This window comes from Sorex fumeus, unplaced genomic scaffold (assembly GCF_029834395.1).
Source record: "Sorex fumeus unplaced genomic scaffold, SorFum_2.1 ptg000008l, whole genome shotgun sequence".
Taxonomy (NCBI): domain Eukaryota; kingdom Metazoa; phylum Chordata; class Mammalia; order Eulipotyphla; family Soricidae; genus Sorex; species Sorex fumeus.
Genome location: NW_026606065.1, coordinates 70,774,155 through 70,918,333, shown reverse-complemented (window position 1 = coordinate 70,918,333; position 144,179 = coordinate 70,774,155). Strand labels below are relative to the sequence as shown.

The window sequence follows — 144,179 nt, the reverse complement described above, 5'->3', positions numbered from 1 at the left end:
GTAAGGCAAACGCCTTACCGCTGTGCTATCGCTCCAGCCCAAGTATAGTATCATATCATCTGCAAATAGTGAGAGCTTGATTTCTTCCTTCCTTACCTGAATGCCTTTAATATCTTTTTTCTTACCTAATTGCTATTGCATGTAGTTCCAGTACTATATTGAACAGCAATGGAGAGAGAGTGGGCATCCTTGCCACATCCCTGTTCTTAGAGCGAAGTCTCTTTTTTTCCCCAGTGAGGATGATGCTTGCTGTAGGCTTGAGTAGATGGCTTTAACTATATTGAGGAAAGTTCCCTCTGTACCCACCCATTTTGGCGAGGGTTTTTGTCATAAATAGGTGCTGGATCTTGTTAAATGCTTTCTCTGCATCTATTGATATGATTATATAGTTTTTATCTTTTCTTTTGTTGATATGATGGATTACGTTGATTGATTTCCAAATGTCAAACCATGCTTACTTCCCCAGATGAATCCCACTTGGTCATGATGTATGATCTTTTTTGATGAGTTGTTGAATTCTATTTGCTAGTATTTTGTTGAGAATCTTTACAGGCATGTTCATCAGGGATATCAGCCTGTAGTTTTCTTTTTTTGTGGTGTGTTTGCTTACATTTGGTATTAGAGAGATATACACTTCATAGAAACCAATTGGCAGAGTTTCTGTTTCTTCAATTTCCTGGAAAAGCTTGAGAAGAACTGGCAATAGGTTCTCTTTAAATGTTTGGAAAAAATCTCTAGTGAATCCATCTGAACTTGGGATTTTGTTTTGGGAAGATTTTTAATTACAGTTTCAATTTCCTTGATGTTAATAGGTCTGTTCATGTATTCTATATCTTCTTGATTCAGCCCTGGGATATTATAGGAATCCAGGAATTTGGAGAGCCCAGCAAATTACCGAGAGTATCTCGTTCACATGGCAGAGTCTGGCAAGCTCCCCGTGATGTATTGTATATGCCAAACACAGTAACAACAAGTCTCATGATGGAGTTGTTACTGGATGGAGTTACTGGATGGAGTTGATGGAGCAAATCGATGAACAACGGGAGGACCGTGAAACTACCGTGATTCCTTTCTTCTAGGTTCTCTTGTTTCATGGCATACAGACTTTCAAAGTAGTCTCTTATGATCTTTTGAATTTTTTTGGTTTCTGTTGTGATAATCCCCTTCTCATTTCTGATTCGGTTTATTAGCGTCTTCTATCTCTCTTTCTTTGTGTCTTGCTAGTGGTTTATGTATTTTCTTGAAGAACCAGCTCTTTGTTTCATTGATCTTTTGGATTTTTTTTTTGTTTCCATGTCGTTGATTTATGATCTAAGTTTTATTATCTCTTTCCTTGTGCCTGATTTAGGCTCCTTTTGTTGATTCTTTCTACGATCTTGAGCTGTGAAGTCAAGTTGTATATGTGAGTCCTTTCTTCCTTCCTGAAAAATGCTTGCGGAGTTATAAATTTTCCCCCTAACAGGACTTTAGCTCCATTCCATAGTTTCTGGTAGCTTGAGTCTTCATTCTCATTTGTTTCAGGTATCTTTTGATTTTGTCCTTGACTTCCTTCCTGACCCAGTCATTGTTCAATATTGAGTTGTTTAATTTCCAGGTGTTTGATTTGGTTCTTTGTGTGTGTGTGTGTGTGTGTGTGTGTGTGTGTGTGTGATTCACTTTTATTTTCAGTACATCATCATCTGGAAAGATTTTTGATACTATTTCTATCTTCCTGATTCTATTGAGGTATGTTTTGTGTCCTAGCACATTGTCTATTTGGGAAAATGTTTTACATGCACTGGAGAAGAATGTGTATTCTTTATTTTGAGGGTGTAATGCCCTTTATAGGTCTATAAGCCCTCTCTCTTCTATTTCTCCTTCAAAGCCCATGTTACCTTGCTGAGTTTTATTCTTATTCATCTATATAGAGGTGATAAGGCGATGTTGAAGTCTCCAGCTACTATTGTATTGTTAGCAATGTCCTTCTTAAAATCTGTTAGCAGTTGTTTTAAATATTTAGCTGTTCCCTCATTAAGTGCCTGTACATTTAACAGTGTGATTTCTTCCAGTTGTATGTATCTCTTGATAAATAGAAAATAGCCTTCGCTGTCACTTCTACTCTTTTTCAACATGGAATTAATCTTGTCAGATACTAGTATGGCCACCCCAGCTTTTTCGAGGGAGCGATTTGCTTGCAGGATTGTTTTCCATCCTTTAACTTTGAGTCTGTGTTTGCTCTGATTGTTCAGATGAGTTTCTTGTAGGCAGCAGAATGTTGGATTCTGTCTCTGAATCCATTTTGCCAGTCTGTGTCTCTTAATTGGTGAATTTAGACCGTTGACGTTGAGAGAGATTATTGATATGGGATTTTGTGTCATTATTCTGTAAGGGTCTATTGTGCTTGTAGGGTTTGTTTTGTCTTCTAGTAGCCCATTTAGCCCTTGTTTTAGGTTTGGTTTTGAGTTTATGAAGTTCCTGAGCTGCTGTTTATCTAGAAAATAGTGTACTGTTCCTTTGAGTTTGAGTGAGAGTTTAGCCAATAGAGTATTTTTGGTGAAGTGTTCATTTCAGTAGGTTTTTCACTAAATCCCACCATTGCCTTCAGGTATGAGGATTTCCTCTGATAGGTCTGCTGTGGATATAAGGGATGCTCCTTTGTGTGTCATTTCCTTCTTTGACCTTGCTGCTTGCAGTATTGTGTCTCTATCTATGGTATCCAACATTTTAATATAATATGTCTTGGAGTGTTTTTGTTAGGGTCTCTTTTAGCTGGCACCCTTCGTGCTCCTTAAATCTGAATGGCTGCATTGTTCAGTTCTGGGTATTTTTCAGCAATGATTTGTTTAACCATGGCTTTTTCATTGGGATTGTTTCCCTGACCTTCTGTTACTCCAGTGATTCTAATGTTGTTCCTCTTGAAATCATCTCCTAAGACTCTGATTCACTCTAGATCTATTTTGAGGTCTCTTGTCATTGTTTTTTGTTGCTTGTTGTCTTGGTGCAGCTGATTTTCCAGCTCACTGATTCTGTTTTCAGCTGTGCTCATTCTACTGTTGAGGGCGCAGACTGAGTTTTTTATTTTATTTACGGAATCGTTTATTCGTGACATTTCTGTGTGTAGCTTTCCAATTTCTGCTCTTATTTCTTCCCGTAATTTCTCAATTGTCTCTTTCATGTTACTGGATATCTGTCTGTCTGTTTCACTGAGTTCATAGAACATATTCATGACTTCATATCTGAATTCTTTCTCAGAGAGCTCCTTTAGGTGAGTAGCACCACTGAGGCTTCTGGACTCTTTTCATCATCCTCCCCATGTTGTGGGGATTTGCATTGTTTCTTCATGTTGGTGTGGAGGTATGAGGACTGAGATGTTACACTAGATTGCTTGGTATCATTAAACTACCTGCTGCCTCAAATTAGGTCACACTCCACTTCCACAGAAGTCTCGCCCACTTCTGAAGAGTCCATGCCCCCATGGCTACCTTGTGTGTGTGTGAGGGGGATACCAACTGGGAAGGAAGAAGACTGGCACAGTGTTGGGGATGAACAGGAAGAGGCTCAGGGATGGTGGGTATACCAGTGTCCTAGAGGACACCTGGGGTGTGTACGCGGAAAAGTCAAGTCCCAGGTTCGAATACTGGCAGATTAACTGACCTCGGAAGGGAGAAAGACCAGCACAGCATTGGGGACAAACAGGAAGAGGATCAGGGATGCTGGGCCTACCAGGGTCCTAGAGGACGCCTTATACTTTTAAACTGAAACATCTGGTACTTGTATGCTACTACTGCAATATTTTTATTTATTTTTGGAACATGATATAATTAGGAAAATTTGACTTTTTTTGGGTATGTGCTAGTAATCATTTTTCCAAGGAAGATTTCTATGAACATGGAAAGCTGAATGAATTTATTTTAAACAGCTGGTAATGTAGTTGCACCTAACATTTTCCATTAAATGATAAGAAAAGCCTCAATAGTTTGTTCCAGGTGGATATTCCAATATATTTTACTAAATGCAAAAAATAACATAATTTTATTGTTTTCTTGTATTCTAGACACACAGAAAACCTATGCAAATCATTTACATAAGGCAGTTAATTCACAGCAATATCCTCCATGTCATCTTTGTTACCCAGGAATTTTAAAAAATGTTTATTCTTGGGCCCAAGTCAAACTATGAATCAGAAACATTACAATGAGAATTCAATGGCATTTGCCTTGCATGCAGCTGACCTGGCTGACCCAGGTTTGATTCCTCGCCCCCTCTCGGAGAGCCTGGCAAGCTACCAAGAGTATCTTGCCAACACGACAAAGCCTGGCAAGCTACCCGTGACGTATTCAATATGCCAAACACTGTAACAAGTGTCACAATGTAGAGGTTACTGGGCCCACTCGAGGAAATAGATGAACAATGGGAGGAAAGTGACAGTGACAGTTATTTAACAATCTCTCCATACTATTACAATGAAATGCAGTGTGAGAAATGCTAAGATATTATTAATGATTCATTAGTGTATATATATATGGTTTCTAATAACCAGGAATTTATTTAATTATTATTTGGGAAACAATTTTGCCCAGGGCTCAGCAGCATTATATAAAGCAGGGCTTGTGTGTGGGGCGGGGGATTTGGGGGGGCATGTTGGAACTTAAGTTCTCAACGCAAGTGCTCCAGCACTTTGAGCTATTCCTTTGGCCATGACATCAATTTTAATGAGTACTATATATAACAACAAAAATTAAATGGCATTTAATATTATTCCTTGAGAAAAATAACAGTAGAGTTCAGTATTCTAGAAGGGAGATTCACCAATAATTATAAGTTTTTAGACAGAAGCTTCTGGAGAATACTAAATCTATGTGTATAGATGAACTGTTTGATTTTTATAATTATGTCATGTCATAGATCTTTGATTTCAGGACAGAAAAATTGGAGTTCAGCAGAGGTACATGATATAAAAATGTCAAGATTGAATTAATATTCAGAGGATAATTAATCATTAATATGCTACATATTTTAAAATAATTTTGAATGTATTATGTTCATATAAAGTACACTTTTAAGTAAATTTGAAATGCTTAGTTTTTTTACAGATCTTCACTAAAAATTTTTATATTATTATAATTTTGAGGGTGTTTCCTTGCATTGGAAAGAAATAATCAACATGGTAAAATTATAAATAATATAATACAAGAAACTTTGTGATTTTTAAGTCAGATTTGTGTATTACTCCATTACTACTTTCTTGTAACTTTTCTATGATTTCAACACCCATGATAGCATTTAGTTCTATAATTTCCACAGCAGTTGTTAGTTAAAATAATTTCCCTTCTTTACTACCTACAGGCTTATCAAGGGTTAAATAATACTCTTCTCTTTGAATACAGGTCATGAATTGACATATTACATATGTATATTTTGTATAATTTATATAAAGATTTACTGAACTTTGGAATTTTATCTTCAATTTAGCTACAATAACTAGAGTTCACATACATATTCTACATAAGAACCAATAACAAGGTGTCTTCATTGTCTCATGACCCTAAATCACATCATGATCACGATCACAATCATCCTGTTGTTTGTTGATTGTCTCGAGCAGGCCCCAGTAGCGTCTCCTTCCTCCTAGCCCTGAGATTTTAAAAAGTGCCATATTCAAGGCTCTTTCAGAGTTAGGAGAATGAGACCCATCATTGTTACTGGTGTTTGGCATATTTGGTACGCCACGGGAAGTTTGCCAGACTCTGCCATGTGGGCAGATTACATTTGGTAGCCTGCCAGGTTGTCCAAACTAAGAATGAGATAATAAAATGTCACACGTCCGCAAATGCGGCCGCGCGCTTCCAGGAGCTGGGTTTTATAGTCTCTGGGTCTTGTCCGTTGATGGGATTACACTACACGGCACCCTTGTTTTGTTTCTCTCTATATTACAAAAGAGTTAAACAATCTGGTAATCATCCCTTCTTTACTTGTGACATTTTGATACCCTAAGCTGCATCATGTTGCAATGAACACCATGATTTAATCTTTCCTTATAGCTGAGGGTATTCCATTGTGTGTGGAGTTTCCCTCACCGCCCTGAGCAGAGCCCCGGCAGCCAAAGACCTCCAGAATCAGCCACCACCATGCTGAGACCACTCTCCACAAGCATGAAGGTACAGAGGAACAAAGGCATTCAGGTCCCAGGGCTGAGATCTCCAAACCTGCTCGGATCAGTTTTATCCCTAAATCACATAACAGTTATTAAAATTAATCACTGTGACTGTGACTCAGTCCATTATCATAGCAAGAATTCGATTAGTAATAAGGGTCGGGAAGACAGTTACTGGATAGAATAAGTGTTTTCATACATAATCCCAGAAATATCTCTGAGTATGGAAACACTAATAAGTAGGAACAGAAATGAAAGGTGGTAGCTATAATTAGATAATAAAGAGACATGATAGTACCACTACTGCAAATAACTTTACACTGCTACATTGGAGAACTTGGAAAAATCAACAAATTCTTAGATTCTTTCAACCTAACATATAGTGAGGAAGAAATTTTTAAAAATTGTGGTCACACATATTTTAAGCAAGGAAATTAAAACAGTAACAAAATTTTCATCACAAACTAAAATCAACATCACTCATTTTAACAAAATCTGCCAGGTATTAAAGATACTTCATTACCTGCTCTTCTCAGATTCTTCAAAAAAAAGTTGAAGAGAAGAAATTTTTCTCAAAGAGATTATAAATGTCAACTGGAAACAAAAGTCAAACAGGAATAGCATATAAAAAAGAAAATTTCAGAGACCAATTTTCTTTACCCAACTCAGTGGTTTTTAAGCACTATGCCAAGGTTTCTGCTCATGAAACTGAATAGATGCAACCTATACGCAGTAGATGCACATAGTAGAAGTAACATATTTTCAACAGAAAAGATGATTTACAACCAATATACTCACATCTCTTTGATATAAGTTTAATAATAATTTTAGCCAATGCTTTTAAACCCACTATTAATATTCAGAGTTACCTGGAGTCTGACTAATGCTTGACCAGAGTTCAATACTTTGTGTATTTAGTGATTTGTAACCTATATATTTATCTACTGATTTTTCCCTTTCGCTTTGTTGTTTTGAGGAGGGGTTGCATCCATGCCTGGTTGCCATGTTGACACACTTCATTGTAGTAGTGTCTAGGGATCATAAGCTTTATTGTAGAATCACAAATCACAAATGTTTGGAATCACAAAATCACAAATGCTGGGGTCACTTTTGGAATGAGGAATGACACCAGGGATAGAATTGAAAGGCAGCTAAAAGGATTCCATTGAACCATCCAGGGTTCTGTTTGCTTTTTAAAGCATAAAAGGGTACAGAAAGGCAATGGCTACCATTTTGAATGAATTATTAGGAAAGGCCCTTTGGGGAGGATAAAATTTGATCAGAGACCAAGATGAGAAATGAACTATGCAATTCCAGTCATGAGTGGATACGTGCCAGGTATAAACCCAGGTGTGCTGCATGCTAGATCAACACCCTACAAACTATACTATAGCGGTGGCCCATTTATTAGTATTATTTTTTTATATTTGATCCCTACTCAGTGGTGCTAACCACTTTCTCTTGTCTCTCCACTTAAGGATCACTCTGATAGGCTCTGAGAACTTAATTTTTTTTGAAATTAAATAGTATTTGGGTAATATTTGGCAGGGACTTATTTGTTTTGTTTTGTATTTGCGGGTACAAAATTTGAAGAACCTCATGAGATGAGAGAATGAAGAAATATGTCAACCCTGTGTTTTGCTATTACGGCTTAACTACTAACACTTATAATAGGAGGTTGAGTACACATTTAGGTGTTCTAAAATATTTCCAGTTTTAAATAAGCATTGATCACTGCCACTTGCCACTGTTCTCACATTGTTCATCGATTTGCTTAAGCACAGTCCCAGTAATGTCTCCATTATGAGACTTTTTGTCACTGTGTTTGTCATATCAAATGCATCATGTGTAGCTTGCAAGGCTTTGCTGTGTGGGAAAGATACTCTTGGTAGCTTGCCGGGGTCTCCAAGAGGGGTGGAGGAATTGATCTCGGGTCTGCTACTTGCAAGGCACATGCCCTAACAGCTATGCTATCACTCCGCTACATCCCGAGCATTAATATGCTACATATATATTTATTTGACTTTTATTCTTAGAAATTAATTTTGATATGTGTTAAAATGTTAAGGTAAATAATTTTGTATGCTTATGCAACTATGAACAATGCACAATATGTACAGACTAAAATCAAATGAAGTTGTGCTTTTATGGCATCAAATGCCATATCATAACTAATTTACTCGAGACAGATCTAAATGCTCTCACTTCTTATATTTTCTCAGCTTTTATACTTCTTTGTAAGAAAATCATAAAGAATTTTATGTAGAAATTATTGAAAATAACAGTTAAATTATTCCACATTATTATTTATGTCATTCAGTCAAACACCTATCACTATTATATTTACTTTAAGCAGAAAAGTTAAATGACTCTCAATCTTTAAAATGAATTTGCCTTTAAAAACAAATAGCTGGGGCTGGAGCAACAGCAGAGAGGGTATGGCATTTGCCTTCCACGCAGCCGACCCGGGTTCGATTCCTAGCATCCCATATGGTCCCTTGAGCACCGCCAGGAGTAATTCCTGAGTACAGAGCTAGGAGTAACCCCTGTGTATCACCGGGTGTAACATAATAATAATAATAACAACAATAATAATAAAATAAATAGCTATGTTTATTTTGAACTTAACTTTCCAAATTATGTAGAACCATGTGTTTTCACATAAATACTGTCTTAAAGACATTATTTACCAAACATTACCCCTAATTACCATTTTTTTCTGTTTTGTTTCCTAGGACTTGGGATTGTAAATGTTTAATTTTAGTTATTTGTTGATAATTACTTTAATTCGCATATATTTTTCCCTGAGTCATATTTTGACCCAAATTCTTGTTAATGTTTGCAAGAGTATATTGCACTTTATATGTTTATATCTTACCAATATCCACTTTAAAATATGAAATAAGTACTTTTTATCTTAGTATATATACCTATATTTGTATATAGAAATATATATATATAATAAGATATATATCTATCATCCAAAGTATAAAATAGTAAAGGAAATTTAGGGTTTGGTTTCTACGAGTTTTTTCATTTTCCCTCTTTAAGGCTTTTTTTTTTTATATCATAAGGGATAGGTTTGCCTTGCACACGGGCAAACAGGGTTTGAACCCAGAGGCACTTATATTCCTTATGCACCACGTAGAGAGATCACTGAGCACTAAGCCAGGAGTAAATATTGAGCATTGCTTTGTGTGATCCCAAGAGTTTTTGAAAATTACTGGGGAGAAATGCATGACAGAAGTACCTTTTTTAGTCAATTAGCACCTACTTTAGTTTACTTTGCTTTTGGCTCCAACAGACATGGCTGGTTTATTAAAATCCTCTGTTAAAGATTGAGAGTCATTTAACTTTTCTGCTTAAAGTAAATATAATAGTGATAGGTATTTGACTGAATGACATAAATAATATATGATGGAATAATTTTAAGTGTTATTTTTAATAATTTCTCATAAAATTCTTTGTGACTTTCTTACAAAGAAATATAAAAGCTGAGAAAATATAAGAAGAGATGGCATTTAGTTCTGTCTTGAGTAAATTAGTTATATATAGCGTTTGATGCCATAAAAGTACAACTTGATCTTCCAAATGTCCATGAGTGAGTTTTCTGAGGACTTCCCCATTAGTAGGAACCTATTATTCCTAGTTCTCAGATGTTTTGTGCCCTTTCACCTCACAGATAGAGTTCATCATTGTTGGCAGAGAATCTTTTTGTAATAAATAACAGCAGATAAAGCTCTATTAATTTCTGGGATGGTCACCTGCATTATGAAACTGAGAATGTTAGCAATTTCATTACTATATCTCTGCTTTGTTTCAGGTTCCCAGTTCTTTCCTGCACTTGCTAGAGATGAGTATAAGAAAGTCAATTATTCTTTTGTTTAATGAAAAGTGATCTAAGCTTTCTCCTTTTTGAAACACACATGCTCACACACATACATGCACAGGGAGAGAAAACTACCTCTTTCCTGAAATTTGGACAAAACTTTCATGTGTAATTGGACAATATAGACAACGCTTTAAATTATTTTTTCTTCCATATTCACTTATGCTCTCTATACTAATATTTTTATAGTCTGAAAATTTAAGAACTCTATTCTGATGAGTTTATTCTTAATGAAACCATAGGACCCACTGCTCTTTATAAATGCAAGCTAGTTTCAACACAACTTTGACTTCAATTCTCCTTCAACAGAAAAGGCACTAATAAGCACTCAGGTAAATATCTATCCTGGCACTTACTTGAATTATTCTCATTTGAATTTATAATTTAACTTCACAAGTCTCTTATATAAAATTAATGATATTATATTAAAGTATTTATTTACTTTTTTAGAAAGTTTATTTCATATAACCATGAATAAATGTTATATAACCTGTGAGTATATTAATGTTATTATCACTGAATTCTAGATCATTAAGCTGAATTTATTCTGCATAATTTAATATTCTGGCACTTTTATTTCTCCTTATTACAAGAATTATTATAGCACATAAACTGCTTAGTCTTCCCTCTCTAAAGTATATTTGACATCAATATAAATATTTTTAGAACTTTGATATAATATCTATTCTATAAGGAGTTATCTGTTTTATTAATCAGTAAAATTTATATAAAAGTTTCCAAAATAAATATCTCCTATTTTTCTCTAGATATAATTTTCTCTAATTACCTTTAGTTTTTGTTAGCTTTCCAAGTAACAAATAAAAATTATATTTTCAAGTTTTTGCTGTTATTGGCCCTTTTCAAGATTTACGTTTCACTGAAAATAATTTAACTGTACTTAAAATATAGAGAACAGAGCATATATTTGATGTAAACTATATCTGTTTACTTGTATTAACAAAAAAAATCACTTTCAAAACTTTAATATTGTTATAAAAATGGATAGATTCAGGTCCAGAGAGAGAGAGTGAGTCAGAGAGAAAAAGAGAGAGAGAGGTAAGGCATTGCCCTTGCAAGCAATTGTACTGGACTTATTTCCCTAAATCCCAACAGGTGTGATCCTTGAGCACAGAGCCGAGAGTAAGCTCTGAGCACTGTTGGATGTCAATTGGGGAACCAAATGGGGTGTTGGCAACCCAGATCAGTGACATTAAAAGCAAGTACCCTCCCCACTGTACTATCTCTTCTGCCTCCTAAACTATTATTTTTAATTTTTTAAGCTGCCACTGGGGCTGGAGCGATAGCACAGCGGGTAGGGCGTTCGCCTTACATGCGGCCAACATGGCCGACCCGAGTTCGATTCCTCCGCACCTCTCGGAGAGCCCAGCAAGCTACCGAGAGTATTCGATATGCCAGACACAGTAACAACAAAGTCTCCAATGGAGACGTTACTGGGCCCGCTCGAGCAAGCTGCCACTGGTAATTTAAACTACACTACTAACAAAATAAAACATAAAAGAATAGAGTTGACCATAAAAGTTCTCTAGTTTCAATTTATATTAATCAATATTTTAGAATCATAGCTAATGAGCTTATAGTTTTAATTCAATTATTTCCAGATTAATAATTAGCAAAACACTTGCACGCCTTGGGTTTCGAACTGGAGCTGTTATGGTGGAAACAGAGAGAAGACGTGCCAGATAACCTTGTTGACATAATCGTAATTTTAAATCTCTCCAGCCAAAAGTTAGCTAGTCAAAACACATAATGCAATGGCTGGGGATGGAAAATTCTAAGAGAATAAGAGAGACCCCCTCCCCCCCCAGTAAATTTCTCTTTGTTAACTCACCTTTCCCTGACTACACTACAGGACAGCAAGTGTCCTTACCTAAGCGCAGGTGATCCTGTCTGGAGAACCAAGGAAAGCCAAAGGGACAAGATCCTCAATGTAACAGACTTTGAGAAGTAGATCTAGGGGCCAAGTGACAGACAAAAGTGTATTAATGACAGATCAGGTGAACAGCTCCAGTATGATGTATGAGAGCTAATAGCAATGAAATACTGACACCGACCAAGAACAGCATATTTGGGAACCAAGGTGCAACCAATGACGAACCAGTGTGAGGACTGGACATAGACTATCAGGGAGTACAGGGATATGTTTTAATGCTGTTAAGTAAATAATTACAATTCTATAAGTATATGGAATTTTGTATGCAAATCTCTCACACACCACTCAGGAATAAATCCAGTTTCAGTGTGAAAAAACTCCAAAGAAACGTGGGCTGAAAACACTGAGAATCTTATGAATTTAGCAATTTAACACTATGTTCTTCTCTTTCAGTATGTCAATATTTATTACTACTAAAAAAATAAAGATTATTTCTATGACCAATATAGAACAGTATTGGTAGTATTTAAAAATATTGTCTGATATTTGCATTCTCAGAATTGAAAATTTAGCATAAAATTTTAATGAGATTAGATAAATAATTTTTTAAAATTCTTTATTCAAATATCAGAATAGCTTAGCTATTATGATGAGAAAGCTTCATTATGTGATAATTTGTTGTTTTATGAAAGTAGTATATGAATTTATTTTGTTATTTAATAGAAAAATACTCAAACTAAATTTAAATTTTTATCTAAGACCTTTTTTTTTTGGTGGGGGGCACACATAGTGAGCGTCAGGGTTTATTTCTGGCTCTGTACTGAAGAATAACTTCTGGATGTCAATTGGGGAACCAAATGGGGTGTTGGGCAACCCAGATCAGTGACATTAAAAGCAAGTACCCTCCCCACTGTACTATCTCTTCTGCCTCCTAAACTATTATTTTTAATTTTTAAGCTGCCACTGGTAATTTAAACTACACTACTAAAATCAGAAGTATTATTTTTATAGCATGGGCTGGAGCGATAGCACAGCAGGTAGGGCGTTCGCCTTACAAGTGGCCAACATGGACAACCCGAGTTCGATTCCTCCGCCCCTCTCGGAGAGCCCGGCAAGCTACCGAGAGTATCTCGCCCACACGGCAGAGCCTGGCAAGCTCCCCGTGACGTATTCGTTATGCCAGACACAGAAACAACAAAGTCTCCAATGGAGACGTTACTGGGCCCGCTCGAGCAAATCGATGAACAACGGGAGGGCCTTTACCTTTACCTTTACCTTTACCTTTACCTTTACCTTTACCTTTACCTTTACCTTTACCTTTAGTGTAATTTTGAGTTAGATATTCAGTTATTAGTAGTGTTAATTTTTCATAATTTCACCTGTATCAATTTTATCAACATGTAAAGGTAAAGGTAAACATGTAAAATGTTGATAAAGAAACTACATCTATAATAAAAGAAAGAGGCTACATAAATAAAACTATACTTATTTCCAAATTTCTTTTCACTCTTCAATGCACTTTATGTATTCATTTTCATACATAAAGTTTCTTTTTCGCTCTTCCTTCCTTCCTTCCTTCCTTCCTTCCTTCCTTCCTTCCTTCCTTCCTTCCTTCTCTCTTTTTCTTTCTTTTCTTGGTACCATTTCTGTGATCAGGCCATGCTCCTGGCTCTGTACACATGGATCACTCATGGCTGTGCTCAAGACACCATATGGGGTGCCAGGGATGAAATCAAAGATGACCGTCTGCAAGGTGAGCACATTACCTGCAGTACTTCCATAGGGCCCCATTTTCACATTTTTTAAATAAGTATTTACTTTTATTAAAGACCTTTACAAAAATAGTGCACTAAAGATTACCTTGCATTTTAGAAATGTATACATACTATGAATTTAATATTTTTTATAATTTAGAAATTCTCACTATAAACAAAGAAATAAAATTTCTATTGGCAAGCTACCCATGATGTATTCTATATGCCAGAAACAGTAACAACAAGCCTCACAATTTGTTGTGAGACGTTAATAATTATTGCTCGAGTAAATTGATGAACAATGGAAGGACAGTGCTACAGAGCAACAATGAAATAATAACACTGAAATTGAGACTATAATTAACAATTGAATTATATGAACCAGATAAAAATATTTTTAGTGCAGAAATGTGTCTAGCAGGAAACAGAAAATCAGGTTCTTAAAAAACTTATAAAAATCTTGGGGCTGGAGCAATAGCACAGCAGGTAGGGCATTTGCCTTGCACGTGGCCAACCCGGGTTCGATTCCCAGCATTCTATATGGTCCCATGAGCACTGCCATGGGTGAATCCTGAGTGCAGAGCTAGGAGTAACCTCTGTGCATCGCTGGGTGTGACCCCCAAAAAAATCTTATAAAAAATCTTTTCTTAGTCCATTGTATTTTAATAATAAAACACAATAAATGCAAATGGAGAAAAACTAATGACAGTATCACAGTATCATTAGCTTTGTATATTTATTTGTGTTTATCTTAGAAAAAGAAAGTTTTCCTTACCAATGTGAATAAATCCCATAAAACACTGAGTTATTTCAACCTGAACATGGGCTAATTTACAATACTGGGAGCAGCTCACTCAGGTAATCAAATTTCCCTATTACCTTTTTAGACTCTTTAGCAATGCCTATATATTTTTTCTACCAATTCTCAAATTAAGTCAATTTTTTACAGTAATTTTTTATTCTAACCGAAAAAGATATAAATATAGAGAGCATTCAATTTTAGTCTTTCCATTTCCCAGCTTTTATAGTTAAAATTATGTCTTAGTTTTTTAATATGAACAAAGAGATTTTAGCTGAAAAATAATTTTGTGTATATAGCAGATTGCTTGAATACTAGGAAAAGCAAAGCAACTGACCAAAATATTAATTCTTTATTCTATTAATGAATATTTTATTCATGATAAGTCAGTGATATTGATGACTTTTTGCATTAATTTTCCCACTATATAATTTTATTTTATTTTCAACTTTTATTTGGAAGACATTTTCTTATAGACTTAGAATGGAAAGAAAAACAAAAACTAAAATATTGGTGTAGTCCAATTTAAGAAAGGGTTTTAAAAATTACTAATAATTCTAAATGTGGTGAACTGAGTGTACGTGATCAGAATAAGCATGTGATGTGTACTTGTAATTCATGATTAAGATTTTTAACTCATGTCCTTCAACTTACAGTAACATCTCATTTATTTTCATCCTGCTAGATATTGCTCCCTGAGCTTTTTTTTTTTGTAAACACCAATCAATTGAATTTGTATATCCAGAAGATTAGCTGTTTCAAGAGTCATATGTCCTACCTTACAAAAAATATGTTAGTGTTAATGTAGAAAATTCTAAGGGATATAATTTTAAAAAATCTTTTGCTCTTTCCACTGAAGGCAAATGTCACCATTAAATACTGCAGCATTATTGCACCCATATTTTATACATATAACAAACATTAAAATCTATGATTTAGTTGACTTTTTCTTAGACTCTAAGATTGCTTCTAAAATTCATAAAAGCCTAACTCACCTCCATGACAGATTTATTAAGAACAAGTGATATATTAAATTCTTGGAAGTTAAATTTTACATTAAAGGTAAATTAAAACCATAAATTAAATGTGTGCACAGATGAGCCTAGTCTTAGCAAACAGTAATCAGGTACTGTTTAATTTTCCTTTCAGGAAACATTCAACAGAGTCACTGAGTATCTCAAGTAATTCTGCATACCCCCCATATATCTGACATTTTTTTCATTAGAATGATGTCTTTTTATAATCATAAAGCAAAGCACATTCTTTTAATAAGGAGAAAGGATGTTATAGCCATCACAATATTGAAATATAAGAAACATTCATATTCTTTTCTGTAAAATGGCATATTTGAGAAGTCAAATACCCTACCAAGAGGGTGGCTATGATAAAGTGAATGTAATGTTAAATACATAGTGAATAGTTTTCTGTGAAAATGTATTCCCAAATTAAAAATGTATTATTTTTAGAAAACTTTATCCTGTATAGAACTGTGTTGGAATTGAGGTGTCTATATACATAACTATATTTATATAAACATTTATTAAAATTTAGATGAAAGAAATTAAAAACATTATTATTAAACACTTATAAAGCATTGATATACCAATATTCTTATCTAAGAATATGCTTTTATATTTTAAGGTAATTTTTAAATTATATTCAAATTTGTTTAATGTATAATTCTTAAACATACTATCATTTTACATCAGGCATTATTTTAATAAATTTTAATTAGAAAGGTTGATATTTTAAAATGTCATCTTTATTCTATTTTGATGACAGACACGATCACAGTCCTCCCGCTGTTCATCTATTTGCTCGAGCTGGCCCAGTAACATTGTGAGACTTGTTACTGTGTTTGGCATATCAGATACGTCACGGGTAGCTTGCCAGACTTTGCTGTATGGTACTCCTGAAATTAACAGATTAAAAATTAAAATATAGTCGTTGGTTAATAACAGAAAAGCAGAATATATCTACTGGCTTGCAAGGGGCATGGTGCTACAATAAAATAACGTAAAACCACAATTAAGATTTTAAGTATTACTTTAAGTTCCAACTTGACCAAAAATGGGTTTACATAGAGCTTAATAACTATGGGTGGTTCTAATCAGTTTATTTCCACTCTATGGCAATGAGAGTTGGAAATGATCACTCTGGGCAAGAAACAAGTGCTCAAAGTAGACACAGATATACATGATAGCCTTTCATGTATTCCAAACCATATTGTCCAGAAGGGGGGGGAGAGAGAGAGAGAGAGAGAGAGAGAGAGAGAGAGAGAGAGAGAGAGAGAGAGAGAGAGAGAGAGAAAGAGAGAGAAAGAGAAAGAGGGAGAGAGGAGAGAGAGGGGTGGAGGAATAGAGAGAGAAAGAAGGAAGAAAACTGCCTGATATACAGGCAGGCTGGGAGGTGAGAGAGCTGGGTGGAAGCTGGGGACATTGGTGGTGGTAAATGTACACTGGTGAAGGAATGTGTGTCAGAACACTGACTGACTGAAACTCAATCATGAGCAACTTTATAACTGTGTGTCTCACCGTCATTCAATTAAAAACTAAAAACTTAAAAAATGATCACAATTTCTTACCCCCAAAATAATATAAAGCCACAATTAAAATTTTAGCCATTGCTTTAAATTCAAATTTGATCACAAATGGGCTTATACCAAATACAATAATGTGTGTTCTAATCAGTATATTTGAAAATGTATCTTATACAAAAAATGATATATAGAAATATGAAGGTTACCATTTATTGACAGATTTAAGGCTTTATATTGACAATGGCAATGCAAGATTCTTACCCTTATTCTTTAAATTACTGAATATAAATATAATTTTTATAAATCTGTGTTAGAACATTTTCATTACTTTAAATCCAGAAATATAAAATTTCACACTTCAAACTATAATGCCAGTAATCCAAATCATAATACAAAATAAAGTATCTTATGATCAATATTTCAAATTATGCAAAAAGTGTAATTGAATATTTTTAGTATTTCTTGTATCTTCACCAATGATAAAAGATAAGATAAGCTCATCCTTGTTTTGATTTGGATGTTCCTGATGATTAGTGATGTAGAACATTTTTTTCATGTGCCTTTTGACCATTTAGATTCTTTTTTAAGTAAGTTCCTTTCATTTTTTTCCCCATTTTTTGATTAGGTTGGATGATTTTTTCTTGTAAAGTTATAGCAGTGTTTTATATATCTTGGATATTATCAGCTTCTCTGATGGATATTGTAGCACTGTAGCACTGTCCTCTCGTTGTTCATCAATGTTCTCAAGTGGGTACCAGTAACATCTCACAACAAATTGTGAGACTTCTTGTTACTGTTTTTGGCATATCAAATACATCATAGGTAGCTTGCCAGGCTTTGCCGTGCAGGTGAGAGTTTTCCGAGCTCTCTGAGAGGGGCAGAGGAATCAAACCCAGGTTGGCCACATGCAAGACAAATGCCCTACCCACTGTCTATCACTCAGTCCCCTCTGATGGACATTAGATAAATAATTTTTCCCATTCTGTAATATGTCTCTGTATATTGGTCTCTGTTTCTTTTTAGGTGCAAAAGGTTCTTAGTTTAATGAAGTCCCATTTTTTTTTTTTATCTTTGCTTCCATATTCTTGGCCAGTGGTGTATCACTGGATGGACATGGAGAGTGCTGTGCTGAGTGAAATGAATCAGAAGCAGAGGGACAGACAGAATGATTGCACTCATTGTGGGACGTTAAACAAACAAACAAACAAACAATCAAATAAAAACACAGGATGAGGGATGAGGCTAATAGCCAAGAACAGTAGAAATATGGGCCAGAAGGATTTGTCCACAGTTGGAAGTCTGCCTCAGGTGCTGGGGAAGAAGTAGCTGGGTGTAGGAGAAACAACTATGGAAATGATAGATGTAAATGGTTACTCTGGATAAGAACTGCATACCGGAAGTAGATAAAGTAACAAACATGATAACCTCTCAGTATCTGTAAGGCAAACTATAATGCCTGAAAGGAGAGAGAGAGAGAGAGAGAGAGAGAGAGAGAGAGAGAGAGAGAGAGAGAGAGAGTAAGAAACTGAAATATCATTGCTGGTGGAAATCTAAACTGGAGGGATGGGTGTTTGAATACCATGTGACTGATTCCTGAGCATGAACAACTTTGCAACTGTGTATCTCATTGAGACTCACTAAACAAAAAACCAAATAAAGATAACAGAAAATATAAGAAAATTTAACTAAAGCAATAAAAGATGTATAAAATACTTAACCAGCCCATTATTTTATAGATAAAGTAAGAATGGTAAAGAAATTGACTAGATTATATCAAACTGGATGTCAAGATTTGAGAGAATAACTCAGTATACTTGAATTCTGCATCAATACATTGTTCTCTATGAGATATTATTTTGTCTATTTTGCTATTGTTAAAGAAAAACAGATATATTTTATACATATAGTATTATTTTTCTAGTGAAACTTTCTCTGCTTAATTTGATCATGATTTCTAGATTAATTCAAGATATAGTTATCATATTTCCTTTAGTTTTTAGAATATAGTTGCTCCAAAAGTTGATGTTATTGAGGTCAGGAAGATGGTATAGTGTGTCTTGCCTTGCATGCAGCCAACTGGGTTCAATCACTGCACTATGTATGCTCACCCAACCTCACCAAGAGTGATTTCTGATCACAGAACCAGGACTAAGTACTGGAAACCTCTAGGTGTGGTCTAAAACAAATAAAAATTGATGTTATGGGGCATTTATTTTATGTCTTTTAACAAACTCCATCACTGTCACACTGAACTCCCATTGCTCATTGATTTGCTAGAGCAGGCTAAGTAATGTTCCATTGTGAGACTTGTTGTTACTGTGTTTGGCATATCGAATACGTCATGGGTAGCTTGCCAGGCTTTGCCATGTGGGCAAGATACTCTTGGTAGTTTGCTGGGCTCTCTGAGAGGGGTGAAGGAATCGAATCAGGGCTGGCCGGGCTGGCAGTGTGCAAGGCAAGTGCCATACTGCTGTGCTATCACTTCATCATTTAATAGAAAAACCAATTCCTTCCCTTTCCCTGATTTTCTGGTTTCCCAGAAATATTCAATACCAAAAATCTAAGAAGTCAATAATATACTTAGACATATTTGTATTGAATGTAAATATAAGTATTCAAGTAAAGAATGCGTTAGTATGGAATATTACGCACTATAGAATAGTCTGGAAAAGAAGAATAGTGGAAAAGAAAGATGAATTTCTAATTGTGCATAGGACACCTCTCTTCTCTCCTACTTCTTTCTCCCTGTTTTCATTCTTTCTTTCATTCTGTCTTTCCTTTTCTCATATTTACCCTCTAACATGAGAAAATGACTTTTTAATTCTCTCTATTCATTCTCCCTAATTCAAAGTAAATAGAGTTGCATATAGTAGAGAGTTTCCCTTATGTTGGTTTTCTATAGAATCACTAAATATAAATTATCAGAATATTTGAATAATCAGAATGTATCAAAATAGTAACCAAAAAATTTACAGATTAATACAGGTGTTCCAATTATTGTTCTGGAGGCTCCAGGTCCCACTTGTGAGGTGATTCTCCACCAGCCCCACTGTTGCTTCAATGCGAACAAACAGTGCTCTCGGTTTCTGTGGTGCTGTTGATAGTCTAGCCAATCAAGTGGTCATGGAGTCTACAAGTTCATACCTTGTTATTTTCTAGAGTTTGCAGGATTTGGGACACCATATGTACAAGAACCTGGCTTATGCACATGGCTAGCCATAAACCATACTTGTAATACTAGCTTCAAGGTCCGATTTGTATAATTATATTTTTGCATTTTTATTTTTGGGTCATAGTTGGCAGTGAACAGGATTTGTTCCTTCCTCATGACTCAGGAATCACTCCTAGTATTGCTCAAGGGACCATATATGGTGTTGGGGATCAAACACTGGTTGGCCCCATGTAAAGCAAGAAACTTACTATTGCTCTGATCTGATTTTCCCTTTTTAGTGAAAAATAAAATTATGTAGTATTCAATGTGTGCTTATGTTTATTTTTGGAACCCTATATTCACAAGTTGGCCTGTAGCAATAGCACAGTGGGTAGAGCATTTGCTTTGCACACGGTCAACCTGGCCAACCCGAGTTTGATTCCTCCGCCCCTCTCGGAGAGCCTAGCAAGCTATCGAGAGTATCTTGCCTGCACAGCAAAGCCTTGCAAGCTACCCAGGCTTTGACATATTCAATATGCCAAACACAGTAACAAGTCTCATGATGGAGACATTACTGGCCCTGCTCGAGCAAATCGATGAACAATGGGAATGACAGTGCTATATTCACAAGTTAAATATCAAGAGATTCCTAGTTGTAGTTTCTTAAATGAATATCGAACGTTCACAGATTCATATAGTGTGGAATTTAATTGAGAAGAATTAGTGGTCCCTTGGTTCCTTAAACTGCTTCATTCTTTTTTAAAATTTTTTTATTAGTGAAACACCATGAGGTACAGTTACAGACTTACAAATTTTTGTGCTTGGTTTTCAGTTATACAATGATCAAACACCCATCCCTCCACCAGTGCCCATCCTCCACCATCACGAGTCCCAGCATTCTTCCCACTCCCATCCACCTCATCCCACCCTGCCTCCGTGGCAGGGCATTCCCTTTTGTTCTCTCTCCCTCCTTTTGGGTGCTGTGGTTTGCAAGAGAGGCATTTAGTGATAATCATGTTTAGTCTATAGTCTACTTTCAGCATGCTTCTCCCACCCTGGGAAGATCCACCCAACACCCTTTATTTGGTGCTCTCTTCTCTATCTGAGCTTACTTTTCCCCTAGCACGTGTGACTGGCCTCCAACTCATGGAGCAAAATTCCTGATACTAATCTCTGCCACTCCTGGGTGTTAGTCTCCCATTTTCTTACTTTATGCTCCCCAGATGAATGCAATCTTTCTGTGTCTATCCAGCTCTTTCTGACTCATTTCACTTAACATGATACTTTCCATGTAGTAACAATTGTATGTAAATTTCATGACTTCAACTTTTCTAACAGCTACATAGTACACCATTGTGTAAATGTACCAAAGTTTCTTTAACCAGTCATCTGTTCTGGGGCACTCAGTTTTTTTTCCAGATTCTGGCTATTGTAAAGAGTGCTGCAATGAACAAACAAGTGCAGATGTCACTTCGACTATACTTTTTTGCCTCTCTGTGATATATTCCCAGGAGTAGCATTGCTAGGTCAAATGGGAGATAAAATTCTAATATTTTGAGAATCGTCCATACTGATTTCCAAAAGGGTTGGACCAGTCGGCTTCCCACCAGCAGTGAAGGAGAGTCCCTTTCTCGCCATATCCGAGGCCAGCATTGGTAGCTTTTGCTCTTTTGGACATGGACCAGTATCTGTGGTGTAAAATGATATATCCCTGTTGTTTTGATCTGCATCTCCCTTATGATTAGTAACGTGGAACATTTTCTCATGTGCCTTTTAGCCATTCAGATTTCTTCTTTGCGAAAGTTTCTGTTAATTTCCTATCCCCATTTTTTGATCAGGTTGGGTGTTTTCTTCTTGTGAAGTTCAACCAGTACCTTGTATATTCTTGATATCAACCCCTTATCAGATGTGTATTTGGCGAATATCCTTTCCCATTTTGTAGACTGTTCGCATTTTGGTCACTGTTTCTTTTGAGGTGCAGAAGCTTCTTAGTTTAAGATAGTCCCATTTGTCTATCTCTGTTTTCACTTGATTGGCCAGTGGCATGACATATTTGAAGGTACCATTAGCTTCAATATCATGGAGGGGTCTGCCAATTTTGTCTTCAATGAACTTCATGGATTCTGGTCTGATGTTGAGGTCGTAAATCCATTTTGATCTGACTTTTGTGCATGGCGTTAGGCAGAGATCTGAGCCCACTTTTTTGCATGTAGTTGTCCAGTTTTGCCAGCACAATTTATTAAAAAGGCTTTACCTGCTCCATTTCACTTTTCTTGCCCCCTTATCAAAGATTAGATGATTATATGCTTGGGAGGAGATGTCCGTATATTCAACTCTGTTCCATTGGTTGGCAGCTCTGCCTTTGTTCCAGTAGCATGCTGTTTTAATTATTACTGCTTTGTAGTAGAGCTTGAAGTTAGGTAGGTTGATTCCTCCCATTTTCTTTTTCCCAAGAATTGCTTTAGCTATTCATGGGGGCTTATTGTTCCGTATAAAATTCAGGAGTGTTTGCTCCATTTCTTTGAAGAATGTCATGGGTATCCTTATAGGAATTGCACTGAGTTTGTACAATTCTTTGGAAAGTATTGCCATTTTGACAATGTTAATTCTCCCGGCCCATGAGCAGGGGATATCTTTCCATTTTTTCATGTCCTCGTTATTTCCTGAAGTAGCGTGTTATAGTTTTCTTTGTACAGGTACTTTACTTCCTTAGTTAAGCTGATTACCAGGTACTTGATTTTCTGGGGCAAAATTGTGAATAGGATTGTTTTCTTCATATTACTTTCTTCTCTTTCACTATTTGCGTATAGGAAAGCCATGAATTTTGTGTATTGATTTTATTCCTGCCACTTTACTATACAAATCTATTGGTTCTAGGAGTTTCTTGGTAGAGGTTTTAGGGTTCTCTTAGTATCATATCATCTGCGAATAGTGAGAGCTTGATTTCTTCCTCTCCTCCTTGGATGCCCCTAATATATTTTTCTTGCCTAATCACTATTGCAAGTACTTCCAGTAATATATTGAACAGCAGTGGAGAGAGTGGACATCCTTGTCTCGTCCCTGATCTTAGAGGGAAGGCTCTCAGTTTTTCGCCATTTAGGACGATGTTTGGTGTAGGCTTGTGCTAGATGGCTTTAACTATATTGAGGATAGTCCCCTGTATCCCCATTTTGGCTAGGGTTTTCATCATAAATGGGTGCTGGATCTTGTCAAATGCTTTCTCTGCATCTATTGATATGATCATATGATTTTTATCTTTTTTTCATTGATATGATGGATTATGTTGATTGATTTCCGAATGTTGAACTATCCTTGCATCCCTGGATGAATCCCACTTGGTCATGATGTATGATCTTTTTGATGAGTTATTGAATTCCACTTGCTAGTATTTTGTTGAGAATCTTCGCATCCGTGTTCATTAGGGATATCAGCCTGTAGTTTTCTTTTCTTTTCTTTTCTTTTCTTTTTTTTTTTTTTGCATCACACCTGGCAATGCACAGGGGTTACTTCTGGTTCATGCACTCAGAAATTACTCCTGGCGGTGCTCAGGGGACCATATGGGATGCTGGGAATCGAACCTGGGTCTGCTTCGCGCAAGCAAACACCCTACCCACTGTGCTATCGGCAAAGTCCCTAGTTTTCTTTTCTTTGGTGTCTTTGTTTCCTTTTTTTATTAGAGAGATATGAGCTTCATAGAAACTGTTTGGGAGAGTTTCTGTTTTTTCAATTTTCTGGAAAAGCTTGAGAAGAACTGGCTATAGGTCCTCTTTAAATGTTTGGAAAAGTTCGTTAGTGAATCTATCTGAACCTGGACTTTTGTTTTTGGGAAGACTTTTTATTACAGTTTCAATTTCCTTGATATGAATAGGTCTATTCAGGTACTCTATAGCTTCTTGATTCAGCTCAGGAAATGATAGGAATCCAGGAATTTATCCATTTCTTCTAAGTTCTATTCTTTTGTGGCATACAGACTTTCAAAGTAGTCTCTGATGATCTTTTAAATTTCTTTGGTTTCTGTTGTGATATCTCCATTCTTATTACAGATTAGATTTATTAGGGTTCTCTCTCTCTGTTTTTTGTTAGTGTTGCTTGTGGTTTATCTATCTTATTTATTTTCTTGAAGAACCAGCTCTTGGATTCATTGATCTTTCAGATTGTTTCGTTGGTTTCCATGTTGTTGATTTCTGCTCTAAGTTTTATGATCTCTTTACTTCTGCCCAGTTTGGGATCTTTCTGTTGCTCCTTTTCTAAGATCTTGAGCTGTGAAGTCAAGTTGCTTGTGTGCATCCTTTCTTCTGTCCTGAGATAGGCTTGCAGAGCTATAAATTTTCCTCTTAATACAGCTTCCGCTGCATCCCATAAATTCTGGTAGCTTGTGTCCTCATTCTCATTTGTTTCCAGGTATCTTTTGATTTTGTCCTTGACTTTCTTCCTGATCCACTCGTTGTTAAGCATTGAGTTGTTTAATTTCCAGATGCTTGATTTGGTTCTCCGTGTCTGTGTGTGATTCACTTCTATTCTCAGTGCATCATGGTCTGAAAAGATTGTTGATACTTTTTCTATCTTCCTGATTCTATTTAGGTTTGTTTTGTGGTCAACGACATGGTCTATTAGGAAAATGTTTCGTGCACACTGGAAAAGAATGTGTATAGGTCTATAATCCCTTTCTCTTCTATTTCTTCTTTCAAAGCCAATGTTTTCTTGCTGGGTTTTGTTCTTTTTGATCTATCCAGAGGTGATAAGGTGATGTTGGAATCTCCAGCTACTATTGTGTTGCTAGCAATGTCCTCCTTAAAATCTGTTAGCAGTTGTTTTAAATATTTAGCTGTTCCCTCATTAAGTGCCTGTACACTTAAGAGTGTGATTTCTTCCTGTTGTACGTATCCTTTGTTGAAGATAAAATAGCCTTTGCTGTCCATTCTACACTTTTCAATGCGAAACTAATGCTGTCGGATACTAGTATGGCCACCCCAGCTTTTTTGAGGGAGCTTTTTGTTTGCAGTATTGTTTTTCATCCTTTGACTTTGAGCCTGTGTTTGCTCTGGCTGTTGAGATGAGTTTCTTGTAGGCAGCGGAATGTTGGGTTCTGTCTCTGAATCCATTTTGCCACTCTGTGTCTCTTAATTGATGAATTTAGACCATTGACATTGAGAGGGATTATAGTTATGGGATTTTGTGTCAAACTTCTGTAAGGGTGTGTTGTGATTGTAGGGTTTGTCTTGTCTTCTAGTAGCCCCTTTAGCCCTTGATTTATGTTTGATTTTGAGTCTATGAAGTTCCTGAGCTGCTGTTTGTCTAGAAAATAGTGTACCCTTCCTTTGATTTGAGTGAAAGTTTAGTAGGATAGAGTATTGGTGAAGCATTCATTTCAGTGAGTTTTTTCACTATGTCTCGCCACTGCCTTCGGGCTTGGAGGGTTTCCTCTGATAGATCTGCTGTGAATCTAAGGGGTGCTCCTTTGTATGTGATTTCCTTCTTTGACCTTGCTGCTTACAGTATTGTATCTCTATCAGCAGCATCGATCATTCTCACTGATATGTCTTGGAGTGTTTTTGTTAGGGTCTCTTTTAGCTGGCAGCCTTCGGGCTCCTTGAACCTGAATGGCTGCATTGTGTAGCTCTGGGTACTTTTCAGCAAAGCGGTAGGGCGTTTGTCTTGCACGCAGACAATATGGCCGACCCGAGTTTGATTCCTCCGCCCCTCTCAGAGAGCCCAGCAAGCTACTGATAGTATCTCGCCCACACAGCAGAGCCTGGCAAGCTACCCGTGATGTATTCGATATGCCAAACGCAGTAACAACAAAGTCTCCAATGGAGATGTTACTGGGCCCTCTCAAGCAAATTGATGAACAACGGGAGGACCATGACTGACTGTATTGTTTCCTGAGCTTCTAGTAGTCCAATGAATCTAATGTTGTTCCTCTTGGAATCATCTCCTAGGATTCTGATTCTCTGTAGTGCTATTTTGAGGTCCCTTGCAACTGTTCTTTGTTGCCTGTGGCTTGGTGCAACTGATCTTCCAGCTCACTGATTCTCTCTTCAGCTGTGGTCATTCTATTTTTGAGAGAAGAGACTGAGTTTTTCATTTCATCTATGGAATCTTTTAATTGTGACATTTCTGCTCTCATTTCTTTGCATAATTTGTCGATTTTTCTGTCATGTTACTTGATGTCTGTCTGACTGTTTCATTGAGTTGATTGAACATGTTTATGACTTTCTATCTGAATTCTATGTCAGAGACGTCCCTTAGGTGAGCAGTATCGACAGAGTCTTCTGTATTCTTTTCGTTGTCCTCCCCTTGTGGTGGGGATTTGCATTGTTTCTTCATATTGCTGTGTAGATGGTGACTACGTTACTTGGGGACTAGGTTCCTTCTTAAGACTAAATTACCTTGGCCAAGCCCATTTCTACAGAAGCCACGCCCACTTGTGAAGAGGCCATGCCCCCAAAGAAACCTGGGTTTGGGAGGGGATCAATGCAGCAGAGCTTGAGGAGTGAAGAGGGGAAGGCTGATAATCAGAACTGCTTTTCTCCAGGCATCTGGGAGGATGCCTGGGGTCTTACAGGGTGAGATCCAAGTCTCATGTTCAAGAACCAGTGGATGAACTGACCTGGGTTTGGGACAATATCAGCGCAGTGCAGCATGAGGAGTGAAGAAGGAAAGGCAGATGCTCAGAACTCGAACTGCTTCATTCTTCAAAACTGATTTAGATAGATCCAAAACATATCTCTCAAGCTTGTAAGAAGTTATCTAAATTTCTAGATCATAGTGATTCATGCTCATAAACATGGTAATGATAAAAATGCTTTTGCTTTTAACACATGTATATACCAAAGAAAAGTTCTACAATGTAAGTAATAGCATGAGACTTTTACTCAAGGTACATTCATACCATAAATTAACTCCCATTTTAAACTATGACTTTAAGTTTGTCATGTGACTTTCGTTAAATTTTGTTGTCAAAATAAATGAAGGAATTTATCTCTTCTCTTATTTCTTGTCTTTCTTGTTCTTTCTTCTGTGTTTTTTATGTTTTACCACCTAGAATGATAATAACTTATTAAGATATAAATGACCAAACATTTATAATCTCTACTGTGTGCAGCACAATGTGTCATTGGCTTTTGTTAACATATTCTATATCATTTTACAGCACCTTCATAAACTGCATAATAATCTAACATTTAAATGTATAATGTGAATTTTGGGGAATTAAAGTATGTTGATAAAGGTCAAACACATTAAATTCGAAAGGAAGATATAGATTTAAATTACTTTAAATTTGCAGCATTATAGGTGTCTGACATAATTTAGGTTTCTCTCCTCTTTCTCATTTATTTATAGATTTTTATACAGTGTTACAATCTTCACCAAGGTAGATATCAATGCCACCTTTTTTTTTTCCTTTTTGGGTCACACCCAAGCGATGCTCAGGGGTCACTCCTGGCTCTACACTCAGCAATTACTCCTCGTAATGTTTGGGGGACCATATGGGATGCCGGGGATCCAACCTGGGTTGGCCGCATGCAAGGCAAACGCCCTACCCGCTGTGCCATGCTCCGGCCCCTCAATGCCACTTTTTAATAGTTATTCCATTTCTCTCTTTGAGGCTCCTTTATCTTCCTTACTTTCTTCTAATTAGTTTTGCAAAAAATAAATTTGTCTTAATAATAAAATATTTGGCATATAATCTCTAGATAACATTTAATAATTTTTATACTATTTATGCCATATATGTATATATATTATTCAAACCCCACTGCAGATGAAAAGATAAAATTCTGGTGGTTATTGTTGATAACATTATATGATTTTATAATTTGAATATTTTTCAAAAATTAACTTAATCACATAAACTGTTCTCATGATGGGGTCAGTCACTGTCACTGTAACTGTCAGAAATTAGAGAATGTATAGAGAAAATACACAATTGTAGTAGCATGGGAATAATTTGTGAGAGGTCAGTCAGAAAGTTTGCTTATAAATGAGGTAAGAACAAAACATATTTTATAAACTCACTTTTTTTTTTGCTTTTGGGGTCACACCCAGTGATGCTCAGGGGTTACTCCTGGCATTTTTTCAGGATTCACTTCTAGTGGTGCTCGGGGAACAATATGGGATGTTGGAAATCAAAGCCAGGTTGATCACGTGCAAGGCAAATGCTCTACCCTATGTGCTTTTGCTCCAGTCCCTAAACTTACTTTAAGTTACTCAATTCTTTTTAAAATGTGTATGTAATAATTAAGATTCTTAAGACTTACGCATTATACAGTAACCTGAAAAAATGCCACATTATTATAACAAGTTACTGATTTTAATGTAATTCATCTACTGTCTTAGTACATTCATGACAGTATAAGAGAGATCTACAGACTAGTTTATAAGCAGTAAAAGGTTAATTTTGAATCATCTGTGTTGATGATATGACATCAGGATACCAGTAGTGGCAGTTACATTTCTCAATGTGTCCTCAATGTGGAGGAATTGTGGGCAGCTCTTACCTTCTTTTATAAGAGCAATGACTACTAGTGAGTGTTGAACCATCACAACTTAAGCATCTCCTCTAGTTGACTCCACCCAATTCAAGAACAACAAAACATCTATGAAATTCTCAATCCAGTGCTAAAGGTCAGCATATTCAAATGTTTGTGAGGTAACATCAAGCTACAGAATGCTACCTCAATTCCCATTGCTCACCATGACAACTAAAAGTTTACAACAGTTTCTGCTCCTCAACCCAACATGTCTGGCTACTTAAAAAAAATAAATCAAACTTGACAGAGCTATGAACACAACTTGACAAGACAGAGCAAACATTAAAACAAGATGTGCCTGGGATATATGAATTCTAAAATGGGTTGTTTTCAAACAACTAGGATTAGCATGCTAAGGGATATAATAAGCAAACATCATACAAAAAGCTGATGGGCTATGCAACAGAGAGAAGAAGATCCTAACAAAGTATCTCCAGATCAATTATAAAAGGACAAAAATACCACTGGTGAACGTATTAGAAGACCATCTGTATTTGAGGGAAGAATTCCTGAGCTTAACAATATTATTCCACTGTTTTCTTTGATTCTTTGATTCTTTGATTCTTTGATTCCACTGTTCTGAGCTTAACAATATTATTCCACTTTGATTCTTTGATTCCACTGTCCTGAGCTTAACAATATTATTCCACTGTTTTCTTTGATTCTTTGATTCTTTGATTCTTTGATTCCACTGTTCTTCCTGCATTAACATATGCCTCAGAGACCTGGGCCCTACGCAAACAAGATGAGAACGCCATTCAGGTCTCCCAAAGAAGAATAGAAAGAGCTATGCTTGGAATATCACGTTTCACTCAAATGAGAGAACGAATCCGGAGTTCTGACATCCGTCGACGATCAAGGATCAGGGACGCTGTCTCATTTGCCAAGGTGTCGAAAATCAGATGGGCTGGTCACGTAATGAGATTTAAAGACGACCGTTGGACTAGAGCTGTTACTGATTGGATTCCACGGGATGTCAAGAGACCGCGTGGCCGCCCACCTACCAGATGGTCAGACTTCTTTGTCAAGGTCATGAACGATCGGTTTGAGGCCCTCCATGTTCCCGGAGCGAAGAGATGCCATTGGGCTACACTAGCAAGCGACAGGGACAAATGGAGACGTTACTGGCGCCCGCTCGAGCAAATCGACGACTAACGGGAAGTTAAGTGATTAAGTGATAACAATATTATGATATCAAACGCTGAAGCTATAAGGTATAGAGAACCTAGACATAAGAAAATAGGACAGAGATATCCAAGTACTGTGGGACCACAAAATATGCGTAAAAGATATGTGATGTGAATACCAGGAAGTGGAGGAGGAGAATGAAAAAGAAATTGACAAGAAATAATTTTGAACAATGACCAAGAAATTCCCTATATTAATATCCGATAAAAAGCTATAAATCCAAGAAGCAAAGAGAACACTAAGTAATGCAATACAAAAAGATTAAAACAGGATTAGACACTATCTAATAATTTAAATACAGAAAATCAAATATTATTTGTAATCTTAACGGCCACTTCACCAAAGAAGATAAAAAATGCAGATGTACTACATGGAAAGGATCATGTTAAGCGAAATGACTCAGAAAGAGAGGGATAGACATAGAAAGATTGTGTTCATCTGGGGAACATAAAATAACAAAATAGGAGACTAACACCCAAGAATGGCCAAGGTTAGTACCAGGAATTTTGCTCCATGGCTTGGAGGCCAGCCACACATGCTAGGGGAAAGGGGAGCTCAGATAGAGAAGGGAGCACCAAATAAAGGGTGTTGGGAGGATCCTCCCAGGATGGGAGGAGCATACTGAAAGTAGACTATAGACCAAACATGATTGCCACTCATTGCCTCTTTTGCAAACCACAACACCCAATAGGAGAGAGAGAACAAAAGGGAATGCCCTGCCACAGAGGCAGAGTGGGATGGGGGCAATGGGGGGTGGGAGGGATACTGGGATCCATGGTGGTGGGAAATGGGCACTGGAGGAGGGATAGGTATTTTATCATTGTATAATTGAAACCCAAGCACAAAAATTTATAATTCTACAACTGTACTTCATGGTGTCTCACTAATAAAAATGAAAAAATGTAGATGAATATGAAATATGTTTCACATAATATATAATAACCATTGTATCACTATATCACTGTCATATTATTGTTAGTCAATTTACTGGAGCAGGTGCCAGTAATGTCTCTATTCTTCACAGCCCTGAGCTTTTAGCAACCTCTTTTTACTCATCTTTTTCCAACAATTAGAGACTCTTTCAGGGTCAAGGGAATGACAACTGTTGTCATTATTAATTTTGGCATATTTAGTATGCAACAGAATGCTTGCCAGGCTCTGCTCGTACGAGTGGGATACTCTTGGTAGCTTGCAGGGTTCTCTAAGGGAGATATATTTATATATTTCTCTCTATGATCTTTTGCCCACTTTCTGAACCCCATCAAATTTGGTGCAGTAACCATGGAAAATAGGTAGGAAGTATCTTATGATGTGTCTGGAAAGCAGCCTGGAGCGTGGCGGCAGCTGGGCAGTGGAGGTTGGCTGCCGGGGTTTGATCCCTTGGGGCGGGGAGGGCTCTCACCCTCCCCCCTCTGTGGCACCCCAAGTGAAAACAACCTGGCATGGATTCCCATAATAACCATTATGTAAATGTAAATCAGCAGTTATTAAAATGGTCACAGTACAGGACAAGCTCAAAAGTAAATGTTGACAATAATGGAACCACATGAAATCTTACTCATTGTTGGTGGTAATCATAACTGGTGTAGCCACTTTAGACTTTCTTACAAAAGTAGCACTGTAGCACTGTTGTCCCATTGTTCATAGATTTGCTCAAGCGGGCACCAGTAATGTCTATATTGTGAGACTTGTTGTTACTGTTTTGGGCATATCGAGTACGTCAGGGGTAGTTTGCCAGGCTTTGCCATGCGGGCAGGGTACTCTCGCTAGCTTTCCAGTCTCTCCAAGGGGGGCTAAGGAATTGAACCCGAGTTGGCCGCATGCAAGGCAAACACCCTACCCTCTGTGCTGTTGCTCCAGCCCCTTCATGTATGATCCAAACAATTGTTTCTGACATTTTTAAGAAGGGAAATGAAAATTTATAGACATAAAAATCTCCATGAGACTGTTTACAAAATTGTATGTGTAGATGTCAAAAATTGGAAGCAACCAAGATGAATTAAAGTGGGTGAATGAGTACATATACAATGGTATAAGCTGATAGTGGAAATCATTCAGTGCTAAAAATAAATGAGTTATCAAGTCACAAACTGATAGAGGCATATTAAGTTTGTTTTAGTAAGTGAATCCACATTGCATCTTACTATCTGAAAATGTCTATATTCTATAAAAGATTGTATGAAAATAAAATTATGGAGCTAGTTAAAATATCAATTACTGCCAATAGTGAGGGGGAGAGGATGAGATAGAATTAATACAGAGGACGAGGAACTTCTAGATGGGGAAACCAGTCAATAAGGTTATAACAGTAGATACACATTATTATACGTTGAAACAAGTCCAGATTGTATATACTTGCTATATGTTATCTGATAAAAACTGATGGAAACTATGTGATTCCATGCAACAAAACAGTTATCAGTTATAATTTATGTTATATATAAATATAATTTGATTTGTAATTATAATAATCCTAGAATAGTGAATAATTTGATGGATTATGAATCGGGCAGGAGAATGTTATGGGGACAGAAAAAATACAAAAAAACTCTGCATTAAACATGAATTTTGCTAGTGAAGCTAAAACTTCTCTTTCATAGTAATTTAATATAATAAAAAAATAGCAAATAATATATTTATTTCTGTATCCTGTTGCCAGTACAAGTGAGTATTATCATTACTGCATCTGCCAAAATAAATATAATACTCATGGTCACGGTCACAGTTATCCCGTTGTTCATTGATTTACTCGAGTAGTCCCAGTAACGTCTCCATCATGAGACTTGTTGTTACTGTGTTTGGCATATTGAATATGTCACAGGTAGCTTGCTAGGCTCTGCCACATGGGCAAGATACTCTTGGTAGCTTGCCAGGCTCTCCAAAAGAGGCGGAGGAATCAAACTCGGGTCAGCCATGTTGGCCGCTTGTAAGGCAAATGCCCTATCGCTGTGCTAGCGCTCCAGTCCTATAAAATTAAAAGGCTAAAACTGAATGCATTTTATTATCATATTAAAGTAATTGTAAGCCAAATATAAATAATTCTAACAGTGAGTTATGAAAGTGAATTATAAATAATTATAACAACGAATGATTAAAATTTACCAATAGTATACTTTTTATAAATGTATAATATCTTTAAGCTTCTGTAAATGTCTATAAATATTTAATCTAAAAATGATTTACACTCCTGGAGATAAAATCCAACATCCAGGGTGCTTTCCTTACACATGGCAGATCGGGATTGTATACCCAGCATCTGAGTATCACTGGAATGATGGCTGAACAGAGTACCAAGAGTTAGCTCTGGATATAATCAAGTGTAGGCTGCCCTAATATATACATATATGTGTGTGTGTGTGTATATATATATATATATATATATATATATATATATATATGGCTGGAGCGATAGCACAGCGGGTAGGGTGTTTGCCTTGCACGCAGCCAACATGGCCCCGACCCGAGTTCGATTCCTCCGCCTCTCTTGGAAAGCCTGGCAAGCCACTGAGAGTATCTCGCCCACACAGCAGAGCCCGGCAAGCTACCCGTGAGGTATTCAATATGCCAAACACACTAACAACAAGTCTCACGGAGACGTTACTGGGCCCACTTGAGCAAATCGATGAACAACGGGAGGACCGTGACCGTGATATATGTGTGTGTATATATATATATATGTGTGTATATGTATATATATATATATATGGAGACTTACATAAGATGGTGTAGAAATTAAATGAAGTGGTAGTGTTATATTTAAACTTTGATTATATGCCCAAATTTGTGTTCTACTTTCTACATTAAGTTGTTATCTTTCCCTTCATACTGCTCTGAATCCAGTGAACTTACCTGATGATTTATATTTGCCCTAAATATAATACGTTTTCTTAGTTCTCAGAATGAAGACAAATAATATCTGCTGCCAAAGCAATATTTTCTATCTCCGTTGAAATTTTTAACTAGATATTATTCTGGGAATTGAGTTATAAGAGAGCATGCTGAAGCATTTTATTTATGAAACACTGTTCAACCAAAGATATCATTTCCTGGTTGCTTTGTATATCTCTATACTGTAAACACTATAACCTCTAAGCAAATACATAGATCTCCATAGAATAAAATTTAATAAAAATGAGTATATTTTGGCTTTTGATACAAGTATAATTATGATATCATGAAATATCACTTACAAGATGGCCTTTAGAAATATAGCTTTGAGACTAGCTATTGTTTCTGAAGGGGAAATATTAGTGATTTTTTTTATTTTTGATATTTTGAATTTTTTTATTTTTTCATTATTTTTTAAAATTAAATCACTGTGAGATAGACTCAGAGAAACCTGTTCATGAGTAGGTTTCATTCATACAATGTTCCAACATGCTTCCCTCCACCAGTGTACATTTCCTACCAGTGTGGTGTCCCAAGTTTCCCTCCCATAACCCCCAACACCACCCAACCTGCCTCAGTGGCAGGAACTTTTCTTCCCTTTCTCCATCTCCACCCCACATCCTGCCACCTTTTGCCTTTTCAGCATTATGGTTGGCAATAAAGATACTGAAAGATTATCATGTTTATCATTTTACCTACTTTTAGCACTCACTTCTTGCCCAGAGTCATCATTTCCAACTACTACAGTCATATACTGGTCCCTTCTCTATCTTACCTCTCCGCTGCCACACACACACACACACACACACACACACACACACACACACACTTGTGATAGACTCCAACCATTGACCAGTCCTCCCTGCCCCTCTTTTTCCCTGCTCTTGGATTATACTCAAAATTTTAAAACGTACAGGAGAAATAAAAATAGCATGTTTCAACTCATTGTGTTTTATGAGTCGCTAGATTAATATACTCTGATCACATTTGGCACTTAATTAAGTTATTTTATGTCAATGCCTATAAAATGATCTTGCTTGGGGTTTGAATGTTAGTAGAGGTGGTAAGGCCTTGCATGCAGGTGACCCAAGTTTGATCCTGAGTGCAACATAGCCTTAGAGCCTGGCAGCCAGGAGAAAGCTCTGAACACTGCTCAGTGCCACAGAAAAACAACAAACAAGCAAACAAAGGTCTTTACTGTAGCAATTTTATTCAGATCACCAAATATTTTGAGTTATGTTTGAGTTGTGATATATTCTAATACACATATTTTTAAGTCAATACCATGTTATTTCAACTTTTTTCATAAATTTTCATATAATCTTTGGAAAGACATACGGTAAAATTATAATTGAGTTATAATGTATTATATACATAATACACTATATATTATATAATAAAATATATATTTATATATATTTAGATTCATGCTTATATATAAGTTATGTATAAATATGTATTTATTTATATATGGCATATTAGATGAATGTAGATATGTACCTATAAACAAATAAGTCAAGAAGCATGCATGAAAAAATAGAGGTACAGACATGAATTAACCGATCTAGTATGTATTCCAGTTTTACATTTCCATAATGCAAAATTAAAAGCAAAGTTTTGTGGCTGATCTAGTATATTTAATTATTAAATAATTAAACAATTATTGAAAGTATAATATTTCTTTGAAGCTTTATTTTCTTTATTTTATATAAAACCTACTCTGGATGTACCTCTAAATATAAAGATATCATGAGTGAAATATAAAGCTTGAGAGGTAGCACACAAAGACAACATAGCATCAGGGAATCATATCATTGTGTTCTACCCCCTGCTACTTAATGCATTCGGCATACAAATCACAACACAATTTTCTAAGATCCCTGAGGGAAAAAAATTGTAATTGTGTGAAACTCAACTGAAAAATGGAAAACACAACACATGAATTCCGTATCCTGCAAACTTACATAAAGACAATATAATTTTTTTTTGGTTTTCATCATGTCTATTCCAGTTTCTGTTAAAGTAGCAACTATCAATAAAAATATAATATAAAAGACATCTCAAAGTTTGATTTTGCAATGCAAAATTTATATTCGTATTTTGTACTGCAAAATAAAACTTTCCTTAATTATGCTACTTTTGTTTCTCCTTTTGTTATAACAGAGTTATAACAGAGTCTCCTGCACCCATGCCTGGCTGTCTTCACTGTGGCCCTTTGGAAGGGGGCAGGTTGAGTTTCCCTCCCCACCCTGAGCAGAGCCCTGGAAGCTGAAGACCTCCAGAACCAGCCACAGCCATGCTTAAGACCACTCTCCACATGCTCAGACAAGCCTCACACATGAAGGAACTGGCAGAGGAACTCAGGTGTGCGGGCCCCAGACTGAGATGTTCAAGCCTGTTCAGATCGGCACTGGATTTCCTCCACCCAGATCCCCCATCTTCCAGTAGCTAGGCATTACACCCACCAACTGCCCCCCGACACTGTGTAATCAACGGCCAAGATCCAGAGATGGTAAAACCAAGCTCCCGGAAGCTAGACCTCTTATTGTCTAGTTCTCGCTCTCGGAGCACCTAGTGGGCTACCCAGAGTGTCTTGCCAACAAGGCAGAGTCTGGCAAGCTCCCCGTAGAGTATTCAGTACACCGAAACCCAGTAACAATGATGGGTCTCATTCCCCTGACCCTGAAAGAGCCTCCAATGTGGCACTTGCTAAAATCTCAGGGCTAGGATGAACGTTACTGGTGCCTGTTAGAGGAAATCAATGAACAATGGGATGACAGTGACAGTGATAACATGGATGAGGAGCATATAGGAATGGGTATACAGGAGAAATATGACTGAAACACGTGAGAATTCACAGTGATTTTATGAAGCTTTTCAATAAAGAAGGCAATTTCTTCCATTAAAGGCATAGATTTATTGATGGTGGCATAACTATTTAATATCTTCATTAAAGATTTGTTTTATATTATAGATTGAAGTATATTTTCTCCCAAAAAGTCTTTCATTAAATTAAAATTTAAAAGTCATTATTAAACTGATTTTTATTTAATATTTTCTTGTGAACAAAGAGAAAGAGTAGATTCTGTGTTATATGTGCTCATAAGCACATTTTGTTATAGAATAGGATTTTTCATATCTATATTAAATATATTAATCAAAAACTAGTACCTGGAGTACGTAACTTTGTGGGAAGATAAAATATGTAGATTGCACACAGAATCTGATATGTACGTAACACATAAATGCCATACACTTTATAAACTTCTACACAAATATATTCTGTGGTGATTTTTTGTTCTGTACAGATGTGACTAGAATTATCAGGACATAGAACTATTAAGTGAAATCCACATGATGTTAAGACACAGAATTCAAGAAACACTTTTATAACTTATCAATCAGTGAAGATACTTACTGCCTGCTGTTTAAGGGAGTTGGTCCTGAGGATACATAAACCATTAGACCTTGAAGTAAAGGGTGTCTAAAGAAATGTGCTGTTAGCCCCATAGGTAGCTATATGTTCCATCTGGGTGAACTGAACTGTGCAAATTTGGCATATGATCACAGACCAAGACAAAAATAAATCCAAGTCATGAAGGAAAGTTATCAAACAGGGAGGATGAGAGCAAAGAAAAAGAGAACCCCTGTCTCTTTTTCCAATTGCTTTGCTATTAGATTTTCAAAGGAATCTGTGTTGGGTGAGAAATATTTTGTTTTCTGATGCACAGATAGATTTTTTTGATATGGGAAACAGTAGGGGGTGGAAAAAAACATGGTCTGGAGATGGGATGAGTAAGTATGTAGTATTTGAAAAGATCCGGTGAATTAGAATCGTCTATACTTAACTATATATAAGCTTTCCTAAGAATATATAGCTTATATGAAATATCAAGCATTTTTATTTAGGGAATGTTTAAAAATACTAAAATATTTGCTTGAATATTTTAAATCAAATGAAAGGTTAAATATCTTATGACATTACTCTTGATGACATTCTTAGGTTATTGTGTTATATTATCTACACTTAACTCAAATACTTGTAAATAATCATGACATTTGGTCATGTGTTGAGGCTGGTGTAGAAGCTAATAATATTCGGTATGTGACACATGCACTGTGAAGCTTTTATAATACATACTTACAAATACTAAGATTCCTGGGGAGAGAATAGTTTACTTCTAAGCAGGTCCAATAATGCTTGAAAAACACTGGAAAGAGAGACTGATTTTGGTGTCACTGTGTATAGTAACTCAGATTTGAAATTGTGATGGCAAAGCATGTGCGATCAAACTTCCTGAGACTGTCAAACAAGTGAATGCTGAAGCTTCATTCTTAGTTTCTCGAGATGCTGCTCTATAGGACACTGGAGAGGGGTAAGCTGACAGTCTATCAAAAAGCAAACAGTTAATGAAGAAAAATTATTGCATTCCATTTGGAAAAAAATTTCCAAAAAATAGCCTTTAGAAGGAAACAGGAACCAGATGCCTGATCCTCTGTGTTATCATCCAATTACACTCCACCATAGATTGTTAGTGAAATATTTCAGGCAAAAAGCATGTATTTATATCTAAAAACTATGGAAGGGAATCACTTAGTAACATTATCACTGCCTCTATTTTGAATACAATGATAGTGTGTTTATGTGTCTGCAATCAACCACATATGTACTTGACTAATATCCCTTTTCAAGTGGCTGATTTATTAAACACCAGGATACACTGTATGTAACAGTGATTCTTTCTCTGCCTTTAAATAGTGTTTTCTATTTGTCTACCAAGTTTGTTTGTTTTCGGAGGAAATAGCAGAGGGTATGATACTTTCTAATTTTACACTCAAACAGAATTGCACTTGATGCATTATTCTGCACATTTTATTGTGTCTTCTTAGACAATGGTGTTACCAATGGCTAGAAAAATGCTTTAGGGAAAAGAAGCCTGATTTATGGACTTTGCCAATTTCTATATCGCAAACATTCCTGTCTGGCATGTTTCAAGCTACCAATTGTTTAATAGTCTCACTAATTCTTAATTAACAACAGATTTTCATGAACTAATAAGAACCAAGTTCAGCATAATATCATAGAAGCTCATTTCTAATCACAGAAATAAAAATAATTTTAATAATAAAACTCATAATTATCAGAGATTATATTAATTGATTTATTCAGTACTCTGATAAAGAATATTTTGGTTGCTTTCAAGCTTTGGAAATAATGAATCCAGTAGATATGTAGATTTCGATGTAAGTTAAAAAGTAGACTAAACTTCTCAGATCTATTAGCTAACTACCTAGAAAATGATTTTAAGATTTTATATTATATACTTAGGAGTATAAAAAATTGCCAAGCTGCATTCCAATTTGACACTGTCAGTTTGCATTTCTATCAGCAATGAAGCAGAATTCCTAGTGCCTTACATCTTTTCAAGCAATAGTCATTGTCATTATTTTCTTTATTTTGACATACACACAGCTGTGATGATATTTCTTTTACTTTTATTGTTATCATTTAAAATTCTATCAGTGCAAAATATCACAAACTTAAATTATATTTTTGGTTTTGACTCACTGTTTACCCAGCTAGCAGGCCTTTACCAGAAAAGTGTTTTTTCTGTTTTAAAGCCTTTGGGCCACACCCAGCAATGCACGTGATTTACTCCTAGCCCTGCACTCAGGAATTACTTCTGGTGGTGCCCGTGGGACCATATGCGGTGTGGAACATCAAACTCAGGTTGGCCAAGTGCAATAAAAGTGATCTACCCTCTGCACTTTCTCTCTGGCCCCAGAAAAACTCTTCTGTTTTCTCTAAATTTCCTACTGACTACAATATGTTTGGAATCATTGACAGGTACCTAGCTAGATAAAGTTTTGTTTGTTCCTCAATGACCACAAGAATTACTGGTACTTAGGGGTGATAGTAATAATAACCTTCACTTTAGAGCAGCCAATGTGGGTCACCAGGAGGATTTTCAAAAGTGCCAGGTAAATAAGAAATAGGAGACTTAACTGGGAGAGCTGGGGAAACAGGAATGAAACAAGGTTCCAAGGAGACCAAAATCAATAAAAGGTAGATGAAGACTGTTTTAGAAAATCCCCTTTTCTAATATAGGTTGTTTATATTTATAATACAAAGTCATAACCTAAAATCAGTGATCAAAATAAGTTATTAGAAATAATTTTCTTTGGTCATCAACATATCTGAGCACGCACATGAGGATATTTGGAGTGCTGTAAAATTATCCACTTTACCCCTTATTGTTTATAATAATTTGCGTAACTATTTATGTAATTATTTATTTATGATTACAATAGTGTTAACCTTTATATTTCTGATTTTCTTTATGACAAATGAAGCTGAGAAGTGCTTTTGTTTATCTGTAATAAGCATTTGTTTTTCTTGTTTTGTTTTGTTTGGGGGCCACATTCAGCAGTTCTCGGGGCTTTTTCCTGACTCTGGTCAGGAATCATTCCTGTTTGGTTTCAGTTCAGGGTACCATATGGAATGCCAGGTATGAACCCAGGTCTGCTTGGTGTAAAACAAACACTCTACCTGCTATGGCATCACTCTGGCCTCAACTTAACTTCACATTGTTATATTTTCTTTGAAATGTCATTTTAGAACATTTTCCAATTAAAAAAATGAGATGGAGTTTTAGCATGACTGTGGCCTCAGTGTCTCATAGATAAGCCTGACAGGGGCCAGAAAGTAATGCTGGGAGAGCCAGACATGCTGGCAGCCAAAGCTGTAGTCCCAGTGATCTGGAGCTGCATCTTCCTGGCATGCATGGACCCATGTGGCCTCCTTTTTTTGCTAGATCATATGAGCATGAAAAGAATTTACCAGTTTTCTGAGCCAGTGTGGGTACCTGCCACAGCTTGGATTATACAGGTGGTCTATTGCCACTAGTGGATGTGTGCTTCAGAAGAAGTCAAGGACCTGTCTCAGGAAGTGGAGATTCAGGATGGTCACAGGACAGAGAGAAGTTTCTGAGACCAGGGAAGCTGACTGCATACTTTCCAAACCACACCCTATCTCTGATGCTGCGCAGGCAGCCAGTAATAGGACACTCATCTCAGTCCTGCTTCCGCTCAGCTATGATTCAGGTAAGGTGGTGAGGATGATCATCATCCTCCTGCTCTTCGCTCGAGAAGCTAATGAGAGTGTCCCACTGGACTGTCACTGCAAGAATATCACCGCTTCAAAATTTTCCTGGTCACGCCATTGTCATGGCTTCTCTAATCTACAAACCGAGTCTTAGAGTGTGCTGGTGGAACACCAGATCCAGTGGTCCAGGGAGCTAAGGATATGTTTGTTTCTCTACTATGGGCCTCTGAGCCAGGCAAACGTATGGATTTTGATGAAGATGGGTTGTTGTTGCTTGGGATCTATGCTATAAATAGGCACATGAGATCTGAATCCAGTCCTCAAAAGCCAGAAGCTTGACCTGATAGGAGGTCTGCTTGCTATCCTGCCTGAATGAGCTTTCAAGATATAAAAATTTACAGGGCAGCAGCAATGGCAAAGCCTTTGGGATTTGCATTACACTCGGCTGACACAGCATCCCACATGGTCCTCTCAGTACCGCCAGGAGTAATTCTTAAATGCACAACCAGGAGTAATCCTTTAACATTGCCAAATGTGACACCAAAAGTCAAACGAAAAAGGAAAGAAATAGAATTATTTTGGGTTTTTCTCAGGCCTTGATTGGTTCTCTTGGCCAAGGCCCTCTTCACATAAGACAAGAGGAGAAATATTAGGGGCCTGGACTGAACATTTGAAAAAAGCTGTTTGCAGCCTCACATGCTGGGGTAAAAGGCAGCTCAGAGAGAGAAGGAGACACCACATAAAAGACGTTGGGAGGACCCATTCAGGTTGAAAGGTGCGTGCCTAAAAGAGACTATAGACCGAACAAGATGACCGCTCAATACCTCTATTGCAAACTATAACTCCTAAAAGGAGAGAGAATAAAAGGTAATGCCCTGCCACTGAGGTGGAGTGGAGTTGTGGGGGATGGAGTGGAGGTGGTGGAAAGGATGCTGGGAACATTGGTGGCGGAGAATGGGCACTGGTGGAGGGATGGGTAAATGATCATTGTATGACTGTAACGCAAACACAAAAGTTCATAAATTTGTAACTGTACCCCACAGTGATACACTAATAAAAAAATCTGTCCGATGTATTATTCTAGTTATGGATATAAATATATAAATATAGATATAAATATAGGCCATCAAACACATTGTCCTTTACAGATTAAAAGTTTTAAATTGAAGAAAACATAATATTTCTTTCTCCTGAATTGTGTTTTTGGTATATTTAGATTATATTTTCCAATTAAAATTTATAGACTACATAATTTAGCATTTACAAATTACTAATGAAATTGTAAAGTAAAGGCCATCCCGTTGATCATCGATTTGCTCGAGCGGGCCCAGTAACGTCTCCATTGGAGACCTCCAGGGCTGGAGCGATAGCACAGCAGTAGGGCATTTGCCTTGCACGCAGCCAACATGGCCGACCAGAGTTCGATTCCTCTGCCCCTCTCGGAGAGCCCAGCAAGCTACCGAGAGTATCTCGCCCGCAGGCAGAGCCTGGCAAGCTCCCCGTGACGTATTCGATATGCCAGACACAGTAACAACAAAGTCTCCAATGGAGACGTTACTGGGCCCGCTCGAGCAAATCGCCGAACAACGGGAGACCCTTTACCTTTACTTTTTTAATGAAATTGTGTGTCATCTGTTTAGACTATTTAAGGAGGTAGAAGCTATACATTAATTTTTAAGTGACATGTGCTGAAAAGATTGTCCTACTTTTATTGACTTTTTACTGGAACATTAAAAACAAGATGCAATATTGGCTATATATATGGTTTCTTTAGCAATCTTCTCTTAATTTATTTTTTAATTGAATTTCCATGAAATACACAGTTACAAAGTTGTTCATGATTTGGTTTCAATCATGCATGTTCTGACATCAGTCCTTTCTCCACTATTTAGTGGTCTTAACTGTTTCACTTATCTGTGGCTTTAATGTTTCATCTATGTTGCACTGGGATTTCTGTAGCTTTGAGTTTTGAAATCAATTAGTCTGAATTTCCACACTTTATTTCTTCTTCTCAGTGTGCAGGATTTTATTTCTTCATATTTTTATATAAATCTTTATTGGATTATTGATTCAGATTAAATTGAATAATTTGGATATAAGTGACATTTAAATAATGTAGACATTTCAACTTGATAAACATTAAATAATTCTATGTTTATTTAAATACTTATTTCTGCAGGCATAGAGAGCTCTCAAGGATTGACTAAAAACCCAAAGGACACTAAAGGTGAGAGTAGTCTTGTGTATGAACCAGATATTTAATGCTCAACCTGACCATACGGTGCTGTTTGGGATCGTGGTATTGGAGGACACCAAAGTCACATACAGTGTCCTGCTACTCTGTGGATTGGATTACCCAGATTTGTGTACCAACCTCTTGAAATATCTCCATTTTTAAATCTTTATTGATTTGTTTGATCAGTTATCTAATATACTATGAAAAGTATCTACTTACTCTTTATTAGAAATTTTGTCTGACTTTTCCATTTTCTGTTGAACTTAGATTTTTTTAAATTATAAATCTATTATTCAATTCTAATGTATAGAAATCTAATGACTTTTAATATCACTGTATCAATGTATCACTGTCATCCCGTTGTTCATCGATTTCCTCGAGCCGGCACCAGTAACATCTCCATTCGTCTTAGCCCTGAGATTTTAGCAAGTGCCACATTGGAGGCTCTTTCAAGGTGAGGGGAATGGGACCCATCATTGTTTTGGCATATTGAATATGCCACATGGAGCTAGCCATACTCTGCTGTGGGGGCAAGACACTCTCTGTAGCCTGCTGGGTTCTCAGAGAGTGAGAACTAGACAACACAATTCACGGCCTCTTGCTTCCAGAAGCTTAATTTTACAATTTCTGGATCTTGGCCATTGATAAGATTACAGGCGCTGGGGCATTTGGTGGGTATAACTGCCTAACTACTGGAAGATGGGGGATCTGGGTTGAAGAGGCCCAGTCCTGATCTGAGCAGCCTTGGAGATCTTAGCCCCGTGTCCCGCACACCTGGGTTCTTCTGCCACTTACTTCATGAGTGAGGCTCGTCCAAGCATGTGGAGAGTGGTCCTAAGCATGGCTGTGGCTAGTTTGCAGGGGCTCTTCTCAGGGTGGGGAGAGAAACTCACCCGCCGCCAAGGAGCCCCAGTGAGTATAGCCAGGAGTGGGGGCAGGAGATTCTGCCAATTTTTAATAATATTAATATTGTGTCCTTAAGGATAGCTATATTCTCTTATACTATCCAGGAGATTGTTTTTGGTTGGTTAGGGTCTCAGGGGTTTTAAATCCTCATATTCCTAAAGAGAGAAAATTAAGTTTTGAAAGATAAAAAACAAGTCATAAAGTTAAGTCGACTTAGGCTACCAAGGGGTCTCAGGGAGCCTCAGTGTCACTCCTTGCCTCCCTTGGCCAATCAACCCTTGTTCTGTGCCAAGATCTATGGATAAGGTGCTGCTAGATCCAGCCATCTTACGGCCATTGGAGTCATATTTGTTGATGTTATAGGGATTGGTGGTGTTTACCCAGTTACGTCCAATTGGTCATCTGGTTCCAAATATCTAAGATGAGATGGATACATAGTAGATATGTGCATTGTATTATCTCCTGGTCATATATTTTGCATATTTTTGGTTTGGGAACCATATCCAGATGTTCTTGGGGTGTATTCTTTGCTCTTATCTCAGGGGTCACTCCTGAAAGGGCTCAGGGAACCATATGGGGAGATGTGGATTGAACCTGGTCTGACTGATTGCAAGGCAAGCAACCTGTCTACTATACTATCTCTCCACTTACACCTCCCCATTCAGTATTGATATATATTGAAATTAATTGTCCCTTTACTCAACTGCACAACCTCTAAATTGGCAAATAAATGCCTCTTCTCTTACTGTATTTTTATTTTCCAAAGCTTTCTATAATTCTATGGTTCTTTTTATTACATGATAAAGTTTAATGTTCTAATATATTAATAGTCAGTATAACATAAACGTTGCATTTTGGTTATCTTTAATGCTCTTACCATAATAATTTTAAATGCAATATCTGATAAAACCATGTTTATTGTATATCAGTTTAATTCAAGTAGTAACTTCTCTCTAAAGAATGTTTATCTCTTGGCATGTTTGCTTGCCACACGTTTAGTGATAAAATTGAAGCTGACATAGCTTAGAGCAATAAGAAATATTTTAAGTAAGCTTTCAGTGAGAGAATTTACATAATCTTCTTAGTAGTGGGCCTTTGTTAGTATATACTGCAGCAACATTGGACTTTATATGCTGTATATACTATTATATACACCGTATATGTTGTATATACTGTATATACTAATATATACTGTAAAGATACCATAGGCATGAAATTGAGTGTCCTTATTTTTTCTCCTATGCTATTAGTTTTTCTTTGTACAAATGCTCAGAAATAAGCAAGGAATTACATTTAATTTAGCTGTAATTTATAATTATAATCCTATAAAAGTCTTTGGTATGAAACTAGGATATGGGGAAATACATTCTAAATTCTTATAACTTAGTCTGTTTGTTCTTGAGCTTTTTATTTGAAATCGAGTCATTTACAATTCTTTCTGAGCATCTTCCAGAGGTACATGTTTTGTTGTTGTTGTTCGTTTTTTTGTACTTTGGTCATGCTTAGTACTTACTCCTGGTTCTTCACTCAATGATTATTACTGGTGATACTCAGGGGACTGCATAAGGAGTAGAAGGTCTCGAAATTTGGTGCAAGGCAAAAGCCTTACCAACTATTTCTCAAGTCCAGGTTTTGGAGTTTCATCCCTTGCACTGCATTTCATTTCCCCACCTTGAATTCCATGCATATCTCCCTTCATTTTACACCTAATTTCTTCCTTCCTTCCTTCCTTCCTTCCTTCCTTCCTTCCTTCCTTCCTTCCTTCCTTCCTTCCTCCCTCCCTCCCTCCCTCCCTCCCTCCTTCCCTTCCCTTCCCTTCCCTTCCTTCCTTCCTTCCTTCCTTCCTTCCTTCCTTCCTTCCTTCCTTCCTTCCTTCCTTCCTTCCTTCCTTCCTTTCTTATTTTATATTTTACTGAGTCACTATGAGATGCAGTTACAAAGCTGTTCATGATAGGGTTTCCCCATAAAATTTTCCAAAACCTATCGCTCCACAAGTTACATTTCCCATGACCAATGACCTCAGTTTATCTTGTATTATTCCTCCACCCCAGCCTGCCTCTATGGCAGGCAGTTTTCTTCTCTCTCTCTCTCTCTCTCTCTCTCTCTCTCTCTCTCTCTCTCTCTCTCTCTCTCTCTCTCTCCCCCATATTCGTATTTCTTTTTCGAGGAAATTTCGGTTCACTTCTCCCCATTTTTGGAATGTATTGAAAGAGTTTTTCTTATAAAGTTCAACCAGTACCTTATATGTCTTGGATAATAATTCCTTATTATATGGGTATTGGATAAATATTTTCCCAACCTGTGGGCTGTCTTTGTAATGTGGTAATTGTTTCTTTTGAGGTGCAGAAGCTTCTTAGTTTAATATAGCCCCCTATTTCATCTTTGAAGATGCACTTAGGTCCAATGACATGAAGGGTTTTACTCACCTTTTTCTCCATGTATTTTATAGATTTGGGCATGACATTGAGGCCTTTGGTCTATTTTAACCTGACTTTCTTGCCTGGTGTTAGGAAGAAATCTGAATTCATTTTTTTTTTTTTGCATGTAGCTTCCCATTTTTCCCAGAATCAGTTGCTGAAGAGGCTTTCCTTGATCCACTTCATATTTTTTGTTTCTTTATCAAAGATGAGGTGATCATATATTCGAGCATCTGTGTCAGAATGTTCAGCTCTACTTCATTATTCTATGGGTCTGTCTTTATTCCAATACCATGCTTTTTAAATTACTACTGCTTTGTAGTACAGTTTGAAATTGGAAAAGGTGATGCCTCCCATTTTCCTTTACCAAATAGTTTCAGCTATTTGAACAGGAGAAGAAAAGTTGTTATTCCATATGAATTTCAGGAGTGTTTGATCTATTTCTTTGAAAAATGTCATGTGTATTTTTATAGGGACCTCATTGAATCTGTATAATGCTATTGAGAGTAATGCCATTTTGACAAAATTAATTCTCCCAATACATGAGCAGGGGATGTTTCAATTTTCTTGTGTCCTCTTTATTTCTTAAAGCAGTGTTTTATAGTTTTCTTTATATAGGTCTTTCTAACTCTATTCTATTTATTGAGAACACAGCTTATGTCTATGTTCTGAATCCCTGTCTCCTGCTATTGTTTTGACCATAGTGAAATTAGAAGACTGAATGAGCAAACTTATATTTTGATAATAAGAATGCGTGTGGTTTTCCAGACACTATTTCTTACCCTGGCCAAGATAAGAAATAATAATCACAGATCCTGCTGAAGTACCTGACATAAAATAATGTGCATGAAGACAATCATACCAGGAGTTTCTCACTCCTACACTATTCTTCATTTTATAAAATAACCATTTGTGTGTTCATGCTATACAACTGAATCTACTGCTTTCTGCTGCAGTAAAATATAGATAGATTTAGAGATGAAGAGATATAAAGACATATTAGATATATGATTTATTCTCATTAGTTGTATTTACCTTCAAGACTTAATCATAGTGATTTTTCTAACTGTATCAAATATCTGATATGTCTCAGAAAAGTCGTAAGTATTAAATTTATAATTTTTTCTCATTTTAAGAGCAATGATAATTTCCCAGATCTCTTGGTGTCATCTATAATACTACTAGCACTGAAGAGCAGTTTTTATTGAGGTGTCGAAGCAGGTCAAACGAACTAACAAACAAATAAAATCACACACCCAACTCTCATAACAATATACATATTAAACTCTGTTGTAAAGCAAACTTAATTAGATGTCTGGGGTAACTTTAGACCATGTTGTGCAGCAAAGATGTTATTGTAATTCTAACACATTTTAATCATCTTATAGGAATATTAGGATACATGCTTACCACAAAACAGAAAAGCATGAAGAATGGTTTGTAAAAATATCATAAGTATAAATTTTTCATTCAGAAAAACTATTTCAGTCTTTTAAGGACTGACAAATAGCAGTTAAACTACAACATGGTTGTCTAACTTGAACTACTACTAGGCTATAAATTATAACCGAGCTTTGGAGGAAAGATGTATCTAGAGCCTAAAGAAAATTTAAAGCTTAAAACAGCATCCAACATTTTGAGAGAAAGATGTACTTACTCAAATTATACAAGCATTGATATTCAGTGTTAGTTATCTGTTTTATGTATCTATTTGGTTTATACTATACTATATTTTCATGGAGAGAGTGTGCAAGTATATTACATGTGAGCAAGGTTTGTACTTATGAGGTTTATTATTTCAAAGAAATCAATAAAACTTATTGTGGGAAAGGGAAAAGGAATAAAAGAGAACACAAATCAGTTGTATTATACTGATATGAATATCTAAAGCTAAGGGGATAAATAAGTACAAATTCATATCCAGGAAAATGCAAATATATTAGCAATAGGGACTCCCTTAACTCATAGGCAGAATCTGATTGCTACCCATATGTCACAATAGGAAACATAACTAGCTATTCAAAAAGAATTTCAGAGTTTCACAATCTACCTTCTGCTGAAAATATACAGAATAAAATCCTTAAAGTATTAAAAAAAATTCACCAAAACTGTGTTATGGAGTTATACACATAACAAACCAAAAAAGAATTTACTATTTGATTCACATAATCATCACTGTCAAATTCTATGGAATACCAGGTATGACAAATTGCAAGAATAAACCTACAAATATTTTATTGTGTTCAGTAATGGAGTTCTGGTTTTCATAAGTTTTGTATAAGCTCTTCTTGGTTGTTCCGTCTTCTCACCACTTAAATGACATCAAAGGAAACTAGCTAAATTTCATTACCTTCTGATTGTGTGGGGATTTTAGCTACCAAAGCTAACATTTTATCATATAATAGGTTTATTTCTACCTAATTAATACATTTTCTGAAACTATAATCAATTATTTGATGAAAAAATTGTCCAGAAAATATTAGTTCTTTAATATAGGTATAGAATGATTATTGAAAAAGAGTACAACTTGCATGTCCTTGGAATCTTCCTTGTTGATTTTATATCTTAATTTTATTTAATTTTAAATTTTATTTTCCAAGTTTATTGATATGTACTAAATACAAAACTAGTGACACTTTCTTAGGAATATGGCTTAGTGAATTTGGCAAATTCAGTATTTTCAGGCAGAAAGATAAATGACAAAGTATTTAAATGATGACAACATTAGGATATGCAATATTTATCACAAATTTTAGGGACCAGAGTGCTTATACAGTGGGCATGGCACTTGCCTTGCATAGAGTTGAACCAGTCTGATTCCCATGATCCCATGTGGTTTCCGTACCATGTCAGAAGTGATCCCAAGGCCCAGAGCCAGGAGTATTCCTCGAGTAATGCTAGCTGTAGCCCAAAGAGCAAATGACAACATAAATCACAAATTTAAAAAAATTATGTGTATGTACTCCACCTCAGATATTGGCCCACATTTAACCTGATATATATATATATACATATATATATATATATATACACATGTATGAGTGTATGAGGTTATCTATATATATTAAATATATATATGTACTTTCATTCTTGTTTCCTATCTAAATCTGAAGATGCCATATTCCTATTTTTACACTTCTCTGTCTCTGTTTCTGTCTCTGTCTGTCTCTCCTAACCTTTCTTTTAGAAATTTCTTTAAATTAAACTTATTTCACTTATATATGTTATATTTTGAAGTAAATAATTTCCTTAAGATTTTGGCATTTACTAACTTGATTTCTGTCTTTATAATTTTGTCTTCTTCAAGACTGATACAAATGAAATCAGACATCATGCTTTCCTAATTTTTATGTGTCATTGGGGGGGGCATGGAAGGGGATGGACACACCCACTGGTGCTCAGGGTTTTCTCCTGTGCTCAGGGATTACTCCTGTTCATGCTCAGATGATCATATGTGGTGCCATGGATTAAATCTAGGTCAATAGCATGCAAGGAAAGCACCCTAGTCCAGACATACCAAAAGCAGTCAATACTCTACTTTTCCCAACCCACCATTTTCATTTTTGCTTTCTTCATGCACATGAAACTTTGAGATTTAATACATTTGGAGAAGGAAGGATTGTATCAGCTCTTTATGTTGAAAGTATTTCTCCTTAAACATATATGTTAATATCTTATTAATTAATTTTCCAATTTGGGGATATTAGTGGTATTTCCAAAGTTTGAAAAATATTGCTATATGCTTTCATATTTATACCTCTTGGGGTATACATAATTTAATTAATTATATAAATATTTATATGTTGATTTCTGACTAATATCAGAATCTGAGGCTGAATTACAATAAACTTCTAAATATTTTGCTAAGTGACTTGTTAAATTGAATTTGAAGTAGCAATATATGATCTATCCAATTGCTTCATTTCCTATCAGGCATTGTGTTGCCTGTGTTTTTAGTATCTTTTCTGATTCTCTGTCTCTATCTCTGTCTGTCTGTCTCTCTATTTCTCTCTCTATCTTTCTCTCCTTCTCCTTCTCACTCTAGCTTCCCATCCATTCATCCATCATGGTCCATTTACCATCTTTCTTTTAACTAAGCTAGTATCTAGTTCTAATTCACGGTTTTAGTTCATCATTCTCTGAAACTAGCACACTGGATATATTTTGCATGATTAATTATGTTTATAAATCATATATATATATATATATATATATATATATATATATATATATAGTCACTGTCCTCCTGTTGTTCATCTATTTAATCAAGCGGCCCAGTAACATTGTGAGATTTTTTTTGTTACTATGTTTGGCGTATCAAATATGTAACGGGTAGCTTGCCAGGCTTTGACATGCTGGAGAGATACTCTCGGTAGCTTGCTGGGCTCTCCAAGAGGGGCGGAGGAATCGAAGGTGGAGGAATCAAACTCTGGTCAGCCTGGTCAGTCGTGTGCAAGGCAAATGCCCTACCCGCTATATTATCACTCCAGTCCATATATATATTATTTTTAAATATTTTGACAACACTTTCAACAATATTGTTTATATTTTAGATTTCATATTTGTTTATGATAAGTTATGGCATCCCGAATATCACCAAAATACCAATATCTCTCCAGTAGATTACTAGGTTACTCTCCACTTTGATTTTTATGCTATCCAGTCAAGAAACCTCTGTCATGGGGTCAGAGACAAACATTTGCTAAAATACTCAGTTTTTATAGGTGATGTTTTTAATTCTTAGTATTGTAACATAAAAATCCTTTTAGGATAGTCATGTTTTAGAAAAAATTTTGTGAATTCTATGCATTTTTATAGATTTTTATGTGAATAAAGAAAGCAACACAAATTTTTGTTAGTTTTGATATTTTAATTACACAAATATACACCTATCATTGGATGGAAGTATGTTTCTTATAAAAAGTGGACTGTGACCCACATTTAGTTAATTCTCAATGCTTAAATCAGGCATTGTCATGTGAATGGCATGTCTACACTTATAGTTTTATCATACATACATTTGGTTGTAGTCAAATAATTAGTTGTCTTCTCACTTGTCATCTGTTGATCATCATTTGTTTGAACGGGTGCCAGTAATGTCTCCATTCATCCTTGCCATGTGCTAGTACACCCAGATGGCATCTGCTCACTCCAGGAACACAAAGAGCCTAAAACCATTTGTTCAGGGTTTTGTTGAAGAAGTCTGACAATCTTGTAGGTAGGCAGCCATGTGCCCTTTTGCTGTCCTGTGCAATGGGTAACAACTCTAGTCCAGGATTCATCTCAAAATCGCATTACATGTCCAGCAAATCTGATTTTCGATACCTTGGCAAACAAGACAGCATCCCTGGTTCTTGATTGTTGACTGAGGTCAGAACTCTGGATTCCTTCTTCACTTGAGTGAAATGTGATATTCCAAGCATAGCTCTTTTGATTCCTCTTTGAAATACCCGAATAGCCTTCTTGTCCTATTTTCGTAGAGCCCAGGTCTCTGAGGCATGTGTTACTGCAGGAAGAACGATGGATTCAAAAAGATGTGCCTGGAGCCAGAGGTTCTTCATCCTCTTAACCACTTCTTCAACGTTCCTGAAAACCTTCCATGCTGCACATTTCCTCCTGTGAAGTTCTGGTGCCAAGTCGTTCCTCATGTTGAGTTCTCGACCTAAGTACACATAACTGCTGCGTTCAGAGATGTTTGTTCCATTGAGTGCAAATGGACTCTCAGGGATGATTTCGTTTTTCGTGTACGTTGTCTTGGTGAGATTCAGCTGCAGTCTGACATTTCCAACATGTAAGAAGTTATGTATTATTAGTCTTCATTATATAATTGGACTTTTATTGGCAAACAATTTAGTATATACAAATGTCACTTGATGATTCACAACTGAAAGTTGCAATCTAACATTATTTCAATAAAATGTATAATTATACTGTTCTTGTATATAAATACTTTTCTAAATCAATGCTTAATTTTATCCATCAATTAATGAAAGTATTTTAATGTTATTGCTAATTGTAGACATTTTGTAGATTCAGCACAGTAACAATATATGTGATCCATATATTTTAAAGTTTTTTCACTTCTTAAAGTCCAAAGTTCTATCAGTTGAATAACTATCTAATCAGTTCTTATTGCTGTGCTTGAAAAATTTGTAGTGATGACAAAAAAGTTCATAGGTAGTCTTCTTAAAAAAGAAAAACCCTCATTCAGTTTGCACAATATCTATATTTTTAGCATAACATCCTTTTATTTTATGATAAACATCTTCTAAAAATTCAGCATTATGGACCAGAACTATTATTTTCTCCTGTTGAACTTTCCCAAGATATTGTGAACATTAGAATTAATCCACACTCCAAATCTTGCTTCTAGATGGTTGCCATTGAATACATCTTTACTCAATATTTCATCTTATAAATGCATTTGCATTTAATACATTATTTTCAATGTATCTAATTTATTTTACCTTAACATATATTTCATCACAACAAATATTTAATGTTTGTTATAATATGTAAGAAAACAATTTATTTTGTATTCAGAACTTTGTCCTGAAATCTTACTAAATTCAGTTCTATATTCATTACAAAGTTAATATAGAAAACTTTTCTCTATATTATCAGTTATGATAAATAATACAATTTCTTCTATCTTTCTAATACCTATGACTATCATTACTTATTTCTTGTATTTAATGAATGTTACCTATGTAAATGCGTATGTGTTTTGGTGTATTTTATCGTGAGAAGATATGTAGCCTTTTGAAAAAAAATTATCATGTAATTTATCTATAGAGTATGTTTAGACATCCTTAATGGAGTGGAAGAAATTTTCTCTTTTTTTCCAGTATGCTGTGTATTAAAAGTAATATTGTTTTTAAAAGATTTCTTTCCTGTATCTATCTGTTAGATGAATAGATTAAAGCACGGCTATAAGGAATTATATTGTTTAGCATTCAAAATACAAATTTTTAATTACTAGAATAACTGAAAATAAGGTATAATTTGTAATCATTGCATTTAATTTGTTATTATTGTATTTTTCCTCAATGGGGGAATACCCAGTGGTGCTCAAGGCTCATTCCTGGCTCACCTCTCAGAGATCACACCTGTAAGAGTTTGAGGATTGTATGTGATGTTGGGGATTAATTTCAGGAAAGTGCTCTACCAATTGTATTATTGCCATGACCCCAAATAAAAAATATTTTAAAGACTAATCTATTTTTAACTATCGATTTCAACAACTTGTGTATTTTTTCTATATTTTTGCCAGAGTGTCAGATACTTCTGACCTAAAAAAGGTTGAGTAGGGGCTGGAGCAATAATACAGTGGGTACAGTGTTTGCCTTGCAGGCGGCTGACCCGGGTTCGATTCCCAGATTCCCATATGGTCCCCTGAGCACCGCCAGGAGTAATTCCTTCGTGCAGAGCCAGGAATAACCCCTGTGCATCACCGGGTATGACCCAAAAAGCAAAAAAAAAAGGTTGAGTAGTGGCATCCTATCCCCTACAACTTCTAGGGAAAATAGTGTAGGATATATTCGTTTATTAAATGCCTTACACAATTAATATAATAAATATAAACATATATTAATATCTAACAAAAATCACATGACCATTTTGTTTGATATGCAGAAATTGTTGGATCAAAATAAAACAATTTGTCATGGTAAAATCTTTACTCAATTTGTGGATTAAATGACTTAGTAAATACATAGTAACCAAATGACAGATACATAGTAAACCAAAATGACTTTTACGGTAGTATTTGATGATAGTACAGAAATTAGGCCTCTTATTCTCTAGTTAATTAATTTTTATAGAAGAACAAGGAAATCCAAGAGGATTGTAGGATAGTGGGTCTCCCAGAATTTTTAAGGCTCTAGAGGACTCTTCCTGCCAACACTGTTAACCCTGCTAACCAATGAGAGCACCCAGGGATGTGATGTTTCGGCAGGTACCTGATATCATACCTAGCACTCCTCTTGTCTCCGCAGCTATACCTCAACCTTTGTAGGATATGTCATGTAGTTTAAGGCATCTAATAAATGATGCTATAAGGAAATAGCTTGTGAAAACAAGTTAATTAAAGATCATTATCTGGAATTGAAAGACTGGATTTACTAAGAAAGAACTTAAATTGAAGAAACAGATAAGTAATATTTTAGAATAAAGATGTTTTCAGTACATGTAGTTTGTGTATCACAGACATGACAAAGCCTAATATTTAGTATATACCTCACTTCCACCCTCACATACTGTGAAGGCAGGAATAGGGGAAAGAGAGAAATAGAGAAGAGAGGACTGAAAGGAATTGCGTGTGAGTTGGGGGAGACTAGACAAGAAGTTGAAGGGAAGTTAATATGTTCACGACTCTGGTATGCAGAATGAAAAGTTTATGAAATTATCATGTATGCATTTATCTTTTTTCTACAGATTGAAATTATTTCAAAATAAAACTCCATGTCATAAAATAAATTAATAAGTGAAAAAATAAATAATTGTAATATTATTAAATGATAAGACAAAACATGTCCTACCCATGGTTCACTGCCTCATCATGGTGGGGAGTAGCAACGGTGCTCATCTATAAAGAGTGAATCAACAGGTGCTACAGATCATTACAACAGTTGAATAAAAGCTTGCATTCGGTAGACTGGGAGCACCTGCAAGGGTGAGTAGAGGTCTCCCTAAAAGCCTCCCTCTCAGAGAGCCTGGCAAGCTACCAAGAGTATTCTGCCCACCCAGCAAAGACTGGCAAGCTACCCATGGCATATTCAATATGCCAAAAACAGTAATAATAATGTGCCTTATTCTCCTGACCCTGAAAGAGCCCCCAATACAGCAGTGTTAGGAAGAATGAGCAAGGAGAGGCTGATAAAATCTCAGAGCCGAACTAGGCTGCCAAAATGAAGAAGGACTAAAATGACTGTACTTTCAAAGCACATACACTGACTTTGGAAGCATCGTTAAGGGCTTGATGGTGTACAGAAGATCAAGTATGATATCATTGGTCTAACTGAGACGAGAAGGCATTCACCACATCATGCCATTTTCGACACCAGAGAACTCTTCTTCAGAACATGCAATAGAGGAGGCGGTAGTGTCAGTGTCCTCATCACCACCAACTTGGCCATGAGCATTGATTCATTAAAATGCCTAACAACCTGACTCAGACGAGTATGCTTGAATAGATGCGGCTCATTGCTGGCAGTTTCTATCTTCGTCGTCTATGCACCCACATCCATCTACGATGAAGAAGAAATTGAGAAGTTCTACATGGAGGAGCAAAGTTCTGTAAAGAAGACCACACCTTCTATAAGATCATTGTCAGTAATTTTAATGCCAAGATAGGACCGAGAAGATGACCAAAGTACTCCACATAGGGACCCATGGCCTAGAATGGAACAAACAGTGTGCGAGACCATCTGAGTTCATCATGTCGACCAAGACCATCCATGAAAACTCATAATTCTAGAGGGCCGAATCTAAACATTGGACATGGGAGTCTCCCAGTGGACAGTTCCACAATGAAACTGACCACATCATATCCAATTGATGGTTTTGCCTGACTGATGTTACTGTTGTCCCAAAATTCCAAACAGCTTCAGACCACTGTCTCCTTCATGCAAAATTTTACTCCAAAGATTGGGGAAGAAGGGATGAAATATTTAAGAAGAGAATTCACCAACTGGGAGCCCTTAGGCACTATTATGGCAATATGGGAAGATGCAAAGCTATGCAGAGAAGTGATAAAGGAAGGCCTCAAAGAAGAGCAGCAGTGTTGTCCAATACAGCAAAAGCTGAGAAAAGTATTCACAATGCTCACCGGTCCTTCACCAACTATAAAACCAAGATGACTGCCCTCCGACATCCTGATAGATCTAAAACATTTTTCCAGAAGATGAGGAAGACCATCCGTGACTTCTATTTGGATCTCTTTGACAGCCACGTCAACATGCCCACATACGAAATTCTACAGAATGGATATGTCGTTCCTAATCTTCCTCCTTCTGAAATCCAACACTCCATTTCATCGTTAAAGAAGCGAACAGCAGCAGGCCCAGACAAGGTCATACCTGACACCTGAAGAATCTGCACCAGTACTCATCAATACACTGGCTTTGCTCTTCACATGCTACCTGTCTGAATGCAAGTTTCCATTGTACAAGAAGGGAGATATCCACAACATTGGCAACTATAGCCTGATCTGCCTGTTGTCCATCATCTATAAGTTGTTTGTTGAGTCATTCTAAACAGAATAGACAGAACACTAGACAAAGTACAATCATGCAAGCAAACCGGGTTCCAAAAAGGATTCAGCATGATTGACCATATCTACATGGTGAGCAAGATCATAGAGGTTTCGTGAGAGTTCAAGATGCCACTCTTTCTAACATTCATCAATTTTAGGAAGGCCTTTGACTCTGTTGAGACTGAAGCAGTCATTAAATAGCCCTAGCCAAACAGAGTACTCAAACTCAGTACATCAGGATCCTCTATGAGCTGATTTGCTGGTTCATCACCAGGATCTCACCATTCTACAAAGAAGTGATCATTGACCTAAAGAGAGCTGTTCGGCAGGGTAATACCATTTCACTGCAACTCTTCAGTCCCACTCTCAAGAATGTCATGCAACGACTGGAATAGAAAGGAATGGGAGTGAAGATAGGTGGCCAGGAACTACACCGCAGCTGATGATATCATTCTAATAACACCAAACATCAGCCAAGCAGTACAAATGCTGGCTGACTTCAACCATAAGTGTGGAAAGGTTGGTTTACAGCAGAATCTCACAAAAACAATGCTCATGAAAAACGGACTCATTCCTGATGTTCAACTTGCTCTCAATGTAATGAACATCTCCAAATGCAGCAGTTATGTGTACCTAGGTTAAGTACTCAATATGACAAATGACCTGGCACCTAAGCTGCACAGGAGGAATAGAGTGCCCTTCAAGAGTGCCCAAGCAGTGGTTAAGAGTATGAAGAACCTCTGGCTCTGGGCACATCTTTTCAACTCCACCATTCTTCCTGCACTAGCATATGCCTCAGAGACCTGGGTCCTGTTAAAACAGGATGAGAACACTATTTGGGTCACGCAAGGAGGAATCGAAAGAGCTATGCTTGGAGTAACACACATCACTCAAGTGAGAGAAGGAATCCGGAATTCCAACCTCCATTGATGATTGAAGATCAGGGAAGTTGCCTCATTTGCCAAGGTGTCAAAACTCAAATGGGCCGGAATTGTAATGTGATTTGAAGATGACTGCTGGACTAGAGTTATTACTGACTGGATTCCACAGGATGTCTAAAGAACACCTGATTACCCACCATGAGATGATCGGACTTCTTTCTTAAGACCCTGAATGAATGGTTTGATGCTCTTTGTGTTCCTGGAGTGAGCAAAGATCATTGCTACACTAGCACGAGACAAGGACAAATGAAGGCATTACTGGAAACCTATGGAGCAAATCAATGAACAACAAAATGACAGTGGTTACAAGTGATTATGAAGTGTAATTATAGGAGTGCAAAAAAACTGAATATTGAATATCAATAATACTTTAATTTTCTGAAGATAGAGGGAAAAAAGAATATATTCTAGTACTTCAGAATATTCATCTGACTAGAATTCATAAAAATTGTTACAATCTTTGATATCCTTTATTCTAGTAAAAAATACAACATTGGCTATTCATAGATTCTGTTGAAAGCAATGTTTTATCTTTTTAATATATGAGCTTTTAAATTATATCTGGGACTGGAGTGATAGCACAAGGTAGGGTGTTTGCCTTGCACGCAGCCAGCCCGGCCAAGCCAGGTTCGATTCCTCCGCCCCTCTTGGAGAGCCTGGAGAGCCTGGCAAGCTACTGAGAGTATTCAATATGCCAAACACAGTGGCAAGAAGTCTCACAATGGAGACGTTACTGGGCCCACTTGAGCAAATCGATTAACAATGGGAGGACAGTGGAGAGTGTTAAATTATATCTGTTCTATTTTAAGATAAAAATTTAAAATATTGGAGACCCTTCAAAACTTTGAACAGTGCAGACACAAGAATGCTGTTTTTGTTCTATTTTTTACTTTCCCTGCTGAACTCTTACTCAATCTTTAATATATAACTAGCATTTCTATATCTAGCACAGTGGTAGGGCTTTTACCTTACGTGTAGCCAATCCGGTTCCTCCGCCCCTCTTGGAGAGCCCTGCAAGCTACTGAGAGTATCTCGCCCCCACGGAAAATCCTGGCAAGCTACCTGTGACATATTGAATATGCCAAACACAGTAACAGCAAGTCTCAAAATGGAGACATTACTGGGCCCGCTTGAGCAAATCCATGAACAATGGGAGGACAGTGACAGTGTTCTATTTCTAAGGTTTCCCCAGTACAGTCTGTGTTCTCTAAGTTTTCTCCTCTGCACATCTCTGTCTATATCTGTAATGTAAATATACATTGTGCTGACATTTTTTTTCCAAGATTCTACCCTGAAAATTTCTCAGACAGATAAAAGGGTTAAGATCAAATGAGACAATGGAATATGACTGGTGCATAGTAGATACTGAAAACGTAACAGATAAGAAAAGAAAATAAATAAATCTAGCATGATGTCCCATTCATATTCTTAAAACTGTTAAAAAATTGACTGATAATATATTGATACATCATAAGCCAATGCTCTGGAAGATAAGGGAGGCCATATCAACAACTCTGTTTTCACATTAATTCTTCTATTCAGTGAATTAAAACATACTTGATACTATGACCTTTGAAGAAAATACTACTCCAAAGTATCTTATCTTGATCTGTGGTTTACCTCTTGCTCTCTATTTTTCAAATTTGAAGCATAAAAGCAAGAAAATAGTTCCTAAAATATCAGAGACTGAGTGTCAGAAAGTGGGTATAGGAATAAAATTACTTGCATCATATGAGACTGACCCCAGTTTGATCCTTGACACTGCTTGAATCGTCAAGCACTTCTGGGTGTAGGCCAAACAACCTCACAAAAATAAGATATTTATAATTTTCCACTCCACCTAGGGAAGGTACTTTATATAAATGGATAGCGAGTGTTTATTAAACCAAAATGCATGGTATGAATTTAATGTGTTTATTATAGTTTATATAAGGATGAGTACCACTGTACCACTGTCCTCCCGTTGGTCATTGATTTGCTCAAGCCAGCACAGGTAACGTCTCACAACAAATTGTGAGACTTGTTGTTACTGTTTGGGGCATATAGAATACGTCAAGGGTAGCTTGGCAGGCTTTGCCTTGCAGGTGAGCAAAGTTCTATTTGGCAAAGTTCTTGGCAGGCTTTGCCTTGCGGGTGAGGCAAAGTTGAACTCTGTAACTTGCCAGGCTCTCCAAGAGGGGCGGAGGAATTGAACCTGGATCAGCTGTGTTCAAGGCAAACGCCCTACCCTCTGTGCTATATAAGGATACACATTATAAAATAAATTATTAACTGAATAGATAAAGCTTGTTTAAAATATGTGTCTGAAAGTAGCATTTTCTTATAGAGGAGTGTTTGGGGCAAAACGTGGCATAATTTAGGACTTATTCCTGGCTTTATCATCAGGGATCTATTCGGCAGGTTCTCTGGGCTCTAGTTCTAAGGATACAAAGTGGGTTGGCAGCTTGAAAGACAGTGTTTTAAGCCCTGTACTACCCCTCCTACTTTGATAATATTGTTTTCAAGAAAGTTTATTTTAACATATTAAAAACTAAAGTCTATTAAGGGTAAATGAGAAATAATATTATTTGGACAAATTTAATCGATGAACAATGGGAGGAGAGAGCTACAGTGTTACTTTTTTAATAAAGAAATTTTTTCCAAATGGAATGTTTCTTTGCACAACTATCTATAAATTATTTTATTTCTGGGAGGAGGCACATCAAATAGTGTTCAGGGATTACTCATGAGACTTATTAAGGCATCACTCGTGCTGGAGTTTGGGACTACATGGGGTGTCAAAGACCAATCCTAGGTTGACTGTATACAAGCCGAGGGTCTTACTCATGTAGAATCTCTCCAGCCCCTGGAGAAAGGTTAGGTGTTTTTTGTTTGGATGGTTTTTTTGGTGTGGGTGTTTTTTTTTAATTAGTGAAACACCATGAGATACAGTTGTAGACTTACAAGTTTTTGTGCTTTGGTTTCAGTTATACAATGATTGAGTACCCATACCTCCACCAGTGCCCATTCTCCACCACCAATGATCCCAGTATCCCTCGCACACCTCCATCCCCCCCCCATCCCACCCCACCTCTGTGGCAGGGCATTCCCTGTTTGGTCTTTCTCTCTCCTTTGGGGTGCTGTGGTTTGTGAAAGAGGCATTGAGTGGCAATCATGTTCAGTCTAGAGTCTACTCTCAGCATACATCTCCCATCCTGGGCAGATCTTCCCAGCACCCTTTACTTGGTGCTCCCTTCTTTATCTGAGCTGCATTTCCCCTAGCATGTGCGACTGGCTTCCAAGCCATGGAGTGAACCTCCTGGTACTTATCTTGGCTATTCTTGGGTGTTAGTCTCCTATTTTTGTTACTTTATATTCCGCAGATGAATGCAATCTTTCTATGTCTGTCCCTCTCTTTCAGACTCACTTCACTTAGCATGATACTATCCATGTAGTACTACTTGTATGTAAATTTCATGTCTATCTTTTCTAACAGATGCCTAGTACTCCATTGTGTAGATGTACCAAAATTTCTTTAACCAGTCATCTTTTTTTCGGCACTCGGATTTTTTCCAGATTTTGGCTACTGTGAACAATGCAGCAATGAACATAGAAGTGCAGATGCCATTTCGACTGTACTTTTTTTGCCTCTCTGAGATATTTTCTCAGGAGTGGTATTGTTGGGTCAAATGGGAGTTCAATTTCTAAGTTTTTGAGAATTGTCCATACTGTTTTCCAAAAGGGCTGAACCAGTCGGCATTCCCAAGCAGTGAAGGACAGTCCCTTTCTCGCCACATCCATGTCAACACCGGTTGCTTTTGTTCTTTTGGATGTGGGCCGGTCTCTGTGGTAAGAGATGATATCCCATTGTTGTTTTGATCCACATCTCCCTGATGATTATTGATGTAGAGCATTTTCTCATGTGCCTTTTAGCCATTTGGGTTTTTTTTCTTTGGGAAAGTTTCTGTTCATTTCATCACCCCATTTTTTGATGGGGTTAGATGTTTTCTTCTTGTGGAGTTTAACCAGTGCTTTGATATCCTTGATATCAACCCCTTATCAGATGGGTATTGGGTAAATATCCTTTTCAATTCTGTAGATTGTCTTTGTATTCTAGTCACTCTATATTTTGAGGTGCAGAAGTTTCTTAATTTGAGATAGTCCTGTTTGTTACCTCTGTTTCCACTTGGTTGGTCAGTGGAGTGGAGTGTTGTCTCTGACGATACTGCTAGCCTCAATATTGTGGAAGGTTTTGCCAACCTTGTCTTCAATGTACCTTATGGATTTTGGTCTGATGTTGAGCTCTTCAATCCATTTTGATCTGACTTTTGTGCATGGTGTTAGGTCGAGGTCTAAGCCCATTTTTTTTTTTGCATGTGGTTGTCCAGTTATGCCAGCACCACTTGTTGAAGAGGCCTTCCTTGCTCCACTTCACATTTCTTGCTCCTTTATCAAAGATTAGATATTCATACATTTGGGGTTGTGTGTATGGATATTCCAACCTGTTCCATTGGTCTGAGGCCCTGACTTTGTTCCAGTAGCATGCTGTTTTAATTATTACCACTTTGTAGTAGAGTTTGAGGTTGGGAAGGGTAATGCCTCCCCACGTCTTTTTCCCAAGAATTGCTTTAGCTATTTGTGAGCATTTGTTGTTCATATGAGTTTCAGTAGTGCTTTATATATTTCTTTGAAGAATTTCATGGATATCCTTATAGGGATCGCATTGAATCTGTATAATGCTTTTGGAAATATTACCATTTTGACAATGTTTATTCTTTCTATGCATGAGCAGGGGATATGTTTCCATTTACTCGTGTCCTCTTTTATTTCATGGAGTAGCATTTTATAGTTTTCTTTGTAGAGGTCCTTTACCTCTTTAGTTAGGCTGATTCTGTGGTATTAGATTTTCTGGAGCACAATTGTGAACAGGATTTTTTTTTTCATGTCACTTTCCTATCTCTCATTATTTGCATATAGGAATGCCATGGATTTTTGGGCATTGCTTTTGTATGATCTTTTTGATGAGTTGTTGGATTCTATTTTCTAATATTTTGTTGAGGATCTTCACATCCGTGTTCATCAGAGATATTGACCTATAGTTTTGTTTTTTGTTGTTGTTGTTGGTGGTGGTGTCTTTGTTAGCTTTTGGTATTAGAGAAATATGTGCCCCATAGAAGCTGTTTAGGAGAGATTCTGTTTTTTTTTTTAATTTTCCTGGAAATGCTTGAGGAGAAATAAAAATAGGTCTTCTTTAAATGTTTGGAAGAATTTACTAGTGAATCCATCTGGGCCTGAGCTTCTGTTTTCGAAAAGACTTTTGATTACAGTTTCAATTTCCTTGATATGAATGGGTCTATTCAGGTATCCCAAGTCTTCTTGGTTCAATCTTGGGTGATTATCGAAATCCAGCAATTTATGATATCTTCTAGGTTCTCTTGTTTCGTGGCATACGAACTCTCAAAGTAGCCTCTTATGATCTTTTGAATTTCATTGGTTTATGCTGTGATGTCCCGTTTTTAATTTCTGATTCGGTTTATTAGGGTTCTCTTTCTCTTTGTGAGTCTCACTAGTGTTTTATCAATCTTGTTTATTTTCTCAAGAACCAGCTCTTGTTTTCACTGACCTTTTGAATTGTTTTTGTGGGTTTCCATGTTGTTAATTCCTGCTCTAAGTTTTATTATTTCTTTCCTTCTGCCATTTTTTGGTTCATTTTGTGGGTCTTTTTTAAGATATTCAGTTTTGAGGTCAGGTTATCTATGTAGACCCTTTCTTACTTCCTTAGGAATGCTTTCAAAGCTAATAATTTTCCTCTTAACATGGCTTTAACTGAATTCCATAAGCTCTGGTAGCTCGTGTCTTCATTCTCATTTGTTTCCAGGTATCTTTTGATTTCATCCTTGACTTACTTCCTGACCCACTCATTGTTTGACATTGATTTGTTTAATTTCCAGGTGTTTGATTTCTTTCTCGGTTTCTTTGTGTGATTCACTTCTATCTTCGGTTCATCGTAGTCTGAAAAGATTGCTGATACTACTTCTATCTTCCTGATTCTATTGAGGTATGTTTTGTGTCCTAGCACATGGTCTATTTTTGAAAATGTTTTGTGTGCATTGGAAAAGAATATATATTCTTTCGTTTTGTCAATAAAGCCCTGTATAAGTGTATTATCCCTCTCTCTTCTATTTCTACCTTCAAAGTCAATGTTTCTTTGCTGAGTTTTGTTCTTGTTGATCTATCCAGAAGTGATAAGGTGATGGTAAAGTCTCCAACCACTATTGAGTTGCTAGCAATGTCCTCCTTAAAATCTGTTGGGAGTTATGTATTATCTGGTCCTTCATTAGGTGCATATACATTTAAGAATCTGATTTCTTCTTGTTGTACATATCCCTTAATAAATAAAAATGGCCTTTGCTGTTCCTTCTGATATTTTTCAACCTGAAGTCCATGTTGTCGTATACCAGTATGGCCACCCCAGCCTTTTTGTGGTAGCTGTTTGCTTGCAGGTAAATTATTTTCCATCCTCTACCTTTGAGTCTGTGTTTGCTCTAACTGTTCAGATGAGTTTCTTTTAGACAGAAGAATGTTGGTTTCAGTTTCTGGATCCATTTTGCCACTTTGTGTTTCTTGACTGTTACATTTATACCATTGACATTGAGAGAGATTATTGTCATGGGATTTTGTGCCATCTTTCTCTAGGGGTTGGTTGTGCATGTAAGTGTTTTCCTTCTTATCTTACAGGAGTCCCTTTAATCCTTCTTTTAGGTTTTGTTTTAAGTCTATGAATTTCCTGAGCTGTTGTTTATCTATAAAATGATGTATCGTTCCATTGAGTTTGAATGAGAGTTTAGCTGGATAAAGTATTCTTGGTGAGGCATTCATTTCATTGAGTTATTTCACTATATACCACCATTTTCTTCGGGATTGGAGGATTTCCTCTGATAGGTCTGCTGTAAATAAAAGGGGGTGCTCTTTGTATGTGATTTCCTTCTTTGACCTTGCTGCTTACAGATTGAGTCTCTATCCACATCATCCATCATTTTGACTATGATATGCCTTGGAGTGTTTTTATTAGGGTCTCTTTTAGCTGGCACCCTTCTGGGTCCTTGTATATGGATGTCTGCATTCTTTAACTGTGGGAAATTTTCAGCAATGATTTCTTTTACTGTGTTTTTTCATTGGGATTGCCTCCCTGTCCTTCTGGTACTCTGATGATTCTAATGTTATTCCCCTTGGCATCCTCCTCCTAGATCTCTGGTTTGCCTTAGAGCTATTTTGAGGTCTTTTCCCATATTTGTTGTTCCCTAAGCGATTTCTGTTGCTCATCTTCAAGCTCACTGATCCTGTCTTCAGCTGTACTCCTTCTACTGCTGAGGGCACCCAGTGAGTTTTCAATTTTATCTACCAAATCCTTTATAGCACAGAGGGTAGGGCGTCTGCCTTGCATGCAGCCAACATGGCCAACCCGAGTTCTATTCCTCCGCCCCTCTCGGAGAGCCCAGCAAGCTACCGAGAGTATTCGATATGCCAGACACAGTAACAACAAAGTCTCCAATGGAGATGTTACTGGGCCCGCTCGAGCAAATCGATGATCAACGGGAGGGCCTTTACTTTACTTTACTTACTTACTTTCTTTCTGTAGCTTTCTTATTTCTGCTCTCATTTCTTCCTGTATTTTCTCGGCTATCTGTTCCACTGTTTCTTTTATTTTGTCCTTTAATTTTCTGGATGGCTCCTCCATTGATTCTTTGAATTCCTTGAACACCCTCAGCATTTCATCATGGAATTCTTTATTGGAGAGCTCATATTTGTGGGTAGCCCCTGTTAAGGTTTCGGGACTCTTTTCTTCATCCTCTTCTTATAGTGGAGATTTCCATTGTTTCTTCATGCTGTTGTGTTTATATAGAGGTAAAACCTTAAAGTGCTAGAACACTAGCACTGTTCCCTCTTATTGTGGGAAAGGATTTGCAATAAGGTCGGTCGACGGTGTTCACCCTTTCCCCCTTCTAGAATATGCCCTTCCTCTGAGGCATTATGCTGTGGTTTATGATAGGCAATGAGTGAAGCATTGGAGGAGGTTCTCTTTTATATTGGGCTTGTACAGCTTCTGGGGTACACTGTTTTTTTGTTGGAATGGAAGTAGGCCGGTGGATTATTTTCCTATTGTGTTTGAGGCAGCCAGGACGTTTCCACAGAATTAGGTGATGAAGGTTGGGATGCTAGGTTAGGATGCACATTGAGAGTGCTAGGAGCGGGATGTATACTTGTGGTCACACAGAAGACCATGCCCACTTTTGAGGAGGTCATGCCCCCTACATTGGTGGTCACGCCCCCAGCCAGTCCAAAGGCTAGTCCACAGACCTATTGGGGGGGGGGCGTCAACTTGTTGGGCTGGCGCTCACTGCAGAGGTAGAGGCAGGTGCCCCAGACTGGGGTCCCTGTGGAGGCTGGCATTCATGGTCACTGGTTTAGGTGGGAAGGGGGCGCTAAGCATGTACAGACCTGTGGGGGGGCAGTGACTAGTTGGGCTTTGGTTTCGGTTTGGTCCACACAAAAGAATGCTTAGGATTTACTCCTGGTTATAAGTTCAGGGATCAAACCTAGGTTGGACACATGCCATGCAAGATCTTTACCCACTATACTATCTCCCTAACCCTGGATAAAGGTAATTTAACAAGTAAATAAAAGAGATGGCCTCAAGTGTAAATAGAAACTCATTTACAGCACAGCAGATAGGGTGTTTACCTTGCACTCAGCCGACCTGGCCAACCTGAGTTTGATTCCTCCATGCTTCTCTGAGAGCCTGGGAAGCTACCGAGAGTATCTCACCTACACACAAAGCCTGGAAAGCTACCCATGACTTATTCAATATGCCAAACACAATAAGAACAAAGTCTCACAATGGAGACGTTACTGGGTCTGTTCAAGCAAATCAATGAACAATGGGAGGACAGTGCTACAGTGCTATATAATCTATAACACAGAAAAATATCTTGTATGCAGGAAATTATAAGTTAATGTGTGTTGTATAAGTTATAGGTCAAATGGTAATATATATATTATTTTTCAGGTATATAACAAAAATTCAAAGTTATAATTTTCTAAGCCTTGTAGGATTCATCATAAAGTATGAAGAATGTTTTCCAGTGAAGGATGGATGTAACTATCTAATTGTGACTACAAATGAGACTACTTAGAAAAATACACATTTTGGTCAAATTTCTGCCAATTATATATAAAAGATTAGATGTATAAGCCTTCAAATTACTGTTTGCATAACAGTATCAACTATAATGATGATATAGTATTATCTATAATGAAAACAGCGCTAAGATGTTTTCATTTGGGGTACCCCAGAGTGGGGAGTATAAGAGCCCTCCCTGCCCCAAGGGACCCAGCTCCAGCAGCTGACCTCCACCACCCAACCGCTGCCATGCTCCAGGCCGCTTTCTGGACTGTGCAGCTGCTTCACAGTACTCTGAAGGTACACATCATAAGACACTTCCTACCCATTTTCTATAATTACCACACCATCTTTGATGGGGTTCAGACAGTAGGCATCAAATTATAGAGATATATAAATATATGCCTCTCGGAGAGCCCAGCAAGCTACCAAGCTATCCCGCCCCCACCGGCAGATCCTGGCAAGCTCCTCGTGGCATATTCAATATGCCAAAACCGATAATGACAACAGATCTAAGTCCCCTGACCCTGAAAGAGCCTCCACTTGTTGGGAAAAGATGAGTAAGAAGAGGCTGCTAAAATCTCAGGCCTGGGAGGAATAGAGAAGTTATTGGCACCCACTTAAGTAAATTGAAGAACAATGGAATGATAGTGATACAGTGATACCGTGATCATCTATAATAAAAAAAAGATAAAAAGAGATACTGGCCCAATTATCAGAAATAAAAACTAGGATTCCACTTAGAAGTGGCAATTTTATGACAACAGAGTAAAATTAGAACATAGTTTTAACAGCAATTTCAATACAAAAAAGATATTATAAGACATTTTATTGAAATGTAAATGAAATATCTGCATAAACTTTTAATATTATGTTCAACTATAAAAAGTTGAGTATCACCACTGGTATTTATTATATAATTTATATTAAGATATAGATTGATCATCACATTGTATATGTTAATATTATTTCTACTTAATCAAGGCTTTTTCAATGGAAAAACATTACTGTTTTGTGCATTGAAAAAAATACACACTAGGTGTTATACATCAAGTATACATTTTATTGGAATCAACAATTTCAAAACAGAATAAGAAAATATTGGCACAACTTTTAATGTTGTACATGAAGTACGTTGGGTCAGGTGCTTGTCTTACATGCAGCCAATGAGGGTTTAATCAACAGTACTGCATATAATCCCCAGTGCACTGTTAGGGATTATTCATGAGCAAATTCCCAAGAATAAATAAACACTGAGTACCGACAGGTGTGGCCCCCAAACGAACACAATAAGACCCAATAGATAAATAATTTTTTAATATTTTTATTGTTATCTCTTTTGTTTAAATCACTAATAAAAACTACTTAGGTTGAAATTCAACAAGATGAGCTTAAATTAAAACAGCAGATAAAGCTAAAGTATTTTCAGTTTTGTTAGATGCTCCGCATTTAGCGTCAAAATAATGCCAACAAAAATATTAAATAAATAATGAATAACATAAATAAAACCTGATTTTTCCAAAAGACACTAAAAGAAATGGAAAATGAATTATCTCAAAATTAAAATGCTGCACATTTAAACATTCAATACAGCACAACTCTAATGCCATACCTGTGGTTTTACACATCACATTGATAGTATAACCTATCTGACAGTATGAGCATTTTAATGATAGAATTATAGGGGCTAGAACTATAGAACAGATGGCAAGGTACTTGCCTGCATCATGCCATTCTGGGTTCAATCCCAAGCACCATATATGGTCATCTGAATCCTGCCTGGCATGATCACAAAGCACCGACAAGTATGGCCAATCCCCCATCTCCTGGCAAAATAAAAAAGAGCCATTTAGAAAATGAAATTGTTACATAAGTTGAGAAGCTGCCTAAGTAGGTCAAAGTATTTTTGTTTGCAAAAACTTCAAATAAACAGAAATCCTGATTTTATAATTTTAGAGAAAAATAAATTAAAACTAAGTAAAAATATGCTCTTGTAATCATACATGAAGAAATGCCAATTGAAAATAGTATCAACTTAAATAGTAATGTGTGTTATTTACGTAAATGGGAAATTAATTTTCAATAAGTTATTAATTGCTTAACCTCTTAAAATGTTATATGTTTGTTGATCTTTGCTCTTTGATATTATTACTGTAAAAGTTTGGAAACATGATGAACCACAGATCTATTGTAGTTTTAAAGAAAATTCCACGATGACATACAATACTGTCAAAAACAGATTCAGCAACAGTGTTCCAATACCACACATACCAACTTATTGTCATATGACTCTACCAATGAACGTCTCATGCTCCCTATCAACCATTAACTTAGCAAACTCTTTTGTAGGCCAAATCTCAAGGTCTGTTACTATTGGTCAATTGTTATTTTCTTAGTAAGATTCTCTATATTCCACAAAACTGTGGTGCCATTGTTTGTTTGTCCTTTTCCCTCATTGACTTCATTCAGTACAATATTCTCTATGCCACATTTCTTCATTCATCCCTATTAACCTGCATTCTTCACCATTTCTGCGTAATGTTCCCTGGAACAGCAGCTCAAATCAAGGTTGTGGACCAGTGATTCTCAATCTTTCCTCACCCGTGTCATTTCACTGGCTCTTGATAAACAGTGCTGTAGTTTCATCACATTGTAGCAAATTGCATGATTTCTTCTTTTCTTATAACTATGTAGTATTCTACTGTGTATATTTATCACTGTTTCTTTCTTCAACCATCTGTTATTGGACAGTTGGGTTCTTCAAAAAAAATTTCCTAGTGTGAATATTGTTGCATTGACCCTAAGAGTGCAAATGTCTTTTTTTTAACATAGTGATTTGGGGATTTGGAGTAGATAAGAAGTAAAATCACAGGGCCATATGAAAGCTCAATCTTAATTTAGGTTTTTGAGGTATATCCACACTAGTATTCACATAGTCTGAACCAGTTGACAGTTTCATCAGTAGTTGAGAAGGGTTTGTTTATTTGCTTATGCTCTCCTCATCCTCACTACAGCTGTTTGTTTATACTTTATGATATGTACCAATTTCATGGTTTGAGGTAATATTTTATTGATGTTTTATTTCCATTCACCTGATAACAAATATTCCAGTTTGTTTTAAACTCAACAGATAAGATGCATTTAACCTGTATTTATTGGGGGCAAACATCTTCTATAATAGAGACCAGCCTCAAATAACTGACTTTAATCACTTCTTGTCCATATGCAGCAACATTATGCTTGCTTTAAAAAAATTTAATCTTAAAATTTTGTTCTCATTGATTTTAACTTAAGCTTATGGTGATTAAAACTGCCTGATTCAATTCTTTTTCCCAAGTTTTAGATCTGTATATTAACTCCTGATAGTAATAATATAAAAACACAAAGCTATTTAATGACTCACACTTATTAATACATTGTGAATATTATTTTCCAACATTTCCTCTGAGTGTCAGAAATATCCCTAACTTTCAAGCATTCATTTTAAAACAATTTTATAAAAGATAAGATAAAGTTTCATTCTATCTTTGGAAATTCTTTTTATTAAAATACCATCATTTTTTAAGTATCAAAGTTCATATTGCTCGGGGAATAACTTTATCATCCCAATAGATGCTCAGATACTCACATAAATTTTATGTATGATATTCTTTTCAGGAATGTCAAGCAATCAAAAGAAATGATTACTTTGCTCTTATGTCTCAAACAGCCTATAACCTCTTATATTTTTTTACATTTTTTTCTAAACTTCTCATATTTCTTCAAATGGACTCAAATAGCCCATTGTTCACATCACCTTAATATCTCAATTCTTTATTCTTGCATACAAGTTTATCTGACAAATTTTGTTAAAAATCAGTTTTTCCAGAAAGGCAAACAAATTGGAATCTTTTCCATCACTTAATATCAGGCAAATGCAACTCATAACAAGATATTGCCTCAAACCTGTCAGCCTGGTATACATAAAAAATAAAACTAAGCAGTGCCAGTATAGATGTTGATGAAAGAAACTCTTTTTCACTGATAGTGGGAAAGTCAACTGGTTCCAACCTCTTTGGAAAACAATAATGACACTCAAAATGAAATTAACCTTCCCGCAATTTCACTTCTGGGTTTTTATGCCATGTCCTCCAAAACACTTTGAACAGATATTTAGGCCCCTATGTTCAGTGCAGCACCAGTTACAATAGCCAAGACCTAGAAACAATCTAAGTGCTCAAGGAAAGGTAAATGGATATAGAAATTTTGGTATACATATTCATAAAAAAAAGTACTACTTTGTTGTAAGAATGAAAGAAATCATGTAATCTGCCTCTACATGAATGGAACTGGAGCAAATAAGACTGGATGAGGTCAGAATAGGGATACACCAAGTGATCTTTCTCATATGTAGAATATAAAAAATGAACATAATAATAGAATTAGAAAAAAGGTAATGGAATGGGAGAGCTCCTCCTCAAAACTAAGTTTAAGAATCCTTAGGATAATTGGTGGAGGGAAGTAGACACTATGGTGGTATTGTACGGGAATGGTGCAAGTATGACTCACTCTATCAGGAACAGTACTGTGATTTATGGTATCGAAATAAAAAGGGGAATAAAAGATCAACTTTAGTATTAACACCTATTTGCAATTAAAATTGGCACAGGAACTGACCATCAATGTAGGAAAGAGAATATTAACAGAAATTTACTGGGATTTAAGATCCAAGGTTTTGAAAACACATTTTAGCATGATTATTATTTTTACAACTACAACTTGTGTTTTGGGCTGGAACAATAGCACCGTGGTGGGGTATTTGCATTGCATGCAGCCAACGAGGCTGACCCTAGTTCGATTCCTCCTCTCCTCTCAGAGAGCCAGGCAAGTTACCGAAAGTATCTCGCCTGCACAGCAAAGCCTGGCAAACTATCCAGAGGTATAAAATATGCCAAACACAGTAACAACAAGTCTCACAATGGAGACATTACTGGGCCCGCTCATGCAAATTGATGAACAATAGGAAGACAGTGCTACAGTGCTACTTGTGTTTTACTCTATCTCATATATTTCAGAGAGTTTCCCAACAAAATATCTTCTTTCTAGGTAGGAATTGCCTTGCAAAGTATCCAGACCTTTTGGTGTGTGACTTAATAATAAAATTATGGTTTATTAACTGTCAGTAATTCTTTCAGATAGCAGAAATACTACCCATGGAATGATAATTCCAACAGATTCCTTCCCTCTTTTAGAATATAAAATTCATTACTTATTCTTCTATTTATTTACCAGGTGAACCATTAAAAAATAAATTATTTGTTACTCATCTGAATTTAAACTATGAAGTGACACGAAGATATGTATAATTATATATTTTATTAATTATATATTTTAGTTAGGGCTGGAGCAATACCACAGCAGGTAGGGCGTTTGCCTTGCATGCAGCCAACACTGCCGACCCAAGTTCAATTCCTCCGTCCCTCTCAGAGAGCCCTGCAAGCCACAGAGAGTATCTCACCCACACGTCAAAGCCTGGCAAGCTACCTGTGACATATTCGATATGCCAAATACAGTATCATAAGTCTCAAAATGGAGATGTTACTGGGTCTGCTTGAGCAAATCAATGAACAACAGGAGGACAGTGACAATGACAGTGATATTTTAGTTTGGGATGGGCTGGAACAATAACACAGGGCGTAGTGCATTTGCCTTGCACATGGCTGACCTAGGTTCGATTCCACCATCTCTCTTGGAGAGCTCGGCACGCTACCAAGAGTATCCCATCTGCACTGCATAGCCTGGTAAGCTCCCCGTGGTGTATTCAATATGCAAAAACAGTAACAAGTCCCGCAATGGAGACGTACTGGTGCCCGCTCGAGCAATCTATGAACAACGGGAGGACAGTACTATAGTGCTACAGTTTGGGACAGGTGACTTTCCCAACTGGTTCTCAGTAAGCTTGAGGGTCCCTCTGTGTCTAGTTTACCTAGGCCAATTCTTAAAGTCAAAGGGTCTACATTATGTACTGGTCTGGTCCTACTATGACAGTGTTTACCTAGGATACCCCAATGATGCTAAAGAACCTCCAGAGACACATCTTAAGGAACCCTTTGTGCTGGACACCCAACCCAAGCTGACTTTATGAAAATGATACCACTATCTTCCATGTCCCAGCTTTTCCTTTTAATATGAAATGGTTGTATCTATCTTTGTGAAATGAACATAGATGTAATTTTAAAATATAGACATTCTTTAGGTTTATAGAGAGAATAAATGTATTATACTGTCCATTTTTTACAATAAACAAATTGAAATAAGAAAGGGGTAAAAATTTGAGGACATTCTTTTTAATGTAAAAATGTTCAATGTGTTGTTTGAAATAATAGTTCCGTGGTTTCTATTTTATTTTGACTTTTTGGGTAACACCTGGTGATGCTCAGGGGTTACTCCTGGCTCTATGACAAATTTCAATAAAAGTTAAAGTATAGGAAAACTACCTCCTGAAAAAAAAATTGATTGGTTTTACTTACCTCTTTATATCAAAATGTTGACACTTTGAGAAACATCAAACATATTTTAAGGAATATATCTTTCAAACAATAAATATCAATTCTGAACACACAGGTATGCTCCTGGCTACAGGCATTTTTGAGAAAAATTAAAATCCATGACTGTAATTTTTCATTAGATTTTTTGCTAGCAGAATTTGAATCATCCATAAATGCAATCAATAACAAAACCCATGTAAAATCTCTTCAAATTAATTTACTAGCATTTATAATTTGTTTGGGGAAACAGCAATGTAATATACACTAGTAATAATCATTCACAGTTTTGTGATATTCAAAAGGAAATTAATTTTTCTAAATTGAACTTGACTTTTTTCCTACATGCTTCCCTTTACCTCCTTGCCATTTATCATTAGTTTTAGTTTATGGTCTGTTAGTCAGTTTCAGTCCATGTGACAGTGTTCATATCCAAGCCAATTTCAATTAATCTCATTAGTAAGATTCTTGAAACATAGTGTCAACTGATTTGTTAAAGCCAAGTCACATTACATCAAATGAAATAATGCTAGTGAATAGCTATATAACATTAGCAATCTACTCATTTCAACACTAATTATTCTCCATATTTCAATAGATTGAATATCTTATCGTACTTAAAGTTTTACTTCATTTTTTTCCAAATCTCCATGTTCTTAAATAAGCATTGTTGAAGTAACTTTGATCTTTAACAAACATTTTTTACTTCATGAATGTTAATAAAATTTTAATTTTATTCCATTATGCATATTTTCTGGCATTCAAGATATGTTTAAGTCAGGTTCTCACTGAAGACTGGACTTATAGTCCAAATATAAGTTCTGTGTGTGTGTGTGTGTGTGTGTGTGTGTGTGTGTGTTTCACCTTTATTGATTGCCTTCTATTTTAAACCCCATCAAATGTGGTGTGAAACTCTTGGAATATCAGTGGAGTAAAGCACGAGATGTTTAGGAGTACATTCACTAATGAGTGAGTTCCGTCTCAGTGTGAGGAGAGCAGCTGTGAGCTAGGTGGCGATTGAGTTCTGGAGGTTTTCCACTGCTGGGACTGGATCCCTTCCTGTGGGGAGAGACCTCATCCATCCGTCTCCGGGTTGTCCTGAATGAAACACCCTGACTTGGGATGTGGAAGCTGGCTACGACGTATCCTTCTCTCAGTTGTAATTTTAAACTTTCTCGATTTAAGAAACTTTCACTACCATAGACCATGAATTTTCCAATGGATCTAGAAATGATCCGTTGAAACCCTCTTGAAGGTATTCATAATTCTAGTTTTCCAAAGGACAATTTTGTCCACAGGCGACAGGTAAATTTCCAAGACAATGGCCTTTGCAGAAAACTGAGTTCTGGAAAGAATCTCTAAAAACATTTAAGTTTTAATTTGTTAATTTTATTTATCATTACATATAGAACATTTCAAAACTTTACAGATTGTAGTTATTATTTAACACAAATTTTCAGCAGGCTATATGTTTTTCCAGTTTTTAAAATTGTATTATTTTAAGGATTTTGTTTATTGCACAGCGGGTAGGACATTTTCTTCGCACACAGCCCACCAGGGTTCGATTCCTCCACTGTTTTTGAAGAGCCCAGCAAGTTACTGAGAGTGTCCCGCCCCCACAGAAGAGCCTAGCAAGCTCTCTATGCCAAAAATAGTAACAACAATTCTCACATTGGAGACGTTACTGATGCCCGTTCAAGCAAATTGATGAACATGGGAGGACAGTGCTACAGTGCTACAGTGCTTGTTTTGTTTTGTGGTCACAGTTGGTTTACTTCTGGCTTTGTGCTCAGGGAACACTTTTAGTGGTGCTGTCAGGACCATAAGGGGAAACAGAAATCAAACCTGGAATAGCCATATGCAAAGTGGAAGTCCAACCTACTGTACTATATCTCCAGGCATTTAGATATTTTTGTTTTGTGACTATTTAATAATTAATGAAGAAATATCTGTCTAACAAATATTAACCATTCACTGGGTCATTTTATTAAGAAAATTTATCTAAACTCTCAGTGTACATGTCATATTTATTGCTGTAATCAGTTTTTTGAGCACTGGCACTTTAAGGAATTTATTCTAGAAGGAAAGTGAAAATGTAAAGAGATTAAAATGTGTGATAGGGGATACAGTGCATTCAAAATCACATTAAGGAAATAGTAACCATATTATAAATTTCAAGAGAAAACAAAGAGAATAAATGAGAAGAGATACAAAAATATATGATCATAAAACAATCCCAGAGGATAAGTAAGTTGTTGGTAAACCTAATACTGAAAAATAAAAGTCATGCTCATGAAACCATTTCAATTTTTATTATTCATACTAAATATAATATTTCTATAGAACTATTATTGAACTTTTATATTTCTTCAGAAATACATGTAGAATTAATTACAAAAAACAAAATCAATGATTAGAATTAATTTAAAATATAGTATAAAGATAAACTGTTGTCTACACTTAAAATGACATGAGATAAATCACACCATTTTGTTAGATATTATCACATATAGCAAAAGGATTCATTCACTGACTTAACAGGCTTTTTTTATCCCTCGGGTACTTGCATCTAGGATTGTTAACAATCCTTTCTTAATAAGAGTGTTCTTTCCCTTAATTGGAAAATTCTTGCCCCACTGTTGAGGGTTTATTTAGAAAAGTTGGCAAAAAAATATAATGTAGTGGCAATTGTTTATTTCATAAGTACTCTTATAAATAATTGTTTAGATCCTATTATTCACATTTCTTAAATAACAATTAGAGATTTTGAGCCCTTATGCACAAAGCTTATTATCTTCAGTCTGTAGTAGAAAATGTTATATACAATTTTTTCATTTGCCGGTCTCTAAAAGAAATACATGTTTGTACACACAAATTCATAATGTTCTGTTCTCCTATTCCACTAGAATTATCTAGACAATTAATGTGCATAACAACATGCAATATATGTAATATGACTTTCAGTTATTCAGTTTATTCCTGGAATTTGCATGTCCTTGCTGTACATATTCCTTATTGCTGTTATTATACAAGAAATCATGCCTGATTAAGTTCAGACAGTTTGCAAAGCAGGGGGTTTGTGTAATTGCCATCATGCACTGCAGGTTTTTACTTAATTGTCATCTCTTCTGAAACTAGATTAAATGATTTTGTAGAGTTTGCTGCTCACCTGTTTGTTCATTACATTAATTTTAGTTAGTTCCCCTGCTATTTGTTAAAAGCCTAGCACCATGAGAATTTAGTGAGGTCATTTTTTATGCCCTATTCCTTCAGCTGGAAGGAATTACATCACTTTGTCATACAGTATCCTTTAGTTGGTACACTCTTCATATATCTAGGAAAAAGTAGATAGAAAAAAACAAATTTGCCACTTTGGATATGCTGCTTGGATCCATGAGCTGAACTTCAAAGAACTTAAAGCGTACTTTTGAAAGATAGTCTCTGTATGAAGTGTTGTTTTCTGTTGCTAGTGAAAATCCAAGTGTCATACATTGAATCACTTTTTCTTTCAGCTACACCTAGTGATGCTCAGGGTTTACTCCTGGCTCTGTGCTCAGGGATCCCTTCTGCAGTGATCAGGGAAATGAACTTGGTGTGGCAGCATGGAAGGCAAACTCTCTACCATTCACCTAAAACATTTAATTATATAATATTCATTTCCTTTGTTTTGTTGTTGTGGGACCATATCTGCTAGTAATCAGGCTCTATTCCTGACTCTGTGCTCTGGGGTCACTTTCAGCAGAACTAGAGGACCAAGCAGTGCTGGCATAAATCTCCAACAGGCAAAACGTGTTGTCTCAGCCCATTTCCCCAGACCTAAACTGGACTGTATAACAAACCTTATATTAATATTTTTAATTTAGTGTCAGTAAACAGTATTTATTTACTATCTTATGCATTGACTCTAGGTATTTAACTTTTCCTTTTTTGTTTGTTTGGGTTTTGACTACACCCATCAATTACTCCTAGCTCTGCACTCAGACATCACTCCTGGTGAGCTCAGGAAATCCTGGGGTACTAGGTTTAATATCTCTGGTCTACTGTATGCAAGACCAGCACCGTACCTATTGTAATATCTCTGCACCACACAGCATGGTCTTGATAATTGAGCTACATACATGGCCTTCATAAAAGTTTTAAAATTTTTTAAGTATATTCTTCCTGTGATTGTTTTATACTGCTGATGAACTTTTGAACTATTCAAAAAATTATTTACTATTAGGTTCTTATTGCAAAAATACACCTTGTAGGAGAGCATGTAATCCAATCAGCTACAAATATAGGAAATATAGTAGTATAATATAAGTCAACCAAGATGTTATGGCATTATATTCTCTCTCTAAGAGAATTCCAAAACAATTATCCACACAGTATCTAAGTTACATAATAAAATAAACTTTATTTTAATTATTTTACATTTTATTAGTAACTAGTATTTTTATGTTGATAATTCTTTCTATTATGGTTTTGTTATGGGATTTTTTTTGTAGGAGTACTGTTATTTATTCAGCCACTGATTAACTGATTAAATTGTGCATGAACTCCACCTTACTTTTATTTTCCATTGCTTTGTAACTGTTCTCATAGTGATTCAATAAATAAAATTATTGAATCACCATGAGAACAGTTACAAAGCTTTTGGATCTAAGTCTCGGTCATACAATAAAACACCTGTACCTTCACCAGTGCCCATTCTCCATCACCAAAAACCCTAGTATACCCCCTCCCATACCCTCCCCCCACCTGTGGGGCAGATGATTTCCACATTACTCTCTCTCTACTTTGATTACATTCAATATTTTGACACCAGAACCACCATTATTATTTGAGATTTTACCCCAACACTCAGATATGCTGAAAAGGCAACAATAGACAATTTGTGTTCTATTGCTGGTTATGAATAACATATGATGTCACGTGGCTGCAGTAGGGCCATGTGATTTTGAAATTCCAAAATTTTAACACTGAAATTTCTGCCAAAAGTCACTGGGTTTTGAGATTTGCTCCTGAGTCTCTGGGATCATGGCTGTTGAGCTGCTTGATCAGGAGCCAGAGAGGCCGTTCGTGGGCGATGACTTGTGGTCTCGTTGGGGTGGGAGGACAGGCCTGGCTCCACCCCATCCTGTGAAGCCCAACAAGTTTCGTCACTGTGGGCCCAAGCTTGACTGTACAATGGCCTCTGGAGGATGGCGGCCATCAAGCCACCAGGGGGAAACAGGCGGAGGGACAGCACCCTTTCCCCCCTAGGGTGGCCTGGCGACAGTAACCTACTGCAGGGTCCGGACACATTTCTGCCAAAAGCCACTGGGTTTTGAGATTTGTTTCTGAGACTCTGGGATCATGGCCGTTAAGCAGCTGGATAAGGAGCCAGAGAGGCCATTCGTGGGCGATGACTTGGGGTTTCATTGGAGTGGGGAGGACAGGACCAGCTCCACCCCCATCCCATAAGACCCTGAGTGTCTCATCACTGCGGGCACAAACCTGACTGTCCAGTGGCCTCTGGAGGATGGCGGCCACTGGGCCGCCAGGGGGAACAGGCCAAAGCACAAAACCTATTCACACCTGGGTTGGCCCAGCACCGGTAACCTACTGCAGGGATTGGACGCATTTCTATCTAAAGCCGCTGGTTTCCAAAATTCGTTTCTGAGTCTCTGGGACCATGGCCATTAAACAGTTCAATCAGGAACCAGAGAGGTCTTGCTTCCAATTATATAGCTGAGCCAGAGGTGGTTTGTGGGTGTGTTTCCCACATACCTAACTTTTGGCTGTTTACTTTCTTGGTAAACTTCGCCCCAAGTTTTAGGGGTCTGGCCAAAGGCACAGCAGCAATTTTGGGGTATCTAGAAGTCTGAAGGCGCCATCAGGCTGATAATGCATTCGCCTCACAGGTACAGATTAACCTGCTGGCAGCACCATACCCCCAGTATCTAGTATTTTTAAATTTAAAGAATAATCTTATAATTTTATTACTATTCATGAGTTACCATCTATAATTAAGATGGAACCATCAATGTTAAATCAAAATCATATTTTTATTCTTAGTGAATCTATAATTATTAATTACTTTCCATTCTATTAAATAATTATTGAGAGTATCTTCTAAGGAAGTAGTTTAAAAATTGAATATAAGATAAATCATTTTGCAATAACTTTCTGCAAAATAAAATATTCCAAATATCATTAAAAAATTACTACAAGTCAATAGATGTTTACTAATTAACTCCATAATACTTGGAACAAACATTGTTCCCAGCAAGAGACTGATTCCTCTAAAGAGACCTATTCCTCTAAAAGAATATTATATCAAAACTTATGATGTCATTTAATATAACTTAAAATGTTAGTTTTTGATCTTTTAAGAGTCATATCTCGTTTATTACATTTTGATCCTTTCTAATATATGAATGCATAAAAACCTGTACAGTGGTTACTCCATATGAAACTATTTTCAAATACATAACTAGTGGGCTATTTAACTTTATTATGAAGACAACATTTTCATATTTACTTGAAAGTAGAAAACAAATTCTCATAACTGTGCAAAATTCATGGGAGTCAAACTTGCTTTGAAAAGCATTTTAATTCAGTGCCCTAAGGAATTACTCCTGATACTGCTGAGAGGTCCATATGGGATGCTGAGATTAAACCAGGGTGGACAAAGTGCATGGCAAGTGCCCTGTCTACAACACTATCTCTTGATTCCCCTTTCCACGCTTTTAAATCCCGATCTACTAAATACTTTCCATCTTCCAAAATTAGAGAAAACCTTTTGACAAGGAAACCTACATTATCTGCTTGGCATGTATGCAAGGAAGCTATTTCAGAATATCTATTCAGAACAGCAAATGAGTGACTGTAGGTTTCATGTTTTAGTTGCTCCGCATATGCTTTTGTCTTTACATCATGTAAAACAAAGTGCAAGTTTGCCCTTTTACCTAACTTTAAGTTATTATCTGTTGCACACAAAAATATCACTTAACCTTTCCTATCTCAGGGCAATGTAATCATAACCAAAAACCTCTCAACACAAAAATCTTCCCCACAAAAAAAGGATGACAAATTTATTACTAAATGTTATATAATTTTGTTATAAATAACATGCAGTAAACAATTGAGAAAATTTGAAGAAACCTCACCATTTTGTCAAAGAGATAAGATTTGATACAGGCTTCTCCATATGAACAAATAACTAGCTTTTAAATTAGAGGACTAGAGAACAATATAGGTTACATAAAATTCTGTCTAAGATTGCTTAAAAATTTGGTTGCTTTTCTGTGTTAGCAAACTGAACTTATTCAAAGAAAAGTAAACTCACATATTTATGACTGTTGACATTTACGAAATTTGGAGCAAGACATCACTATCATTTGAATTCTTATCCTCCCACAGAAACTAGAAGAAAGGACAATGATATTTCTTGATGTTCATTTTTGAGGATATGGTTACCAGATCTGTGTGATTGAGATTTCTAGAACTTTACTAAAATTTTAAACAGATTTTCAGTTATTTCTCAAAGGTAGATAATGAATTCTTAATTTCGATTCACATTCTCAATTTAGGAAAAAGTTTCTAAAACAGGAAAGGAAAGGGAAGATCTCTTTCATTATTCACAACAATGAAAAGCAACATATTCGTCACTCATGATTCCCTTTAAAGCCCCCAAAGAGAAGATAATCTTTCCTAACAGTAAGTAAAACCTTCTGAGGGCCTATGGAAATCATCCCTATCACAGTTCTAAAAGCAGTTCCTCAAGATCATATTCGTTATTGTATAAAATAAGAAATGTGGGCCACTAGAGATAGCACAGTGTAAGACACTTTCCTTACATGTGTCAGCACAAGTTGAACACCAATTTCAATACCCATACCCCACAGGATCCATCAAGTCTCACCAGGAGTGATCCCTAGGCCCTGAGCACCTCTGGGTGTTGCTTCAAAATGAATAGACGAACAAACAAAGAAAAAAAAATAATTTTAAGTTCTACTAACAATTGTTACTCAAAATGTTAGAGGAAGACAAAAGTAAATTGCATAATAATTTAAAAAAATCATAATAAAATGTGCATAACTATACTGTATTTTAAGCATTAGTTCAAAATTTATTTATTTTTATGAATAATATCAGTGTTTATTTTCTTTCAACAAGATAAGATAAAGGATAAGACTACTAATATAACTTATTTATTGTGCTTTCACACCAAAGCAAAATCACACAATAAATAAATAATGCTTAGTGGTTATTTCCAGTGGTGCCCGGAGACTATACAAAGCAGGGGACCAAACCTACCCGTGCCTCCTGAACAAAGAAGCATGTGCTTAACCCATTAAGATATCTCTCTAGCCCTTCATTTGCAATGGACTTGCCGAGATCTATTGCCTGCTTTCCACTCACATTCTCTGCCCTAAATATTTATGTGTCCTTACTTAATACCAATGTGTTTTTGCCTTTGACTAGTACATAAGCTCTCAATCAGGCAGACAGGGCTCAGTTTATGGCTCAGTCATGGTATGGTTCACTTAAGAAAATACCAAGCCCAAGCAATAGTTTAAGGAAGGGGTTAGATCCCTAATACCTGCCCCACTTCCTCTCTACCAAGCATGACCACAGTAGAAAAAAAAATCTATTGTTTATGCTATTTTGTGCAATATGGCAAATATGAGGGTAAATTATAGTATATTTTATTTATTAAATTTCCAAGCACCAAATTGATTATGATTGATTAATTTATAGGAGGAATCAATAATACACCAAGAAAGGTAATGCAGGGCTTGGTAGACAGTCAGAAAGATTACTTACTGTAATCTTGGCACACCTGTTTTTAAAAATGAAAGCTTTGGAAGAATACTTGCCATTATAAGTGAGTGTAGTAATAGAGCATTTTGTTTTTATTCCTAAGCAGAAATTACTTCTATAAATTCAGACTGGGACAGTTATAGGGCTCAACGTAGATAGTTTGATCATTTGAAAATGAGTAACAAGACAGAAATCAAGTTGACACCTGACTAAACTGATTATAAAGGTGTCTAATAAAAAAGTCAAGTGATATATATGCTATTACTGTCTATTGACCTTCAGTTAAGAAATCAACCCATTGGGTTATGTACACTTAATAATACTTCTTCAATAATTTTATAACTCTCATTAACAACTGTGTTTTCATAATTTAGTATGCATTGAATACCATCTCCTATTCAGCTAATTCCTAACAATAATAATAAAAAAAAGGCCCTCCCATTGATCATCGATTTGCTTGAGCGGGCCCAGTAACGTCTCCATTGGAGACTTTGTTGTTACTGTGTCTGACATATCGAATACGTCACAGGGAGCTTGCCAGGCTCTGCCGTGCGGGCGAGATACTCTCGGTAGCTTGCCGGGCTCTCCGAAAGGGGCGGAGGAATCGAACTCAGGTCAGCCATGTTGGCTGCGTGCAGGGCAAATGCCCTACCGCTGTGCTATCACTCCAGCCCACTTAATCACTTAATCACTTAACTTCCCGTTAGTCGTCGATTTGCTCGAGCGGGGGCCAGTAACGTCTCCATTTGTCCCTGTCGTGTGCTAGTGTAGCCCAATGGCATCTGTTCGCTCTGGGATCATGAAGGGCCTCAAACCGATCGTTCATGATCTTCACAAAGAAGTCTGACCACCTGGTAGGTGGGCGGCCACGCGGTCTCTTGACATCCCGTGGAATCCAATCAGTAACAGCTCTAGTCCAACGGTCATCTTTAAATCTCATTACGTGACCAGCCCATCTGATTTTCGACACCTTGGCAAATGAGACAGCGTCCATGATCCTTGATCATCGACGGATGTCAGAACTCCGGATTCGTTCTCTCATTTGAGTGAAACGTGATATTCCAAGCATAGCTCTTTCTATTCTTCTTTGGGAGACCTGAATGGCGTTCTCATCTTGTTTGCGTAGGGCCCAGGTCTCTGAGGCATATGTTAATGCAGGAAGAACAGTGGAATCAAAGAGATGTGCCCGGAGCCGGAGGTTCTTCGTCCTCTTAGCTATTTCTTCGACGTTCTTGAAGGCATTCCAAGCCGCTCTCTTCCTCCTGCGCAGCTCGGGGCCCAGGTCATTAGTCATGTTGACCTCCCGACCTAGGTACACATAGTTGTTGCATTCGGAGATGGTCGTTCCATTGAGAGCGAATGGGGCGTCAGGAACAAGGCTGTTTCTCATAAACATTGTCTTCATAAGATTCAGCTGTAGTCCTACCTTTCCACACTCACGGTCAAAGTCGGCCAGCATTTGTGCCACTTGGCTGATGTTTGGTGTTATTAAAACAATGTCATCAGCAAAGCGGAGGTGGTGTAGTTGCCGACCATCTATCTTCACTCCCATTCCTTCCCATTCCAGTCGTCGCATGACGTTCTCGAGGGTGGCACTGAAGAGTTTCGGTGAAATGGTATCACCCTGCCGCACCCCTCTCTTGACATCAACGATCACTTCTTTGTAGAATGGTGAGATCCTGGTAGTGAATCTGCAATACAGCTCACGGAGGATCCTGATGTATTGGGCTTGAATGCCCTGATTGGCTAGGGCTTCAATGATCGCTTCCGTCTCAACAGAATCAAAGGCCTTCTTTAAATCAATGAACGTTAAGCAGAGCGGCATGTTGAACTCCCGAGAAACCTCAATGAGCTTGGTTATCGTGTGGATATTGTCGATGGTAGTGAATCCTTTGCAGAACCCTGCTTGCTCACATGGTTGTCCTTCATCTAGTGTTCTGCCAATCCTATTCAGGATGACTCGAGTGAACAGCTTGTAGATGACAGACAATAGGCAGATCAGGCGATAGTTGCCAATGTCATGGATGTCTCCCTTCTTGAACAGTAGTACAGTCCTGCTGGTTTTCCATTGGGATGGAACCTTGCATTCAGACAGGTAGCGAGTGAAGAGCCGAGCCAGTGTATTGATGAGTACTGACGGCAGGTTCTTCAGGTGTTCAGGTCTGACCTTGTCTGGGCCGGGTGCTGTTTGTTTCTTTACCAATGAAATGGCGTGTCGGATTTCGGAAGGGAGAAGGTTGGGAACGACATACCCATCCTCTGGAATTTGGTATGTCGGCAAGTGGACATGGCTATCAAAGAGATTTGAGTAGAAGTCATGGATAATCTTCTCCATTGCCGTTCTGGAGGATGTGATGGATCCATCAGGATGTCGGAGGGCAGTCATCTTGGTCTTATAGTTGGCGAAGGACAGGTGGGCGTTACGAATACTTTTCCCGGCTTCTGCCGCATCTACCAGTACTTCTGCTCTTCTCTCTTCTCTCTTTGAGGTCTTCCTTGATCGCATCTCTGCACTGCTTTGGAAGCTCGGACGTTAGCTTGCGGTTGCCTGAGACATGCGCCAAACCACGCTGGCGAATTAGCTCAAGAGTTTTCGAAGATAGGTGACTTTTTGTGGCTATCTCTCTCTTGGCGTTCCTCACACATTCATGGAGGTGCTGAACCAGTCGATTGTATTCCTCGTCAATGTTGTCAACAATGGCATCTTCCCATGTTGCCGCAATAGTACCAAAGAGTTCCCAGTTGGTGGTCATTCTGGTAGTTCTCTTTTTGAACTTTGCAGCCCTTTCTCCCTGCTCTGTGAAGTAGAATTTTGCACGAAGGAGACGGTGGTCCGATCCCGTTCAAAATTTTGGGACAACAGCGACATCAGTCAGGCAAAACCGTCGATTGAATATGATGTGGTCTATTTCGTTGTGGAATCGTCCACCGGGAGATTCCCATGTCCATCGTTTAAATTCTGCCTTCTGGAACTGTGAGTTACCATGAATGGTCTTGGTCGACATGATGAACTCAGACAGTCTCTCACCCTGTTCGTTCCATTCTAGGCCATGGGTCCCGATGTGAAGTTCTTCAGCTGATCTTCTCGGTCCTATCTTGGCATTAAAATCACCCACAATAATCTTGTAGAAGATGTGGTCTTCTTTATAGAACTTCTCTAGCTCCATGTAGAACTTCTCGATTTCTCTTTCATCATAATGAGATGTTGGTGCGTAGACAACGAAGATAGAAACTGCAGGCAGTGAACCACATCTATTCAAATGTAAACGTCCGATTCGGGTTGTTAGGCATTCGAATGAATCAATGCTCTTGGCCAAGTTTGTGTTGACAAGGACACCAACGCCTCCAACACCTCTTTTGTCGCATGTTCCGAGGAACAATTCTTCTCCAGTGTCGAAAACGGCATGGTGAGATTCGTGCCTTCTTGTCTCGGTCAGACCAATGATGTCGTACTTGATCATTCGCGCTTGTACCATCAGGTCCTCGATGGATGCATCTGATGCTAGCGTACGTGCATTGAAAGTACATACGATCATTTTTATCTTCCTTCGTTGTGGCAGCCTAGGTCGGCCTTGAGATTTTGTCGGCCTCTCCTTTCTCATCCTTCTCAGTGCTGCCATGTCGGTGAAGCCTTCAGGGTCAGGTGAATGAGTCCAGTTGTAGTTACTGGTTTTGGCATATTGAATACACAGCGGATAGCTTGCCAGGCTCTTCCGTGCGGGCGGAATACTCTTGGTAGCTTGCCAGTCTTTCCGAGAGGGATAGAGGCTTTTGGGGTGACCTCTAATCACCCTTGTAGGTGTTACCATATTTGAATCCTATCAAATATGGTACGACAATTCCAGAAGATGGGTATTTAGTGTCTTATGAGGTGTCGCGCGGCCGCTTGCGACCCGAGACCCGAGACCCACGCACAACTGAAGACCCACAGAACAAGATAAGCGTAACTCTCTGAGACCTTGGACTCCAGGCTCGGTGGACCCAGGGACAGAGCTTCTCTGCTTGCTCCCACCACCACAGCCGTCGCCACACTCCAGGACACTTTCCGGACCCGCGCGGCAGCTCCGGCTGAGACCCACGCACAACTGAAGACCCACAGAACAAGATAAGCGGAGCTCTCTGAGACCTTGGACTCCAGGCTCGGTGGACCCAGGGACAGAGCTTCTCTGCTTGCTCCCACCACCACAGGTGACAAAGGGATTCTAATCAGAAGCCCCACCCTACCCTGCCTGTCTGCTTCCATCAACCACCCAGGGATCGAATTGTGCACAGGAGACCCACCCTACCCAGATAAATACCCCACTGGCAGACTTCCACTCTCGACACTACTTCCACTACCCAGCCGTCACCACACTCCAGGACGCTTTCCGGACCCGCGTGGCAGCTCCGGCCGAGACCCACGCACAACTGAAGACCCACAGAACAAGATAAGCGGAACTCTCTTAGACCTTGGACTCCAGGCTCAGGGGACCCAGGGACAGAGCTTCTCTGCTTGCTCCCACCACCACAGGTGACAAAGGGATTCTAATCAGAAACCCCACCCTACCCTGCCCTGTCTGCTTCCATCAACCACCTAGTGATTGAATTGTGCACAGGAGACCCACCCTACCCAGATCACTCCAGCCCAACAATAATAATGTTATTAATATATATAAGAAAACACTTTTAAAAAAAAGTGAAAACTTACACAATGAGGATTAGTCAGTCTAAAATGAGATGAGAAATCTGATAATAAAGGTTACAAAATATTCCTTCATCCCTCTAAAAAGAAAATCAATTTCTCACTCATCCTCTCCCTCTCTTTCTCTCGCATTCTTTCCCTAACACACACACACACACAAACACACACACATACACACACACACATTAAATCACTGTAATTCTAAGTTTTAATTTTTATAACACTTCATCTCTGAATAACAAGATAAATCAGTCTTGCATCTAACTATATGTACTCTTTTTATTGATGTTTGTAAGTCAACTGGCCCTCATTTTCGAAAGAATGCCCCAGGGTATATTGACTACAGTGAAGTTATTAGCACCTGATTATGGGTTGTAGGAATTGTATTTAGAGGCTTCAATAAAATATTGATTATACTATTGTATTTTTTCATGATTTGATATATGAGTTTCCTAAAATTCTTGACAGGGACATTTTAAATGCTCACAATTTGGGCATTTATTGCCATTTTTATAGAAATTTTTTTATTTAGAGATTTTATGTGTAGATTTACCATAAAATTAGTAAAGTTGGTTTCTTTGTTCAAAAAATATCTAGATTTATAGAAATGTTTTATGATGTGGTTAAATTATTTAATGTTTTATATATATATTTACTGTTTTAAGTTTTCATTCTAATAATTATCTTTTAAATTTAGAATATTTTTTGTTTTATCAGTATCAACAAATATGAAAAGCAAAAAATAAATAAATTTGTTATAGGCAATAAAATTACACTCCTCTAAAAATTTATAAATCAAAGAACAACTATTCTTATTTTACTGTATTAAATACCCTATATGTCTCAGTGTATGAGCATTTGGGACAGAGTTAACTTAATAAAGTAACAACTGACTATATTATTACTTTCTGGTATTTGGTAGTAAAATAATAAACATCTTATTTTTAGTGATTGCACTGTTGTTAAGAAGTAACATTGTGAGAAGTAAATTATAAACTATTAAATATTAGAAAAATTTTACAGGATATTTTTTGTACCTTATCAAGATAACAAGGTACTGAGGTGAAATGCAGATTTGGACTGTAGCTCAGTGTCAGATTGCATATTTTAAATTTTTAAGGTCATGTATTTAATCAATCAATGGCACTAAAACAAAATTAAAATATTAAATAAAAGTACAAAATAAAATATGGTAATGTGCAGTGTATTAACTTGTAAAATATATTTTTTCCTTCACCTTCCTGAAAGTTATATAATGTCAATAAATGTGTTTTGACATGATTTTCTTGAGTACAACATCCTTTATATCACTTCAACTAAGTATATAAATTTGGGAAACAAATACATTGAAGATATATATGTATACTTAAATTACATATATATATATATATATATATATATATATATAATTATATGGTCCCTTCAAGAGAACTAGGAATTTTCTCTTAATGTAGGACCAGGCGATAGCACTGAGCACTGTTTCATGTGGCCCCTCCAAAAAACAAGCAAAAAATTAAACTTTCTCTCTAATTTGTATCCTTAATAAAGAGGTGCTATAACAAATATGCCACAGGGAGCTTACCAGGCTCTGCTGTGTGGACGGGGTACTTGGTAGCTTGCTATGCTCTCCGAGTGGGATAGAGGAATCAAACCTGGATAAGCTGAACGCTAGGCAAATGCCCTACCTGCTGTGCTATCGCTCCAGCCCAGTGTGTGTGTATATATATATATATATATATATATATATGCATTTTTATTTTACCTGTTTAGAAATGTAAAAATTCTGCATAAGCGAATATAAACAATTTTGTCTTGTTAAATACTATTTTCCAGATTGATTATACCAATTTATATTTCCATGACGGATATATCAACTTGTTAATCATGATTAGTAAGCTTGAACGTTCTTATATTTTGTTATTTACTTCATTATATTTATAAAATACTCTAATAGATCAAACTATAATTGTGTAAACCATGAATTACATTTATATATAAGTAGATACTCATATGGAGACTGTTCTGCTTTGATTTTCAAAATGTCCTGGTAAAAGAATGTTCATAGGTAGCAATTTAAAACATCTAGAATCAACAGTCATTCGTGTCTTATTTCAGTGCTTTACATTTTAAATGTTTACAAGCACAAAACCAAATTAAACCATGAAGGTAATAATAATATTATAGGTTATCCTCATATAATTGACCTTCAAGTATCTTTTAATTGCAAATATAATCCTATGCTCCACACCCAAGGTATACTGAAATTCTGTCAAATTAAAGTTCTGTAAGTAAAACTACATCATTATAACTAAAAAAAAAATCTAAGAAAAAAATATATATTTAAATAAGATTTCTACACACATCTATTTAATGTAAGCGTATGAGCCTCATTTTTTCAAATAAGAAGATATATATTAGTAACTTCTGTTTTTATAGTATAAACATTAGTCTGATTGGTAATTTATTCTGTTTCCACACAAATGAATTGGTGTTTTACAAACAGATTGCATAATTATTTTAGCAACTTAGTTTACAGTTTTATTGATTTTTTCAATGAATTAATAAAATTGGAGAAGCTGAAAATACAGCTCAATCGTAGAATATAAGCCTTAAGCGTATGAAACCCTGACTTAGATTGTGTGGCATTACAAAGCAAAACAAACATAACAACACACTAACTCTATACTTCAATCTTTCCCAGTACCAGCTAACAATGAAAATATAATTTGGAAAAACAAGCTTTTTGTGTCTTTCAAACCGACAGTCTTAACTAAAGTAACATTTGAAAAACAACAAAATTTGTAGTTGAGTGAGAAAGCAGAATGTATATTTTTAGTCTTCTCATAGGATATTCCAGTGCCTAGGGTGAACAGACAATATTTATTTATCATTTTGAAATAATTTTGTATCTGAATCAAACTCTATTGTAGTCAAGATGCTTGCCAAATATTTTTAAATGAACAAAAGCAAAAGCGAGTGTATTAAGATAACTGTTTATCTTTTTTTGTTTGTTGCTATAGTTTTTTTTTTTATGTCACAAGAAATTACCATCTGTTTCCCTGCTCAGGATTGTATTCAAGGAGAATCGGTTTAGCTGTTTATTTCTACCCTAGAGAAGTTTCTTATGCATATGTTTAGAATAATTGAAAATTTTGGCTGTTTATTCTCAGTGATTCTCTTAAGTAAAGTTTTAAAATCTCCCAAATGGAAGTGAGTTAGAAATAGTACAATTTATCTTTTGTGTTTCCTAGTGATCAGATTTGCTTCTGTATAAGTAGGAAAAACACTCAACGCTAAACCTATTAAATGATCTAAGATTTTCTTGCAGATGTGACCTTGTTGATAATACTTTATCTTTGAATAATTTGTCTTGGCATCCTCTGATACCATGCCCCCTTTATGCATATGAGCACGTACAAATGTATATGTTCATTTTAGGTTTTGGTGGCACATCTGCTGTTACTTTTTTACCCTTGCTTTATGCTCACTTATCACTCCTGGCAGGTCCAGGGAATCAAGGGTGGCAGTGGAGTATTTTCATAAACTCTGAAATATTATTTCTCGTCTCTTATATATCTATATCCCCCCTTTTGTTTAAGCTTCATTCTATGTTTCCTTTAAAAGCTCTGAGTTCACGAGTGATCTTCTAATGTGTGCTCAATAAACTTTTACTAACTACTACCATTTACTTCATTGATTTTTACCTTAACTTTTATGAACTTCTGACTAAGGCCGACAGTTTTCTGATAAATATATGGAAAGTTTTCTGCTATCGCTGCAGCTGGATATATATATATATATATATATATATATATATATATATATATATATAGTAGAGCCTGGAAAGCTACCTGTGGATATTTGATATGCAAAAAACAGTAACAATAACAGGCCTCATTCCCCTGATCCTGAAAGCAGCGTTGGGATGGACAAGTAAGGAGAGACTGCTAAAATCTCAGGAATGTGACAAATGGAGATATTATTTGAACCTGCTGGAGCAAATCTATGAACAATGGAAAGACAGTGATACAGTGATATGTATACATATATATATATGCCGTTATATATGTATACACACATACACACACACACACATATATATATATATATATATATATATATATATATATATCAGTGAACAACAGGATGACTACAGTGATATAGTGATATCACTTTATATCAGGGTTTACACTTGACACCTTTCTCAGGGATCACTCCTGGCTGGCTCAGTGGACCAGTTGGGTGCAGAAGATGGAACTTTAGTCAACCACGCGTAAAACAACTGTCCTACCAACTGTACCATCTCTTTGGCCTCTCTGATGCCTTCTTTTAAAGTTTAATGGTAGAGTTTTCTATCCCACACTGGTTAACATATCTATTTTAAAATATATTTAATAATGTAATAAATTTCCAAAACAATGATATTGGTGCTTTAGGACTTTCATAAAGCAAAGAGCATAAATAAATGAAATATATGCAACATTTCTTCTTTGCACTCTTCTGCAATAAAAATCAAAAGCATGTAAAATATTGTTTGAAATAATCATAATTATTAATTTACTACACATACTAATGAGAAAGTAATACAAATAAATATGTGCTGAAATTTAGAAAAATTTAAGTAATGCATATAATCCTTCCAAAAACTGCTACTTAAAATATCCTTCGTATATATTGTATGACTTCACACTTCTTGCAAAGCTTAACATCTATTAGTCTTTCAAAGTCTATGCCCTAATTTTTTTAAAGGCTTAAAGCTCCCAATTGATGAACAAATTTTGTCATAGCAATAAAACCTAATTTAGCTTATCTTGCAAGATTGACTTGACTTGGTTCATTTCTCGTTTATACAGTCTGAAAATAATAAGCAAAACTTAAATTCTCTCCGAGGGCTGATGTGGGGTTACCACTGTAGAGTTCCCTAACATTTAAGAAAATTCTAATACCATAGCCAATGTCCTTACTCAGTGAAAAGTCACTACGTTTTCACACTATAAGTCGCTTTATAGCTGTACACCCTTGAGCCTCATTCCATGTTTGGTTTAAGAGCTCTCTGTTTGCAAATGATGTTCCTGATGTAGCTCAATAAACTTTTACTAACTACTACTTTGTAACTCATCTGTTTTACCTTGGTTTTTAGGAACTTTTGACTAAAGTCAGCTGTTTGCTGACAAATGGAAATAGATATTTCCTTCTCCTATCATAATACATTATAATTTATTCTAAGAGTATTTAATCATTTATCAAGGCAACATTTTGAAGAAAATGTAATGTTATTTCATAAGTATTCAAAGATCAGAATCCTGAATTTGCCTCTATGTATTCTAAACCAATTAGGACATTTTTGTTTGTTTGTTTTGAGAAGGGGGTGTGGAGGGCAAACCTGGCTGTGCTTAGGGTTTACTCCTAGTGGTACTCTCAGGGATCTCTCCTAAAGTTCTCAGGAGGAATATGGGGTGTCTGCAATCAACACAAGTCAGCCACCTGTAGGGACACGCCCTACCCACAGTACCATTTCAGTGACCCTTCATGTTTGTTTTAGGTTTCTGTTTGTTATAATTGTTCATCTATTGAGTTATAATGATTAATGAAAAAATTGTGTCTGTTATTTTGGATTTACAATGAGCAGTTTTATTAAGATTAAGCGCAAACTTGTAAAAATAAAAAAGAAACTGCTTTTCATTAAGAATAATTACAGGTATAGCAACAATTCTACATGTTCTGAATGTACAGATATAAATGCATTCTAATTTGTATAAAAATTAAAATATTTAAGTATGCTTACTAACGGAAAATATATAAATTATTTTATCTTGTTATCTCATAAACATTTTTCTCACAAAACATATCAGATACAAGGACCATTATTGAGTCTTTGTTATCAAAGAAACATTAATTTTAATATCTAAGTTTTGAATTATTCACCTGCATTTTATTTCTAAAAATTTCAATCATAATTTCATTATAGAAGAAAAGGAATATGAATAACAAATTAAAATAATTTTGTGTAATTAAAGGAAAATCTCAAGTATTTGACTTAGAAATATAGGCAATTATAATAAAATATTAAAGCTCAATTTTATTTTATTGTTGTCATAATAATCATAGTGAATCATATAAATAGGTACTAAATGCAAGACCAATATCCTTGGTCACTATAAGGTAAAATTCTATTCATGCAATAATAGAGATTGATTTTTCAATTTTAATAAATACCACTGAATATGTTCTATCGATTAATCACCTGTTTGGTTCCACAGATACTTATATTAATATGTCACTGTCATTGTCCTCCCATTGTTCATCAATTTGCTCGAGCCGGTCCAGTAACATCTCCTTTGGAGACTTTTGTTGTTACTGTGTTTGGCGTATCGAATGCATCACAGGTAGCTTGCCAGGCTCTGCCCTGCGGGCGAGATAGCTTGCCAGCCTCTCCGAGAGGGGCGTTGGAATTGAACTTCGGTTGACCATGTTGGCTGCGTGCAAGGCAAACGCCCTACCGCTATGCTATTGTATTTATTCTATATGTTTTCTACCTTTTAGATAAAGTATTTTGCATTTAAATATTTAATTTAATTTAATTTTAAATTCACTCCTTCATCCAGATTTATAGAAATAATTTTCAGTGCTTTGGATGAAGAGAGATAAAGTATTCGTAACTCCTAATAACTATTTTTGTCAGAATTTCCTGTTATCACTGCCAAGTTGATTCCAATAATTCCTCCATTTCTGGTCAGCAAAGGAGGCTGTAGTATGTGATCTGAGAATGGCATTTGATCAGTCTGTTAAAAGGTACAATCAGCTGCTTTCATTAGGGAAAGGAGAATTCACAAATCTTGTTTAGAGTATAATTGATAAATTTTGCTGATTTGCTAATCTGGCAACCATTGGTATTTTCTTATGGTGATTTCTTATCAAAATCAACCCTACTCTTCTTTGAGAACTACCTTTGGCATCAACATTATTTTAAATTCCTCAAATTTCTTAGTTTGTGGACTGCTTAAATTTTATGAACATCATTCTGCTTTGATTATCAGAGTGCTTTTGAATTGATAGGTATTTAATAATCAGAATGTGTACCTTAATGGCATACTATTTTGAAAACTATGAGATATTTAAGTCAACTGTAAGATCCATGAAATTTTATTGCTTACAGATTCAGGCAAAGTGCTCCATTAGAACTCTTAAATTAGATAATTGAGCCATATGCAGTTTTTTGTGGAATTTGAGTTATTTGTATTATACATTTTTTGAATCCACAAAACTATCATGTTAGTATATATATTGGTAATAGTATATACTATTTCTTTTTTTCTCATTTTCTTGTCCACATTTGCTATGCTAAAGGCTTATTTCTGGTTCTGCGCTCAGGGATTAATTTTGTTGGGTTGTCTGGGGTGCCGTGACTCATTCCCTTGTCAGTTGTACGAAAGGCAACTTCCCTACCCAGCACCTCATGACATGTGTTTTTGACTGGATTTGAATTAATTTTATTGGAGTCCACTTTGCCTACGAAAGGTAAATGATCCCTCAAAGTTGTTAGTTTGTATTCTTTTATGTATTTTTCAGTTTTAAATAATAAAACTTTGCTGTTATTTCATATGCATTCTCTATTCTTGATTTTAGTTTACTAGTGCTCTGACACACTTTTAACTACTAGGTAATTTTAATTTTCTTAAAGTATAATGGTTATATATGTTATTGCTATGAATTTTTTAATCATGCTGAAATTAATTGAACATCAACGTTTTACTTTTTATTTCGTGTTTGAGTTTTGACCTTTCAAATTATATTCACTCTATCACTATATCATGTCATACTGTTGTTCATCAATTTACTCAAGCAGGCACCAGTAATGTCTCCATTCATCCCAGCCCTGAGATTTTTGCAGCCTAACCTTACTCATCCTTCCCAATACTACCACACTGGAGGGTCTTTCAGGGTGAGGATAATGAGATCTGTTAATATTATTTAAAATTATTTTTCTTTGTTATTGCATTTAGTAAAACTTTCCTATAATATATAACTTTACCATTTTAATATATACTATACAATGTACATATGCATATGCTACCTATATTGAAATTATCCTTATAAGTAAGAAACTATGAGCTTAGGCTCATTACTTAAGTTAAATGTGATATTAGGTGCTGACATTTGTGCCAGTTCAAATGATTCAAAATTATTTCTCTGAAATTTTATCACATATATAAAATACATTTGAAAAGTTGAAATTTAAAACAAAATTATCAAGTCATTCATAAGAAGTACTAATCATGAACATATCATATGCTTATTAGGAAAATGAATTACAATGTTTGTTAAATAAATCGAAAGTGACAAAATCAAGTTGTTTTATTAGTATAGTTTATAACAAGCTATAATACTTCTATGAAAATAAAATGCAGGTGATAAGAGAGAAAATAATGTGTTATTTCTAAAGGATAGTAGACAAAACAAATTGCATTTGTCAAGATTACTGTTAAGATAGTGAGAAGAAGCAATTAATAACAAGTACATATAACAGGCTTTTACACCATGCAATTATTAAAATGATCTAAGTTGGTATAAGACTTCTGTGCAATAGAAAAAAAGAGAGATCAATGGAGTCTCAACAGCAAAAATTATTGGTGAAAACTATAAAAATAAAATTATATAAATCCCATGAAATTTGTCTTAGAGCATCTGTGGCACGTGAGATAAGAGCCATTTTATTATTTTCTTCCTAGATCCATGTCATGGTACCTTAACATAAACTCATCTACTTCTAGTAAACCTGACCAGGCAGATGGATCTCTTTCATGCTTTGGCTACTATATGATACAAGTTCAATAGGATGGCAGGATTCTTGTAATTTTGCTAACCACTATCACTACCAGCAATTAAAAAAAAAAAAGAACAACAAACAAATCAGACCACAGTATAGTGTTTCTACAGTAAGCAGGTAAATCTGCAACTGTCATGAACCATCCTGTGCACATTTGTAAATAGAAGCTATATCCCAGGCAAAGCAAATTGAAATTATGGCCACTACAATCAATCTGGGTGCCAGCTTGCATCTAAAACAAAAATATCTATTCATAGAAAGCAAATAGGAAGTAATAAGATTGCTTATCAAGCCCCAGTCCTCAACCTTGTCAGTGCCAACTTTGAATGTAAGAGGTGAATTTACTGCTTTCTCCAATTCCTGGTACAGGAATTGAACCAGAGTAAAAGCAAGCCATAAGAAAAAATTTTGAAATTCCGATTTTATTTGGAACTCGTATAAAGAACCTAATACCTAATTTCTAATTTTTTGAGAATCATCCATACTGTTTTCCAAAACAGCTGGACCAGTCGGCATTTCCATCAGCAGTGAAGGAGGGTCCCTTTCTTGCCACATCTGCGCCAACACAGGTTGCATTTGTTCTTTTGGATTTGGGCCAGTCTCTGTGGTGTGAGATGATATCTCCTTTTGTTTTGATCTGCATCTCCCTAATGATTAATGATATAGAACATGACTGAGAAATACCACTTCTGGGAATATATCCTGGAGAGGCAAAAAAGTACAGTCAAAATGACATCTGCACTTCTATGTTCATTGCTGCACTATTCACAAAAGCCAAAATTTGGGAAAAACCCGAGTGCCTGAGAACAAATGACTGGTTAAAGAAACTTTGGTACATCTACCCAATGGAATATTACTCAGCTGTTAGAAAAGATGAAGTCATGAAATTTACATACTAGTAGTTCTACATGGAAAGTAACATGCTAAGTGAAAATGAGCCAGAAAAAGAGAGACAGACATAGAAAAACTGCACTCATCTGGAGAACATAAAGCAACACAATGGGAGTCTAACACCCAAGAATAGTTGAGATAAGTACCAGGAGGTCTGTTCCATGGCTTGGAAGCGGGCAGCACATGCTGGGGAAAAAGGCAGCTCAGATAGAGAAGGGAACATAAAGTAAAGGATATTTGAAGGACTCATGCAAGATGCTTCCTGAAAGTATACTATAGACCGAACACAATGGCCACTCAATACCTCTATTGCAAACTACAACACCCTAAAGGAAGGAATGAGTAAAAGGAAATGCCCTGCCACAAAGGCAGGGTGGAGTGGGGAATAAGGGGGGGTGGAGAGGGCTACTGGGATCATTGGTGGTGAAGAATGGGCACTGGTAGAGGGATGGGTACTCGATCATTGTATAACTGAAACCCAAGCACGAATGTTTGTAAGTCTAAACCTCATGAAGTTTCACCAATTTTTTTTTAAAAAAAAGAACCTCATACCTAAAGGTATTGATTAAAAAAATGGACTTTAGAGAATGCAATTAGGAGAAAACTCTCAGATCCTTGCTTGACTCAAGGAGTCGAACGTTCAATGAAGGGACTTAGAGGAAGAGATTGCTAAGAATATCTCTCCTCTAGGGACAGTAAATTACGGAAATTGGAAAGACTGCATTAAGCTTCACCTACTTTGATAGTCAAAAGAGAAAATATGGAAGTTGGGAAAACATTCTCAGAGCTAAACCCAGACAAATTCTTATTAAGCAGATTTTTTTTTATATCACAAGCAGTGTCAACAGAACCTTTAACCAAGCACTGGAAATATGAACCCATTGAATTTAGAAGAGCTCCTAGGAAACCAGATTTAAAGGCAAAATTGTACTCATTCCAATAAATCTGAAAGTTTTATTGCAAGCTCTTAGTTGCACATGTCATGAACAAAGAAGAAGGCAATATTTAAGATGCTAGTCCTAGGCTAACTGATTAAGATACTAAGCAAAATCTTCGACCAGTAAAGTCTAAGTGTTTTAGTACAGTCATCTTAGGACATCTCTTTGGTACCTAAGTGGAATGCTAAAAACCAAACAAGAAAATAAAAGTGTGAGCCAGTGGGCAGGTGGCGATACATTGTATGGAAATACATTCTTCAGAAAAACTCGTATCAAGTTACTTACACATTTAAAAAAAGAAAGAAAAAGAATAAGAAGAAATTATGGAGAAAATCAAATGGCAAATAATGACAGAGATAGCTGCCTTGGGGATTGAAGAGTAAATTAAGATTTTAAATTCAGAATAGGCATATAATGTTAATAAAATTTTAAAGCAAATATTAGGAGTTATAAAAGAAAATAAAAGAAAATGAGGAAGTGTAGAAACAATAAAAGAAAATGAGGAAGTGTAGAAACAATAAAAACAAGCAGAAACAGGCAATAGAAGTTGTCTTGAAGGAACTCAGTTATGTAAATATGGATAGGTATATTTAATGAATTACTTTCAGTGTTTTAAAATGAATAAAAATAAATAATATATCTCTTGTATTACTTGGCATCCCCTTGCACATCAATTTGCTTCATTCGTCCCTGTTGTGTGCTAATGTAGCCCAATGGCATCTGTTTGCTCCAGGAATACAAAGAGCCTCAAACCATTCACTGAAGGTCTTGACTGAGAAATCTGACCATTTTGTACGTGGGCAGCCAGGAGATCTTTTGACATCCAGTGTAATCCAGTTGGTAATGGCTCTAGTCCAGCAATCATCTCTAAATTTCATTAGATGTCCGGCCCATCTGATTTTCAATGCCTTTGCAAACGAGGCAGTATCCCTGATTCTTGATCGTCAATGGACATCAGAACTCTGGATTCCTTCTCTCACTTGAGTGAAACATGATATTCCAATCATAGCTCTTTCGATTCCTCTTTGGGAGACCTGAATAGTGTTCTCATCCTGTTTTCATAGGGCTTAGGTTTCTGAGGTGTATGTTAGTGCAAAATAATAAATAAATGAATTAATTAATTAATAAAAATATAAAATTTGTCATGTAGAACAAATTTAAGTTATTATTTAAGAATATTATTTAAGACACTGACAAAGTAAAGATATTTTTTGTTTGTTTTTGTTTGACAGTGCTTAGTAGGACTTTCTTGGCTCTGGACTCAGGGATCACTTCTAATAGAGGATACTGTCAAATTATAAGGTTGCTGTAAATTGAATCTATTTGACCACGGGCAAGGCAAGTGATCTTTAGTCACCACACAATTGCTGTGGCCCCAAAAGGAACAAAGTGGCCTGTAGTAAATAAATACCATAAAAGAAATGGAAACTTGACTAAGTACTTCACTAGTAGACTGGTTGGCAGAAGGAAGTTTATTTGAAGATAATTTGAAGATAGAGATTATAAAATGTGAAAAAAGTAATCAAGAAAAAGTGATAGAGGTTCGATGGGACGGGCACGGAGGCCCAGCTCTGGGCAACAAAGCTGAACAGCTCCTATTCCAACCAGGTACAGCCCGCCCCCAAGGGCCTGGGACCCTCTCTGGGCATGTGCAGCTAGCTCCATCTCCTAGAAAGCCGGTTTTCTCCCCTGATCTGCGCAGGACGGGCACGGAGGCCCAGCTCTGGGCAAAAAATCTGAACGGCTCATTCCAACCAGGAGACGTTCCCAACTCCTCGTCCAGTGCCAGGGACTCTTTCTGGACCCGCGGCCGCTAACACGGCTGAAAAATATTTTCCCACTACATATGCTATAGGAATCATAAGCTACCTTTTTAGATGGAAACTTCTCTATTTTAGCTCAGCCACTAGAAACACAGTAGCCAATAACTCATAAGCCTATCTTAACTCACACTGCATGTCAAGAAGAATAGTAACAGTGAATGTGAAGGACTACACCACATTTGTCACAATGGTAAAGCAATGCAAAAGCCCACCAAACTTTCTTATTGAAGAGTCTAGCTCAGATGACACCAACAGTACTATAGTGTTAGACAACCTCTCTGACAAGGAATTCAGAAGGGAGCTACTTAGGATGCTTAGGGAACTAAAAGAAACAATGGAAAGCAATGCCAATAGAAGACAAGAGGATTTGAAGGCAGAAATGAGGAAATTGCAATCGGAAATGTCAGCCCTGAAAAAACTCGTAGGCGAATTGAAAAACTCAGTGGAAGGCCTCAGAAGCAGAGTAAGAGCTGCTGAGAACAGAATCAGTGAGCTCAAAGATGAAGTTCAGAGACTCTCCAGAAAAGAGCACAAAATGGAAAAGAGACTCACAATTCTGGAACAGGTGGCAAGAGAAGATCGTGACAAAGCCAAGAGGGGTAACATAAGAATTATTGGAGTCCCAGAGGGACAGGAAGAAAATTTTGATAAAGAAGAAACTGTCAAAGACATCATTGCTACAACATTTCCAGAGCTGAAGAAAACTTGTGACCATATTCAGGAGGCCTGAAGGGTACCAGCTAGAAGAAATCCGAATAAAAATACCCCAAGACACATTGTGATCAAAATGACCAAAACCTTACACAGAGACAAAATTCTGAAAGCAGCAAGATCGAAGAAAGAAATCTCTTACAAAGGAGCATCCTTAAAATTCACAGCTGATTTTCCTGATGAAACCCTCATGGCCCGAAAACAGTGGTGGGACATAGTGAAAAAACTCAATGAAATAAATGCCTCCCCAAAAATACTTTACCCAGCGAAACTCTCATTCCTAATAGAAGGAACAACACACAGTTTCACAGACAAACAACAGCTCAGGAACTTCATAGACTCAAAACCATGGTTACAAGAACAACGAAATGGGCTACTTTAAGGCAAGAAAGGCCCATCAAATACACCAAATTTCAACAGAACAATGGGACAAAATCCCATAACAATAATCTCTCTCAATGTCAATGGGCTAAAGGCACCAATTAAAAGACATAGAGTGGCAAGATGGATTTGAAAGTTGAACCCAACATTCTGCTGCCTGCAAGAAACACATCTCAATAGTCAAAGCAAACACAGACTCAGAGTCAAAGCCTGGAAAACAATCCTACAGGCAAACAGCCCCCAGAAAAAAGCTGGGGTAGCCATCCTAATATTAGACCACATCGATTTCAGAGTGAAGAAGGTCATAAGAGAAATTGAAGGCCATTTCTTATTGATCAAAGGATCTGTACAACAGGAAGAACTTACAATAGTAAATGTATATGCACCTAATGAGAGACCAGCAAAGTACTTAAAACAACTACTCATAGATTTGGAAAAAGACATCAATAGCAACACAATACTAGTGGGAGACTTCAACACCGCTTTGTCACCTCTTGATAGATCAACCAGATTCAAGCTTAGCAAGGACATACTTCATCTGAGGGAAACAATGGAAGAAAGGGACTTACTAGATATATACAGGACACTTCATCCTCAAAAGGCTGAATACACATTCTTCTCAAGCGTACATGGAACATTCTTCAAGATAGACCACATGCTGAGCCACAAAACATGCCTCCATAAGATTAAGAAGATAAAGATTGTATCAACAATCTTCTCAGACCATAATGCGCTGAAATTAGAAGTAAATCACACACAAAAACAGATAACTAAATCAAACACCTGGATATTTAACAGTGCGCTATTGAACAACGAGTAGATTAGACAAGAAATCAAAGAGGAAATCAAAAGATTCCTAGAAAAGAATGAAAATGAGAACACGAGTTACCAAAACTTATGGGAAACAGCAAAAGCTGTGTTAAGAGGAAAGTTTATAGCTCTACAAACATTCCTCAGGAAAGAGGAGCAAGCACACATAAGTAACCTAACCTCACAGCTTAAGAGCTTGGAGAAGGACCAACAAAAGGAGCACAACCCGAACAGGAGAAAGGAAATAATAAAACTCAGAGCAGAGATTAACGAGATGGAAACCCAAAAAACAATCTGAAAGATCAATGAAACCAAGAGCTGGTTCTTTGAGAAAATTAACAAGATCAATAAGCCTCTAGCAAAACTCACAAAGAAAGGGAGAGAGAAAATCTTAATAAACCGATTCAGAAATGAAAAGGGGGTCATTACAACAGAAACTACAGAAATTCAAAGTATCCTCAGGGAGTACTTTGAGAAGCTTTATGCCACGGAACATCAAAACCTCGAGGAAATGGATAAATTCTTAGACTCCTAAGAATACCCATGAATAGCTGAGATCAGCACCAGGAGGATTACTCCATAGTTTAGTGGCCAGCCAGGCATTCTAGAGGAAAGGGCAGCTTAGATAGAGAAGGGAGCACCAAATAAAGGGTGTTTGTGGATCCTCCTAGGAGGGGAGATGCATGTCGAAAGTGGACTATGGACTGAACATGTTTGCCACTCAATGCCTCTTTTGTAGACCACAACACCCAAAAGGAGAGAGAGAACACAAGGGATTTCCCTGCCAAAGATGCAGGGTGGGATGGGGGATGGGGGTGGGAGGGATATTATCCATGGTGGTGGAAAATGGGCACTGGTGGAGGGATGGGTATCTGATCATTGTATAATCAAAACCCAAGCACAAAACTGTACCTCATGGTGTTTCACTAATAAAAAAATATATAGAGAGAAGATTAAAAAAATGATAGAGGTTCAGGAAAATAATGAATAAAGGCTTAGAAAATAAAAAAAATTCACCAAGATATTAATAATGGTAAGATTTATGAGGACAATGGGAGGGGAATTCTGAACATAATATGGAACAATATAATGACAAAAGCTATCAGGTAGCCATTGTTTGAGAATGAGAATATGTAGAACTTTCTGCAAATTTCAAGATAGGTAGTTGAAGTAGTTTCAACGCAGATAAAATGTTGAAAGTGAAGTTAAAAGAAAACTGTGAGATCCCCAAAAATATATGTATTACTCAAAAATCCAAACAAGAAATAATAACACCCGATACATGCCTTATCGTTAATGAAATGGAATCTGAAAGGCATTGGGATGATTGGAAAGTTTGCTTGAACCAAATGACAACCAGCTGATGAGATAACAACATTCCTGGAATCAAAGATCACCATGCCCCCAGTGAGGAAGAAAGGATTTGGCATCTATTCCATGCCAGAAAGCCACTGGGCTGCATTCCATGCTTTCTTTCATACCCCACCTCACCCCCATCCTCAACCCTTCAGATAAAAGAAGGCCAGACCAACACATTGGTGTTCCATTAGCCTTTGTTCCCTTTTCCTCCTCATGACAATTTAAAATCCCACTTAGCATCTATGAGGGTTCAGCTCTACTTCAGCCTCACCAGAGCCCCATATGGTCCGCCCATTAGTACACCCAATAGTCACAGTCACGGTCACAGTCACGGTCCTCACATTGTTCATCGATTTGCTACAGCGGGCTCAGTAATGTCTTCATCGTGAGACTTGTTGTTACTGTGTTTGGCATATTGAATACGTCAGGGATAGCTTGCCAGTCTCTGCTGTGAGGGTGAGATAGTCTCGGTAGCTTGCCGGGCTCTCCGAGAGGGGCAGAGGAATCGAACTCAGGTCGGCCATATTGGCTGCGTGCAAGGCAAACGCCCTACCCCTGTGCTATCACTCCAGCCCATACACCCAATAATTTTTCCTATTTCTACACTATATGTATCTCTACCTCTTTGTCTGTGCTGGGTAAGGTCTCAGATCTATCAAGGATATATTCGAAATACGGAAAGAAAAAATAAAACCTCCCAGTGAAATCAGTTAAAAGATAGTGGAAAATGGCCAGAAAGATAGCACAATGTTAAGGTGCTTGACTTTTACATTAATTCTAGTCTGATCGTTGACATCACAAAATGTACCCTGAACAATGGCCAGGAAAGAACGCTGAGAACAGAGCTAGGATTATACCCTTAGCACTATCAGATGTGACCCCAAAACAGAAACAGACAAAAAAGGGTCAAAATAAAGTAATATATCTGTGACATATATTTAAGAAACATTAGAGGACATTCTCTATACTAAAAGAAAGTCACACATAGAGCATAAAGAATGTTAGTTAAAAATTCATTGGTAAATGTAACTTTGTTGGTATTTAAAAATAAATTAGTATCTCCAGCCTCTGCACCTGGCTGTCCTCACCGGGGCCCCTTGGAGGAGGGTGGGTTGAGTTTCCCTCCCCACCCCGAGCAGAGCCCCAGCAGCTGAAGACCAGTTCCAGACACAGCCATGCTTAAAACCACGCTCCACACTTTCAGATGAGCCTCACCCATAAAAGAACTGGCAAAGGAACCCAGGTGTGCAGGACCCAGGGCGTAGATCTCCAAGCCTGCTCAGATTGGGACTGGACCTCCTCCACCCAGATACCCCATCGTCCAGTATATAGGCGTTATACCCACCAACTGCCCCTGGCTCTATGCAATCCCATCAACGGCCAAGACCCAGAGACTATAAAACCCTGCTCCCGGACATCTTATTATCTAGTTCTTACTCTGGAAAAACTGGCAGGCTACCAAAAGTATCCTGTCCACACGGCAGAGTCTGGCAAACTCCCTGTGGTGTATTCAATATGCCAAAAACCAATAACAATGATGGGGCTCATTCTCCTGACTCTGATAGAGCCTCAAATGTGGCACTTTCTAAAATCTCAGGACTAGTACGAAGGAGATGTTACTGGGGCCTGCTCGAGTCAATCGATGAACAACAGGATGACAGTGATACAGTGAACTTTGTAGGTATTTAAAAAAAATTAGTAAATCACAGGCTGCTCTGTTTTTCTCTTAATTTTTTAAAAAATAAACTACTAAAACTATAGTATAGCATTACATTGTTGAGCCCTAATTATAAGCAATTTAATATATCTAACAATAGCATTAAATGGAGGATAACAGAAACAAGCAGTACTGCTGCAACAGAAGAATACTGAATAGTAATCAAATCTATTATAAGGATTATAACTAGAAAAGATAGACTAAAATGAGACACTTTACAAAGACACAAATTAAGAAAATAATTGAATATTACAGTCATAAAAAATATGCTTCCATCTCTGTAGATAAATGCCTTAAGGTTAAAAGATATATCAGGAACCCTTTGAAATAACTGATCATTTTGTCAATATTATGCACTAAGAAGAGCTATTGTTTTATTAATTTAGGTAAAAAAAATCTAATACTTAACTTTGGTATGATAATGGATATTTTTCTATTAATGAAGTAATCACTTAATCACTTAACTTCCCGTTAGTCGTCGATTTGCTCGAGCGGGCGCCAGTAACATCTCCATTTGTCCCTGTCGCGTGCTAGTGTAGCCCAATGGCATCTGTTCGCTCCGGGAACATGAAGGGCCTCAAACCGATCTTGACGAAGAAGCCTGACCATCTGGTAGGTGGGCGGCCACGCGGTCTTTTGACATCCCGTGGAATCCAATCAGTAACAGCTCTAGTCCAACGGTCGTCTTTAAATCTCATTACGTGACCAGCCCATCTGATTTTCGACACCTTGGCAAATGAGACAGCATCCCTGAACCTTGATCGTCGACGGATGTCAGAACTCCGGATTCTTTCTCTCATTTGAGTGAAACGCGATATTCCAAGCATAGCTCTTTCTATTCTTCTTTGGGAGACCTGAATAGCGTTCTCATCTTGTTTGCGTAGGGCCCAGGTTTCTGAGGCATATGTTAATGCAGGAAGAACAGTGGAATCAAAGAGATGTGCCCGGAGCCGGAGGTTCTTCGTCCTCTTAGCTATTTCTTCGACGTTCTTGAAGGCATTCCAAGCCGCTCTCTTCCTCCTGCACAGCTCGGGTGCCAGGTCATTTGTCATGTTGACCTCTCGACCTAGGTACATATAGCTGTTGCATTCGGAGATGGTCGTTCCATTGAGAGCGAATGGGGCGTCAGGAACAAGGCTGTTTCTCATAAACATTGTCTTCGTAAGATTCAGCTGTAGTCCTACCTTTCCACACTCACGGTCAAAGTCGGCCAGCATTTGTGCCTCTTGGCTGATGTTTGGTGTTATTAAAACAATGTCATCAGCAAAGCGGAGGTGGTGTAGTTGCCGACCATCTATCTTCACTCCCATGTTTTCCCATTCCAGTCGTCGCATGATGTTCTCGAGGGTGGCACTGAAGAGTTTCGGTGAAATGGTATCACCCTGCCGCACCCCTCTCTTGTCATCAATGATCACTTCTTTGTAGAATGGTGAGATCCTGGTAGTGAATCCACAATACAGCTCACGGAGGATCCTGATGTATTGGGCTTGAATGCCCTGATTGGCGAGGGCTTCAATGACCGCTTCCGTCTCAACAGAATCAAAGGCCTTCTTTAAATCAATGAACGTTAAACAGAGCGGCATCTTGAACTCCCGAGAAACTTCAATGAGCTTGGTTATCATGTGGATATGGTCGATGGTGCTGAATCCTTTGCGGAACCCGGCTTGCTCGCATGGTTGTCCTTCATCTAGTGTTCTGCCAATCCTATTTAGGATGACTCGAGTGAACAACTTGTAGATGACAGACAATAGGCAGATCGGACGATAGTTGCCAATGTCATGGATGTCTCCCTTCTTGAACAGTAGTACGGTCCTGCTGGTTTTCCATTGGGACGGAACCTTGCATTCAGACAGGTAGCGAGTGAAGAGCCGAGCCAGTGTATTGATGAGTACTGACGGCAGGTTCTTCAGGTGTTCAGGTCTGACCTTGTCTGGGCCAGGTGCTGTTTGTTTCTTTACCGACGAAATGGCATGTCGGATTTCAGAAGGGAGAACATTGGGAACGACATATACATCCTGTGGAATTTGGTATGTCGGCAAGTGGACATGGCTATATAAGGGATTTGAGTAGAAGTCATGGGTAATCTTCTCCATTGCCATTCTGGAGGATGTGATGGATCCATCAGGACGTCAGAGGGCAGTCATCTTGGTCTTGTAGTTGGCGAAGGACAGGCGGGCGTTACGAATACTTTTCCCGGCTTCTGCCGCATCTACCAGTACTTCTGCTCTTCTCTCTTTGAGGTCTTCCTTGATCTCATCTCTGCACTGCTTTGCGAGCTCGGACGTTAGCTTGCAGTTGCCTGAGGCATGCGCCAAACCACGCTGGCGAATTAGCTCAAGAGTTTTCGAAGATAGGCGATTTTTTGTGGCTATCTCTCTTTTGGCGTTCCTCGCACATTCATGGAGGTGCTGAACCAGTCGATCGTATTCCTCCTCAATGTTGTCAACAATGGCATCTTCCCATGTTGCCGCAATAGTACTAAAGAGTTCCCAGTTGGTGGTCATTCTGGGAGTTCTCTTTTTGAACTTTGCAGCCCTTTCTCCCCGCTCTGTGAAGTAGAATTTTGCACGAAGGAGACGGTGGTCCGATCCCGTTCGAAATTTTGGGACAACAGTGACATCAGTCAGGCAAAACCGTCGATTGAATATGATGTGGTCTATTTCATTGTGGAATCGTCCACCGGGAGACTCCCATGTCCATCGTTTAGATTCTGCCTTCTGGAACTGTGAGTTGCCATGAATGGTCTTGGTCGACATGATGAACTCAGACAGTCTCTCACCCTGTTCGTTCCATTCTAGGCCATGGGTCCCGATGTGAAGTTCTTCAGCTGATCTTTTCGGTCCTATCTTGGCATTAAAATCACCCACAATGATCTTGTAGAAGGTGTGGTCTTCTTTATAGAACTTCTCTAGCTCCACATAGAACTTCTCGATTTCTCTGTCATCATAATGAGATGTTGGTGCGTAGACAACGAAGATAGAAACTGCCGGCAGTGAGCCACATCTATTCAAATGTAAACGTCCGATTCGGGTTGTTAGGCATTCGAATGAATCAATGCTCTTGGTCATGTTTGTGTTGACAAGGACACCGATGCCTCCAATGCCTCTTTTATCACATGTTCCGAGGAACAATTCTTCTCCAGTGTCGAAAACGGCATGGTGAGATTCGTGCCTTCTTGTCTCGGTCAGACCAATGATGTCGTACTTGATCATTCGCGCTTGTACCATCAGGTCCTCGATGGATGCATCTGATGCTAGCGTACGTGCATTGACACTACTTCCACTACCCAGCCATTGCCACACTCCAGGACACTTTCCGGACCCGCGTGGCAGCTCCGGTCGAGACCCACGCACAACTGAAGACCCACAGAACAAGATAAGCGGAACTCTCTGAGACCTTGGACTCCAGGCTCGGTGGACCCAGGGACAGAGCTTCTCTGCTTGCTCCCACCACCACAGGTGACAAAGGGATTCTAATCAGGAGCCCCACCCTACCCTGCCCTGCCTGCTTCCTTCAACCACCCAGGGATGGAATTGTGCACAGGAGACCCATGCTACCCAGATAAATACCCCACTGGCAGACTTCCACTCTCGACACTACTTCCACTACCCAGTCGTCACCACACTCCAGGACACTTTCCGGACCCACGCGGCCGCTAGCGGCCGCTTGACACATCATAAGACACTAAATACCCATCTTCTGGAATTGTCGTACCGTATTTGATAGGGTTCAAATATGGTAACACCTACAAGGGAGATTAGAGGTCACCCCAAAAGCCTCTATCCCTCTCGGAAAGACTGGCAAGCTACCGAGAGTATTCCGCCCGCACGGAAGAGCCTGGCAAGCTATCTGCTGTGTATTAGATATGCCAAAACCAGTAACTACAACTGGTCTCATTTACCTGACCCTGAAGGCTTCACCGACATGGCAGCACTGAGAAGGATGAGAAAGGAGAGGCCGACAAAATCTCAAGGCCGACCTAGGCTGCCACAACGAAGGAAGACAAAAAAAATTTAATGAAGTAAGATAATAAAAACTTGTGGACTTTCCAATTACTTTATATTAATTGAACAAAATGTATAATTGTCTCTATAATATCAACTAATTAAAATAGGTAAATTTTTCTTGTTAATAATTTTTTATCCACCTATTAGAAACTCATTTAAAGATAATATCACTGGGCAACTGATAAATAAACTATCTTTTAGAAAATTTAAAGGAAAATTTATCAATATGTAAACAGATGATGATTATAGATGATGTTTCCATTTGTACTAGGGAATTATATATGTCAGAATTTCCAGGAAGAAAGATAAATCTACTTACATGAAACTTTAGAGGTATCGTTTCAAAACTACTAATATAAAGAGGTCTGTAGCATTCCTTTTATGTAAATTAACAAAAACCAATTGAAGACCATTTAAATCTAATTAATGAAAATTTGCATGGGAAAGTTTAGCATTTCTTTCCTAGTTATGTCACAGAATAGATAGGACTTAAAAAGAACAAATTCAAAACAGTAAACAATCAGCAAAATCGCCCCTTTGTCTTTCCTATATATTGTATATATTTAAGTATCAGTTTTATTATAGGAAAACAAGTAGTTAAATAACAACTATTCAGTGACAAATCCGTTTTGTAATACCATACATAACTCACTTTTATTCTTTCTAAGAATTTAATAAAGACATATAACTTCACATTGGTGAGAACAGTATATGTAGAAATGATTGTAAATAGTTTTGATGAGGATACAGAAAAGAGGAATTTGATACACAGCTGGTGAGAATATGAGTAGACACAATTCCTATAGAAAACTATAGAAATTTCTTTAACAAAAAATCATATACATAGTGTTCTTAGGATTTAATCATAAACGTGAAAAGACTAATTTAAATGAATATTTAATTCTTATGATCATAACAACGTTTTTTGTAATGGTACTTAAAATGCTATCGTACTAGAATAAAGACCACATTAATGAAGCATAATCTAATGCATGAAATTAAATGACATACATATGATGAATTATTTAATGACAAAGGAACCAAGAACAAACAATGGAAATCTGACTTTCTGTAATAAATTATGTCGTGAAAATTGGATACTACATGTAAAATAATGTAAATATGCAAACCACAAAGAAATTAAAAATTCAAATTGTATTTATTCAAAATGCACTGTCTCACTGTCCTCCTATTGTTCATCAATTTGCTCGAGTGGGCACCAATAATGTCTCCATTGTTAGACTTGTTGCTACTGTTATTGGCATATCGAGTATGCCACGTGGAGCTTGCCAGGCTCTGCCCTGCAGGTGGGATACTCTCAGTAGATTGCCCTGCTCTCCGAGAGGGAAAGAGGAATCAAACCCGGGTCTGTGGTATGCAAGGCAAATGGCCTATCCGCTGTGCTACAGCTTCAGCCCATAAATTAGACTATACATAATAATAATAATAAAATAAACCATAATAATAAAATAGACCGTAAAATTTGAAATGACTAAATATAAAGAGTTAAACATCGAGAATATATTCCTAGAAGTATTCCTACAAGCTGACTAAGTGGTGTGTGTAGGAATTTCACTTAACTAGCAAGTCAAACAAACCAGAAAATAAATATATGGAACTACACCAAACTAATATGATTCTACACAACGAAACAAGCCCATGTATCAATAAATCTTACAAGATTGTATCAACATATATAAGGAACTTAAAATTTCAACAGCAAAACAAATAACCTAATTAAAATATGGTAAGATCTAAATGAATGCCTCCTCAAAGACCTGGAGTCTGCAGCATTTTGCATATTCATAAAGTCCAGCTTTGTTTATATCACAAAGCATTATTAGTGTTTTAGTCATTATTGTTAATGTTTGGATTGTGTAAAGGAAATAGTGTCTTGGTGAGACTTAATATAATCACACAAGCAAATACAGAAACCTGCATGACCTTGATGCATATTTGGGGTATCTTTGAAACTAGACAGGGACTCTTTTCTAAATAGCATTCTACCATTGCCATAGATGAGTAGAAGGTACAATTTAGTCGTAAAATGGACATAATGCTTACTTATTATGAAGACTATTACTAAGATTTTTGCTTGATGTTTGTTCAAATTTAAACTCTGGTAGACTTTAACTGTTTTATAATTTTGAACTGATACCATTATTCTAGACTATAATTAGAATAAACTAATTTCTTGTCATCATACTGTGATAAAGATTCTTTAACTTTCTTGTTAATTATGGACCCAGCAAGGATAGTACATAGGTAGGGCACTTGCCTTGCACCTGGACAACATAGGTTCAATTACCTTTACCCCTTGTGGCCCCCTTAGCACACCAGGATTGATATCTAAATACAGAGCCAGAAGTAAATCCTGAACACAAACTGGTGTACTTCTGTTGTATAAATGTTCAATTGAGCAGTCGGAGGCAAACAGAGAGGCAAGGGGAATGAAGAGGCACAGAGGGACAAGGCTCACCCAGGCTCAATGGTCCAGAGCTGCTTTCTCATCCTCTTTTTATTTGATCTCCTACTGTAAACACCTCCATGAAATTCAACAGAGCCGAAAGAATCAAAATAAGGAAACAGAGGTACAGGATGATCATGTATCAAACTATGCATTGTTTTGCCCTATTTATGATGCAAACAGTTATAATCTCTAGGAAGGAAAACATGGTCAGTTATGAGAAGAAAAACACACGTCAATTATGAGAAGGAAAACAAGGTCAGCTATAATTTCTGGAGAGGAAAACATGATTGAGCATGTAGGTTCCATAGGTCACGACTTTTTCACACCTGGGGTCTGTGATAAACAGGAGGAGAGGATGTTTATATCTAAAGGTTAAGCTAGGTTTGAGATATGCTGGAAGGGGTGGACTTTCTTTATACTGACCAACTTGCTGGCATCAGAGGGTCGGTTTGACCTTTTCCAGATCAATCAGACTCACAAGCTTAGGCTTGCCCACTTAGTTCAAAGTGGGGTCGTGGTTTTTGCTTATTGTTTGCAAGGCAATGACCTAGGCCTAATCCTCACGATCTGGTTGTGCACCAACATCCTCCCACATTTTTCTTTTCTTGCTATTCACTTTATTCCTTTATCCTCTTTATTGTCTCTTTATGTTAATTCCTTTAATTAACCACCATCTTAAGGATAATGAAGTGTTGTAAACATGATAAGCATAGATCAGTTTCTCAAATATAACTTCCACTCCATGATCAGTCTCAATTTCTGTTCCGAACAAGTATCAAAACATAAATTTCTATATAACTAAAATTGACAAACATCATAGAATGCTCATGGCATTCTTTCTATTTTAACATAATTTTAACCATTAAAATTTTCCTTCGTTGTTTGAAATTAAAAAAGCAATTTAATAAACATTTTGGAAGCATTTATAAATATTTATACTAGGAGAATTTTAGAGGTTACCCAATGCTTTTTATAAACTATTATAAATTTAAGATACTGTTCTTAGTATTTAAAAAATCATTTAAGTATACATTAATACAAGAACTGACAGTGACTTATCAACTTATAATGAATACATTATGTTCTTTATATACTGTTTAAATTTATAGTAACCTATACAATTAATATTGGTTTCCTAGTTTCTGTTCTTTCTGTTCTTGTAAGAAACCTGTGGCTTTTGACATTAATTGGAAATTCTAATTTAGACTGGCCTAATTCCATTCATTCAAACATTCATGCATGCATTCATCCATTCATTTAACAATATGTGCACAGTCTAGTGGGAGAGATGGATATAAAACAAAAGTAATTGAAACATAATTATCCAATTGTAGTCGTAATGATAAATATGAAAACAGATTGTAGTTTGCAATGAGAGCTTATGGCCTTTTATGTCATCAAGAGAGAATTCTTCTAAAGAATAAATGTTTAAACACTTGCAAAAACACTGGTTTTGCTATGTTAAGTTCATTTTAAAGTGTGTGGCATAAATTTGTGTGTGTGCATATGTCTGTGTGTGTGTGTAAAACAGAAAGTAAAAGTAAGAGAAAAGAAAGGACAAAAAACCCCTAAAAGTATGAATTTAACATGTAAAGAAGGTACATTTATACTATGATAATATGGCCAGAATATATAAAATATATAAAAATAAATCTGGTATGAGCTAAATTATGTTGGACAAAATATGTCCTATTAAAATATTATGAAAATTTTTATATAAATGTGGCTAGAGATAATATTCTCTACATTTTTTCTCACAATAATCCAGAACTTGTTTCAATCATTATAAGAGATAAATAATTATTTAATATTCTGACCTTCAAAACTTATAAGTTAAAATTTCATGAATCAGTAATATTTACAATTATAATACATGGTAAGTCAAGCATGGGGAAAATATTACATGTTTATGAGTTAATGCTTTCAAATAAAATAAAGTACAAAAAGAAGGGTATAAAATAAAGTGAAGAAACTTTTATCAGTTTACTGAAATTTATGTGCTGTGTTTGATTATGTATCAATAAATAGCAAGTAAGGTCCAGTTTAGTATTTTCCTGTTTAAAATTTTTATAGGAAATGCCTCAATAAATTTTCCAATATTATTCTCCTTATAAAATTGTGAGTGTTTCTAGTCACTTCAAAATGAAAATTAAAGGTCACAGAGTACAAGAATTTTAACAGCCAGATAAAAGTAGATTATGTCTAAAATAATGGAATTTACATATTCCAATTATTAATATAATATTCTTTTCAAAAATTTGAAAGTATTGACTATAGTCACTGATGAAATATTAAAGGAGTTTTCAGTGCCACAAACAAACAAACAAACACTGTCCTCCCGTTGTTCATTGATTTGCTCAAGCGGGGCCAATAACGTCTCCATTTTGAGACTTGTTACTGTGTTTTGCATGTTGAATATGTCACGGGTAGCTTGCCAGGCTTTGATGTGCGGGCGAGATACTCTCTGTAGCTTGCCGGGCTTTCCGAGAGGGGTGGAGGAATCGAACCCGGCTCTGCCAGGCTGGCTGTGCACAAGGCAAACGCCCTACCACTGTGCGAAAGTAAAATAGATACATGCCAATCCTAGAAATTGTTAATGCCATGTTGAGGCAAACAATACATTTCCACCCCCTTATTTCTATTTCATCATGATCTACTATCACTATAACTATCACTATCACCCATTGATCATCGATTTGCTCTAGTGGGCACTAGTAACGTCTCTATTTGTCCCTGTCACGTGCTAGTGTAGCCTGGTGACATAGGGTCAGGGGAATGAGGACTGTCATTGTTACTGTTTCCAGCATATCGAGTATGCCACGAGTAGTTTGCCAGGCTTTGCCGTGTGGGCGGGATACGCTCAGTAGCTTGCCGGGTTCTCCAAGAGGGATGGAGGTTTTAGGAGCAGCTTCTAATCACCTTTACAGGTGATCCCAGTCAGGCATATATGCGGGCATGATAATCTCAGTAGCCTGCCGGGTTTTCTGAGACCGAGAACGAGAGAATAAGAGGTTCACAGCCGATCGCTTCCAGGAGCTTGGTTTTATAATATCTGGATCCTGGCCCTTGATGGGGTTACACAGCAGCTGGTGGATGTAACTGTCCAGCTACTGGAAGATGGGGGATCTGGGTGGAGGAGGCCCAGTCCCCAACCGAGCAGGCTTGGAAATCTCCACCCTAGGCCCATATGCATGGGTTCCTCTGCTGGTTCCTTCATGCGTGAGGCTCGTTCAAGAGTGTGGAGAGTGGCTTCAGCATGGCTGTGGCTGGGTCCTGAAGGTCTTCAGCTTGGAACGCCAGAAGAGGTCTGCCAGCTTCATCACAAGTTCCTCAGAGCTGGGGCCAAAGTCATGCAGACCTTCACTTTTTATGCCAGTGAAGACAAGCTGGAGAACAGAGAGAACTATGTTGCAGAGAAAATATCTGGGCAGAAAGTCAGTGAAGCTGCTTGTGACATTGTCAGGCAAGTGACTGACGAGGGTGACATCTTGGTGGCAGGACGTGTGAGTCAGACACCTTCGTACCTTAGCTGCAAGAGTGAGACTGAGGTGAAGAAAGTCTTTCAGCAGCAACTGGAGGTCTTTTTGAAGAAGAACATGGACTTCCTGATTGCAGAGTACTTTGAGCTCATGGAAGAAGCCGTGTGGGCAGTGGAAGTCCTGAAAGTGTCGGCGAAGCTGGAGGCTGCCTCCATGTGCATGGGTCTGGAGGGGGTCTGCATAGCATGTTTCCCCAAGAGTGTGCGGTGTGTCTGGTGAAAGCAGGAGCTGCCATCGTGACTGTGAACTATCATTTTGACCCTCATATCAGTTTGCAAACTGTGAAGCTCATGAAGGAAGGCTTGGAGGCTGCCCGCCTGAAAGTCCACCTGTGGCCCAGTTTCTGGCCAACCACATCCGGGACTGAGGCAAACAGGGCATTATTGACCTCCCAGAATTCCCGTTTGGCCTGGATCCCAGAGTTGCCACCAGGTGGGATATTCAGAAATATGCCCAAGACGCCTACAACGAGGGGGTCCGATTCATGGGCAGGTGCTGTGGCTTTGAGGCCTATCATATCAGGGCCATCACAGAGGAGCTGGTCCTGGAAAGGGGCTTCTTTCCACCTGCTTAAGAAAAACATGGCAGCTGGGGAAGTGGTTTGAACAAGCACACTAAGCCACAGGTTAGAGCCAGGGCCAGGAAGGAATACTGGCAGAATCTTCGGATAGCCTCAGGCAGATCATACAACCTACAACCCATCCCATATTAGAATAAAAACTGTTTCATGTATTCAAATTTTAAGAATATTTTTTATAAGTAATTTGTTGATACATGCCCTATTTTACATACAATGATAAATGATAGCTAATTTTGGTTTCTGAGGTTAGGAAAAGGGGAATAGGAAGGCCTAATGATTGCAGTTGAAGGATATTGATATTTTGGTGGTGTGCTAAAGTATATTTAAAAGGAGTTTAAAATTTTATACCTAAGATATAAAATAAATTACTAAACTCAAATCACTGAAAAAATATTTTGATATGGTTGACATTATTCTCAAATTTTATACTGGGAAAAGTTAGTCATCAATATATTAAGGACATTTTAAGTTTTATTAGGGATTTGTAGTAAAATTTAAGCCACAGCAAAAAGTCTTGAGAATCCATGGATTAAATTTCAATATGTTGTTACTTAAAACCAGGGATGGGAAGGCAGAGTGATAATAGAGTTAAGTAGCTGTGACTACTTGAATATAGCTGACCCAGGTTGATCTCAGTGCCCCACATGGTTCACTGAACCCACTTGATGTGAACCCTCAACACAGTCAGGAGTAAGCTCTTACAGCTTTAGGTATGGCCCAGAGAAATGAAATAAAACAAAAAGAGAAATGTTTTTCCTAAGAAGATATAATCAAGTAAATTTATATTTTATAAGAACTAATCAAAATTCTCAGTTTTCATTCAGGAAAAGGATCAGGATAAGGCATAAAATTTATTTGTTAAGAGATGCTGAAAATATTTCTTCACAAACACAGTATTTCAACAATTTTAGCATACAGTTAAATACTTTTAGAACAAATCTGGAGTCTTAAGAATGCCACTCTTCTGAGTTTCTAATACTGGATACCTATTGAATTTATAAGAACCTATCTGTTTATATTTTAGAGGCCAAATATTGCCACATCATGTCCAACATCAAAGTGTCAATATCCCTCCACCACTGTCTATAATTCCTTTACTGTCTCATATTCACCACCTTGTGTGTATTCACAAAATATGTGGGCACGTACCACATGCATCCGGTGCTCATGAGTTTCTGGAAGGTCAATGGTGATGGACAAAAGAAAGGAGGAAATGGGGCCACCAGGCTGGTTGATGAGTTGTGGTTGATTCCAATCTCCATCTCCATATCAGACTCACACTCTTCTTCCAGTCTCACTCCTCTTCTCCTCTCCTGCCCATCCAGTTTCACTAAGTCCCATTCCAGCTTTACTCTGCCCCCATTCCTTTCTCCCAATGTTAGTTAAGAGCCCAACCTCCAAGGTTAGGGGTAGTAACTGCGCATAGGTCAGATAGCACAATCAACATATGTAAAGCCCTTTTGAAATTTCAGGGAAGCTCTACTAGGACAAAGTTCTTATCCTCCTAGGAGATCCTCTCAAGGGTAGAATTTCATCTAGGAAGGTAATTCTTCTTTCCTTAGCTTATATTTATTTAAACTGTCATATTAAATTTACTTTTAATAATCTTTCTAGTTATTTTGTATGGACATAGTAAGAGATATATTAAGCTTAAAGGATGGCTCTCGCAGCTAGAAACAGCCCCGAGACAGCCGGTTTTCAACCCCTGAGCCGCGTGGGACGGGCACAGAGGCCCAGCTCTGGGCAACAAAGCTGAACGGCTCCAATTCCAACAGGTACAGCCCGCCCCCAAGGGCCTGGGTTCCTCTCTGGGCACGCGCAGCTAGAAACAGCCCCGAGACAGCCGGTTTTCAACCCCTGAGCCGCGTGGGACGGGCACAGAGGCCCAGCTCTGGGCAACAAAGCTGAACGGCTCCAATTCCAACAGGTACAGCCCGCCCCCAAGGGCCTGGGTTCCTCTCTGGGCACGCGCAGCTAGAAACAGCCCCGAGACAGCCGGTTTTCAACCCCTGAGCCGCGTGGGACGGGCACAGAGGCCCAGCTCTGGGCAACAAAGCTGAACGGCTCCAATTCCAACAGGTACAGCCCGCCCCCAAGGGCCTGGGTTCCTCTCTGGGCACGCGCAGCTAGAAACAGCCCCGAGACAGCCGGTTTTCAACCCCTGAGCCGCGTGGGACGGGCACAGAGGCCCAGCTCTGAGCAACAAAGCTGAACGGCTCCAATTCCAACAGGTACAGCCCGCCCCCAAGGGCCTGGGTTCCTCTCTGGGCACGCGCAGCTAGAAACAGCCCCGAGACAGCCGGTTTTCAACCCCTGATCCGCGTGGGACGGGCACAGAGGCCCAGCTCTGGGCAACAAAGCTGAACGGCTCCAATTCCAACAGGTACAGCCCGCCCCCAAGGGCCTGGGTTCCTCTCTGGGCACGCGCAGCTAGAAACAGCCCCGAGACAGCCGGTTTTCAACCCCTGAGCCGGGTGGGACGGGCACAGAGGCCCAGCTCTGAGCAACAAAGCTGAACGGCTCCAATTCCAACAGGTACAGCCCGCCCCCAAGGGCCTGGGTTCCTCTCTGGGCACGCGCAGCTAGAAACAGCCCCGAGACAGCCGGTTTTCAACCCCTGAGCCGCGTGGGACGGGCACAGAGGCCCAGCTCTGGGCAACAAAGCTGAACGGCTCCAATTCCAAACAGGAGACATTCCCAACTCCTCGCCCAGTGCCAGGGACTCTTTCTGGAGCCGCGGCCGCTAACGCGGCCGCGAAATATTTTCCCACTACATATGCCATAGGAACCATAAGCTAACTTCTTAGATGGAAACTTCTCTATTTTAGCTCAGCCACTAGAAATACAGTTGCCAATAACTCATAAGCCTATCTTAACTCACACTGCATATCAAGCAGAATAGTAACACTGAACGTGAAGGACTAAACCACACCTCTCACAATGGTAAAGCAACGCAAAAGCCCACCAAACATTCATATTGAAGAGTCTAGCCCAGATGACACCAACAGTACTGTAGTGTTAGACAACCTCTCTGACAAGGAATTCAGAAGGGAGCTACTTAGGATGCTTAGGGAATTAAAAGAAACAATGGAAACCAATGCCAATAGAAGACAAGAGGATCTGAAGGCAGAAATGAGGAAAATGCAATCAGAAATGTCAGACCTGAAAAATCTCGTAGGCGAATTGAAAAGCTCAGTGGAAGGCCTCAGCAGCAGAGTAAGAGCGGCTGAGAACAGAATCAGTGAGCTCGAAGATGAAGTTCAGAGACTCTCCCGAAAAGAGCAGAAAATGGAAAAGAGACTCACAATTCGGGAACAGATGGCAAGAGAAGATCGTGATGAAGCCAAGAGGGGTAACATAAGAATTATTGGAGTCCCAGAGGGACAGGAAGAAAACCTCGATGAAGAAGAAACTGTCAAAGACATCATTGCTACAACATTTCCAGAGCTGAAGAAAACTTGTGACCACATTCAGGAGGCCCGAAGGGTACCAGCTAGAAGAAATCCGAATAAAAATACCCCAAGACACATTCTGATCAAAATGACCAAAACCTTAGACAGAGACAAAATTCTGAAAGCAGCAAGATCGAAGAAAGAAATCTCTTACAAAGGAGCATCCTTAAAATTCACAGCTGATTTTTCTGAGGAAACCCTCATGGCCCGAAAACAGTGGTGGGACATAGTAAAAAAACTCAATGAAATAAATGCCTCCCCCAAAATACTTTTCCCAGCAAGACTCTCATTCATAATAGAAGGAACAACACACAGTTTCACAGACAAACAACAGCTCAGGAACTTCATAGACTCAAAACCATGGTTACAAGAACAACTAAATGGGCTACTTTAAGGCAAGAAAGGCCCCTCAAATACACCCAATTTTAACATAACAATGGGACAAAATCCCATAACAATAATCTCTCTCAATGTCAATGGGCTAAACGCACCAATTAAAAGACATAGAGTGGCAGGATGGATTAGAAAATTGAACCCAACATTCTGCTGCCTGCAAGAAACGCATCTCAATAGTCAAAGCAAACACAGACTCAGAGTCAAAGGCTGGAAAACAATCCTACAGGCAAACAGCTCCCATAAAAAAGCTGGGGTAGCCATCCTTATATCAGACCACATTGATTTCAGAGTGAGGAAGGTAATAAGAGACAGTGAAGGCCATTACTTATTGATCAGAGGATCTGTACAACAGGAAGAACTTACAATAATAAATGTATATGCACCTAATGAGAGACCAGCAAAGTACTTAAAACAACTACTCATAGATTTGGAAAAAGACATCAATAGCAACACAATACTAGTGGGAGACTTCAACACTGCTTTGTCACCTCTTGATAGATCAACCAGACTCAAGCTTAGCAAGGACATACTTCATTTGAGGGAAACAATGGAAGAAAGGGACTTAGTAGATATATACAGGACACTTCATCCACAAAAAGCTGAATACACATTCTTCTCAAGCGTACATGGAACATTCTCCAAGATAGACCACATGCTGAGCCACAAAACATGCCTCCATAAAATTAAGAAGGTAGAGATTGTATCAACAATCTTCTCAGACCATAATGCGCTGAAATTAGAAGTAAATCACACACAAAAACAGAAAACTAAATCAAACACCTGGAAATTAAACAGTGCACTATTGAACAACGAGTGGATTAGACATGAAATCAAAGAGGAAATCAAAAGATTCCTAGAAACGAATGAAAATGAGAACACGAGTTACCAAAACTTATGGGACACAGCAAAGGCTGTGTTAAGAGGAAAGTTTATAGCTCTACAAGCATTCCTCAGGAAGGAGGAGCGAGCACACATAAGTAACCTAACCTCACAGCTTAAGAGCTTGGAGAAGGACCAAAAAAAGGAGCACAACCCGAACAGGAGAAAGGAAATAATAAAACTCAGAGCAGAGATTAACGAGATGGAAACCCAAAAAACAATCCGAAAGATCAATGAAACCAAGAGCTGGTTCTTTGAGAAAATTAACAAGATCGATAAGCCTCTAGCAAAACTCACAAAGAAAGGGAGAGAGAAAACCCTAATAAACCGAATCAGAAATGAAAAGGGGGTCATTACAACAGAAACCACAGAAATTCAGAGGATCCTCAGGGAGTACTTTGAGAAGCTTTATGCCACGGAACATCAAAACCTCGAGGAAATGGATAAATTCCTAGACTCCTACAGACTCCCAAGGCTGAACCAAGAAGACCTGGAATACCTGAACAGACCTATCACCATCAAGGAAATTGAAATGGTAATAAAAAGTCTCCCCAAGCACAAAAGTCCTGGCCCGGATGGATTCACTAGTGAATTCTTCCAAATCTTTAAAGAGGACTTACTCCCAATACTCTTTAAGCTTTTCCACGAAATTGAAATATCAAAAACACTTCCAAACAGTTTCTACGAAGCAAATATCACACTGATACCAAAAGCAGACAGAGATACCACAAAGAAAGAGAATTACAGGCCGATATCCCTGATGAACACAGATGCAAAGATCCTCAACAAACTACTAGCAAATAGAATCCAACTACTCATCAAAAAGATCATACACCATGACCAAGTAGGATTCATCCCAGGGATGCAAGGATGGTTCAACATTCGGAAATCAATCAACATAATCCACCATATCAACAAAAGAAAAGATAAAAAGCATATGATCATATCAATAGATGCAGAGAAAGCATTTGATAAGATCCAGCACCCCTTTATGATGAAAACCCTAGCCAAAATGGGTATAGAGGGGACCTTCCTCAACATAATTAAAGCCATCTACCACAAGCCTACAGCAAGCATCATCCTCAATGGGGAAAAACTGAGAGCCTTCCCTCTAAGATCAGGGACGAGACAGGGATGCCCACTCTCTCCACTGCTGTTCAATATAGTACTGGAAGTACTTGCAATAGCGATTAGGCAGGAAAAAGATATTAAGGGCATTCAGGTAGGAAAGGAAGAAATCAAGCTCTCACTATTCGCAGATGATATGATACTGTACTTAGAGAACCCAATAACTTCCACCAAAAAACTCTTAGAAACAATAGACTCGTATAGTAAAGTTGCAGGTTATAAAATCAATACCCAAAAGTCCATGGCTTTCCTATACGCAAACAGTGAGAGAGAAGAAAGCAACATGAAAAAAACAATCCCATTCACAATTGTGCCCCAGAAAATCAAGTACCTAGGAATCAGCTTAACTAAGGAAGTAAAGGACCTGTACAAAGAAAACTACAAAACGCTACTTCAGGAAATAAAAGAGGACATGAGGAAATGGAAAGATATCCCCTGCTCATGGGTCGGGAGACTTAACATTGTCAAAATGGCAATACTACCGAAAGCATTGTATAAATTCAATGCAATCCCTATAAGGATACCCATGACATTCTTCAAAGAAATGGAGCAAACACTCTTGAAATTTATATGGAACAATAAGCCCCCCCGAATAGCTAAAGCAATTCTTGGGAAAAAGAAAATGGGAGGAATCAACCTCCCGAACTTCAAACTGTACTACAAAGCAGTAATAATTAAAACAGCATGGTACTGGAACAAAGGCAGAACTGCAGACCAATGGAACAGGGTTGAATACACTGACATCTTTCCTCAATCATATGCTCATCTAATCTTTGATAAAGGTGCAAGTAATGTGAAGTGGAGTAAGGAAAGCCTCTTTAATAAATTGTGTTGGCATCACTGGATGGCTACATGCAAAAAAATAGGCTCAGAACTCTGCCTAACACCATGTACAAAAGTAAGATCAAAATGGATTAAAGACCTCAACATCAGACCAGAAACCATAAGGTACATTGAAGATAAAGTTGGCAAAACCCTCCATGACATTGAAGCTAATGGTATCTTCAAAGATGCCACGCCACTGGCCGAGCAAGTGAAAACAGAGATAGATAAATGGGACTATCTTAAACTAAGAAGCTTCTGCACCTCCAAAGAAACAGTGACCAAAATACAAAGACAGTCTACAGAATGGGAAAGGATATTCACCGAATACACATCTGACAAGGGGTTGATATCCAGGATATACAAAATACTGGTTAAACTCCACAAGAAGAAAACATCCAACCCCATCCAAAAATGGGGCAATGAAATGAACAGAAACTTTCTCAAAGAAGAAATCCGAATGGCAAAAAAGCACATGAGAAAATGCTCTACATCATTAATCATCAGGGAGATGCAGATCAAAACCACAATGAGATACCATCTCACACCTCAGAGACTGGCCCAAATTCAAAAGAACAAAAGCAACCGATGCTGGCGTGGATGTGGTGAGAAAGGGACACTCCTTCACTGTTGGTGGGAATGTCCACTGGTTCAGCCCTTCTGGAAAACAGTATGGACGATTCTCAAAAAATTAGAAATTGAGCTCCCATTTGACCCAGCAATACCACTCTTGGGAATATATCCCAGAGAGGCAAAAATGTATAGTCGAAGTGACATCTGCACTTGTTTGTTCATTGCAGCCCTCTTTACAATAGCCAGAAACTGGAAGAAACCTGAATGCCCAAGAACAGATGACTGGTTAAAGAAACTTTGGTACATCTACACAATGGAGTACTATGTAGCTCTTAGAAAAGATGAAGTCATGAAGTTTACATACAAGTGGTACAATATGGAAAGTATCATGCTAAGCGAAATGAGTCAGAAAGAGAGGGATAGACATAGAAAGATTGCATTCATCTGGGGGATATAAAGTAACAAAGTATGAGATTAATACCCAAGAATAGCTGAGATCAGCACCAGGAGGATTGCTCCATAACTTGGAGGCCAGCCGGGTATCCTAGAGGAAAGGGCTATTCAGATAGAGAGGGGAGCACCAAATAAAGGATGTTTGGAGGATCCTCCCAGGAGGGGAGATGCATGTCGAAAGTAGACTATGGACTGAACATGTTTGCCACTTAATGCCTCTTTTGCAGACCACAACACCCGAAAGGAGAGAGAGAACACAGGGGATTGCCCTGCCACAGAGACGGGGGGATGGGGGGATGGGGGTGGGAGGGATATTATCCATGGTGGTGGAAAATGGGCACTGGTGGAGGGATGGGTATCTGATCATTGTATAATTGAAACCAAAGCACAAAAAATTGTAAATCTACAACTTTAAAAAAAATAAAATAAAATAAAGGGGAAAAAAAAAAAAAAAGGATGGCTCTCTTGGGAACATCTCGCTATAGATCCCAGACTACAGTCCTCAGGCTAGATTAGTCCTTTCTAACCCCAGTGGGGTCCTTATTCACTCTCTTCTCTTTGGGACATGACAGGATTTATTCATGACCATGCTCTGAACATATAAGTTTTACAGTGCTTGGTCTGTCCCGTTTTAATGCTCGGGTAGCTTATAGCTTGCTCTAGGTCCATCCAAGTCTCTTTGTTGGGACCCTCCTTTTGGGGTGCTAGGAGCTACGGGCAACTGAGCCTTAAGTTTATTAAACATGACCAATACCCAGAAGTAAATATTGTGCAAAGTCAACTAATTCCCAAGTTACAAAAGCATAGCATTAACTTTCTTCCTGTGTCTACACAAAAGGAGATTGCTCTAAAGAAAACTATAAAAAGGATATAAGAGAAAGAGAAAAGCAATATTTCACTTATAAATACAAAATCCAGAGTCCTTAGAAGAACTGAACCTTGCAAGTCACAGGTCTGATTTGGGGATATAGGTGATTAATAGATAGGGAAAGCAGAGCACAAAGAGGTTAAAGATAAACACAGAGGAATAGGAGTCCCTCAGGAGCAGTGTGATGGTTGTAACTCAATAAATCTAAATTCCTTGCAGCAAGGTAGAAAAGATGGAGAAAGGAAGAACCAGTGCTGACACTTTGGCCATAACTTTGTTTTCTCATCTGCCTGTGGCCCCCAATCAACTCACCATTGGGCATTGTTTTCTTCCATGCTATTTGTCTTCATATATCAGGTCTGAGTGAAATAAACTTACTCATCAAATATATGCTGCTTAATATTATACCCTCCAGTTATATTCATGATGTCGCAAGTGGCAAGATGTCATCAAACATGTATGTTATGTAAAATATTATTATCAGTACATTCATATACCATTATTTAAGTGAAACTGGGTTGAAGTCTGCATTTTATTTGACAAAATATTATGAATGTTTCATATCTTGGTTCATTTCCAGTGAGCAAAGTCCTAGTTTGTGTTTTTCTAAGTGAAATAACAAATTTATAAGAATTGTACATATTAAAAAATACAAATCAACAAAAGTAGACTCATTTTGTTAACTCCTAAACAAATCCATGTATCACATTTATGTTCCTAGGTAATATTAAAAATGTGATAATGCTTTACTTATTAATTTCTGACTTGTGTGTTCTATTTTTACCATTGATATTTTTGTACGCATTATAACATTATTAAATATGCATTTATAAATTATATATCTATTTCATGGTAATTTATAAAATAACTAAATAATTCAAAGTGGAACTTATCAAAAATATTATGTTATATTCTTATATTAGTTTTGTTATAGTATTTATACTATTGAATCTTTTAATTTGGTTTTTATATTTATAATATATTTTGTTGATATATTTGATATCTCTCCCAGAAAGTCCGGCAAGCTACTGAGAGTATCTCGCCCACACAGCAAAGCCTGGCAAGTTCCCCACGACATATTTGATATGCCAAAAACAGTAACAACAAGTCTCACAATTTGTTGTGAGATGTTATTGGTGCCCGCTCAAGCAAATCAGTGAACAACGGGAGAACAGTACTACAGTTTATATTTGATATAGTCACTGCATAGGCTAGACAGACAAATAAATGTCAATTAAAATTGCTAAAGCAAAGGAAAATATCCAGAATAGTGATAGATAATTTAATCTTCTCTTAGGGCATCATGGAATTAAGAAACTTTCTAAACAATTTGTTTAATTATTATTTGGAGGAGGTACTGGACCACACCTAGCTGTGCTTGGGGACTAATCTAGCTTTGTTGCTAGAGGTCATTCTTGGCAGTGCTCAGGAGACCATTGTATTTCAGTGGGTAGAACTAAGTCCTTCTACATTCAAGTCATGTAATCAGTACATTAAGTTATCTCTCCAAATACTCTTAAAATTATGTATTACAACATTCCTAGAAAATAGAGAATGCACACAGAAGTTACATAATTTTTATACATAAATATGGTTTTATAAAATAGTAAGTAGTAAAGGTTAAAATCTCCATCCACAGTGAAAAAAGAATGAGGCAAATATTCCAGTGTGGATATGAAGAAAGAGTAAGTCATTATATATATATGCACATATATATGCATGCATACATATATATGCATTTTAAATACACATATATGAATGTGTATATTTAGTAACAATAGTTTGAGATATGTATGAGGCAGAATAAAATGAGACTTAGGTAAATCCAAATGTAGACTACATTATACTACCACCAGATATACTACAGCCATATACTTACAGATTTTTTATTTTATTTTATTTATTATTTTTTTACTAAAGTATTATTAGCCAATTGTTCAAATTTTAAATATTTCACTAACCATAGATTGTTAAGAAAGGGTGACAGAAAAGGACTACAGCTTCAAGAGAAACAGAAATGGAATTAAAATTAACAAACACTGCTTTGCGTGGATTCTATGGGCTTAATTTATGTCTCCTGCCAACAAATGAATACACCTGGATGAAATTTTCTCTTAATTCTGTTCTAGAATATATATGAACAGTCATCTGTACCATCTGCCATTGACCATCTGTTGAGGGGAGGAAATGGACACAGTGGCATTATATTTATTTAACAAAATACTGTTTTAAAAATACTACAGAGCTAGCAAACACATAGAGGAAAAATGTTTATATAACAGCTACCTTTAGCGGTAAAAGGAGAATAATTCTAATACGAAATATCTGCCACATTATAACCTACCTTTCCAAACAGCAGTTGTATGGTAAATAGATTTTACCTTACATGGGCAGTAAGTTGAAGACTCTAGCATTTGAATATTTTTATCAGAAAAGCTTACCAAAATAATTGTTTATAAATTAATTTTTATCAATATATTTTGTTGTTGATGGTTATACCCTGGAATTCTCAGGGGTTACCCCTGCCAGTCCTGAGGGCACCATATTTGGTGTTGGGATTGAACTTTGGTAGGCAACGTGCAAGGCAAATAACCTTACCGTTATACTATCATTCAGGCTCCAAGATTTCTTTTTTTGTTTGTTTACTTTTTAAAAGAATTTAATAGGACTATATAAATATCTTTTGGATATAAGTGCTTGTTTTTAAGAAGCAATAGTCATCTGAGGTATCGTTTATGTGAGGTAATCTATGATTTTCAGGTACAAGATGACCAGCAAGAAAACTTCCTTTATGTCAGCGAAATTAATTAGAGGAAGGGAGTAGCAAGTCTCTTCACTTACAAGCGGCTGCTGGTGAACTCTCAAACTATTACCAAGAATTCCCAGCCATCTCAAGGGCATCTTTCAGAGAGCAGAGTGCGAAAACTTCACCCACGGTTTCGTAATAATCTTTGAAGGGACTCATCCCTGGTTATACCTTCAAAGTTTTTTGCTGTACTCAATCATAATCTCGGAGAGCCCGGCAAGCTACCGAGAGTATTCGATATGCCAGACACAGTAACAACAGAGTCTCCAATGGAGACGTTACTGGGCCCGCTCGAGCAATCACAATTGAGAAATACCTCCATGTGCCGCACCCACGTGCAAGAATCTGGTACCTAAGAATAAAACCATTCAGTCAGCAGAGGTAGAGATGACTCTAGCTGAGTTTCCCCTGCCCTGGACCAGATATGTCCCAAGATTCCCAAGATTTAATCTTTGCTTCCTGCTGAGGAGTATTTCTATTCCTTGGGTAAATAAATCCTCAAATCTTATATTTATGTTCTGTCAATGGATATCTGGATTGTCTCCCCCAAGATTGGGCATTGTAAATTGAACAGTAGTTAATATAGATGCAAAAGATATATTGTTTAAAAATGATATTTTTCTATTTGGTGATGGCATCTCCCAAGCTATGCTCAGGAAATCAGAGGGCCATTGCAGTAGTTCTTGCCGAAATGGGACAATAAATCAATATGAGGCCCAGAGAACATGATGCAGTTTAGGCCCTGATACTTCGGGGGTACCAGGACAAACCTTGTGATGATGAGTTCCTCCAGAGATATATCTGACATTGCTTAGAGAACCACATATAGGTGGAAGTAATTTGGGTTAGCTTCAGGAAAAGCACCCTATACTATTTCTCTAGACCTTCTTACCAAGTACTTATTTAATTTTATCTTATAATGTCTGGTATAAAAACATTCTCTATTTGGGGGCTGGAGCAATAGAACAGCGGGTAGGGCATTTGCCTTGCACGCGGCCAACCCGGGTTCAATTCCCAGCATCCCATATGGTCCCCCGAGCACTGCCAGGAGTAATTTCTGAATGCAGAGCCAGGAGTAACCCCTCAGCATCTCTGGGTGAGACCCAAAATGTAAAAAAAAAATTCTCTATTGTAAAATTGACACCATATATGCTCAAGAAAAATTCACTTCTAGGACCTCTACACTTGCTTCCTATTTTTATTTAAATTGTTCTCTCATGATTCTTCACTATAATATGCACTCATTGTACCTGATATTACCAAAAATGTGTATGTCCTTTTAAAGAACTTTACCTGTACATAAGAGAAGTGAGAGAATAGATTTTCTATATTTTTTACCATTATTTACAAATTCAAAGCCATTTTATTTATACTGAAAATTATGTGTATAAACACTTGTGATTATGTGTATAAACTATGACAATTTTCAATGGTTATCTTTAAACTCTGTTACTGACTTAATGTTATTTTGTTGATTTTATTTTCATAAATTCATTTTAAAATATACCTTGAAACATATGAAAAAATGATATAACAAAGCAAATACATTTTTCATGCATTTAAAAGCTTTGAGAATATTGTTCAATTAATGCAAATTTGTTTAAAGCAACAACATGGCATATGTATTTGCTAATGAGTAATGCAGAATTCAATGTATTTCTATAAAATTAAGAGATAAACTTAAATTAGCTTATAATCAACAGTATAAACATTCATACTGAAACTTTCTTTGAAAAATTTTCATTTTTTTAACCAAACTGGAATTTATTACATGTCAAAATTATCAAAATATTTTTGATTTTTTGTATATAAGTGGCAAAAGATTCTCATTATTTAAATACTTTTCCTCTTTTTAAATTCTGCTCATTGCAAGTAATTTGTTAAATTTGTTTCTTTTTCAGAGCATATTTGTTCATTAAGCTTTAACACATTGCCTATATTATTCACCACAAAGAATTTAGTTTCTCTCAGTTTAATCAAAAGTTGGATGGTCCTAGGATACCTGCCTTATTATGTTGCTTTTTACATCTCATTAACTTCTTCTAATTGACACTGGTACTCAATGTATACTTTTTGTGCTGCTGTTGCCATGCAGCAAAATATTCTACCCCTCATGACTGCTCTGGCAGCTTCCCACAAAAAACCCAGGCTAGCTCCTTGGTTTTTATTGATATTAATTTATTCTGAAATAGTCTTCATCTGTTGCACAAATGCTGCAGCTTTAATTAGAGAGTTGTTAAATCTCCATACTTCAGATCTCCTATAATTTACTGTATCACCAGAGACATTGACACCAGGAAATTACTAAGCAAAGTTGGATTTCAATAACAGATGGTTACATGCTTCAACATATCTTGTATTATTTTAATACTCCAAAAGTCATTCATCAATAAAGCATAAATCAGATAAATCAGGTTCTATATCTATTTTTCAGTACTTCAATTTTTTAATTAATATGAAATTTCATAGAAAAGATTTCCCATGCAAAGCTTCACTTTTTTTCTTGCTTTTTTTTTATATTGGGTATATTGTGAAGATAGTTATAGAGCATTTCATAAAGAAGTATTTTCACTGTTTGGTGAGAATGAGGTATATAGTACTACGTCAGCTATATGCATCGTAACTTTTAAGTAGTTCTGATAACTTGACATTAAGTTGGAGGTTATTTTGGAACTGTTTCAAGGAACTGTTTCAAATAATTTTGTTAGAGATCACATCCAGATGTGCTAACGGGAACAGGGACCATTCACTTTTATTCTCCCAGCACCAGAGAGGAGATACAAGCCTAAAGGTATTTTGCTCTGGCTAGGAACTGTGCTGCTAAGATCCTGAGGTTCTTGGGGAATACCCGTGTTCAATTCAGGGAATTATATTTGTTAGACATCTTTCTTATATTTAAAATATTTATCCTGAAATGTTTTCACTTTTGACATTGATACATCTTAATTTAGGTTCTCAATAATATTCTCAGGTCTGTGGAATAATTATGCAATATGTTTGAGTTATTATGATTTTATTTATTTCATTAAAATATACATGGGATCACAAAAAAGAATATAGAAATATAAAAATGGTGCAATAATTTGAATAGTTTTGAATTGTGAAAATAAAATATGCTATAAAAGGATGTAAGACAAATGCAGTCATGTTACAAACACACATATATATTGTCAGATGTATTGTGAAAACCACATATATTTACATTAGGCAAATGCATAGTTGGTATCAATATTTTGCCATATTTGCTATAATCCTATTTTTAGTTCTATATAAATTAGACAAGATATGCTTATGAACACAGCTATCAAAACATCCCTTTTTCAGTTGAAGTAGATATCACTCTAGAGTGCATGTTTTTTCTTCTGATTAATGTTTCTATGACTTTTAAATAAAAATCTATCTACCACATAATTGTAATTGATTAAATTTACATATATATATTTGATTTGGGCCTGACAGAGTACGAATGGCAAAGGTTTGTGTCTCCATATGATCAATCCTGTATCAAACTTTATTACCACACATAGTCCTTTGAACATGTATGTATATAAGCAAATAAATGTGTAAATATAAGCAAATAAATGTGTAAATATATGTACATACATATGTATGTATGTGTACATATCTACCTCTCTCTATATTGATATGTATCTTCACTAACCCTAAACATTGCATCTAATATTCCTAATATTTGTTTGAGTACTGTTTTTCTCTTAAATTAAGATAATAGCTATCATAAAGAGCAGATTATTCTATAGGTATAAACTGTTCAAAATGCACTTTGATTTTAATATTATCATATACATTGTTTTCTGTTTTAGAGTGAAGCGACATAGTTTCATTAAACAAAATTTACTTTGAAAGACTTGGGGAGAGACAGAGAGGTAATTACGTTCAGGAGAGAACACCCCTGTGAGAGAGCTAGTAAGGCAGCAAGGAAAAAGACAGAGAGATAAGTTCATGCACGAAACTACAGGCTTGTGAAAGCAAGCTCCATTTTTGTTTTTCTTCACAACTTATACTAAAGATATACTTATTTGGACTCAATAACTTTAATTTATTTTATTTTATGTATGTATTGTTAGTATCGCCCTGCCGAACCCCTCTCTTTGTGTCTGTGATCACTTCCTTGTAGAATGGTGAGATCCTGGTTCGGCAGGGCAATACCATTTCACAGAAACTCTTCAGTGACATCCTTGAGAATGTCATGTGACAACTGGAATGGGAAGGAATGGGAGTAAAGATAGACAGTCGGTACCCACCACCTCCGCTTCGTTGATAACATCATTCTAATAACACCAAACATTAGACAAGTGACACAAATGCTGGCCAACTTCGACCATGAATGTGGAAAGGTCGGACTGTAGCCGAATCTCACGAAAACAATGTTCATGAAAAACAGACTCGTTCCTGACGTTCCACTTGCTCTCAGTGGGATGAATATCTCCAAATGCAGCAGCTATGCGTACCTGGGTCACGAACTCAACATGACAAATGACCTGGCACCTGAGTTGCGCAGGAGGAAGAGAGCAGCGTGGAATGCCTTCAAGAGCATTGCAGAAGTTGTTAAGTGGAAGAATCATCTCCGGATCCAGGCACATGTTTTCGACTCCACCATTCTTCCTGCACTAGCATATGCCTCAGAGACCTGGGCCCTATGAAAACAGTAAGAATGCTATTCAGGTCTCCCAAAGAGGAATCAGAAGAACTATGCTTGGATTATTATGTCTCACCCAAGTGAGAGAAGGAATCTGGAGTTCAGACCTCCGTTGAGGATCAAGAGTCAGGGACACTGAATTGTTTGCCAAGGCGTTGAAAATTGGATGGGCTGGACATGTAACATGATTCAGAGATGACTGCTGGACTAGAGCTTTTACTGACTGGATTCCACGGGACATCAAAGGAACACGTGGCCGCCCACCTACGAGATGGTCAGACTTGTCCGTCAAAATCCTGATCCTGAATGAACGGTTTGAGGCTCTTCATGTTCCTAGAGTGAGCAGACGCCACTGGACTACACTCTCTGTTGACAGGACTGAATGGAGGTGTTACTGGCGCCCGTTTGAGCAGATCCATGAGCAACGGGATGACAAGTGATATGTATTGTTGAATTTCAGTTTTACATTTATTTTTACATTAACTGATTTCTAGAAAATATACAATATTTTTAATTTTAGTTCTACCAAATTCATTGATATGGATTGGCTTGTTACATTTTTTGTAATAATTTTCTAATATCCTTTATATCCTTACAATAAAAATTATTTTCCCTTGTTTTTTTAAGCAATGTCATTTAATTTTTAAACACTTATTTCAGGTACCAGCATACTCAGTGGTATAGCACCTTTCATGCAAAGGACTAAATTCAATTTTTGAACTACTTCTCTTCCAAGCATGTAATGCCTGACTTTTCTGGTCTTTCTCAACATGTAGCTAAATGTGTGTGACCACACCAAAAAAAAAAAAAAAAAAAGAAAAAAAACAGTGTGATCTTAGAGTACAACAGCAAAATCAACAATTAAAAGGTAAGAAATAATGAATAATATTTTATGTTGATACTCATAAGTAACTGTAATCTGTTTTTAATTATTTAGTAATTTGCCCAGTAATTTGCAAATTTTTCTAATGCTTAGTGCTAATGTTTTGATTGGCTTTAGGCCAATCACTTTTTTTATACTTTCAATAAAAAGAATTGTAGAGATCTTGCATTATACGTATTTTCCAGTTGATGTCTTTGTTTCATAAGAATATTTTTATCAATATTAGATTTATTTATTTTACTTGTGATCAGTTTTTAAGATTCATTTTATTTTATAACACTGTGTTATTATCTAATTTGATTTGAATTTTTCTTTTCATCTCATCATTATCTATTATTTATTATTTTCAAGCATTTTTTTTCAAAAACTTATCTTTGAAATACTTATGGAATAATACCACTTTTACTTTTACATTATTTAAAAAATTATTCTAGGGGCTGGAGTGATAGCCCAGCGGGTAGGGTGTTTGCCTTGCACACAGCTGACCCGGGTTTGATTCTCAGCATCCCATATGGTCTCCCAAGCACTGCCAGGAGTAATCCCTGTGCATTGCTAGGTATAAAACAAAAAGGAAAATATATTATTCTATAAATATTTTTTCTTTCAGTTGTGATTTCTTCCAAATTTTGTATCTTTCTAGTGATTCTCTTTTTATTCTTTTCTTCATCTCTTTTCATGGGATATGTAGCTATCTTAATTTACCTCCCATTCTCATTGGGTTTTATTCTTTCTTGTTAATTATTTAATGCTTACTGTTATTTATAGATGTACTGGAGCGATAGCGCAGTGGTAGGGCATTTGCCTTGTGCGCAGCCAGCCCAGCTGAGCCGGGTTCGATTCCTCTGCCCCTCTCAGAGAGCCCGGCAAGCTACCGAGAGTATCTTGCCCGCACGGCAAAGCCTGGCAAGCTACGCTACCAGTGACATATTCAATATGCCAAACACAGTAACAAGAAGTCTGAAAATGGAGACGTTCCTGGACCCGCTGGAGCAAAATCGAAGAGGGACAATGTTTGTTATTTATAGGTAACTTCAATGTACAAAATATTTACTAGTTAATTAGAAAAATTTTGCATATATATGTATATATCATATATGTGTATATATAATCATGCTTTAGCATAAAACTTTTATGACCAGAACTGTTAGTACTATAATTATTTTCATTGTATTGTATTCTTACAGAAATTCAGACATGTACAATTTCAGTGTGGTTTGTTTTACACCAGTGCTTTCTTTTTAGAATTTGGTGCCCTACTTCCTTTAGAATACTCTGAGGTTTCACAAAGTACAGGATGCTTTCCCCTAGAAACACTGAATTATAGGAGGTTAATAGTAAACTCAGGTATAATATGGGGGTGATTTGTTTTCTTGCTTAGGTTGGGAGAGGGAATGACTATTTTTTTTTTCTTAAAAGTGAGACATAGTCAAATATGTTTGGGTTCTTCTGCTTGAAAGCTTCAGTGATTATTTTGTGGTTGTTTTTTAGTGGGGGCCACACCCATCAAGAAGCACTCTTGGACTACTGACTGTGCTTGGGGACTGCCGGGGGTGAGTATTGTGGCATGCCAGGGTGATGTTAGGGATCAAACCCAGACCTGGGTTGTTTTTTTTCAATAATAATCTACTATCACTAAACAACAATTATTAATAATGTTTGACTTTGGTGGTTATATTTCCTAGTTTTGTAATTGTCCACATTGTATATTCACTTGGGAAGTTTGGTTGCAAACACAGTAGTAATAATGAAGTGAAGCAAAATAAACTTGACTATATTGTTAATATGTTAAAAATGGCATAGCAACTAATTAGTTTTTGAGGGACACATCCAGCTCTGAGCTTGGCAGGAATCACCGGCACTGCCCATGGAACAATATGCAGTGCTTGGGATTGAATAAGTTTCATCCACAAGCAATGCCAGAAGTTTAAAGGCTGTACTATTTCTGGCTCAATGGTTCCTTTTTAATATTTTCACAGTATTAATCCAAAACATTGCTATTTATAACAAATGTTTTGGTAAATTCCCTCAGTAACAAAACCCAAGGTAGGAACTCTTTCCTGGGGTAAAATGAGTGTACCTTAATTTAGGAACTGAAGACTTAATTTAGGAAATGGAGATTATAAAAGTACATTCAAGCAGGAAAGTCTCGGCTAGAGTAGCATAGATTATTACAACTTCAATGCAATACTGTAAGAGGAACTTTCGGATATAATTTATCACCTTTTGGCCACAGCTATATAAATATCATAGCTTTTTTTGTCATGTGTGTTAACTCATAAAGAACGATCCTCATGTTGTAACCATGGGCTGTCGAGGTCCTGGCCAGTTGACCAAGGCAAACTGGAGTATGATCCCTGGAAGTCGCCAGACTCACTTCCTAAAAGGGGAGGGTGTGGGTAGGGGAGAACCCTCTGCCTTGGCCCTCTGTGCACCGCAGGATTACTGGATTCCTACCCCTGGCTGCTGAGAAAAAAAGCCACAGAGGGGGCAGTCTGGTGGTAAAGCAGTTCTCCATTTATTGGCCCGTACCCAGGGCTTCTTATACACTGGGGTCGGGGGGAGACAATCCCACGGACAGCACGATTCCCTATTACAGCATGCTTCTCAGATACGGCGGTTCTCAAGTAGGGCTCATACAGATGTCAGTTAATGATTTACAAACCCTGCTCTTAGGGCCGGTTTATCAATATGGATAGGTGGGTACAGACTTGTCCCTCATTCCCAACCAGAGTGCCTGCTTGTGGGGAGTGCGGTAGTGGGATCCCTGGGCCTTTGTAAACGGGGCCTGCTCTTGATTCCAGGGGAAGAGGATTTGGTCAAAGTCTCAGGCTAGCTGCTGAGACCCCAACATCGGGGAAGCTTCTGTTAAATAAATAATCAAAAAATGCTCTTTGCATGGGGGTTGTCGAAGCTAACTGCTGTCTAAATAGTTAGTGTTTACATTGTTCTCTGCTCCACACAAAAGTTGTTTGGAACAGAGCAGAAGGTGCTGCTTCCACACAATTTCACAGTGGTGAACCCCATAAAATTTTTCTTCATATTATAGAGTACAAAAACAATGTTGGAAGCTGTTGTGAAAACCTAAAGTTAGTGTAAAATAGATTGAAGAACTAAAGTTCATACTCATTTTCAAATATGATGCAAAGAATGCCATAAACTTACTTATTTTGTGATTTCTATTTTGTTTGCTAAAGGATGAGATATAATTTCTTGACTTTCTAGCAAGATATTCATTTATTGATTTCTTTCATTTGTTGAATTGACTTTGGAGTGTATATAAAACATATGAATATTAACTTATAGTTACTGGAAGAATTAACACTTAGAATTTCTGGGAATGATGTCAAAATTTTGATTAATAACTATTAGCTAATACAATTATATCATTATGTAGCACTGGAATTTCCCAAATAGGACAATTTTAAAAGAGAATCAATTAATAAAGGTTCAAAATGTATTCCTTCATTATATTTATCATAATGTGATAGACAAACTATATAATACCAAATACTAGGATTACTTAAAAAGCTCTTAGGCAGAAATATTATTTTGCATTTATTTCCCAAAATAATCAATGTTTTATTTTATATCAAATACAAACACTAGTAAGAAATGTGTTGCATTTTTGTGACTGGCTAATTAAACTTCATATATTTTGACATTTTCTTTACATAAGTGTAACAGTATATTTTCATTTAATACACTTTCCTAGAAGTTTTATTGTGGGTAATTAATGTTTCTTTAAAAAGAAGTTTCATTGGTTTTTGTTTTCCATATTATGGAAAATCTATTTTAAATTTTAAAGAATTGGTCATTGTAAATGATAAAATTAAAAACAAAGAATTTTATAAAATATTTTCATCACACGGCAGAGCCTGGCAAGATCCAATGGAGACGTTACTGGGCCCGCTCGAGCAAATCGAGCAAATTTTCGTCACAGATATCATCTAATCAATTCATTAAAAGAGTGCATAAATCATTATTTGTCATGATTCTAATACTTCCATTCTCTGTGTATCATATAAATTTAGCGAGTGTATAAATTACAAAATCATTATCAGAAACTTATAATATTTTATTGATAAAATAAAAAGCCAGTAAATAAATGGCCATATTACATTAGACAAAATAGACTTCAATTAAAAAGAAAAATACTATAAGGGACAGAGATAGTAACTTCTTGTTGAGGAAGGGATTAACACATCATTAGCTCACACTTTTAACAATATATTGCACACAGATAGGTTATCAAAATATTTAGAAAAACTATTAATAGACATAAAGGAAGATATTTATGGAAAGAAAATATTAGTAGACAATATTGACAGTGACTTCTCTGTCACTGTTGTATAGACATGTACGGACCATGTATAAATCATGTCTATATCACATATTGAACAATTCAGCTTGAAAGAAGACATTTACAAGACAATATTAGAACACAGTATTAGCAGTTACTACTTTGTCACAACTAGGTAAAAACTCTACAAGAAAATATTGACCGTGAAGGAGGAAAAGGAAGAGATGTGCCTAACAAACATACATAGGACCTTTAGTTCCTGAAAAGCTAACTATAGTTATTTCTCAAGTGCATATGGTAACTCTCCAAGATAGAATACAGAAATGACCAGCACCTATCCTCTCAAACGATGATATTTGAAAATAAAAATCCATTAAAGAATGTGGGTAGATTTAATAAACTTTAAATTAAACAAACAATAATGAAATAAGAATATCTCCCTGCAGATCAAAACCACAATGAGATACCATCTCACACCTCAGAGACTGGCCCACATTCAAAAGAACAAAAGCAACCGATGCTGGCGTGGATGTGGCGAGAAAGGGACACTCCTTCACTGTTGGTGGGAATGTCCACTGGTTCAGCCCTTCTGGAAAACAGTATGGACGATTCTCAAAAAATTAGAAATTGAGCTCCCATTTGACCCAGCAATACCACTCCTGGGAATATATCCCAGAGAGGCAAAAATGTATAGTCGAAGTGACATCTGCACTTGCTTGTTCATTGCAGCACTCTTTACAATAGCCAGAAACTGGAAGAAACCTGAATGCCCAAGAACAGATGACTGGTTAAAGAAACTTTGGTACATCTACACAATGGAGTACTATGTAGCTGTTAGAAAAGATGAAGTCATGAAATTTACATACAAGTGGTAAAGGTAAAGGTAAAGGCCCTCCCGTTGATCGTCGATTTGCTCGAGCAGGCCCAGTAACGTCTCCATTGGAGACTTTGTTGTTACTGTGTCTGGCGTATCGAATACCCTCGGTAGCTTGCCGGGCTCTCCGAGAGGGGTGGAGGAATCGAACTCGGGTCGGCCATGTTGGCCGCTTGTAAGGCGAACGCCCTACCCGCTGTGCTATCGCTCCACGAAATGAGTCAGAAAGAGAGGGATAGACATAGAAAGATTGCATTCATCTGGGGGATATAAAGTAACAAAGTATGAGATTAATACCCAAGAATAGCTGAGATCAGCACCAGGAGGATTACTCCATAACATAGAGGCCAGCCGGGTATCCTAGAGGAAAGGGCAGTTCAGATAGAGAAGGGAGCACCAAATAAAGGATGTTTGGAGGATACTCCCAGGAGGGGAGATGCATGTCGAAAGTAGACTATGGACTGAACATGTTTGCCACTCAATGCCTCTTTTGCAGACCACAACACCCAAAAGGAGAGAGAGAACACAGGGGATTGCCCTGCCACAGAGACAGGGGGGATGGGGGGATGGGGGTGGGAGGGATATTATCCATGGTGGTGGAAAATGGGCACTGGTGGAGGGATGGGTATCTGATCATTGTATAATTGAAACCAAAGCACAAAAAATTGTAAATCTACAACTGTAAAAAAAAAAAAATAAAATAAAGGGAAAAAAAAAAGAATATCTCCCAACTCCACCCCTCTCTCTTTCCACCTTGACAACCTCTTTTTTACTTTCTTTGAATCCACAGAACAATGTATATATGGAATTGTCATAAAATGTATAGCAATTTTTCTCTGTTTAATGTTCTAATAAAATTTTAAAAGACATTTATATTTCATTTCATATAATTCACTTTTGTACTTGGATGAAATAACATTTTAATGACATATTGAGAGTAACAAATAATTTAATTACTCATATTGAGTAAGATGTCAAGTAATTTTTCAGGTGGATCCACAAAGGTGTAAAGAAGTCTTAAATACTTGACAACACTAAAAAGAAATCAATGTCTTCTACCTTAACAGGTGACAAGACTAAACTTTTATTTTTATTCCAATTTCAGACACACTAGTCAAGCAGGTATTGCTCTATAAAAGAAGTAATAATCTGGGAAGTTTTCCAGATTCATTTTTATGAAAGCAAAGAGCTCAATTTGAGCTCTATTTTGTAGTGCACTTCATTCTTTCATTATGATTTGAATCTCCAATGTAGCACTCTCTTCTCTTCCATGGGCTGAACAAAGGCATCTCTATTATGTGCATCCCTTTGTCACTTTAAAGCAGTACTCTGTAGTGAGTGAGTGTGTGCGTGTGTGTATGTGTGTGTGTGTGTGTGTGTGCGTAGGAAAATATAAGCCTGACATTGAATATCATTTTGTAGAATGCAATATAGTAAATTAATTTGAGGAAAATGAATTTAGCTTTCTTTTAGGTGAAACAGTCAATGAGAATTTCTCAGTTTCCAAAATTAATAGGTTCTCCTCATGTTTCTAAAAACGCATATTATGAAATATAAAACAAAAAATTATAAAATGTGTATTTATTCATCTATAATTTCAATAGTTATCAAATTGCAATACAGTTAAAATTTAGGAAAAATAAGTGGGTCACTACCATTAGTATACAGTCTTAAATGTGTTGAAAGTTGTTTCATGCTTTTGTTTTTATTATCAAAAAAGGCTTTCTTTACTTTTTGATGTTAATGGAATTTGAGTTGTGTTGTCTATTTGAATTTAAACTTTAAATTTCCAGAATTGAGGGTAAGTATCCTAATATATTATTTAAATATTTTTGACTTTTTATGTTTTATAGTAATATGAAGATACTTTTTCATTACTATCAGGAAACAAGCACAATAATAACTGTATTCGTTGATTACTTTGAAATCATCCATAAAGCCTTAATGTAGAGACGACCAAGTAACCAAAACTAGCAACGAACTTGAACTCTAATTTTAACACTGAACTTAAGGCAAACCCTAATGATTGGAGTCAAATACATCATGTTCTTTAAAGTTCAGCACTCTAGTATAGCTGGAAAAAAGTGCTTTCCTTAAGGATGTAGGTTAACTCTGATGATATTTACAATTAAATTATTGTATGACAGAAAACTTAGTTATAATTTTTATTCTAGTTCTGAAACAAGACATAAACAAGGTAAGTCTAGTACTTAATGCAAAACAAAACAAAAAGCTCTCACATCAAGATAATTGTAAAGGAACACAGGAGGTAACTAAAATGACTATGAATTGCCAAAGCTAGAGAAAACTGAAAGATCAAGTGCATAAGATTGAATAGCTTTTAAACATAAAAATTTCTAACCATTAGTTCACACTGATAGAGTAAATATGGGCATATTAATATGTGAAAGTCAAGCATCACATATAGAAAATTATATGCAATATATATATATTGAGTCATATATATGCATCACTCTATGATTTAGAATGTCATATTCATAACAATATTTCAGAGCAATATATAAAAATTTGAAGGAAGATATAAGCTTATAAAAGAAGAACATAACAAGTCTTTCTCAGTAGGTGATGAAGTTTACTATTAATTGCATAATCTTTTTTAACAGCATAGACTTTGTTATTATGATATTTTTATGATGAGAAGAATACTTTACTCTTGTGCTCCCTCCCTATATGTCCAAACCAAAAGAAAACAAAAGTTAGAAAATGTAAATTGGAGGACTTTAAAGATATTACTTGACTAGTCTTTTTCAAGAGAGGGATGTCTGAACAGTGTCACAGAACTGAGTGAAAGAAAATACGTTAAATAGATTATAAAGCACAATGTTGAATATCAACATAAAAAGGGGGAGGGGCATTGAATAAAACGCTATCATACAACTTTAGTAATGGTAATGTTTGCTGAAATATTTTTAATTAATTATAAAATATGTACTAAAGTTATATAACACAAAAATAATGAGTTTTTTCTCTACAACTTTGGTTGTAATATTTCATCTTAACCTTCTTATATATCTAAATCCAACAAAAATCTACACAATAAAAGCCCTTATAATGATATTTGCTATTACAAAAGTATAAAGATTATTTTCTTAAAACAATTGCTTCCTCTACTCAACTAATTGAAAGATTACACTTGTTAATGATTTTCTTGACTTTTTTAAGGATTAATTAAAAATTAACTTTCAAAGAGAAAATTGCGTTATTGTTGATATTATACAGATAAATATTTATTGCTCCACTTTCATAAAATCTTTTTAATGTACATAAATCCATATTCACTGAAAGTAAATTAATATTAAAGTAATTGAAAAACAGCGTTATCTAATGTAATTCATGGCTCTATAACTATAAATAAAAGGATAATAAAGCACATTTATTTATTTATTTTATCAAAAAAATTTTTAATAGTGAGACATCATGAGGTACAGTTGCAGACTTACACAGTTTTGTGCTTGGGTTTCAACATACAATGATCAAATACCCATCCCTCTACCGGTGCCCATTTCCCACCACCACGGATCCCAGTGTCCCTCCCACCCCCCATCCCCCCCACCGCACCTTGCCTCTGTGGCAGGGCATTTCGTTTGGTTCTCTCTCTCTTATTGGGTGTTGTGGTTTGCAAAAGAGGCAATGGGTGACAATCATGTTTAGTCTATAGTCTACTTTCCACATGCTTCTCCCATCCTGGGAAGATCCTCCCAACACCTTTATTTGGTGTTCCCTTCTAATAAAGCACATTTTAAATCATCTGGTTCATCTTCTGGTAAAATAAGCAAAATATCAGGGATATAGAGTTAGTAGTATAGAGGGTAAGGTGTTTTCCTGGCATGTGGCAGACATTGGTTTGATCACCTAAAAAATTATGGCTCCCAAGCACCACAAGGATTAAACCCTGAGTAGCAGAGGAACCCAGGTAAGCAGGACTCATGACTGAGATCTCCAACCCGCTCAGATCAGGACTGGGCCTCCTTCCCCCAGCTCCCCTGTTTTCCAGTAGCTTGGCAATCACACCCAAAAACTGCCCCTGGCACCATGTAATCTCATCAAGGACCAAGATACAGAGACTATAAACTAAAGATCCCAGAAGAGAGTGACACAGAATGCCTTGGAGTGCACGGGCCTCATTTGTGACCACATGACCTCTTATACTCTAGTCCACTTATGTATCAAAGGTAGCACACATTAGTTTGGTTTTAACATACTTGCTTGTATTTTCTTATATACTGGCTTACATGGCTACAGAATGAAATACTACAACCTTCACATACTTCCCTCTTATTGTGGTGAGAAGGTGCTTGGTGGTGGGATTGGTGTTTGAATATTATCTGTAATGAACTATTGTGAACTTCTTTATGAAAGTGTATAAAAATGCATAAAAGGGGCTGGTGTGATAGTATAATGGTTACGGTGTTTGTCTTGCACATGTCCAACCCGGTTTTAATTTCTAGCATCCCATATGGTACCCTGAGCACCTCCAGGAGTAATTCCTGAGTTCTGAGCCAGAAACAACCCCTTTACATTGCAGGATGTGACCCAAAAAGAAAAAAGAACTATATATTCATTTATCTATTCCACCTATAGTAGCATAAACATTTTTGTTTAGCACATGGACTTTAATGCAAAAATTTCGTTTGTTTATTATACTCTAAATAAATTTACTTATTGTCAGTATAAAATATGGGGACGTAGTACAGCAGGTAAGTTGCTTACTTTGAATGCAGCTTAGCACTGTAGCACTGTCCTCCAGTTGTTCATCTCTTTGTTCAAGCAGGCACCAGTAACATCTCTATTGTGAGACTTGCTGTTACTGTTTTTAGCATACCGAATAGACCACGGGGAGCTTGCCAGGCTCTGCTGTGTGGATGGGATACTCTTGCTAGCTTGCCAGGCTCTCTGAGAGGGATGGAAGAATTGAACCCAGGTCAGCCGCATGCAATGCAAATGCCCTACCCACTGTACTACTGCTCCAGATTACAATGGCTTATTCTCTGGCACACCATATGCTTCCACAAGCTCCACCAGAAATTATCCCTGAGTGTAGAGAATTTATTCATAAGAGTAATCCCTGAATACAAAAAGCATGGCATGAAAATGAACAAACAAAATGAAAAGTTATCAAATATTTTTACCTTGGGCAATTGTGTTTCCTTAATACTTACCAATGTATTAGAATACCATTTGAGTTCCAGTTGAATGTATTTTGATAGCGCAGTCTATGGTATTTATTTGAATGTATGAAATTTGCATTTGATTTCAAAACTTAAAACACATAAAATTTAGTGAGTTGTTTTACTAATTTCATATCAAAATCTAGCTCAATGAATCTGAAAAGCAACTTGGAGAGTAGTAAGATCCCTTTATTGAGTTCAAGAGATAAAGATCAGTTTATTTCATAAAGAAGATGCTATTAATTTTCTCTTCAGTGCCACCCTCGAGAACATCATGCGACGACTGGAATGGGAAGGAATGGGAGTGAAGATAGATGGTCGGCAACTACACCACCTCCGCTTTGCTGATGACATTGTTTTATAACACCAAACATCAGCCAAGCAGCACAAATGCTGGCCGACTTTGACCGTGAGTGTGGAAAGGTAGGACTACAGCTGAATCTTACGAAGACAATGTTTATGAGAAACAGCCTTGTTCCTGACGCCCCATTCGCTCTCAATGGAACGACCATCTCCGAATGCAACAGCTATGTGTACCTAGGTCGAGAGGTCAACATGACAAATGACCTGGCACCCGAGCTGCGCAGGAGGAAGAGAGCGGCTTGGAACGCCTTCAAGAACGTCGAAGAAATAGCTAAGAGGACAAAGAACCTCCGGCTCCGGGCACATCTCTTTGATTCCACTGTTCTTCCTGCATTAACATATGCCTCAGAGACCTGGGCCCTACGCAAACAAGATGAGAACGCCATTCAGGTCTCCCAAAGAAGAATAGAAAGAGCTATGCTTGGAATATCACGTTTCACTCAAATGAGAGAACGAATCCGGAGTTCTGACATCCGTCGACGATCAAGGATCAGGGACGCTGTCTCATTTGCCAAGGTGTCGAAAATCAGATGGGCTGGTCACGTAATGAGATTTAAAGACGACCGTTGGACTAGAGCTGTTACTGATTGGATTCCACGGGATGTCAAGAGACCGCGTGGCCACCCACCTACCAGATGGTCAGACTTCTTTGTCAAGGTCATGAACGATCGGTTTGAGGCCCTCCATGTTCCCGGAGCGAAGAGATGCCATTGGGCTACACTAGCACGTGACAGGGACAAATGGAGACGTTACTGGCGCCCGCTCGAGCAAATCGACGACTAACGAGAAGTTAAGTGATTAAGTGATTAATTTTCCAGGATGATCACTTGTATCACTTGTCATCCTGTTGTTCATAGATTAGCTTGAGTGGGCGCCAGTACCATCTCCATTCGTCCTTGTTGCGTGCTAGTATAGCCCAATGGTGTCTGCTAGCTCCAGGAACATGAAGAGCCTCAAAGTGTTCATTCAAGTTTTTGATAAAGAACTCTGACCATCTTGTAGATGGGTGGCCAAATGTCCTTTTGACGTCATGTGGAATCCACTTGATAACAGCTCAGTCCAGAAGTCCTCTCTAAATTGCATTATGTGCCTGGTCCATCTGATTTTCGACACCTTGGAAAACGAGACAGCATCCCTGATTCTTGACCATCAGTGGAGGTCAGAACTCTGGATTCTTTCTCTCACTTGAGTGAAACATGATATTCCAAGCATCACTCTTTTGATTCCTCTTTGGAGATCCGAATAGTGTTCTCATCCTGTTTTTGTCAGGCCCAGGTCTCTGAGGCATACGTTAGTGAAGGAAGAATGGTGGAGTCAAAAACAAATGTGCCCGGAGCTGGAGGTTCTTCATCTTCTTAACCACTTCTTTGATGCTATTGAAGGTGTTCCATTCCACTCTCTTCCTCCTGCACAGTTCAGGTGCCAGGTGTTTCCTCATGTTGAGTTTTCGATCTACGTACACATAACTGCTGCATTAGGGGATGTTTGTTCAATTGAGAGGAAATAGAACATCAGGAACAAGTCTGTTTCTCATGTACACTGTCTTTGTGAGAATTAGCTGCAGTCCGACCTTTCCACACTCAGGTTTGAAGTCAGCCAGAATTCGTGACGCTTGTCTGATATTTGGTGTTAAAAATGATGTTACCAGCAAAGTGGAGGTGATGTAGTTGCCGACCATCTATCTTCACCCCCATTTCTT

At 37.2% G+C, this 144,179-nt stretch overlaps 1 pseudogene; it reads left to right on the top strand.

The window, feature by feature from the left end:
• Positions 1–40,728: 40,728 nt before the first annotated feature.
• LOC130018196 (betaine--homocysteine S-methyltransferase 1-like) lies at positions 40,729–114,969 on the top strand (annotated as a pseudogene).
• The last annotated feature ends 29,210 nt before the right edge of the window (positions 114,970–144,179 follow it).